At 41.6% G+C, this 144179-nt stretch overlaps 7 protein-coding genes across 7 annotated transcripts; 5 read left to right on the top strand and 2 right to left on the bottom strand.

The window, feature by feature from the left end:
• Nucleotides 1-669: 669 nt before the first annotated feature.
• Nucleotides 670-19191, top strand: parp14rs4 (poly(ADP-ribose) polymerase family member 14-related sequence 4). Its single transcript, XM_017725786.2, has 19 exons — nt 670-1159; nt 2890-3011; nt 3417-3459; nt 4528-4698; nt 6509-6577; nt 6698-6928; nt 7066-7293; nt 7483-9980; nt 10098-10343; nt 10445-10666; nt 10749-10863; nt 12006-12155; nt 12302-12364; nt 12466-12651; nt 12793-12999; nt 13387-14028; nt 15437-15582; nt 18322-18496; nt 18597-19191. The coding sequence occupies exons 1-19, from the start codon at nt 979-981 to the stop codon at nt 18875-18877; spliced, it is 5976 nt and encodes a 1991-aa protein (XP_017581275.2). The 5' UTR covers nt 670-978; the 3' UTR covers nt 18878-19191.
• A 4856-nt stretch (nt 19192-24047) lies between these two features.
• Nucleotides 24048-37991, top strand: LOC108444565 (protein mono-ADP-ribosyltransferase PARP14-like). Its single transcript, XM_037547426.1, is given in 16 exon segments — nt 24048-24228; nt 24439-24657; nt 27609-27812; nt 27935-28162; nt 28645-30464; nt 30599-30835; nt 30937-31167; nt 31169-31244; nt 31598-31747; nt 32235-32297; nt 32415-32594; nt 32703-32909; nt 33864-34505; nt 35336-35484; nt 36864-37038; nt 37417-37991. Coding segments are annotated over 16 exon segments (5043 nt in total). The 3' UTR covers nt 37698-37991.
• Nucleotides 37992-41116: 3125 nt separating this feature from the next.
• LOC108444572 (protein mono-ADP-ribosyltransferase PARP14-like) lies at nt 41117-62393 on the top strand. Its single transcript, XM_037547428.1, is given in 21 exon segments — nt 41117-41445; nt 42711-42829; nt 45940-45982; nt 47255-47317; nt 47403-47630; nt 47751-47978; nt 48513-50072; nt 50280-50870; nt 51701-51849; nt 53220-53394; nt 53774-54050; nt 54146-54150; nt 55811-55903; nt 56024-56120; nt 56925-57797; nt 57866-58044; nt 58252-58833; nt 58980-59070; nt 59072-59123; nt 61175-61349; nt 61432-62393. Coding segments are annotated over 21 exon segments (6051 nt in total). The 5' UTR covers nt 41117-41255; the 3' UTR covers nt 61713-62393.
• Nucleotides 62394-67571: 5178 nt separating this feature from the next.
• On the bottom strand, nt 67572-79723 carry hrh2b (histamine receptor H2b). The gene is made up of 3 exons (XM_017681442.2): nt 79548-79723; nt 69722-70614; nt 67572-68847 (listed from the first exon to the last, which is right to left on the bottom strand). Exons 2-3 carry the CDS (start codon nt 70340-70342, stop codon nt 68386-68388), a joined length of 1083 nt encoding a protein of 360 aa, XP_017536931.2. The 5' UTR covers nt 70343-70614; nt 79548-79723; the 3' UTR covers nt 67572-68385.
• Nucleotides 79724-83558: 3835 nt separating this feature from the next.
• LOC108444567 (mucin-12) lies at nt 83559-92938 on the top strand. Its single transcript, XM_017725782.2, has 5 exons — nt 83559-84048; nt 88238-88440; nt 88563-91367; nt 91750-91824; nt 92180-92938. Exons 2-5 carry the CDS (start codon nt 88304-88306, stop codon nt 92427-92429), a joined length of 3267 nt encoding a protein of 1088 aa, XP_017581271.2. The 5' UTR covers nt 83559-84048; nt 88238-88303; the 3' UTR covers nt 92430-92938.
• Nucleotides 92939-118604: 25666 nt separating this feature from the next.
• On the top strand, nt 118605-120903 carry LOC108444568 (complement C1q-like protein 2). Its single transcript, XM_037547085.1, has 4 exons — nt 118605-118797; nt 119291-119353; nt 120171-120299; nt 120407-120903. Exons 1-4 carry the CDS (start codon nt 118659-118661, stop codon nt 120685-120687), a joined length of 612 nt encoding a protein of 203 aa, XP_037402982.1. The 5' UTR covers nt 118605-118658; the 3' UTR covers nt 120688-120903.
• A 2697-nt stretch (nt 120904-123600) lies between these two features.
• On the bottom strand, nt 123601-126637 carry LOC108444570 (complement C1q-like protein 3). Its single transcript, XM_017725785.2, has 4 exons — nt 126426-126637; nt 125678-125740; nt 124378-124506; nt 123601-124268 (listed from the first exon to the last, which is right to left on the bottom strand). Exons 1-4 carry the CDS (start codon nt 126598-126600, stop codon nt 123988-123990), a joined length of 648 nt encoding a protein of 215 aa, XP_017581274.1. The 5' UTR covers nt 126601-126637; the 3' UTR covers nt 123601-123987.
• Between the last annotated feature and the right edge of the window lie 17542 nt (nt 126638-144179).

The following is a 144179-nucleotide window of genomic DNA, read 5'->3' on the forward strand; positions in this document are numbered from 1 at the left end:
ACAATCAAATTTGAAAGAAGACAAAGAGTCACAGCAAGGAGGGCCTGGGTTCGATCCCCCGGCCGGGTGACCGGGGTCCTCTCTGTGTGGAGTTTGCATGTTCTCCCCGTGTCTGCGTGGGTTTCCTCCGGGTTCTCCGGTTTCCTCCCACAGTCCAAAGACATGCAGTCAGGCCAATTGGACGTGCTAGATTGCCCCTAGGTGTGAGTGTGTGTCTGCCCTGCGATGGGGCAGACAGGGCAGACAGGGCAGACCTGGACATCCTGCCTTCCGCCCAATGACTGCTGGGATAGGCTTCAGCACCCCCCGTGACCCTGATGGAGAAGCGACTTAGAAAATGGATGGATGGACAAACAGTAAAAAGAGAAATAATAATAAATAGATAATAAATAATAATAAAAGAGAAAAGCACAGAACAGAAATGGTTCAGAAGGAGCCGATAAATAAAAAGAAGCTGTAAATATGAGGAAATATGCCCAAGTGTCAAAGCACTTAACGACCAAAGGGGTAAAACGAGGGCATTTTCATTCTGGGTGTCCTGAAATGAGGCGTTTCGCTGACAAGAACATAGTTTTCAGCATAAAAAGAAGAGGACTTTTATTTTGAAGAAAGTCTCCGCGAAACGACACATCAGCCGTTTTTTTTATTTTTGCGATATTTAAATATATTAATATCGTGTAAACATGCACGCTTTGCCAATGTAAACATGTTATGAGTCGTTTAGGTTCTAAACAGAACCACTGCCTTTACTACAGAACCCTCGGAGAACCCTCGGAGAACCAGCTTTAAGTGCAGCCGCAGCTCGGGCGGAGGGCTGAGGGCTGAGGGCGGGGTTCGCGGCTCGGCTCCGGGCCGCGGTCTCACGCCTGCGGTCGGGAAACGAAACGAAACGAAACAAAACGAAACGAAAGCGAAACAGATGCTGGAGCTGAGCGGCTCCTCCAGTCTCTGCCGCGGAACCGAGCGAGGAGCAGCGCCATGGAGGACTTTCCTCACCCCCTCACTGTGGAGGGTCGCTGGCCCTCCGCCTCCACCAAGACCCTCACTGCCAAGCTCCAGATCTACTTTCAGAGCAGGAGGAAGTCTCAGGGTGGGGACTGCGTGGTGAGGTTCTCCGAGCAGAGCCGCACCGCTACGGTTCACTTCAGGTCGGCTGAAAGTGAGTAAACTCGTCCCGACTGAGCTCGAGTCCCGGTCAAAACGCGTTAAAGCTGACCGGAAGTCCGTCTATAACGACTTTCGACCACAACTATACGCTGTTTAGCGTTTAACGCTCGTCAACAACTTAGTGCAACGTCACGGTGTGTTACGTCGCCTTACGTAGGCCAACGCTGGAGTCCGCCGCTCGGCCGGTTTACTCGGCCAAAGCAGCGCCTATTAGCGACCCAGCAGGGCGGCACTCCGTCGTATAAGCGCTTATGATACAGAACCATATCTTATCTTATCAAATATATCAGTTCAAATGGTGCACTTACAGTAAAAAAGGTTGTTTTACCATTTTCTTAAGAATGCAAGCGCTTTTACACGACCATACAGGCGGTCAGTGAAGCTTCACCTCGATATCACAAAATAAAAGTCTCCTCAAAGGAGAATTCCACCTACATTTCGGGGGTGGGGGGGCTCGCATGGTCATTCATCAGAGTTTGACGTGCAGTGTTTCATCTTAAGAGAAACTTGGGCCAAGTCCCATTTCGCCTTTTAACCCCTACCCCTTGTTTTCCAGCGTCACCCTGATCCCTGGGAACTGAGTTACAAGGGATGGCGGTTGAAATGTTGCCCTGCGAAATGGGAAAAGCCCCAGTTGCTTCATTAAGGGCTACCAGCGCCGCTCTGTAGGCGACCCTGCCCATAGAGGAGGGGAAGGTTCAGCTCCTCACTGCTTATATACATTTAGGGCATCATGTGCCTCCAAAGAGGGGGGTGATTATTTGTTAGCCCCCCCCCCCACCCAGTTCTTCAGTGGTGTGAAGCTGGAGTCAGATATTCACCGGATTCTTGTTTGGATTTTCCCGTTCCACCTTAAATGGAGCAGCAGTGACATTCTGGCGCTACAGGCGTCAGAACTGCTGGACTATTTAAGGTGGAACGGGAAGCTGAGCGAGCTAGCTACAGAGACATTAGCGTGCTATTAGTGATTTTCTGGGCTTGTTATGAAGAAAAGGGCCAAAATATATATATATGTGTGTGTGTGTGTGTGTGTGTGTGTGTGTGTGTAAATGTAATGTAGCAAACATGCTTTGGTTCCACATGCATGAAATATATCACATCAACTCATTTACTGTCTTCCGCTCGACTTACGTTTGGCAATAATTGTGTCAGTATTAATGCAATTCACTGCAGCTCTACTTTAACATTCGAAAATCAACGTTTTAAACAATTTAAAACCAAAGCTGAGACAATACTGTGCAGATTCACAGCATACATAATTAACAAGACATCAAGAAGCTTTAAATTTAAAAAAATGAAGTGATAATTGTGTCCGTAATGATGAGCGGAGGTGTAGAACATTCTAATAAGACTGAAAAAGCTTTATAAAGGTTTATAAGTTGTTGCAAAACTAGCCTGAGGACTAAATAGTAGTGTCAGGAAAACTCGTGACAGCTTTTAATGACAGTGACAGCTCATTTTTACTCGTCCCCCTCCCTCGCTAATGGTGTGTTACATCGAACATTTATTAAACCTTTATATCGCTCTATCGAGGAAAAGTTATATCGCGATAATTATTGCTATCATTTTATCGCCCAGCCCTAGATTGTGTAGAACAAATGCACACACACACACACACACACACATTTTCTAAGCCGCTTGTCCCTCAGGGTCGCAGACATCAAAAGCAGCTGAAGAAGGTTCTTGTGTCCTTAAACACGGTCCGCCTGCTTTCCCTTCCAGCTCGAGATCAGGTTCTCTGTAAGGGAGATCATTCCATAACTATTGAAAACCAGCTGGTGAAACTGGAGGTGTTCAAACATGGTGATGAAGAGAAACAGAAGACAGAAGAGCCCAGCGGAGCAGTAAGTGGACAAAACTGTCCAAATCTGTTTTACTATAAGAGGCCTGCCAGTGTGAAGGGAGCTCTTATCCTCATTAGCAAAAGCCCTTGGTGGCATTCAGAACAAGAATGAGCCCCCAGGTGTTCAGTCAGTGCTAGATGTGTGTGACGTGTTGATTTGTAATGGTAATCTGGGAGGCAGCAGGCTGTAGAGAGTGTCTGTGGGAGGCCGAGCTCATCTGCTCGAGGTGCTGAGTTACTGAAAGAGCACAAATTGAGCCACTCCCTCGCTGTAGGGCAGGGCAGGATGGCCCTTGTTACTCAGACATAGTTTTATGACTGTGAATGCTGGGAGGAATGCGGTTCTGTTTATAGCCCTGTAAAATCACAGGGACCTTTGATCAGGGTTTGTTATGCTTTCTTACAGGCTGCAGCAGGAACTGATGTGGACCCAGGCTTTCAGAAAACAGGTGAGAGGTGGTGTTTGTTTGTTTATGAATAAATGAATAAATACACGAACGAATAAATCATTACAGAGCAGTGCCTTATTCTTGAAGGCTCACTCTCCCTCCTATAACCTTCTGTTGATTCTTAAAGGGGAAGTCCACATTTTCTGCATGATTAAAGGGGAATTCCACAAGTGTTTGAGATGCAAACAGAGCCAGTCAGAGCGGTTTGGTGTGAAGTGGTTCAGATGTCTTTACAGTGGTGGTGATGGGAACCAGACGTCACCATGACTACAACACAGATATATATATATATATGTATATATATATATATATATATATATATATATATATATATAATTTGCTATCCAGAACCCCTAGTGAACCTACATGTGTCACGCTTTATGTTGAATGGTGATGATGGTAAAATAGTCAAAGTTTTCTTTGGGGGACTATTTTGTCTCACAGCGCCCTGTATGTATCCCTCCACCATGAACGAGGTTTCAAAAATGTTTTAGTCTAAAAACTATCATAAAACAATGCCATCAGTATTCATAACCGTTTCACGTAGTAACTTTCTGTGAAGGAGCATTTAGAGGTGGACGTCTGGTTCCGATCAACACCACTGTGAACAGTTCTGACTTGGTAAGTTTCTCTAGAACAGAGCGTTTCACACCAACCAGAACCGTTCACAGTGGTGGTGATAGGAACCAGACGTCCCCCTCTAAAAGCTCCCTCACAGAAAGTTATTACTTGAGGTGGTTCTGAATTCACTGCCTGATGTCTGAGACACTGTTTTATGATAGAGTTCAAAAGGTTTTTAAAATATATTGAGAGTGGAGAGGTACATGTAACTCCCAATTCCCATTTTATTTTATCATCATCAATATTCCATATAAATCTTAGATCAAATTAGTAAATGAAATGGCTGTATCCATTGTAGATATCACCAACACTGTAAAGAAATCTGAGTCATTTCATCACAGTTGACATCTCAGTGATGAATTCCCCTGGTAGAAAGAACCCATAACTTTACAAATATCAAAATAAAGATATGTAAACAACTGTATAATTCTTTGCATGTCTCTTCAGTTCCAACTGAGCAGAGGACCTTAAGTGTGAGAGTGGACAATGTTCCTGCTGATGCTGTCACCAATAAGGACCTTCTGGATCTGTACTTTGAGAAATGGGGTGGACCTATAGAGACAATCAGCTCAATTCCAGAGAAGCAAGCTGCTATCATCACCTTCCGGTCACCTGATGGTATGACCAGTTTGGCAAACTTTGTACACTTTGTACACACTGCTTTTTTGTGCCCTCACCCACCATTTTCTAGTCTGCACAATTACTGCAGGGTTGTATAAACTAAGGTTTTAAAGGGTCAGTGGTAGAACTGGCCAGGAAGGTTGCGTCTTACCACTGGTGCTCAGATCCTCGTCACAGTTCAGTTGCTTCATTGGATGTAAAGGATGGCCCAGTTCATCTCCTTGTGCTGCCAGAATCACAGAATCACAAAACACATCTGACCCACCGCTTTGCATAGTGCTGGGGTGACGCCCCACCACGTTTTTGAATGGGTACAGGGAAAAACTCCACTTTCCCTAAAGCCACACACACTACATGACATTCAAAGTCGTCAGATCGCTGTCCTGTTCACTACTTAGTGTCTTGAAGTCATTGTGGTTTGCACAGGGGGTCACACATTATAAGATTTTTCACCAACAAGTCTGTGTGGTCTCCAAAAACATGCCAGAGGTGACCTCACCCCGTGGCTTTTTCATTGGCTGTAACTTGTCGCTGCACTCATTGCCAGTCACAACAGGGTCACAACACTTTTCACAGGTCGTATTTATCCTGATTAAAATCTTTTGGGCGTCTGCGAGGCACTTGCAAGTCTCGAATGTTGTCTTTGAACAATATACACTTAGCGATAGTATATGCACAGAGCCAATAGCAAGTCCTGAATGCATGCTGATTTGCCTCTAAAATGATGTGGTGTGAACTCAGCATAATTATGTGGTGTGAACTCATAAATGAGCTGAGGAGCTCGAATAGGAAGAGGACTGAAAAGCCTAGTTTGAAGTCACTGAAAAGTGACCAGCTGAGGTTTTGGGTATTTGGTTTGTTTTGTGTTGGTTGGGAGCAAAAGATAAAGTAAAATGGCTGCTGTGAACTCAAACTCTGGCTTCGGTGTCCTCCTTGAGCCTGGGTTAGCAAATTACGTGCTACAAAGAGATTTTGTCTTTGATAAAATCGGCCGCAGTTTTGCTGCTAAGATGCCTGACTCTTTATTAAGAGTGGGTTTTCCCATGAACAGGTGGAATGTTGAGCATTAAAAACTCTTCTCCTTTTTAGTTTTAGGACTTTGGTCCTTCAGGTTCAAAACACTGACACGGTATAAGAATAAGCTTATTAGGACATGTTGTCCTTGGGACATTGGCTGTGTATTTCAGCACCAGTAAATTTTGCCCCGTGACTTTTGCAGGTGTGCTGCCACTCCTGGATGCCATTCAGTTTTAAGACTCTTTTAGGTTAATGTATACAGCACTGGACAGTCAGCAACAATTAACGGTTAAGCAGCCTATGATGTTATGTAAATGGCAGCGTGATGTTTTTTGAAAGCCCCTCACCGAGCTATCTTGCGATAATGGAGACCTAGCTAACAAGTGGGAACTCCAAAAGGTAAACACAGGTAAGAACACTTAGGTCGAATTAACTGGAAACTGAGGTTTTTGTTTTTTTTTGGTTTTGTCTTGTGATCTTATATTTGACAGCTAATTTTGTAGGCAATAGACTTAAACATCTATCTATCTATCCATCTATCTATCTATCTATCTATCTATCTATCTATCTATCTATCTATACACATATAAAAAAGTTTCTTTAATCTAGAAAGTGTGAACAGATTTGACTTTGCTGTTCCAGTGGAATTGTCAATTCCAGTTGTCGGCATGGACTTTGCAGTCATTTGAATGTACTGCATCATTTCCTTGTAGAACTAAACCAGTCATTCAAGCCATTTTTCTTTTCTTTTGTGTACCACAAATAACATCAGTTTGTCTGAACTTTTCAGCTGTACAGAGACTTCTGGAAAGAATTGATCACAGTATAGGCAAAGTGCCAGTCAGCGTACATCCGTATTGTATGTATTTTCTTCTATTATCTGCATTTTCTATTATAATACCTGAGAAAAATGAAAAACATTTGGTCTGTGTTATTAATCTAGTGATTATACCTTGTTTCCTACCTATATTCTCTCCAGTTGACACGGATGAGAGTCAGGCTGACCAGCTTACTGAGCCATCTCCTAAGGACAGTTTGGGAGACTCCCCACAGCCAGGAGCTGTGGTCCTGGAGAACCTGCCTGACAACTTTTACAAAGAAGTCCTAGCACTTTTAGTGGAGAACATCAGCAATGCTTCTGAAGAGGATTATTTCCTGGAGATAATAAGAGAATCAAATGTTGCTGTGGTGACCTTTAATGACCCCAGTGGTAAGTCCTCAAATTGCAGTGTCTAGGTTAACTTGTAACTGCCATTTCTGAAATTGAGACAACCAATCATAATGTGAGATCACGTTAAAAAATTGCATGAGACTGTCAGTCTTAAGTGATTTTTTTCTTTTTTGCAGTTGCTGAGAAGTTCCTTGTGGAGAGCACGGGCAATAAAAAGTTCCAGCAGTATCGTCTAAAGGGACGAGCTCTGGAAAAAAGTAGAAGTGTCAAGGTGGAAAATTTGCCTGCTCAGACTTCTCCAGAAATGCTAGAACTTTACTTCGAAAAGTGGGGTGGAACAGTGGAAACCGTCACCATGGTTCTAGAAGAACAGGCTGCCATTGTCACTTTTTGCAAGCAACAGGGTAAATCATGTGTGCCTTTAATTTTAGAGAGTAGCTCAAGGGATACCTTGCTGGATTCATGAAAGGCAAATTCGAATACCATTGTGTTGTATAGTCTTCATGTTTCCATAGTTAGTATAGGTATCAATTCGACATGGCCGTTGAAAGTATGTTATTTGTGTGGAATAAATGTCTATCATCCTTTTTCAGATGCAGAGAATGTTCTTGAGAAAGATCTCAGGATTGTCAAGACAGCAGTTACTGTCTACCCATATTACATGTCTTTGGGTACCGCCTTGTATGGCAAAGACAGACCAACATGGACGCTGCCCAAACCTTTCACAGAGAAGATCAATCCTGCTATCAGAGAATTCCTCAATAAGAAGGGGCTAATATCCTCCATCTGTAAGCAGATGAACTCATTATCCTGCCAGGTGAACATGGACAAAGCTGAAGTCCAGCTCAGTCCTCTTCCCACACTGCTGAAACAGAAGGGTATAACCAAGAAGCACATAGACGACTGGAGGCAAAATGCCACAGATGGCTTTAGAGAAATACTCTCCAACTACGCTGTTTTTGAGTGTGCAGTAATCCCCTCTGTTTGGTCTACACTAGAGACAGACATTCGGTCAGTAGTGAAAGACAAAGCCTTCATGAAGATTAATAATGGAGTCCTGACACTGGCAGGAATGAAGCAAGACATTAATCTGCTGAAGCCAATTTTGGAGAGTGACTTAAAGAGAGCATCAGATCAGATGGAAAGGGACCAGAAGAGTGTTGTAGAAAGCATGGAGATGTCCCCTGCCATGGTCTCTCTGCTTCTGCAGGAAGGACTTCAACAGAATGCTGCAGCTAAATACCCAGAGCTGAAGCTCATATACAAAAAAGACACCAATCAGTTAACATTGCATGGCCTTTCTGTGGAAATTTTTGACATCAAAAATTGGATCCTTGAGAGGAGACTGAGCCAGAAACAGAAGATTCCGAAAATTGACCCTTCATTACTGGAGTTCCTAAGATCAGTGGACTGTGAGGAGATGTCAGGAGATCTGTTCACATCCAAGGGAATCAGTGCAGTCTACACAGTTGAAAATGGGGATGTTGTTTTGACTGGAAGCTCAGACAGATCACTGACTGAGGCAGAGCAGAGACTCCAATTGGCACTTACATCCAGTACCCTCTCTTTAGAGGATTTAAGTGTGCTTGAAAAGCCGGAATGGCGCTCTCTCAATGATGAACTGTGTGACACATACAACTTAGCCAGGAAGAAAACTGTTATTATAAAATCCTCAAAACACAATGAAGCACTTGTAGTTACTGGCTTTCAGCAACCAGTCTTGGAGGTCAGCAGGAGCCTGGAGAAATTCATTAACACACACTCAAGAATCGATGAGGTCATTCGCGTCAAGTCATATGCTGTGGTGAAGTTCATAAATGAGAAAATGTCCCTAGTTTGGAAGAAACTTGTGAAGTCTGATGAGGTGACAGTTCATTTTGACCCAAAACGAGCCTTGATCCGACTGTCTGGAGAGCGTGTTCACATCCAACCAGCCATGGAGAACTTTCAGAAAATTGCAGATGCTCTCCACACAGATAGGATGTCAATTAAAAAAGCAGGTGCTAAAAAGTACTTCCAGGAGCAGAGAAGCATTTTCTTGATGATGATGAAGGAACATCGATTTGTGGTCGTTCTTGAGGAAAGTCACATGCTGGAAGAGGATGAAGATGATTTTGATGACGATGACAGCATGGAAGATTTTGGACAATTGTCCTGTGAGGTCCAGATGCCTGATGGGGTCATCATCACGGTCAGAAAGGCTGATATCTGTCAGTTTAAAGTAGATGCCGTGGTCAATGCTGCCAACGAGGACTTGAAGCACATTGGTGGTGTGGCTTTGGCACTCCTCAAAGCTGCTGGACCAAGTTTACAAGAATGGAGTGACGCATATGTAGTTGCAAATGGACAAGTGGCACCTGGAAAAGCTATCACTACTGGAGCAGGTCGTCTTCCATGCAAGTACGTGGTGCATGCTGTGGGTCCCCGCTACACGCATACAGACAAGTTTAATGCAGTGAAGCGGCTGAGACAGGCTGTGAGGGAGAGTCTGAACCAAGCAGAGATGAACAAGTGCTCTTCCATTGCAATGCCGGCCATCAGCTCAGGAATATTCGGCTTTCCTCTTGAACTCTGCACTGAAACGATTGCCAAGGAACTGCATGCTTACGTCGAAGATCAGAAGCGTCAAGGTGGCATGAACATGTTGAGACAGATTCACCTGGTGGACTTCAGTGCCAACACTGTGAATGCAATGGCTCAGGCAGTTAGGAAGGAATTTGCAGCCTTCAGCCCCAAAATGACCTTTCCACAGCAGATGAGTTCTCATGGGCGTGGCCGTGGCCGTGGCCGTGGGCATCAAAACCGTAACCAGAGGTCTCGTAGACAAGGCAGACAAGGTCAGGGATATCATGGTCAAAATAAACCTGGAAAAGGACAATGGGGTCCTGGGCCAAGGAGTAAAGAAGCACATGGTTATAGAAGAAATGAATCTGTCGAGTTCAATTCTCCAGGACAGACATGGGAACAGAACTCAAGTCAACCGACCAGATCACAGTATGACGACTTCAACAGATCAGGGTCCCTTGAAACTCACTCCACACAAGAGGGACTCAGAATCTTTCTGAAGCAGGGAAATATCCAAGATGCAGTTGTAAGTGAACATTAGAGCAAATATAACCTTTTAATATGAAGAACCAGCATATACAGTATATACTCAACAGTATATACAACAGGCGGTAACAGTTATCTTTACTCTTTACCCTTGCAGTCTGATGTGATTGTCAACACCATCTCTGAAGATGTGGACCTCAGCAAAGGTGCAGTTTCCAAAGCTCTCCTACAGGTTGCTGGTCCTCAACTCCAGGCAGAAGCTAGGTCTAATCTGGCTGCAAGTGGATCTTCTAATCTAAGTTTTGGATGCATGGTGGTTACCAGTGGCTATAACCTAAATTGTCAAAGGGTCTTCCATACTGTTTGTCCATTCTGGAAAGGAGGAACTGGTTCAGAGGATGAGGTGATTTTGAAAGCTTTGTGATCATCCTGATACCATACACTCAGAGTAGCCAATATATTTATGTTCAGGCTAATGAACATTCTGCATTTTCATCCCAACAGGGGCTGAAACAGATAATTAGAGATTGCCTAAAAAAGGCAGAACACCAGAAAATGGCTTCGATTTCTTTCCCAGCCATTGGAACTGGGAACCTTGGCTTTCCCAAAGACCTGGTGTCCAGCATTCTGCTGAGAGGAATTCACGACTTTAGTGCAAATGTCCAGCCTCAATATCTTAAAGAAGTGACTGTGATTGTGCACCCTTCAGACAAAGAGACTGTACAGGTAGTAGATAAAACCCTTGCAGTTCTTTACAACTTATTGGGGATGCCTCTGGCATGTAATAATTTTTGTTTTTGCCCATTAGAGTTTCATAAACAGCTTCAGAGGCGGGAGGCCAGGTCCCATCACAAAAGGAGCACATGCTATTCTGCAACAGTCGCCTAAAAAATCACCCATTGCCAGATCCTCACAGTCTCCTGGTGAGTCTCTGTCACGGCATCTTTACTGTCCATCTCAAAACATTCATTTGGTGAAATGCAATAATACACAATTTGCCCTTTGGCCCAAATGTAGTCAGCCATGTTTGCCAGAAATGTACAGGGTCAGTCAAAAGTTTTATTCAAGTTTTAACACCATTTTATTTCAGAAACAAAAGGGAAAATGACAGATCTCAATACCCCAGCAAGTAATGGGTGAGGGGACCTATCTTTTAGGCTATGTCCGGAACATGCTGTACAGTGTTCAGGGCACTTGCTAATGTTGCTAGTGTTTACGTGGAGTAGAAAGAATTAAACCTGGTGGACCTTTTCTGCAAAATGTGTGCAATGAGTGCAAATTTGTTTAGGGATGCGTGATGGTGTTGAACCTAAAGGTCCACTTTGCTTCTTCTCCGCTTTGCGAAACTTGTCTTAGGATGATTCCTTGCGGTTCAGATGCAGATTATATGCAGAATACGTTCAGCTACTCAGACACAGATATGGATTTTCAAATGCAGGATGGTGGCAGAGTCACCTGGCATAGCGTACTCCGTTTACCAGGCTGAGACCCTAAATTCTGCACAGCGGTAAACAGAGCCCACAGCGACAGATGCACAACGTGATGTGCTGTATCCACATCAAACTAGCCTAGGAGGAAATTCGATAATGCTACCGTTTACAGTCGGATGTGATGACGCAGTGACTATGAAAAAGGTTTATTAGCGCAGTGTTAAAGACATGCCTAAATCATCACACACCTCGTTGAGTTGTTAAGCGAACTCAGTTAAATTTGGTTATGTGGATTCTGCGTTGAGTTGCTAGTGAGCAATGAGGGACGGAAGGGTAAGAGGCTTTATACGTCATACATAATTGCCCCAAAATATATTTCAAAATATTTCAATGTTATTGAAGAAAAAAAAGCAGATTTTCAACTGAGGGAGCTCCAACTTCGGACACCAAACATGCCTTTTTTAGGTTGACTACATTTGGAGTGAGGATGAAATTGTGTGACTTTCTTTTTACTACTTTTTGGCTTTTGTTGAATGTAGTCTTTTCAGAATTCAGTCATTAATTGTTGATAATAATTCTAAGAGAATGTGTGATGAGCAAGTGAAAGTATGATATGTCATTATGTGATACACCAGGACTCTTTGGAGTGGTTTCCACTCCGACTCTTGGAGTGCACTCAGTGCAAGTGGGACATGTGACCCTCGAGGTGTCGTCAGGTGACATCACCAAAGAGAGAAGTGATGCCATTGTTAACTCTTCTAATGGATCGTTTTCTTTGAAAGCAGGTAAAACCATGACACAGTATAAAGCTTTCTTTGTTGTTGGTACATACTGAACATTGCATGTTTGCCAAAATATCCTGGATTTTCACTACATTTGAATATTTTCACCTCTGTGCTTAACTTCATTTGTGTAATCTGGTCTAATCCAGGAGTCTCCAAGGCCATTTTAGATGGTGCTGGATTAATAGTGGAACAGGAGTGTGCACAGATTGGTCTGTAAACTCTGCGTTTCTTATTAAATTCTTTTTTTAAACCGATGTCAGCCTTAAACTTATGAACATCTTTGTTATTGTTTTCATTCATATTTTCACAGTGAATTCTACAAGTTTGCAACAGAAGGAAATGATTGTGACCTCTGGAGGTCAGCTCCCATGCAGTCACATAATCCACATCATAGGCAGAAACACTCCTGCAGCCATCAAGGATGCTGTTTACTCTGTTTTAAAGATGTGTGAGGCTCAGAAGTTCTCCTCGGTTGCCTTTCCAGCTCTTGGCACAGGTACAGCACAGTGTGATCAGAACAGCCTTACTATTTTTAGCTTGGTTTCTAATTGAACTTTCATACAGTTACAAAACTGGACCAGTTCTGGTTGCTGTAAAAGTCAGTGGTAATTGATAATGGTCATTTTTTAATCATCAGGTCAAGGCGGGGCAAGTCCTTCTGCTGTTGCTGATGCCATGATTGACGCCGTGATCGACTTTGTGAAGAAGAAAAAAGGGCCTCATTTACAGAGTGTAAAGTTCCTGATATTCCAGACATCAATGGTGTCAGATTTCCACCAGAGCATGCTGAGGAGGCAGCAGGAGGGCGTGGAGGAGGACACCACTGTGCTTGGCTGGTTTAAAGGTGTGTGGATAAATACACTGAATGGAAAATTACATAAAACGTGGAAGTAAAAGTAACATTAGAACTATATAAATAGCAAAAAATAACTTGTTATCCCTAATTAAATTGTACTTTGTAAGTATTATGATTAATAATATTAGTAATGAATCTATAATATGCATAGTTTTTTACAGTCCGGCATTAATAATTGTGGAGCGATTTTAATCCAGTATGAATCTGCAGCGTGTAGTTTTACGGTCTGACTGTAATAATCCAGTTATTTTAATTAAACATTAAAATAAATTCAGCTTTTCATGGGATCAGGCTTTAAAATATGTAAGCAAAAAAAATTGTCAATGTAACTTATTTTGTTTTCTTTTTTCTTTTGTCCACCTTTGGGGAAAAAAGACAAATTTGACTCTATGGCCAGCTACTTTACGGGCAACAGTGCAGAAGCCAGTCGACCATTCCCTTCTGTACACGAGGACTTTGTGATGGCGAGTGAGGAGTTTGAGCCGGCGGTCTTTCAGCTGTGTGCAGAGTCCCAGCGGGACCTCAATGAAGCCCGAGAACTGATCAACAGCTTCATCATCAAAGAGCAGACGAGTTCATCCATCCGCGACTCCGCCATCAACAGTTTCACCAGAGAAGACGCAGAGATGCTGACTAACCTGCAGAGGGAGCTCACGGTCAGCATCCAGCTTAATAAGAACGGTCCCGAGCCGGTTATCACCGTGGAGGGCCTGACCCGAGACGTGGTCAAGGTAGAGGGCACCATCCGGGACATGATCCGCAAAGTGGAGAAGAACGAAGCCCGAAAACGCGAAGCCTTCATGATCAGCAGCTTGGTAGAGTGGCAGTATCTGGACAGCACAAATAATCTCGTGCCCTTTGATATCTACACTAACTATGACCTGGAGGAGGCTTTTGGGAAAAAACAACCTCGCGTAAAGATCAAGATCAACAACGAGGAGGTTGAGGCTGATTTAACCCTAAGAGTGGCTTATTCAAGAAGCAGAAGGATTGAATTGAAGAGGGTTGACCAGAAAGGTAAGAGGCTTGATATGATTATTGAAACCTTCAGCTATAACCTTCCATTTCAGCTTATATGCTCTATTGTACTGCACATCTGTATTACCCTTGCAGTGTACACTCAAACATAAATGGGCCACTGTACAGAGCCATCGAAAATACATGGGTGAAAAAGAAACTTCCTTCTCTTAGATTTATCATTTTGAGATTATTTTCTCAAGATAATATTCTGGAAATGTTCACATGCAGCATATTCCCTAAAAACACTTGGCATGCATAGCCATTAACTTATAAATAGCCCAATATTTTATTGCATGCTTCTAGAAAATCTCAGCCAGTTAGCAGTGAAGTCCCTGTAGTTACTGAATAATAAGCCTTAGCATTAGCCTGTGATGAGCCTGGGATATTAACGTGTTATTTTTTTTCAAGAGCTGTTGCTGCTCTTGAATGAAAAGCAATATCTCGGTTATATATTTGTGTAAACCTTTGTCTGAAACAGTCTGTTCAAATGATGTTTGTTGGCAAGAACTGAGACAATGTCTGTGTAATTGAGACCATGTTCAAATGTGCTATACAACAGTCAGTCTCAAATAGAAAAGTTCCAATCAAGATAAACAACTGAAAACTGGACAGTGGGTCTGGAGAGACAATAGTGAGTGGAATACTGTCTGAATGGGGTATTGGGGCCATCTACAAGTCAGAATGCATAATTCACTCATGCTTTACCTACATTTCTTGACATAATAATTTTGAAAATATCTTAAGAAAAGTCAAGTCAAGAGTCAAGTCTAGAGGCTTTTATTGTCATTCCGTCTATGTATAAGTACACAGTGGAGTGAAAATCCATTCCTTCAGGAACATCACGGTGCAACAAGGAACAAAAAGTACAAAGTGTGAACGTGCAGAATCGTGTGCAAACAAAAAATTAGTAGCAGCAATGTGCCAGATAGTGCAAGTAGAGCATCAAATGAGTTGAATGCTAGTGGCTTTCCGGATACAATGTGTGGTGTAGATGTCCATGATGGAGGGGAGAGAGACCCCGATGACCTTCTCAGCTGTCATCACTATATGCTGTAGGGTCTTGTGGTCTGAGGCTGTGCATTAGATTAATACCTAAGTAATTAATTTGAGTAAGAAATAAACAAAACAAAAGCGCAGTTTATATCTTAAGCAGGAGTTTATTTTCTACCATTATAGAACAACTCGTTTTTTGTTTTATCTCATGATCTTTCGGGGGTTCCGTATTTGAATGATGCCATAGAAGAACCACTTTTATTTTCCTAAGTAAGTGTTCTTTAACGAGCGTTCTTTAAACTTTTCGAGAAAAGTGGTTCTTCTTTGAAATAACCTTTTTTGCCATCCTTGTTTAAAAAGTGTGTTTCAGTTGATCTGCACATTCACTGGTCTGTCCTTGATTCTTTTCCAGACCAGCCCTCAGTGGCTCTGCCCAAGCACTGGGAGGACATGAAAGACAAGTCTGTTAAGCAGGTCCAAATTCAACAAAGCAGCCAGGAATACAAGGATGTGGAGATGGAGTTCAGGAAAACTGGGCTGACCCATCAAATTCTTAACGTAAGATTATTAAGAAACGTTGCTCTATGCATGTTTTACCCATGATATAAAACACTCATACAGCAGCTTAGCAAGTCTTTTTTATTTTATGTTGCTGTTATGAAGTATAACACTTTTGTAAGCTAGAGCCAAACAACCCTCACAGCTCAACCCCAGTAGATATCCAAGTGTTGTTTTGGTTAGCTAGTGATTTAGCTAGGTGCTCCATCACGTAAAGAAATACTACATCATTTAAAAAAAGAAAAATTATATACACGCTCACTGTCCACTTTATTAGGTACAAGTACTAGTAAAAGGCTGGACCCCCTTTTGCCTTCAGAACTGTCTTAATTCTTTGTGTCAGACTTTCAACAAGGTGTTGGAAACGTTCCTCAGAGATTCTGGTTGGTTATTTGAGTTACTGTTGCCTTTCTATCATCTGGAACCAGTCTGCCCATTCTCCTCTGACCTCTCACATCAACAAGGCATTTTCGTCCACACAACTGACCGCTCACTGGATATTTCCTCTTTTTCGGACCGTTCTCTGTAAACCCTAGAGATGGTTGTGTGTGAAAATCCCAGCAGATCAGCAAGCAAGCAAGCAAGCAAAATTTATTTATATAGCGCTTTTTACAACAGGTGTTGTCACAAAGCAGCTTTACAGAACAATCAGTATTACAGAGAGAAGAGAAAAGAAGAGAGAAACTCCGGGTCCGAGCCCCCATGAGCAAGCCAGCGGCGACGGTGGCAAGGAAAAACTCCCTAAAAGAGGAAGAAACCTTGAGAGGAACCAAGACTCAGAAGGGGAACCCATCCTCCTATGGTCGACACCGGACAGCGAACATTATTAGTAAGAAGTATTATAGTAAAGTGGGAAAAGAAAGAGAAGATCTGAGGGTGAGGACTGCACAGCGCTGTACAGCAAGAAGCTCAGTGGTGGTCAAACCGGTCCAGAAGGCTGGTGAGCAGCGGCACCAATCAAGGCAGTAGAGGCAACAGCATCAGGCGCACAGGATGGGCAGCTGATCAGCTCGGCAGAGAAAGGAGAAGAAAAAAACAGAGTTAATACTGTAAAGAGTGGCTGACCACAGATTACAGTAAAACAGAGCGTAGAGTGTAGACTCCAGCAGGTCTAGACCTGACAGGGAAGACTAATCACCAAATGCTTGACTGTACAAATAAGTTTTTAGCCTAGACTTAAAGATTGGGGCTGTGTCTGATTCCCGAACATTGGCAGGAAGATTATTCCAGAGCTGGGGGGCTTTGTATGAGAAAGCTCTCCCCCCTGATGTAGCTTTATTTATTCTAGGTACCAGTAGTAGGCCAGCACCTTGTGATCTAAGTAGGCGTGATGGTTCATAGTGGGAGAGGAGCTCACTCAGGTACTGAGGGGCGAGTCCGTTTAGAGCTTTATAAGTCAGTAATAGAATTTTATAATCAATGCGAAATTTAACTGGTAACCAATGCAGGGCTGATAAAACTGGACTAATATGGTCAAACTTCCTAGTTCTTGTGAGGACTCTGGCTGAAGCGTTCTGGACTAGCTGAAGCTTGTTAAGGCTTTTGCTGTGACATCCAGACAGCAGGGCATTACAATAATCTAGCCTTGAAGTGATAAATGCATGAACTAGCTTTTCTGCATCCTGTAGAGATAATGAATTTCTTAATTTAGCGATATTGCGGAGATGCAGGAAAGCTGTTCTAGTGATATTAGATATATGTGTGTCGAAAGAGAGATCAGCGTCTATCATGACACCAAGATTTTTAACAGATAGGCTTGATGAAACTGAGAGATTGTTAAGTTTTAGTGTTGAGTTAGACAGTCTGTGTCTGGCTAATTTTGGACCAAGAAGCAGGACCTCTGTTTCTGAAATACTCAGACCAGCCCGTCTGGCACAAACAACCACGCCACGTTCAAAGTCCCTTAAATCCCCTTTCTTCCCCGTTCTGATGCTTGGTCTGCACTTCAGCAAGTTGTCTTGACCACCTCTACATGCCTAAATGCATTGAGTTGCGGCCGTGTGATTGGCTGATTAGCTATTTGTGTTAACAAGCAACTGAAGCTACCCAATAAAGTGGTCGGTGAGTGTGAAAGTGTATATATACTGGACCGGAAAAAGATGACGTTATGCTGTCCGTTAGGGGATAAAATGCAAATCGAGGTAAAGGTCATTGTTTAGCTGTTTCACCCACAACCAGCTTCTGTTTTTGGTGTTCTTAACTACATAGAGCTACAGCACTGCTCTGACTCTGTAGCAGACTGGCTTACCCAGTTGGTCCTTCATAGCCTAGCAACTGCAACTATACCTGGACACCTCTGAAAAAGTTTACAATGTGCAATTTGCAAAACTCACCGAGTTTCCCAAGAGTTTGTTGGAAAGGCTGAATCACTCAATCAGAAGAGGAGATGAGTAAGATCTCAGTTAATGTGAGGAAGAGCGCATTGGCACTGCTATGGTGAGTGAGTTAGCAGCCAGCGAACATGAGACGTGGGACTAACATGGGACTATTTCACACACTGGGCGGGAAGCCATGATTTCTGCTATGACACTACCTTAGCAGTTGCCTTATTACCATAACAACTAAAACTTCCACATCTTACAGGACTAGGAGTGCATCAGGGTCAACTATTTACCTAGCTTGCTACCATAGCTCTATTAAGTTTTCTATTTAGTTCAGTTTAATGACTGACTGAGCATCATGTAGAACAACACGAAGCTGACGAGATTCAGAGTTTTTTGTATTGTGTGATGTTCTTAGATCGAGAGAGTCCAGAACAGCACTCTGTGGATGGGCTACATGATTAAGAAGAAGCACTTTGAAGAAAAGAACAAGCACAAGAACAATGAGAAGAGGCTGTTCCACGGCACCGGCCCTGATAACATAGACAAGATCAACCACCAGGGCTTCAACAGGAGCTATGCTGGCACGCATGGTATAGTCCAGCTATAATATTATCCACACATTTTTCAGACTTTGTTAATATAAATTAGTTTCTGCAATAAATAATTTGTCTTCTCTTGTTTTGTCTGAAGGTGCTGCATATGGGAATGGTGTGTATTTTGCTGTTGACCCAAGTTACTCAGCCAGGGGATACTCCAAGCCAGACAACCAAGGTCATATGCGCATGTATCTGGCCAGAGTGCTGGTTGGTGACTACACCAAAGGAAGAGGTGGTCTAATTTCCCCTCCAGCCAAGAGCTCTACAGCCACAGATTTATACGACAGCGTCACTGATAATCAACAAAACCCGAGCATGTTTGTGATTTTCCATGATGTGCAGGCGTATCCGGAATACCTGATCACCTTTCAGTAGATCTTTTTAATCAGCAGTTGTGGACTAATTATGATTATCCATGTTTCCATTTTCTGTTATGTTCTCATTCTTATGGATTATGTTGAATTAGTTGCTGTAATGGATAGAACTATTAGGTGTGGGGATACTCTAATAGATCAGAAGATATTAATAATAAATAATAATACAAATACATTTAAAATATTGCACTAATAAAATAGCTTTCTATTTTCTAATGTTTATCAATTAAGACCTACTATGTTTATGGTGTCATATTTTGTTGTTCTTCCTTTATGTCACTGTATCCCTGAAAAAAATAAACAGGTTATTATAGATCTGCGTTTTTTCATAATGAAATATGTCTATTTAGAGCTCCAGTGGACTCGGTCACAGGAGAACAGACCGCCGGTCGCTCCACTCAAACAGGGAATGTATAACTCCACGTTTCAGACGTTGCTGAAGTACATTTGGCGACTCATTTCACTCCTTGACCTCTCCTCTCTAATCATTTCTTATATTACTATATATTTCTTATTGAAGAAAGTTATATCGCAAAGATGATTGTTATTGTTTTATCGCCATGCCCTAAGTCCACTATCACGTTTTATATGTAAATCACTAACATTTCATGGCAGTAAACTCAGTAATGATGTTTAGTCTTTATTATCATCAAACCCTGTAATCATGGTCCAGTCAAAATGGACCCACTGCTGTGTCTGATCTACTCAGACCAGCGCAACACACACTAACTCACCATCAGTGTCACTGCCGTGCTGAGAATGATCCACCAACCCAAACAGTACCTGCTCTGAGAGGGTCCATGGGGGTCCTGACCACTGAAGAACAGGGTAACAGAGTATCAGAGAAACAGATGGACTACAGTCTGTAACTGTAGAACTACAGAGTGGAACTGAACGGTCAGTGGAGCTGATAAGATGGACAGTGAGTGTAGAAACAAGGAGGTGGTCATGATGTTACGCCTGATTGTTGTACATTGTGACTGAATTACATTGTAAATGAATTATTATTCGTTCTTTCAGATAAAAACACCAAATAGTCCCCAGTCCGCTCAGCGGTGCTTAGTAGAGAAAACGGCTGATGGTGACATTTTAAACCTTCAGTCGTCCCGTCTTTGACGGAGATTCGTGAAGTACTGCCGGTTCTTCCAGGGGTTTTCTAGCACATCTGAAAGCCTGTTTTTAACCCTGGTGGGAGGGTGACTCATCGTACCCTGCGCTGGATTCAGTGCTCTCACTTTCTGTTGCTCCTCTGTTTTTCTACTACGGCAAAGATCGAACTAAAATCGAGCTGACAGGGAATCTCTCACTCGTGCCTGAACAGATAAGCTCAAGGTTTCGCGGGGGTGGCAGTTTTCAGGTGCGCTGCCTATGTGTGTGTGTATAGCTTCTAAAACCACATACAGTTTATTATACTGCATACAGTGCAAGTCTGTTTATGCAAATATAGTATAAACAATATATCACATTAGAATAAATGCAAATAAACACAAATACACTCATTTTTAAATAAGATAGTGGATATTTACTGACGCCCAGCTGTTACAAGGACTTGTTCGGTTTAATTTAGCGAATGATTGATTAGACAAAGTAGATTTCTGTTTTTCACAGTCCTAGACATTTAAAAAAGATGGTTCTTCAAGGGTTCTTAAGTAAGCAAAATGGTTCTGTAGGGAACCATGAACACTCAAAGTTAAATTGTGTAATTATAGGGTTCTTTGCATTGTGAAAGGGTTCTTCTGATTGACGGAGAACATGTTGTATATGGTTCTGTATAGAATCTCTTTGAAAAATGGCACCAAAAGGGTTCTTCTATCATTACAAGCGTGACATCGTAACGATAGAAGAACTCTTCTGATGCCATATAGGACCATTTTCAAAAATGTTCTATATAGACCCATCTACAGCACATTGTCAATTAATCTGAAGAACCATGTGACCATGCAAAGAACCCATTAACTCTACTGAGGATTCTTTGAGTGGTCACGGTTCGATATAGAACCTTTGTGCTTGCTAAAGAACTCTTGAAGAACCATTATTTTTAAGTGTGAATATGTGTCCAGTGGACTAGTAGAAAACGTTTGTGTCATGAACTCTATTTCACACATACATGTATACGCGTATATGTATATATATATATATATATATATATATATATATATATATATATATATATATATGTGTGTGTGTATGTATATATGTGTATATATTATATCATATGCAATCTTTGTTGAGTCCCGGCAACAATATATACAATGTTTCTCTTCTCCGTCTTGTGTTTGGGTCTTCAGGCTTATTAATGGCATCTTTATGATTCCTCTGATGGTCTCCATCCAAAAACTCCAGCAGCACTGCTGTGTCTGATCCACTCATACTAACACAACACACACTAACATATCACCACCACATCAGTGTCACTGCAGTGCTGAGAATGACCCACCACCCAAATAGTACCTGCTCTGTGAGCGTCCATGGGGGTCCCGACCACTGAAGAACAGGGTAACAGAGTATCAGAGAAACAGATGGACTACAGTCTGTAACTGTAGAACTACAGAGTGGAACTGAACGGTCAGTGGAGCTGATAAAGTGGACAATGAGCACAGAAACGAGGAGGTGGTCATGATGTTATGCCTGATTGGTGTATAAGATGTATGTATAAGACGACCTCTTCCTGTCGTCCAGTGAGTTGATTTTCAAGATTTGTTTACATCATTTTGTTTGAGCTTTATTCAAATTTTTACTGAATTTTTAAATATTTCCCAAATGTTTTTGCAATAGAAATAATGAAGGTAAGTGTTTCTATCAGGAAAAGCAGTTTTTTTAGTAATCGAATGGCAAAGGTGCTATTAAAGGTGTTGTGACTGAAAAAGTGGGATCGCTTTACTACATTGAAATTTGGTTCCAGATGAATGAAATATGTTCACACTTTGGGTTAGAATTCAGTTGACGTAATGAATCCTATTAAGTGGAACCAATATACATGGTGGAATTAACCCTTTAAATAGCCAGGCCCGCCAACGTTTTAATTCAAACGTCTATGACCTAACAATAACAATTTTGCATTGAAGTCCCTGTAGTTACTGAAGAATAAGCCTGATATTTTAAGACGTTGAAATAAAGTCAGTGCACTGATGTTTTCAGTGTATCCTGCCAAAACTGAACCTGTTCTCAACATAATGAGACTTTGACTCATCAATAATGTCATGTGAGGAAAACAACACCAGCATTGATACAGAGCCTTAACTGAAAGTGCCCCACCTTCCTGACACGCTTTGAACCTGCACTAAACAATAAATTGAAAGTATCTAGCTGGTATTTCCAAGTCTTGTTGATCTTGTTTGTATCTGGTTATTGTTCTGTTTTTGTTCAGTTATAGTTAGTTGGTGGTCAATAAAAGGAAAGTTAAAAATAACCTAACGAGAGTGATTAATAACAATTTTGAGTATTCCTTTGTAGATGATTAATAAACTCTTAACATCAGTAACATATCAACAACATGTAAGTGAAGTATTGAGGTATATATGATGTTGTTGATACATAACTTACCCTCACCCTGACCCTAACCTTAACCCTAATGTTAACCTCAACCCTGACCCTCACCCTGACCCTAACCTTAACCCTAATGTTAACCTCAACCCTGACCCTCACCCTGACCCTAATCTTAACCCTAATCTTAACCTCATCCCAAAACCTAATCCTAACCCTCACCCTGGCCCTAATTCTAACCCTAACCTCAATCAAAAACCTAATCCTAACCCTCACCCTGGCCCTAATTCTAACCCTAACCTCAATCAAAAACCTAATCCTAACCCTCACCCTGGCCCTAATTCTAACCCTAACCTCAATCAAAAACCTAATCCTAACCCTCACCCTGGCCCTAATTCTAACCCTAACCTCAATCAAAAACCTAATCCTAACCCTCACCCTGGCCCTAATTCTAACCCTAACCTCAATCAAAAACCTAATCCTAACCCTCACCCTGACCCTAATTCTAACCCTAACCTCAATCAAAAACCTAATCCTAACCCTCACCCTGACCCTAATCTTAGCCCTAATCTTAACCTCAATCCTGACCCTTACTCTGACCCTAATCTTAACCCTAATCCTAACCTTCACCTCAACCCAAAAGCTAACCCTAACCCTCATCCTGGACCTACTCCCAACCATCATTAGTTTTTAACACGTTACTGAGAGTCTGAGTGTCATCAAACTTTTGCTGGTCAGTCAGTGCACAATAGGATACTAACCTTGAAGGGGGCTGTAGCAGTCGTGGGCTGGAAGTTAGGGAACCAGCCCTGTGACCGGAAGGTTGCCGGGTCGATCCCCTCGACTGACAGTCCATGACTGAAGTGCCCTTGAGCAAGACACCTAACCCCCAACTGCTCCCCGGCCGCTGCGGATAGGGCTGCCCACCCAAGTGTGCTCACTGCCCCCTAGTGTGTGTGTTCACTAGTGTGCATGTATTTGGGTGTTCCACTGCACGGATGGGTTAAATGCAGAGGTCTAATTTCACAGTGTTCAAGCGCAGTGAAAAACGGTTATAAATTCTAATTCTAGCCGGGGTCCAGACTGAGAGGGTGTAGTTAAATTTCTTTCATCTTCACCGCTTTGTACCGGCTGAATGATTGAATTAAAATGAATGCTCTAACACAGTGTTGCAGAGCTGTGGAACATATAAATATAAAGTTACATTCAACATCTTCCGAAAGTAGAATTAGAATAGAATTTACAACGAGTTGTCACTGTGTTTGCCCGGAGCGGTGGGCAGCATTTCTGAGAAAATTCTGAAAATAAGCTAGACAATCTTATAATAAAGTGCACAACCATCTCAAGGTGGAAAAAAGTTAGACATACCAGCTAAATTTAAGATCACTTCCCTTGACATGATGACATTTTTTGCAGTGAAGTTCTGCTCTGTTAACTTAAGATACCATTGGTGACCTGCCTGATTGCTTTCATTTCCACAGGGCAAGTACAATAAAAAAAATCCCACATAGGACTTGTTCAAGGAGCCTGCCCACCCATCAGGTTTCAGTACGTGTACATAATTTTGCTCCAGGCCTTGTGACGGGTTTTCCTATTCATGATAAAAGGAAACGAAACAAATCCACATGAATCAGAGCTGAGCGTCTCTTCAGGAGTTTCTCTCGTAGAACCAAGCGAGGAGGAGCGCCATGGAGGACTTTCCTCACCCCCTCACTGTGGAGGGTCCCTGGCCCTCAGCCTCCACCAAGACCCTCGATGCCAAGCTCCAGATCTACTTTCAGAGCAGGAGGAAGTCTCAGGGTGGGGACTGCGTGGTGAGGTTCTCCGAGCAGAGCCGCACCGCTACGGTTCACTTCAGATCGGCTGAAAGTGAGTAAACTCGCCCATTGAAAACTGCATTTCAGTCAGGTTGCCAGTGTCTTTATGTGGGTCTGTATGTCATTATGTGGGCTTATATGTCCAGGCTCCCATCCACATCTGCACAAATGTGAATGTTTAGATGTTGCTGATGGATGTTCTTCTATAGTTTGACTCAACAGCAATATCCCAGCATTTTAAACTACTATTCTTCATTGCCAGCCCGAGATCAGGTTCTCTCTAAGGGAGATCACTGTGTAACTATTGAAAACCAGCTGGTGAGGCTGAAGGTGTTCAAACCTGGTGATGAAGAGAGACAGGCAGAAGAGCCCAGTGGAGCAGTAAGTGGACAAAACTCTCTGTATTTTGTGATTGATTATAAGAAGCTGAAGCACCTTTCCAGCAACCATCTTGACAAAACCGCTGGATTCATAATACAGAGTGAATAACTTTTGAGTGAATTAATTTTGCTCATTTTGACCACATGATTGTCTTTGCAGTTTTAAAGTCACCAGATTATACAAACGCTGCCCCTCCCGTACAGTATGGCCTGGAGGGACGGCCGTTATCGGTTATGACTCAGAAGTACTTTTGTGTTGAATACCACAGCGACCGTTGATCAGGTTCATCCAATGTGTGTGTTTTTTAGGCTGAAACAAAAAGTGGTGTGGCAGCTGATGTCCTGCAACCAGGTTTGCACCCACAAAAAACCCCCAAAAACCCAACCAAAAATAACAAACAAACAAACCAAAATACAAAGCATCTACAGAGCAATGTTATATCTATCAAGATAGATAAAGAACTGAATATTTACTTTGCTCTTCCAGTTCCGACTGGGCCGAGGACTTTAAGTGTGAGAGTGGACAATATACCTGCTGATGCTGTCACTGACGAGCGCCTTCTGAATGTGTACTTTGGGAGCTGTGGCGGTGCAATAAAGACAATCAGAACAATACCAGAGGAGCAAGTTGCTGTCATCACCTTCCAGTCAATGGATGGTATGATCACTTAATACACACACACGATTGTCCTCTAGCTCTTTGGATTTTGTTTTGGATTAATAAGAGATTAACTGAATAGTTAGTGACAGCGACAATTAAAATCATGTAATAGAAGAAACCCAGATAGCAGGTAGAAATTGGGTTAACCAACATTGGGAAGAAAATAAGGGGTTGCTGTCGGAACAAAACCTCGCATCTCCATTGTTGTTGTTTTTTCTGTATTTGACATCATTTGAAAGTGCCTGTTGCTCTTTACATTGTGTGGAAATGTCATGATGAATGGACCAAAAGAAATGGCACAAAATGACTTGGGAATACGTCTGGTTCCGTTGACTTACATTAAAAGTAAAGGTTTTTTTTCCTTCTCCTGCAAAGTTACCACTTTGGAGATACAAGGTTTTGTTCCAACACCAACAACATGCTGGAAGCACACAGGGTTTATTTATTGTGCTTTTATCTCCTGTTTTTCCAATGCCTGAAGATGTTTGAAGTTCTTTGGTCCAGAAAGAGTCAGACAGTATAACATTTTCGACTTCAGGCTAATAGTGGACATGTCCCAGCACTATGGCTACTTAATAGATCAGACTGCCTCACCAGCACCAAAGTGACACGATTACATTGCTGGGAAAATTGGTGGGGTGAGTGATAGAAGCCCAGCAAGTATTTCCTGATGAGTTTGAGCCTTGCTCTCCCACATTAAGAGAAAGAAACTTAACCTTAAACTGAACAGCCAGTTACAAGACACCCACATGCACAGCTTAAAAATGTTTCTATCCTGACAAATAAAAATCATTTCTTTTTTATATACAAACCTCATTTCTGGAAAAGTCGAGCTTTTTTAATACAATTCAGTGAAAACAAGAATCTGTGAAAAGTTTATAGAATATTCAACATACACTATTTCAAAACATTTCACAATAAGCAGGTTAATTAGTAGCAGGTGAACATATCATGACTTGGGCATAAAAGGAGCGTCCACTAAAGACAAGCAAAGCAAAGTTGGGTTGTGACTCATCACTTTGTGCCAAACCTCGTAAGAAGGAACATTTCTCAATGCAAGATTACAAGAAACTTGCCATTTACCATACATAATAATGTGAAAAGATTCAGGGAATCTGGAGAAATCTCAATTCATTTAGGGTAAGGCTGGAAACCACTGGTGAATATGTGTGACCTCTTGGGTTCAATTGGACCTTGGATTGGGTCCAATGCTGCATCATGCAAGGAGAAAGAATTTATGTATGGCTATGCAGAAACACTGCTGAGTTCTCTGGGCCCAAGCTCATCTCAGATGGCCCAAAAGATGCGCACTGTTGTCAGATGAGTCCAGCTTGTTATAGGGCAAAACAGACATCAAGTTGTTTGTGCCAAAGCCAGAAACGAACAACAACATTTGACAACACTATAATACTGTAACACTACATGACCTTTGCTTGCTCTGTGTTTGTTGTAAGTGGATGGCTATAGCGCTTAAGTCAGACTAACTCTGCTTAATAAAAGCTACAAAGAGATTATCTACTGTGTGTCAATTTGACCAAATAGCCAATTTCTCAAACATTTTCTCTCTGTTCCTCCTCTAAAAGTAAAAAGATGACTTCCCATGGGGACCATGCCCTCAGACCCCACTAATATAGGCTGAGGCCCCCTATCCACGAATCTCTAGTGACACCCCAGTTATCAAATATCATTTTATGTCAATCCCATGCTGCTTCACACAGCACATTAAAAGTTCTGTTGCATCGTGACTTGTAGAATTAAATCATGTATCATTTTTCTCTCTGATATTAAACACACACTCACCAGCTATTTTATTAGGTACCTTGCTAGTAAAAGGCTGGACCCCCTTTTGCCTTCAGAACTGCCTTAATTCTTCATGGCACACTTTCAACAAGGTGTTGGAAACGTTCCTCAGAGATTCTGGTTGGTTATTTGAGTTCCTGTTGCCTTTCTTTCATCTGGAACCAGTCTGCCCGTTCTCCTCTGACCTCTCACATCAACAAGGCATTTTCGTCCACACAACTGACCGCTCACTGGATATTTCCTCTTTTTCGGACCGTTCTCTGTAAACCCTAGAGATGGTTGTGGGTGATGCCTAAATGCATTGAGTTACAGCCATGTGATTGGCTGATTAGCTATTTGTGTTAAAAAGCAACTGTACCTAATAAAGTGGCCGGTGAGTGTAAACATCAGTTTGTCTCCACATTTCAGCTGTACAGAGGATTCTGGACAGAACTGATCACATTCTATGCAGGATGCCAGTCAGTGTACAGCCATATGGTGAGACTTTTATTCTATCCTTTATGACACCTGTAGAGATCAGTGGAAAACATTTGTCCTGTGTCATGAAAGTGTTCTTCTTCATGATGTTCTTTCCTCTGGTTTTGCCTTCAGTTGAACCTGATGAGAGTCAGAGGGACCCACCTGAGGAATGTCCCAAGTCCAGTGCTGTGGTCCTGGAGAATGTGCCACAGACGTTTTCCAGAGAAGCTCTTCTGCTTTTAGTGGAGAACATCAGTGGTCATTCTGAAAAAGAGTTTTCCCTGGAGATAATAAGGGAATTAGGGAGAGCTGTTGTGACCTTTAATGACCCTAATGGTATGTCCTCGACTAGCAGTGTATTGGTATCAAACAATTATTGTTGTCTCTTCAAAAAGGGAAAACAATGTCCCTTATTTTACCTAAATTGTTAAGGTAACTTAATAATTTTCTTTTTCCAGTTTCTGAGAAGTTCCTTGTGGAGAGCAGGAGTAATACAATATTCCAGCAGTGTTCTCTATCGGGTCGGGCTCTGGAAAAAAGTAGAAGCGTTAAAGTGGAAAACGTGCCAGCTGAGGCCTCTAAAGAACTGCTATACCTTTACTTTGAAAGGTGGGGTGGACAAGTGAAGGATATCATCACAAGTCCTGAAGAGCAAGCTGCCATCATCACCTTTCATGGTCAAGAGGGTAAAAAGTTTCCCCTTTAAATTATATGGAGACCAGCTGGAGATGTACCTGTTCAATTATCAGTAAATATATTCAATACATAATTAATAACGAGCTGCATCAATCAGTCTTCCCTCATACTACCACCATGTTGATGGCATGGTCTAAATTCACAAAAACAAGAATGAAATGGGGTCAAGCTGGCTACAATAAGCATTTGCAAGCAGTGATATGTGCCAAAGAGGTCTTGCTAAGTATTAACGTACTAGGCTATCCAAATATTTGCACATTGCAAATTTTTTTTTTTTGCATTCTTTTTCTATTTTTTAAGTTCATCAAACAGAAACAAGCTGTACGCAAACCATTTCAGTAAAAAAAAAAATGTATAGTTCACTTCAGAGGTTTCTTCAGGTTTTCCTATTTTAACTTCAACAATCAACAGCATATATAACTTGGCCATATTTCTTGCATACAACTTTACATGTGTGTCATCTCTTTTTCAGCCATGGAAAAAATTCTGGGGAAAGAACACCGTATTAGCGATACTGTAGTTACTGTCTACCCATATTACATGTCTTTGGCTACCGCCTTGTATGGCAAAGACAGACCAACATGGACGCTGCCCAAACCTTTCACAGAGAAGATCAGTCCTGCTATCAGAGAATTCCTCAATAAGAAGGGGCTAATATCCTCCATCTGTCAAGAAATGGACTCATTGTTCTGCCATTTGAACATGGACAAAGCTGAAGTCCAGCTCAGTCCTCTTCCCACACTGCTGAAACAGAAGGGTATAACCAAGAAGCACATAGACGACTGGAGGCAAAATGCCACAGATGGCTTTAGAAAAATACTCTCCAACTACGCTGTTTTTGAGTATGCGGTAATCCCCTCTGTTTGGTCTACAGTAGAGAAGGACATCCGGTCAGCTGTGGAAGACAAAGCTGTCATGATGTTGGATGACAATGTTCTGACAGTGGCAGGACTTGCTGAGGACATTAATCTGCTGAAGCCACACGTGGAAGATATTTTACAGAGAGCATTAAATCAATTGGAAAGGGACCAGAACAGTGTCTCAGACAGCATAGAGATGCTCCCTGCCATGTTCTCATTTCTTATGCAAGGAGGACTTCAACAAAATGCTGCAGCTAAATATCCAGAGCTGAAGCTCATATACAAAAAAGACACCAATCAGTTAACATTGCATGGCCTTTCTGTGGAAACAGTTGACATCAAAAATTGGATCCTTGAGAGGAGACTGAATATGAGACAGAAGATTCTGAACATGGACCCTTCATTATTGGAGTTCCTGAGATCAGTGGACTGTGAGGAGATGTCAGGAAACCAGTTCATATCCAAGGGAATCAGTGCAGTCTACAGCATTGAAAATGAGGATGTTGTGTTGACTGCAAGCTCAGACAGATCACTGACTGAGGCAGAGAAAACTCTTACAGCAGAGCTTACATCCAGTACCCTCTCTTTAGAGGATTTAAGTGTGCTTGAAAAGCCAGCATGGCGCTCTCTCAATGACCAACTGAGTGAAACATACAACTCTATGAAAAAAACTGTCATGATAAAACCCTCAAAACAAGGACTTGAGGTTTGTGGCTTTAAGGGCTCAGTCTCTGAGGTCTTCAAGACCTTAGAGAAATTTATTCATATGAACTCAACAATCGAGGAAGTGCTTCACGTCAAGTCATGCGCTGTGGTGAAGTTCATAAATGAGAAAAAGTCCCCAGTTTGGAAGAAACATGTAAAGCCTGATGAGGTGACAGTTCATTTTGACCCCAAACGACCCTTGATCCGACTGTCTGGAGAGCGTATGTATGTCCAGCCAGCAGTGCAGTTATTTGAGAAAATTGCAGAAACTCTCCAAACTGATTGGCTGACGATTAAAAAGGCTGGTGCTAAAAAGTACTTCCGGGAGCAGGGAAGCATGTTCTTGATGATGATGAAGGAACATAGATTTGTGGTCGTTCTTGAGGATGATGCTATGCTGAATGAGGACACAGAGAACTACGATAATGCTAAAGTGGAAGATTTAGGACAGTCATTCTCTGAGGTCCAGATGCCTGGTCAGGTCCATAAGTTCAAAGTAGGTGCAAAGTTGGTGGAACATTTTGAAGTTCCACCAAGGGTTCATGAATCACAGAGTTACAGAGCAAATGAATCTGTGAAGTTTGAAGGAGTGACAAAAAGACAAAACATAAAGCCACTGTCTGGAACACAAGCTGATGTCCTGGACAGGCCGGGGTTCCTTGAAACTCAATCCACACAAGAGGGACTCAGAATCTTTCTGAAGAAAAGCAATATCCAGGATGCCCTCGTAAGTGAACATACAGATATACACTTTTACTCTTTATAGCTTATTAAAATTCTTTCTTTTAATTAATAATGCTCCAGCAGTCAGTATGAATAATCCTGGCCTTTAATGATTATCTTTACTTTTTACCCCTGCAGTCGGATGTGATTGTCAACACCATCTCAGAAGATGTGAACCTCAGCAAAGGTGCTGTCTCCAAAGCACTCCTGCAGGCTGCTGGTCCTCAACTGCAGGCAGAAGCTAGTTCTAGAACTGAATCTTCATGTCTAAGTTATGGAAGCATTTTGGCCACTGATGGCTACAATTTAAATTGTCAAAAGGTCTTCCATACAGTTTGTCCATTTTGGAATGGAGGAGCTGGTTCAGAAGCTAAGGTGATTTTGAGAGATGTTAAACAATATTAGGACATATTGAATATCCAGATATGTTCTGTGCAATATACAGATTATGATAATATGTATTTCCACCCCAACAGACATTGAAACAAATCTTTAGTGACTGCCTTAAAAAAGCAGAACACCAGAAAATGGCTTCAGTTTCCTTCCCGGCCATCGGAACAGGGAATCTTGGCTTTCCTAAAGACTTGGTGTCCGACATTCTGCTGAGAGAGATTCATGAATTTAGTGCCAAAGTCAGGCCTCAGTACCTTAAAGAAGTGACTGTGGTTGTGCACCCTTCAGACAACGAGACTGTACAGGTACTAGATAAAAGGTCGTCATAAGTTCAATCGCATGTCTGAAAGTGTGCCAATGGCAAAGAATCCAGAAGTTAAAAATTCAATGGGTGTTATTTTGATGCTTCTGGTTTGTAATGCTTTTTGCCCTTTAGAGTTTCATAAAGAGCTTCAGGAGTCCAATCACAAAAGGAGGACACGCCATTCAAGAACAATCACCTGAAATGGCATCTGTTGCCAGATCCTCGCATCCTCCTGGTAGGTTTTCCTTTTGAATCAACTCAAACTCAAACTGCTTTGAGCTGTTAAGTAATCTCAAACCACCTCATGCAGTACTCACATTGCTATTAATTACCATTTGTCTCTAATGTAAAAATGATGATAAGCCTGTCAACCAAATTTTAAGTACGTCAAACAAATACTAGAAAAAAACATGATGACAATTCCTTGCGCTATGTACCAGGACTCTTTGGAGTGGTTTCCACTCCCACTCTCGGAGTGCACACGGTGCAGGTGGGACATGTGACCCTGGAGGTGTCGTCAGGAGACATCACCAAAGAGAAAAGCGACGCCATCGTTAACTCCTCTAACAGTTCGTTCTCTTTGAAATCAGGTAGGATTGTCTTCCAGCGTAGAATGTTTTATTTGACAGACGCTAATTTGGAAGTATATTTTAATGTGCAAAAGCAGAGATGATAAAAGTAAATACATTTCTATTCATACACATATATTTAAATAATATTAAGATTTACTTTTAGGTTGAAATTTTACGACTCCAACGACTCCAACCACAGGTGCTTTCCTGCTGGTGTGGATTTCCTTCCTCTTAACAATGTATGAAACAAGATACAATTTAACACTGAGATGTATGCGTTCCTTCATACGATGTGCATTGTTTATATTTTGAATTTTAATGATTACACGAAAACCTGTGCACCAGAAATATCCTGTGTATTTATTTATTTATTTTGATTAATCATTTTTTGGTGCAAGGCAAAAAAATCAAATTCACTTTTTACTTTTTATTTACAGAAATATTAGATTTTTTTTATTACTTTTTAATGTAAATTTGTGTTTGTGTGTAATCTGGTCTAATGCAGGAGTCTCCAAGGCCATTTTAGCTGCTGCTGGACCAGCAGTGGAACAGGAATGTGCAGAGATTGGTCTGTAAACCCTTTGGGTTTCTTATAAAATCATTTTATAAAATGATATCCTTTACGTTATGAGTTTTTGCTTACCGTTTTATTATTGTTTTAATTTACATGGCATTTTTTCCATAGTAAGTGCATCACAACCGAAGGAAATGATTGTGACCTCTGGAGGTCAGCTCCCATGCAGTCACATAATCCACATCATAGGCAGAAACACTCCTGCAGCCATCAAGGATGCTGTTTACTCTGTTTTAAAGTTGTGTGAGGCTCAGAAGTTCTCCTCGGTTGCTTTTCCGACTCTTGGCACAGGTACGGCACAGTGTGATCAGAACCGTCTCACCGTTTCTTAGCATTAAGTACTTGTATGGAGAGCTGCGATGGTTTAGTGGTCAATTTTCTTGGTGTGTCAATGATCAGGTCAAGACGGGGCAAGTCCTTCTGCTGTTGCTGATTCCATGATTGATGCCGTGATCGACTTTGTGAAGAAGAAAAAAGGGTCTCAGTTACAGAGTGTGAAGTTCCTGATATTCCAGACATCAATGGTGTCAGATTTCCACCAGAGCATGCTGAGGAGGCAGCAGAAGGGCGTGGAGGAGGACACCACTGTGCTTGGCTGGTTAAAAGGTGGGTGGATAAATTCAGCGAATAAAAAGTCAGCAAATGACCACACAATTAAGACGTCAAATGAACAAGAATTTACACCAAAAAACCTAGTTGGACTTGAATTAGGTTTACCAGTTAAAATTTACACTCACTGGCCATTTTATTTCTGTTGCATCATGACTTGTAGACATAAAATCATTTATCATTTTTCTCTCTGGTGTTAAACACACACTCACCAGCCACTTTATTAAGTACACCTTGCTAGTAAAAGGCTGGACCCCCTTTTGCCTTCAGAACTGCCTTAATTCTTCTTGTCAGACTTTCAACACGGTGTTGTAAACGTTCCTCAGAGATTCTGGTTGGTTATTTGAGTTCCTGTTGCCTTTCTATCATCTGGAACCAGTCTGCCCATTCTCCTCTGACCTCTCACATCAACAAGGCATTTTCATCCACACAACTGACCGCTCACTGGATATTTCCTCTTTTTCGGACCGTTCTCTGTAAACCCTAGAGATGGTTGTGTGTGAAAATCCCAGCAGATCAGTAGTTTCTGAAATACTCAGACCAGCCCGTCTGGCACCAACAACCACGCCACGTTCAAATTCCCTTAAATCCCCTTTCTTCCCCGTTCTGATGCTCGGTCTGCACTTCAGCAAGTCGTCTTGACCACCTCTCCAGGCCTAAATGCACTGAGTTGTGGCCGTGTGATTGGCTGATTAGCTATTAGTGTTAACAAGCAACTGAACCTAATGTACCTAATAAAGTGGCTGGTGTGTGTACATGGTTATCAATGATATCAGTGATTTTATTCTCAGTGTTTTGGGAATTTGGGAAATTATGTACCAAAACGTCCAACAGACAAATCTCTTACAGATTGCTTTATGCAGTCTCCCCTGTGGAAAATATATCATTTCTTAGACATGATAAACATAACTTATTTGTTTTCCTTTTCATTTTATGAAACGCTGGGAAAAGACAAATTTGACTCTATGGCCAGCTACATTACGGGCAACAGTGCAGAAGCCAGTCGACAATTCCCTTCTGTACACGAGGACTTTGTGATGGCGAGTGAGGAGTTTGAGCCGGCGGTCTTTCAGCTGTGTGCAGAGTCCCAGCGGGACCTCAATGAAGCCCGAGAACTGATCAACAGCTTCATCATCAAAGAGCAGATGAGTTCATCCATCCGGGACTCCGTCATCAACAGTTTCACCAGAGAAGACGCAGAGATGCTGACTAACCTGCAGAGGGAGCTCACGGTCAGCATCCAGCTTAATAAGAACGGTCCCGAGCCGGTTATCACCGTGGAGGGCCTGACCCGAGACGTGGTCAAGGTAGAGGGCACCATCCGGGACATGATCCGCAAAGTGGAGAAGAACGAAGCCCGAAAACGCGAAGCCTTCATGATCAGCAGCTTGGTAGAGTGGCAGTATCTGGACAGCACAAATAATCTCGTACCCTTTGATATCTACACTAACTATGACCTGGAGGAGGCTTTTGGGAAAAAACAACCTCGCGTAAAGATCAAGATCAACAACGAGGAGGTTGAGGCTGATTTAACCCTAAGAGTGGCTTATTCAAGAAGCAGAAGGATTGAATTGAAGAGGGTTGACCTGAAAGGTAAGAGGCTTGATATGATTATTGAAACCTTCAGCTATAACCTTCCATTTCAGCTTATATGCTCTATTGTACTGCACATCTGTATTACCCTTGCAGTGTACACTCAAACATAAATCGGCCACTGTACAGAGCCATCGAAAAAACATGGGTGAAAAAGAAACTTTCTTTTTTCAAATTTATCATCTTGTAATTATTATCTCAAGATAAAGTTCTGGAAGTGTTTTTTTTGACATGCAGCATATTCCCTAAAAACACTTGGCATGCATTTAGATTGAAAAACAATATCTTGGAAATATTTGTGTAGCCCTTCATCTGAAACAATCTGAGTTTAAAACATTTCAAATGGGGCTCTGATACAATATAATGATGTCTGTTGGCAAGAACTGAAACAATGTCTTAGTATTTGAGACCAAGTTCAAAATAAGGTGCTATATAGTGGTCAGTTTCCAGTCAAGGAAACAACTGAAAACTGGACAATGGGCCTGGGGAGTGGAAACCTGTGTGAATGGCATATTGAAGCCATCTACAGGACAGAGTGTGTAATGCACTTAGGTTTTCCCTTCATTTCTTGACATAATTATTCTCCCTAAAAAGTATCTCAAGATTATGACCTTGAGGTAATTAATTTGAGTAAAAAACAGGTTATTTCAGGTTATTCTTAAGCCTCGTGACCTTTCAGGGTTTCCGTATTTAAACGATGCCATAGAAGAACAGCTTTTGTTTTCCTGAAGAATTGTTCTTTAAACTTATTGAGAAAAGCAGTTCCTCTTTGAAATTCAAATAACCTTTTTGTGCCACCCTTCACTGGTATACCCTTGTTTCTTTTCCAGACCAGCCCTCAGTGGCTCTGCCCGGTCACTGGGAGAAAATGAAAGATGACAAGTTTGTTACACGGGTCCAAATTAAACAAGGCAGCCAGGAACACGAGGATGTGGAGACGGAGTTCAGGAAAACTGGGCTGGCCAATGAAATTCTTAACGTAAGATTATTAAGAAAGGTTGCTCTATGCATGTGTTTTACCCATGATATAAAACTCTCATACAGCAGCTTGAAGTCTTTTATTGGTTGTATCTGTTGTGAAATGTAAGATAGAGCCAAACAACCCTCACAGCTCAAGCATTATTTCCAAGAGATATTGCTATAGTAAGCTTAACAATCACTATTTGTTTTTATACAAATTCAATTCTGGCCCCGTGTTATAGTGTGGTGGGAGCAAGTAATACAGGGGATCTTGGGGGATCCAGGACCTCCTAATTAAATGAAATTAATTAAAGGTAAAGGTCATTGTTTAGCTGCTTCACCCACAATCAGCTTCTGTCTTTGGTGTTCTTAACTAAATGGAGCCGCAGCACTGCCGGTGGGGCTGTAGCAGAATGGCTCACCCAGTTGGTCCTTCATAGACTAGAAACTGCAACTAGTGGCAGTCCAGTCCAGGGGTCAGCAGCATGCAAATCCACAGCTGAATCAGATCAGTAGGTAATAATAAAATAATCCTCCTCTACAGTAAAATAAAGCTCTGCTGATCCTTCAACACAGTTTAACAGTAAATGGTCTTAAACGCTGGAGTTAATGTAGAACTGCTGATTCACCCTTTAACCCTGAAGATCAGCGCAGACGGCTGGTCACCATAGCAACACAGACGACAGTATCACCCAGCTAGTAGCTTATGAAACGGAAAAGAGAGAGATTTAAAACGAACATCGTTAATTTGGAGACGAATGGATTTATTAGTGTTCCTAAGCACTCCAGCTTTTTTCCTGATATGTTTAATCTGCAAAGAGAAACTGTCAAACACTAAAAAGTCGTGAAGCTGATGTTGGTTTCTTATTCGCTAGCTTGTGTTTGAATTTTTCCATTCCATCTTACATGGTGCAGCAGTTACATTCTGGTCCCTTGGGCAACATTTAAGGTGGAATGGGAAAATTTGAAGGAGAAGCTGGTGAATGAGAAATGACTTCAGCCTCATAAAAACTTGAACATTGACATTCACAACAGTTTATAAGAAACTGCTTTACTTTTGATGAAATGTTTCCTGCCGGAGATGCAAGAAAAGCGGCTACAGCTAAAGCTTAAAGCAGAGTGAAGTAAGTCTGTGTAAGTCAGCACATATTTACAGCCAAGATGGTAAAATGAACATAAAATGTTGTTCCTCACAAAGTGGTTTGATTTTTGGTTGAAAGAACAAAACAGGGTCTTTTAACATTTGGGTTGCGACCCCTGCTCTAGTCAAAGGTTTCTTTAAAAACTGACATGATAACTGTACATGCAAAATATTGATTTAATGACTGACTGAACTTCATGTGGTACAAAATAAAGCGGACAAATTTCAGAGTGTTTTGTATTGTGTGATGTTCTTAGATCGAGAGAGTCCAGAACAGCACTCTGTGGAAGAACTACAAGATTAAGAAGAAGCACTTTGAAGAAAAGAACAAGCACAAGAACAATGAGAAGAGGCTGTTCCACGGCACCGGCCCTGATAACATAGACAAGATCAACCACCATGGCTTCAACAGGAGCTATGCTGGCACGCATGGTATAGTCCAGCTATAATAACATTGGGCCTCCTTCACCAACCGTTCTTAGTTAAAACATTCTTCTTAAAACTCAGGAAGTTTAACAAAGATTGCCTTAAACTAGTATTTTCTTATTTGAGGTTTGTTCTTAGGCAAGAACAGAATCTACACAAGGGCACAAAGGTGTGAACAAGTCTGCACTTTATGAACACGTCAGGAATCTGAAGTAGACTTTTTCTTAGGATCTTTCTCAAGAGCACATTTAAGGAATAAATTAGGACAATATTAGTGAATGAAGCCCATTGTCTACAAATTTGTCATATGTTTTTAGAGTTTTTACTAGAAATTAGTTTCTGCAATATGTCATGTGTCTTGTTTTCTTTTTTTTTTGTCTGAAGGTGCCATGTTTGGGAATGGCGTGTATTTTGCTGTTGACCCAGGTTACTCAGCCAGGGGATACTCCAAGCCAGACAAACAAGGTCATAAGCGCATGTATCTGGCCAGAGTGCTGGTTGGTGACTACACCAAAGGAAGAGGTGGTCTAATTTCCCCTCCAGCCAAGAGCTCTACAGCCACAGATTTATACGACAGCGTCACTGATAATCAACAAAACCCGAGCATGTTTGTGATTTTCCATGACGTGCAGGCGTATCCGGAATACCTGATCACCTTTCAGTAGATCTTTTTAATCAGCAGTTGTGGACTAATTATGATTATCCATGTTTCCATTTTCTGTTATGTTCTCATTCTTATGGATTATGTTGAATTAGTTGCTGTAATGGATAGAACTATTAGGTGTGGGGATACGCTAATAGATCAGAAGATATTAATACATAATGAAACAAATACATTTAAAATACTGCACTAATAAAATAGCTTTCTAATGTTTATCAATTAAGACCTACTTTGTTTATGGTGTCATATTATATTCTACAGATTTTAATGGTTATTAAGGCAACAATATTGCTGTTTTATATGAAATACTCATGATTGACATCAAAAATGTTTCCTCCTTATGTCACTGTATCGTTGGAAAAATAAACAGGTTATTATAGATCTGTTTTTTTCATACTGAAATATGTCTGTTTAGAGATCCAGTGGGACGTCAAGGCTTGTTGACCTTCAATATTTATTCACATATACTACGTGTTTACTTCCAAAATAATAGAAAATACAGTTCAACTGTAAGTGCTTACTCGTGTATGTTGCTGATGTTAGAACAAAACCTTGTATTGTTGTTTATCAGATAGTGAAGATGATGAAGGAATCTCCGCTGACACTGTCTTGCATGTATATAAAAAGGTTTATTACAAAGAATATATAGGCCAGTTGTTTTTGTGAAAGTAAGGCACAACATATGGTACTTTAAATGATCTCATCTGTCTAGAACTGAGAGAAAGAGAGAGCGAGGGGCCCAACTACTGTGGGACCTTGAACTTTGGACCTGGGCCCCCTCAACTTAAATGTTCCAGACCCATAACATTGGTTTCCATATAGAGCCCCCGACACCACAGTATCTTCAAAATGGTAATTTTACATGAGAAAGAAAAAACCTACTTTACTTTTAATGTAAGTGGAACCAGAATTTGTTCCAAGTAATTTTGGGCCGTTTCTTTTTCACATTATAAACAATGTGAAGGTCGTTGGGCATTTTCTTTAAGTATGTGGAAAAGGTGAAAAATGAAAATGGAGATATGTAATGGAGATAGGATTTGTTCTGACAGCACTGATATGCTATAATTGATATGATTCTAACTGATTTATGACAATATACTGTAATGCTAAATCTATTAATTCTAGAGAGAGGAAAGATGTTGCATTCCAGTTAGGGCTATAAAAACATCAAGTCAACAGCGTCCTGTGGGTGGCGTCCTGTGACCACTGATGAAGGACTAGAGGATGACCAACAAAAACTGTGCAGCAGCAGATGAGCTGTCGTCTCTGACTTTACATCTACAAGGTGGACCGACAAGGTAGGAGTGTCTAATAGAGTGGACAGTGAGTGGAACAACACACACTAACACACTAACACACCACCACCACCTCAGTGTTACTGCAGGACTGAGAACAATCCACCACCCAAATAGTACCTGCTCTGTGAGGGTCCATGGGGTCCTGACCACTGAAGAACAGGGTAAAAGAGTATCAGAGAAACAGATGGACTACAGTCTGTAACTGTAGAACTACAGAGTGCAGCTATACAGTAAGTGGAGCTGATAAGTATAAGAAAGTATATATATATATATATATATATATATATATATATATATATATATATATACTTTCTTATACTTATAATATATAAACACTTTCTTATACTTATAATATATACTTTCTTATAGTGATAATATATATACACTTTCTTATACTTATAATATATACTTTCTTATAGTGATAATATATATATACTTTCTTATACTTAAATATACTTTCTTATACTTATAATATATATACACTTTCTTATACTTATAATATATATATACTTTCTTATAGTTATAATATATACACTTTCTTATACTTATAATATATATATACACTTTCTTATACTTATAATATATATACACTTTCTTATACTTATAATATATATATACTTTCTTATAGTTATAATATATACACTTTCTTATACTTATAATATATATATACACTTTCTTATACTTATAATATATATACACTTTCTTATACTTATAATATATATATACTTTCTTATACTTATAATATATACACTTTCTTATAGTTATAATATATATACACTTTCTTATACTTATAATATATATACACTTTCTTATACTTATAATATATATATATATATATATATACTTTCTTATACTTATAATATATATACACTTTCTTATACGTATAATATATATACACTTTCTTATACTTATAATATATACACTTTCTTATACTTATAATATATATACACTTTCTTATACTTATAATATATACACTTTCTTATACTTATAATATATATATACTTTCTTATAGTTATAATATATACACTTTCTTATACTTATAATATATATATACACTTTCTTATACTTATAATATATATACACTTTCTTATACGTATAATATATATACACTTTCTTATACTTATAATATATACACTTTCTTATACTTATAATATATATATACACTTTCTTATACTTATAATATATATACACTTTCTTATACTTATAATATATATATACTTTCTTATAGTTATAATATATACACTTTCTTATACTTATAATATATATATACACTTTCTTATACTTATAATATATATACACTTTCTTATACTTATAATATATATATACTTTCTTATACTTATAATATATACACTTTCTTATAGTTATAATATATATACACTTTCTTATACTTATAATATATATACACTTTCTTATACTTATAATATATACACTTTCTTATACTTATAATATATATATATATATATATATACTTTCTTATACTTATAATATATATACACTTTCTTATACGTATAATATATATACACTTTCTTATACTTATAATATATACACTTTCTTATACTTATAATATATATACACTTTCTTATACTTATAATATATACACTTTCTTATACTTATAATATATATATATACTTTCTTATACTTATAATATATATATATATACTTTCTTATACTTATAATATATACTTTCTTATAGTTATAATATATATATATATATATATATATATATATATATATATATATATACATACTTTCTTATACTTATAATAAATATACACTTTCTTATACTCATATGTATGTGTATATCTATCTATCTATCTATCTATCTATCTATCTATCTATCTATCTATCTATCTATCTATCTATCTACCTATATATATATATAAAATGTAGTTTGGGGCTGTTTCCAGCCCAATTATGGCAGAGTCTGTACGAACTTGCCACCCGGATTTGGGCCGGTGTACTTGGCCAAAGCGTCAGAACTGATACGGGTCAGTATGTCACACTGTGGAATTCACATCCTTCACATCATCTGCTGTGCTGTGGTTCCTCTGCAAATTTGGGAAAATGGTCGCGGTTCCCCTTTAAGTACAGCGTGTGGTTCAGCTCCAGGCTCATACCTGCTAAAACGAAACTGAACGAAACGGACCAGGAGCTGAGCGACGAGGCTGAACTTGGAATCCGTTCCACCTTAAAAGCTCCCACAGTTCAGTCAGTACAGGCTGACCAGGGCTGAGGGGCTCCTGCTCAGGGCTGAGAGAGCAGGAATGGACGAATATCTTCACCCCCTCTCTGTGGAGGCTGTGGAGGGTCGCTGGCCCTCCGCCTCCGCCAAGACCCTCACTGCCAAGCTCCAGATCTACTTTCAGAGCAGGAGGAAGTCTCAGGGTGGGGACTGCGTGGTGAGGTTCTCCGAGCAGAGCCGCGCCGCTGCTGTTCACTTCAGATCCGCTCAGAGTGAGTAGGCGATTAAAAGCGTACGGTGTCATGTGTTTCAGACAGACTGACAGCTGATTGCAGCGCCACCGTTTCCCTAAAGCTGAGCTGAATTTGGCTTCTTATTAGAATTTTCCACCTTAAGCGCTGTTGCAGAGACACTGTTTCGCCTGTAGGCGGCACTGATGAGTCAGTTTCATTATAATTGTGTAATCATTGTAAAACAGCACTGAGTTTCCTTCTTAGACCACTTGCACTAAAAATACCATGATTGCTTCACTCTTTGATCTGATGAATGGTTTTATGTTTAGCTTTGTTCACTGCGTTATTAAAAAAAATAAAAAATTAAATAATAATAATGATACTGACAGTGGTAGATGAAATACCCAAACCATGCACTTGAGTTAAAGTAGAGGCACCCAAGGTAAAATATTCCTCCAGTAAAAGTAGAAGTTCCTCCCATTAGACCTCCACTTGAGTAAAAGTACTAAAGTATTTACCTTCAAATGTACTTAAGTATAAAGTAAAAGTACTAAAAGAGTAATTATGGCTCTGTCCTTTTCCTGTTTTTGTAACAAGACTCTTTTTTTATCAAGTCATTTAGGTGAAAATACTCCAGTGTTGCCGTGACACAGTAACATCCGATATTTTAATACAATATCATTAATTAGTGACGCTGATGTCAATTGAAATGATCAAAAAATGGATGATTGGTGCTCTTGCTTTGCGCTTCTTTTGCTTTGACATGTGACGTTTTTATACACACGTAACCCAAAAGGAATGACAGATTTCTCAAAATGTAGTGGAGGGAAAAGTAAAGATACACAAAAAAGTACAGTAGTGAATGACATTTACTTAGTTACTGTCTGCCAGTGAATAATGATAATAAACTCAGTGGTCATACTTATTGTGTAAACGATAACAATAAAATCAGATGTTTAAACTTAGTGAACTATAGGATGTGCAACAAATGGTGACATGTTATAATACAGTCAAACCAGCAGGTGTTACATTGGTGTCAGAGTTGGTAACAGACCGTAGAGACTAAAATTCACTTTAACATGGAACAATAGGACTTTATAAAGTATTATAACAGAGTGATGGCCTTTAAAAGTACCATGATATTGTATTAAGAGGCCTTGTTGTGCTATATGAGCTGTGTATAGAGCACAGAATTATGGCTTTAAACACGTTGACTCACTTTTTCCATAATAGCTCATCCTGTTTTGACAGAACAGGACTAAGTAATATAACCCGTTTTCAGACTTAGTTTGCTTTTGTTCCAGCTCGAGATCAGGTTCTCTCTAAGGGAGATCACTCTGTATCTATTGAAAACCAGCTGGTGAAACTGAAGGTGTTCAAACCCGGTGATGAAGGAAATCAGACCGAAGAGACCAGCAGAGCAGTGAGTGGACAAAACTGCTTATTTTTTATTTGTAACTTTTAAGAAACAGAATTTCTTTGCCAGTTCAGACGTAGCTTTGAGGTAATAGCCAACAGATCTTTACATTTATGGCATTTGGCTGACGCTCTTATCCAGAGCGACTTACAATTTGATCATTTTACACAGGTAGGCCAAGGTGGTGTTAGGAGTCTTGCCCAAGGACTCTTATTGGTATAGTGTAGGGTGCTTATCCCAGGTGGGGATTGAACCCCAGTCTATAGTGTAGAAGGCAGAGGTGTTAACCACTACACTAACCAACCACCAGATCTTTATCTCTGTAGTGTTAACCACTACACTAACCAACCACCAGATCTTCATCGGTCTGCCAATCAACCAAGAACAAAATCATCTTGACAAAGCCATGAGATTCATTTTGGGGTCATCAGGGGTTCAGTTACTGCATAATGTGCTTATATGTTGTTTATATTGGCTGCTTCTGTGTGCTCTGTTATATCAAGCTTGATTACATGATGATACCAAACGCCCAAGAGGATGAGCACCTTAGAAGATGAATGAATGAGTTCGTGAATTTTACCGACTACAGACAATCCAAAATCTTTTGAAAAATAGTGTAAAGTTTTTCTGGAATCAAACTACCTCCATAATGGTGCTTGGACTGCCATGTAATACTTGTTTATATGTTGTTCCTGTAAGGGATCACTCTGTGCTGTCATCCTCCAGCAGAGGGCGATGGTAGCAAGGTGCCACTTGCCCAGGGAACTCCAATTCCCAGAAGCCATGCTGGTTGGCTGATTAGCACCAACCAGGCACACCTGGGCCATGCTGCACTTAAGCCCCTGGCAAACAGCAGTTTGGTGTCACACCTTTGTAGAGGGGTGACTGGTATGGTAGCCAAAGTGTGTTAATCAAATTGACAGGAAAAAAAAATAAATAAATAAAAGAAAGGAAAAGAGACATACAGCTCTAAAACAAAGAAAAAAGGGTTGAAAAGAAGGCTGAAAAGAAACTCTGCCCCAAGATACCAGACGCTTAAAATCAAATTCAGACTCCAAGTCCATCTTCCTTGTATGACTAAAGAGGAATTACTTTGTTGTCTGATTATCATCTGTTGTATTTTGGAGAGCCTCCTTTGTCTGAGCAATTTCAGAGTCTTCTCTGTTTGCTTTTTCCTACCAGATTTCCAGCCAGAGAACTTTGGGAGGAGAATTACGTCTCTGTAATGTTTTCTGGGTTTCTCAAACACTAGAGGGCGCTCCTGAGCGAGTCCAAAATGAAAGGGTTCAGATGGTGCATTAGACGAAAACCATAGTTTCTAAATGCCTAAACATTCTTAATATGAAAATACATAAAACATTTTAACACCGCTGTTATATTTTTAAGAGCTTTTGAACTTTTTGAACTATAAGAGTTTAAAACGGCGCCTCAAGTACGTTCATGACGTTTCTGAGCACGAACAGCCAATAAGCTGCTCCGCCCGCCATCCGATCAGCTCTCAGTAGCAATAATGTTAGTGTCCTGCTGCCCAAAACCCGTTTGCTGTAGAAAGAGGAAACATACAGGTGAGGTTTATTCGCTTTTTTAGTGAAATTTAATCTTAAAGATCTGGGCGAGTGATTAGAAACTATTTTAACTTTTCATTTTTAGCTGTTTAGCTCCATTTACCCTCATGTCATACTTGAGAGTACGCTTTCTTTTTCATCTCGTATTAATTCTATCACCCGTTCTGCCTACTTTCACTTGCGTAACATTAACCGGCTTCGTCCCTTTCTTACTCCTCATGCTGCTGCTGTCCTTGTCCATAGCCTTATCACATCCAAGTTAGATTACTGCAACTCTCTTCTGTTTGGTCTCCTGAATAAGACTCTCCATAAACTGAAACTTCTCCAGAACTCTGCTGCCCAGGTCATTACTCGTACTCCACCCAGAAAACTCATCACCCCGGTTCTGCAACAGCTCCACTGGTTACCCATTGAAGCTAGAATTAATTTTAAAATTTTAACTCTCACATTCAAATCCATTCATAACCTTGCTCCTCCTTACCTGTCTGAACTGTTACACATCTCTACTCCATCCCGTTCCCTCAGATCCTCATCCTCCACTCATCTTTTTGTTCCTTCTGCCCGCCTTGTTACTATGGGCAACAGAGCCTTTAGTCGCTGTGCCCCTCAGCTATGGAATTCCCTCCCCCCAGTTATTAGGAATGCAGACTCTCTTCTCTCTTTTAAATCTCTATTGAAATCATACCTGTTTAAGCAAGCATATTCTCTTTAAACTGGCTTATTGTTTTACCGTGACTCTTTTAGTGTTGTTTTATTTTGACGTATTCAAATGATTGTTGATTCACATTTATTATTATTGTTGCTTTTTCCTGTTTTGTAAGGTGACCTTGGGTTTTTGAAAGGCGCCCTGAAATAAAATGTAGTATTATTATTATTATTATTATTATTATTATTATTATTATTATTTCATTGAGGACTTGCTCATGGGTGCCCTCTGGTGTTTTGCAATTTTTTTGAAATATGAAGTGGCCAGACTCCTCATAAACCGGCTCTGGTAACCCTTCACTGTCAAGCTGTACATCAGGGCTTTGACTCCAGCCTGAACGGGTGATACTAAACCAAAGTGATCAATCATTATGTACAGCCTTATCCACTCCCATCATATACTATGTATATCATTTTTATTCTAATCATATACCTTTCTTACATTCTTAGTCCATTTGTGCCCACTTTCACCGGTTTTCCTCTCTGTACTTGGGCCCTTACCACCCCACAACCGTTTCTTAATTGTTTCTGCACCTTTAACACTGAGTAAAATGGCAATTTTGAATTTAGGTGAAACAGCATTGTGGGAAAAGTGGTGTAATCCTTGTATTTTTAATTTGTTGTAAGAAACATTTTGATTTTCCTAATTACAAACTGCCTGCTTTTCCTTTTCCTGATTAATCCAAGCGGTAATGAACCGATTAATCGATTATGCAAGTCATCATTAGTTGTAGCCTTAAAACAAATGCAACCCCTTCCGTTTAGTGGGGATGGAAGGATAGCTGCTGTGTGTTATGAATCCGAAATAGTTGATCAAGGTGACCAATTGTGCTGTTTCTGTATTAGGCTGGAGCAGGAAGTGACATGGCAGTTGACCTTCAGCATCCAGGTGGGATATTGTTTGCACATCTTAAACAAAAAACCTCATTGGTGGAAAAAATCTGCGTTGTTTATACAAAATGACTTAAGCAACAACTTTTTAATTATATTTATATATATATATATATATATATATATAAAGCAGCTTACGTTTCCCCCTCCAGTTCTAATCGGGCAGAGAACTTGGTAAAGAAGCTCTTGAGAACACAGATGTATTATGTTATGTATTAGGGAATCAGCCCTGTGACCAGAAGGTCGCTGGTTCGATCCCCAGTGCTGACAGTAGATGACTGAGGTGTCACCAAACCCACCACTCACTGCCCCCTAGTGTGTGTGTGTGTGTGTGCGCTCAATGTGGTGTTTCACTTCATGGATGGGTTAAAGGCAGAGATGATATTTCCCCGCTGTGGGACTAATAAGGGTCACTTAAAGTCAGATTTGGTCAGTTAGCGATAGACGTGGGTAATCCAGGTCCAAAAAAAGTAAAAAACCTTCCCCAGGATTTTATTCCAACTCCTTGACTTCTCTAATTTGCTCAAGCCAGCAGCAAAGGTGTTCAGGCAGTTAGAATGAAATCCTGGGGAGGATTTTTACTTTATGGACCTGGATTACCCACCTCTAGCGGCAGTTGGTGGCTAGATGAAAGAGATCTAGGTGGCTGGCGGAAACGACTACATTGGGAGGAAAATTTAAAAAAATACCAGGCTTTGAGAGTTAATGACACTTATACAGAGGATTTGTTGGCAGTGAAAAGATGACATCAAAGGAACAGCGTGAAAAGAAAAAACCCTGAGGCCTAGAAAAAAGCAATGTTAGGCTAGGCTATGCTAATAGGAACAAAGAAAACAAAGGAGAAGGGAGGCTAACAGCAAGGTTAGTGTAATGTTAAAGCTAATGGCTTATGCTGATGATGGCTAATGGATATTCCAATGGCTAATGCTCTGTGATCTGTCGCTCTTGTTTTTGGACTCCCGTTTTGGTGTCTTTATGCACCAGCAAAGCAGTTTAGTGCTGTAATCCTGATCGAACGAAAGCTGCGGTTGCAGTACTTGAACTTCTTTACTAAATTCTGTAGAATTTACCTTTTTGTTTAGAGAAAATTGACCAAAAACATCAGATTTGACTTCATTCTCACAGTGGGTTTTGCAATTTTTTGACGTTTGTCGTTCGCACATGTATTGCATTATGTGGCATTACTTCTATAAGAACCAGTCATTCATGTTTTCTTTTCCCTCTTGTGTTGAACAAATTACGTCATTTTGTCTCACACTTCCACCTGTAGGGAGCATTTCAGAAAGGACTGATCCGGAGGTACACATGGGGTCAATCGGTCTACCTCCAAACCGTGAGTCTTTTCTTCTGTCCTATATGACGGCTGCAGAGATAAACCCACTGTGACGCCTCCTTGCTTCCACTGCTTTTGCCTCCAGTTGGCCCTGATGGGATTCAGAGAGACCCAGCTGAGGAATCACTCAAGGATTGTTTGGAAGAACCTCCGCAGTCCAATATTGTGGCACTGGAAAAACTTCCAGACAGCTTTTCCAAAGATTTTCTTGTGCTTTTAGTGGAGAAAATCAGTGGCGTTCCTGAAAAGGAGTTCACCCTGGAGTTAATAACAGAATCAAACATTGCTGTTCTGATCTTTAATGACCTCAAAGGTATGTCCTTCTCTACCTCCTCCAAAACTGAGCCAACTGTATTTATGTCATTAAGCCCCCAGTAGAACCCATCTGGCTGTCATATTTTAAGCCATCTTTTTTTTCTTTTTCTTTTTGCAGTGGCTGAGAAGTTTCTAGTGGAGAGCCGGAGCCATAAAAAGTTCCAACAGTATGGTGTTAGAGGTCGAGCTCTGGAAAAAAGTGGAAGTGTTAAAGTGGAAAGCTTACATGGTGAGGTCTCGGCAGACTTGCTAGAGGTTTACTTTGAAAAGTGCACCGGACTTGTGGAGAACGTCACCATGATTCCAGAAGAGCAGGCTGCCATAGTCACATTTCATAGTGAAGAGGGTAAGTAATTGGTGTTTCCTGTCTTGGAGATCACCTCAAGTAAATTCTCAGTTCAACATATCGCTGTTGTCAGAAGAAAACCTTGTATCTTCATTTTTGTCATTTTCCAGTTTTGAATATTATTTGAAAATGTCTGTTGCCCTTTACAATTTATGTAAATTTAATGATGAAAGGACTGAATGAAACGGCCCAAATTGACTTGGAAACAAATCTGGTTCCATTGACTAACATTAAAAGTAAAGTATTTTTTTTCTTTCTCCTGTAAATTTGCTATTTTGGAAAAACAAGTTTTTATATAAAGTCATATGGGTGTTTAAACATGTGACAAGTTTTAGATTTTCATATATTTTCCACAGAGAATCTAAAGTGTTTTCTGCAAATCTTAGGTTACTATTTCTATGTATTGACTGCATTTCATAAATTGGAGAAAAAATAAAACAGGTGCCATAAAATGGAGCCTGTGCAAAAGTTATGTTTCAATTCTTCCCTCAGTTTTGTATAAATTGGGGAATAATTTTCATCCTCCTTTTCCAGATGTAAAAAAAGTCCTGGGAAGTCGATGCATCATTAACAGACCTGTCTTCATATACCCTTATTTTATATCTTTGGGTACCGCCTTGTATGGCAAAGACAGACCAACATGGACCCTGCCTACACCATTCAGATGGTGGATCCATCCTGCTATCAGGGAATTCCTCAATAAGAAGGGGCTAATATCCTCCATCTGTCAAGAGATGATCTCACATTTCTGCCAGGTGAACATGGACAAAGCTGAAGTCCAGCTCAGTCCTCTTCACACACTGCTCAAACAGGGCGTAACCAAGAGGCATATAATAAACACCTGGAAGAAAAACGCCACAGATGGCTTTAGAAAAATACTCTCCAGCTATGCTGTTGTTGAGTATCCAGTTATCCCCTCTGTTTGGTCTGCAGCAGAGAAAGACATCTGGTCAGTAGTGAAAGACAATGCTTTCGTGAGGATGTCTGACGGAGTCCTGGCAGTGGCAGGAATGGCTCAAGACATTCAATTGCTCACGCCAATTTTTAAAAATCTTTTGGAGACGGCATCAGATCAGGTTGAAAGGCACAAGAGCGGCATCTCTGAAACTATCGAGGTGCCCCCTGCCATGTTCTTGTTGCTTCTGCAGGAAGGATTTAAAAGCAGAGCTGCAGCTAAATATCCCAAGTTGGAGCTCACATACAAAAAAGACACCAATCAGTTAACACTGCGTGGTCTTCCTGTGGAAATTATTAACATCAAAAGTTGCGTCCTTGAAAGGAAACTGAACATGAGACAGAAACCTCTGAAAATGGAGCCTTCATTGCTGGAGTTCCTGAGATCAGTGGACTGTGAGGAGATGTCAGGAGATCTGTTCACTTCTAAGGGAATCCGTGCCATCTACACCGTTGAAAATGGGGATGTTGTGTTGACTGGAAGCTCAGACAAATCATTGACTGAGGCAGAGAAAACTCTTCAAACGGCACTTGCGTCCAGTACCCTCTCCTTAGAGGACTTGGGTGTGATTGAAAAGCCAGAATGGCGCTCTCTCAATGATCAACTGTGTGAAACCTACAACTCAGGGAAGAAAACGGTGATTATAAAACCCTCAGAACAGAAGGATAGACTTGTAGTGTTTGGCTTTAAGCAACCAGTCTTGGAGGTCAGCAGGAGCCTGCAGAATTTCATCAACACACACTCAAGAATTGAAAGAGTTATTCAGGTCAAGTCATGTGCTGTGGTGAAGCTCATAAATGAGAAAAAGGCACCTGTTTGGCAGAAATTTGTAAAGCCCAATGAGGTGACAATTCATTTTGACCAAAAAACACCCTCGATCCGACTGTCTGGGGAGATTCTGCATGTCCAACCAGCCATGGAGAACTTTCAGAAGATTGCAGACGCTCTCTGCACGGATAGGCTGATGATTAAGAAAGCAGGTGCTAAAAAGTACTTCCAGGAGCATGGAAGCATGTTCTTGGCGATGATAAAGGAACATAAATTTGTGATTGTGTTTGATGAAAGGCCAGGTTCTACCACGAAAGAAGGACATGGCATTCAGGAACAGGCACCTGTTGTCAGATCCTCGGCATCTCCTGGTAAGTCTGTTGTGCAATTATTGGATCAAGTTACTGTAAGTTGGTGTGCTTTGTTTAAGGTCTTTGCTAAAGGTTCTTCTCTCATTAATCAGCAATAATATGCTTTTGTCATTGCCTGGCATTTCAAATCGTTAAAAATAAAACTAAATTGTCAAATTTACCACTTTCTTTTTTAACACTTAATGTGAACATTTGGCAACAATCTAGAACCCTCTGCAATGAAGACTAATGAAGACTTTGTGAAGGTGGGTGAGGAGTTTGAGCCGGCGGTCTTTCAGCTGTGTGCAGTGTCCCAGCAGGACCTCAATGAAGCCCGAGAACTGATCAACAGCTTCATCATCAAAGAGCAGATGAGTTCATCTATCCGGGACTCCGTCATCAACAGTTTCACCAGAGAAGACGCAGAGATGCTGACTAACCTGCAGAGGGAGCTCACGGTCAGCATCCAGCTTAATAAGAACGGTCCCGAGCCGGTTATCACCGTGGAGGGCCTGACCCGAGACGTGGTCAAGGTAGAGGGCACCATCCGGGACATGATCCGCAAAGTGGAGAAGAACGAAGCCCGAAAACGCGAAGCCTTCATGATCAGCAGCTTTGTAGAGTGGCAGTATCTGGACAGCACAAATAATCTCGTACCCTTTGATATCTACACTAACTATGACCTGGAGGAGGCTTTTGGGAAAAAACAACCTCACGTAAAGATCAAGATCAACAACGAGGAGGTTGAGGCTGATTTAACCCAAAGAGTGGCTTATTCAAGAAGCAGAAGGATTGAATTGAAGAGGGTTGACCTGAAAGGTAAGAGGCTTGATATGATTATTGAAACCTTCAGCTATAACCTTCCATTTCAGCTTATATGCTCTATTGTACTGCACATCTGTATTACCCTTGCAGTGTACACTCAAACATAAATGGGCCACTGTACAGAGCCATCGAAAATACATGGGTGAAAAAGAAACTTTCTTTTTTCAAATTTATCATCTTGGAATTATTATCTCAAGATAAAGTTCTGGAAGTGTTTTTTTTGACATGCAGCATATTCCCTAAAAACACTTGGCATGCATTTAGATTGAAAAACAATATCTTGGAAATATTTGTGTAGCCCTTCATCTGAAACAATCTGAGTTTAAAACATTTCAAATGGGGCTCTGATACAATATAATGATGTCTGTTGGCAAGAACTGAAACAATGTCTTAGTATTTGAGACCAAGTTCAAAATAAGGTGCTATATAGTGGTCAGTTTCCAGTCAAGGAAACAACTGAAAACTGGACAATGGGCCTGGGGAGTGGAAACCTGTGTGAATGGCATATTGAAGCCATCTACAGGACAGAGTGTGTAATGCACTTAGGTTTTCCCTTCATTTCTTGACATAATTATTCTCCCTAAAAAGTATCTCAAGATTATGACCTTGAGGTAATTAATTTGAGTAAAAAACAGGTTATTTCAGGTTATTCTTAAGCCTCGTGACCTTTCAGGGTTTCCGTATTTAAACGATGCCATAGAAGAACAGCTTTTGTTTTCCTGAAGAATTGTTCTTTAAACTTATTGAGAAAAGCAGTTCCTCTTTGAAATTCAAATAACCTTTTTGTGCCACCCTTCACTGGTATACCCTTGTTTCTTTTCCAGACCAGCCCTCAGTGGCTCTGCCCGGTCACTGGGAGAAAATGAAAGATGACAAGTTTGTTACACGGGTCCAAATTAAACAAGGCAGCCAGGAACACGAGGATGTGGAGACGGAGTTCAGGAAAACTGGGCTGGCCAATGAAATTCTTAACGTAAGATTATTAAGAAAGGTTGCTCTATGCATGTGTTTTACCCATGATATAAAACTCTCATACAGCAGCTTGAAGTCTTTTATTGGTTGTATCTGTTGTGAAATGTAAGATAGAGCCAAACAACCCTCACAGCTCAAGCATTATTTCCAAGAGATATTGCTATAGTAAGCTTAACAATCACTATTTGCTTTTATACAAATTCAATTCTGGCCCCGTGTTATAGTGTGGTGGGAGCAAGTAATACAGGGGATCTTGGGGGATCCAGGACCTCCTAATTAAATGAAATTAATTGAAGGTAAAGGTCATTGTTTAGCTGCTTCACCCACAATCAGCTTCTGTCTTTGGTGTTCTTAACTAAATGGAGCCGCAGCACTGCCGGTGGGGCTGTAGCAGAATGGCTCACCCAGTTGGTCCTTCATAGACTAGAAACTGCAACTAGTGGCAGTCCAGTCCAGGGGTCAGCAGCATGCAAATCCACAGCTGAATCAGATCAGCAGGTAATAATAAAATAATCCTCCTCTACAGTAAAATAAAGCTCTGCTGATCCTTCAACACAGTTTAACAGTAAATGGTCTTAAACGCTGGAGTTAATGTAGAACTGCTGATTCACCCTTTAACCCTGAAGATCAGCGCAGACGGCTGGTCACCATAGCAACACAGACAACAGTATCACCCAGCTAGTAGCTTATGAAACGGAAAAGAGAGACGAACATCGTTAATTTGGAGACGAATGGATTTATTAGTGTTCCTAAGCACTCCAGCTTTTTTCCTGATATGTTTAATCTGCAAAGAGAAACTGTCAAACACTAAAAAGTCGTGAAGCTGATGTTGGTTTCTTATTCGCTAGCTTGTGTTTGAATTTTTCCATTCCATCTTACATGGTGCAGCAGTTACATTCTGGTCCCTTGGGCAACATTTAAGGTGGAATGGGAAAATTTGAAGGAGAAGCTGGTGAATGAGAAACGACTTCAGCCTCATAAAAACTTGAACATTGACATTCACAACAGTTTATAAGAAACTGCTTTACTTTTGATGAAATGTTTCCTGCCGGAGATGCAAGAAAAGCGGCTACAGCTAAAGCTTAAAGCAGAGTGAAGTAAGTCTGTGTAAGTCAGCACATATTTACAGCCAAGATGGTAAAATGAACATAAAATGTTGTTCCTCACAAAGTGGTTTGATTTTTGGTTGAAAGAACAAAACAGGGTCTTTTAACATTTGGGTTGCGACCCCTGCTCTAGTCAAAGGTTTCTTTAAAAACTGACATGATAACTGTACATGCAGAATATTGATTTAATGACTGACTGAACTTCATGTGGTACAAAATAAAGCAGACAAATTTCAGAGTGTTTTGTATTGTGTGATGTTCTTAGATCGAGAGAGTCCAGAACAGCACTCTGTGGAAGAACTACAAGATTAAGAAGAAGCACTTTGAAGAAAAGAACAAGCACAAGAACAATGAGAAGAGGCTGTTCCACGGCACCGGCCCTGATAACATAGACAAGATCAACCACCATGGCTTCAACAGGAGCTATGCTGGCACGCATGGTATAGTCCAGCTATAATAACATTGGGCCTCCTTCACCAACCGTTCTTAGTTAAAACATTCTTCTTAAAACTCAGGAAGTTTAACAAAGATCCTGCCTTAAACTAGTATTTTCTTATTTGAGGTTTGTTCTTAGGCAAGAACAGAATCTACACAAGGGCACAAAGGTGTGAACAAGTCTGCACTTTATGAACACGTCAGGAATCTGAAGTAGACTTTTTCTTAGGATCTTTCTCAAGAGCACATTTAAGGAATAAATTAGGACAATATTAGTGAATGAAGCCCATTGTCTACAAATTTGTCATATGTTTTTAGAGTTTTTACTAGAAATTAGTTTCTGCAATATGTCATGTGTCTTGTTTTCTTTTTTTTTGTCTGAAGGTGCCATGTTTGGGAATGGCGTGTATTTTGCTGTTGACCCAGGTTACTCAGCCAGGGGATACTCCAAGCCAGACAAACAAGGTCATAAGCGCATGTATCTGGCCAGAGTGCTGGTTGGTGACTACACCAAAGGAAGAGGTGCTCTAATTTCCCCTCCAGCCAAGAGCTCTACAGCCACAGATTTATACGACAGCGTCACTGATGATCAACAAAACCCAAGCATGTTTGTGATTTTCCATGACATGCAGGCGTATCCAGAATACCTGATCACCTTTCAGTAGATCTTTTTAATCAGCAGTTGTGGACTAATTATGATTATCCATGTTTCCATTTTCTGTTATGTTCTCATTCTTATGGATTATGTTGAATTAGTTGCTGTAATGGATAGAACTATTAGGTGTGGGGATACGCTAATAGATCAGAAGATATTAATACATAATGAAACAAATACATTTAAAATACTGCACTAATAAAATAGCTTTCTAATGTTTATCAATTAAGACCTACTTTGTTTATGGTGTCATATTATATTCTACAGATTTTAATGGTTATTAAGGCAACAATATTGCTGTTTTATATGAAATACTCATGATTGACATCAAAAATGTTTCCTCCTTATGTCACTGTATCCTTGGAAAAATAAACAGGTTATTATAGATCTGTTTTTTTCATACTGAAATATGTCTTAGATATCCAGTGGGACGTCAAGGCTTGTTGACCTTCAATATTTATTCACATATACTACGTGTTTACTTCCAAAATAATAGAAAATACAGTTCAACTGTAAGTGCTTACTCGTTTATGTTGCTGTTGTCAGAACAAAACCTTGTATTGTTGTTTATCAGATAGTGAAGATGATGAAGGAATCTCCGCTGACACTGTCTTGCATGTATATAAAAAGGTTTATTACAAAGAATATATAGGCCAGTTGTTTTTGTGAAAGTAAGGCACAACATATGGTACTTTAAATGATCTCATCTGTCTAGAACTGAGAGAAAGAGAGAGCGAGGGGCCCAACTACTGTGGGACCTTGAACTTTGGACCTGGGCCCCCTCAACTTAAATGTTCCAGACCCATAACATTGGTTTCCATATAGAGCCCCCGACACCACAGTATCTTCAAAATGGTAATTTTACATGAGAAAGAAAAAACCTACTTTACTTTTAATGTAAGTGGAACCAGAATTTGTTCCAAGTAATTTTGGGCCGTTTCTTTTTCACATTATAAACAATGTGAAGGTCGTTGGGCATTTTCTTTAAGTATGTGGAAAAGGTGAAAAATGAAAATGGAGATATGTAATGGAGATAGGATTTGTTCTGACAGCACTGATATGCTATAACTGATATGATTCTAACTGGTTTATGACAATATACTGTAATGCTAAATCTATTAATTCTAGAGAGAGGAAAGATGTTGCATTCCAGTTAGGGCTATAAAAACATCAAGTCAACAGCGTCCTGTGGGCGGCGTCCTGTGGGCAGCATCCTGTGACCACTGATGAAGGACTAGAGGATGACCAACAAAAACTGTGCAGCAGCAGATGAGCTGTCGTCTCTGACTTTACATCTACAAGGTGGACCGACAAGGTAGGAGTGTCTAATAGAGTGGACAGTGAGTGGACACAGTGTTTAAAAACTCCAGTAGCACTGCTGTGTCTGATCCACTCATACCAGCACAAAACACACTAACACAACACCAGCTCATCAGTGTTACTGCAGGACTGAGAACAATCCACCAACCAAATAGTACCTGCTCTGTGAGGGTCCATGGGGGTCCTGACCACTGAAGAACAGGGTAACAGAGTATCAGAGAAACAGATGGACTACAGTCTGTAACTGTAGAACTACAGAGTGGAACTGAACGGTCAGTGGAGCTGATAGAGTGGACAATGAGGGTAGAAACAAGGAGGTGGTTATTATGTTATGGCATGCAGAGGTGGTCAAGACAACTTGCTGAAGTGCAGACCGAGCATCAGAACGGGGGAGAAAGGGGATAAACTTCCAGACAGCTTTTCCAAAGATTTTCTTGTGCTTTTAGTGGAGAAAATCAGTGGCGTTCCTGAAAAGGAGTTCACCCTGGAGTTAATAACAGAATCAAACATTGCTGTTCTGATCTTTAATGACCTCAAAGGTATGTCCTTCTCTACCTCCTCCAAAACTGAGCCAACTGTATTTATGTCATTAAGCCCCCAGTAGAACCCATCTGGCTGTCATATTTTAAGCCATCTTTTTTTTCTTTTTCTTTTTGCAGTGGCTGAGAAGTTTCTAGTGGAGAGCCGGAGCCATAAAAAGTTCCAACAGTATGGTGTTCGAGCTCGAGCTCTGGAAAAAAGTGGAAAGCTTACATGGTGAGGTCTCGGCAGACTTGCTAGAGGTTTACTTTGAAAAGTGCACCGGACTTGTGGAGAACGTCACCATGATTCCAGAAGAGCAGGCTGCCATAGACACATTTCATAGTGAAGAGGGTAAGTAATTGGTGTTTCCTGTCTTGGAGATCACCTCAAGTAAATTCTCAGTTCAACATATCGCTGTTGTCAGAAGAAAACCTTGTATCTTCATTTTTGTCATTTTCCAGTTTTGAATATTATTTGAAAATGTCTGTTGCCCTTTACAATTTATGTAAATGTAATGATGAAAGGACTGAATGAAACGGCCCAAAATGACTTGGAAACAAATCTGGTTCCATTGACTAACATTAAAAGTAAAGTATTTTTTTTCTTTCTCCTGTAAATTTGCTATTTTGGAAAAACAAGTTTTTATATAAAGTCATATGGGTGTTTAAACATGTGACAAGTTTTAGATTTTCATATATTTTCCACAGAGAATCTAAAGTGTTTTCTGCAAATCTTAGGTTACTATTTCTATGTATTGACTGCATTTCATAAATTGGAGAAAAAATAAAACAGGTGCCATGAAATGGAGCCTGTGCAAAAGTTATGTTTCAATTCTTCCTTCAGTTTTGTATAAATTGGGGAATAATTTTCATCCTCCTTTTCCAGATGCAAAAAAGTCCTGGGAAGTCGATGCATCATTAACAGACCTGTCTTCATATACCCTTATTTTATATCTTTGGGTACCGCCTTGTATGGCAAAGACAGACCAACATGGACCCTGCCTACACCATTCAGATGGTGGATCCATCCTGCTATCAGGGAATTCCTCAATAAGAAGGGGCTAATATCCTCCATCTGTCAAGAGATGATCTCACATTTCTGCCAGGTGAACATGGACAAAGCTGAAGTCCAGCTCAGTCCTCTTCCCACACTGCTCAAACGGGGCGTAACCAAGAGGCATATAATAAACACCTGGAAGAAAAACGCCACAGATGGCTTTAGAAAAATACTCTCCAGCTATGCTGTTGTTGAGTATCCAGTTATCCCCTCTGTTTGGTCTGCAGCAGAGAAAGACATCTGGTCAGTAGTGAAAGACAATGCTTTCGTGAGGATGTCTGACGGAGTCCCGGCAGTGGCAGGAATGGCTCAAGACATTCAATTGCTCACGCCAATTTTTAAAAATCTTTTGGAGACGGCATCAGATCAGGTTGAAAGGCACAAGAGCGGCATCTCTGAAACTATCGAGGTGCCCCCTGCCATGTTCTTGTTGCTTCTGCAGGAAGGATTTAAAAGCAGAGCTGCAGCTAAATATCCCAAGTTGGAGCTCACATACAAAAAAGACACCAATCAGTTAACACTGCGTGGTCTTCCTGTGGAAATTATTAACATCAAAAGTTGCGTCCTTGAAAGGAAACTGAACATGAGACAGAAACCTCTGAAAATGGAGCCTTCATTGCTGGAGTTCCTGAGATCAGTGGATTGTGAGGAGATGTCAGGAGATCTGTTCACTTCTAAGGGAATCAGTGCCATCTACACTGTTGAAAATGGGGATGTTGTGTTGACTGGAAGCTCAGACAAATCATTGACTGAGGCAGAGAAAACTCTTCAAACGGCACTTGTGTCCAGTACCCTCTCCTTAGAGGACTTGGGTGTGATTGAAAAGCCAGAATGGCGCTCTCTCAATGATCAACTGTGTGAAACCTACAACTCAGGGAAGAAAATGGTGATTATAAAACCCTCAGAACAGAATAGGCGGATAGGCTGATGATTAAGAAAGCAGGTGCTAAAAAGTACTTCCAGGAGCATGGAAGCATGTTCTTGGCGATGATAAAGGAACATAAATTTGTGATTGTGTTTGATGAAAGGCCAGGTTCTACCACGAAAGAAGGACATGGCATTCAGGAACAGGCACCTGTTGTCAGATCCTCGGCATCTCCTGGTAAGTCTGTTGTGCAATTATTGGATCAAGTTACTGTAAGTTGGTGTACTTTGTTTAAGGTCTTTGCTGAAGGTTCTTCTCTCATTAATCAGCAATAATATGCTTTTGTCATTGCCTGGCATTTCAAATCGTTAAAAATAAAACTAAATTGTCAAATTTACCACTTTCTTTTTTAACACTTAATGTGAAAATTTGGCAACAATCTAGAACCCTCTGCAAATGAAGACTTTGTGAAGGTGGGTGAGGAGTTTGAGCCGGCGGTGTTTCAGCTTTGTGGAGAGAGCCAGCAGGACCTCAATGAAGCCCGAGAACTGATCAACAGCTTCATTGTGAAGGAGCAGGCGAGTTCATCCATCCAAGACCCCTCCATCAACCATTTCACCAGAGATGATGCAGAGATGCTGACTAACCTGCAGAGGGAGCTCATGGTCAGCATCCGGTTGAAGAAGAACGGCCCAGAGTTGGTCATCATCGTGGACGGCCTGACCCGAGACGTGGTCAAGGCGGAGAGCGCCATTCGGGACATGATCCGCAAAGTGGAGAAGAATGAAGCCCAAAAATGTGAGCTCCTCATAGTCACCAGCTTTGTAGAGTGGCAGTACCTGGACAGCGCAAATCAGCTGGTGCCTTTTGACATTTTAACCAATTATGACCTGGAGGAGGCTTTTGTACTGAAACAGTCTGGCTTGAAGATCAGGATCAATAACGAGCAGTTTGAGGTGGATTTAACCCAAAGAGTGGCTGTTGGCAAAAGCAAGAGGATTGAATTGAAGAGAGTTGACCGCAGGGGTAAAATGCTTCATATGGTTTATGAACAAAATCTTCAGCTATAATTATTCATTTCAGCGTACATATTCTTTAGCCTCCACTGGTGTATTATATTTGTCTACATTGACTGCCTTGATTATTACTTTTACCTGTACATTTTTTTGTAGATGACTCCTCTGTGCCTCTGCCCGATCACTGGGAGGACATGATGGGAAGCTTTGTTAAGCGGGTGCAAATTCACCAAGGCAGCCAGAAATACAGATGTGGAGAATGAGTTCAGAAGAACTGGACTCAACAGTAAAATCCTTAATGTAAGTTGACTGCAAAGGAGGGGTTACTCTATGTATGTGGCACCTTTTAAATTGCCCACATAAGCAGTTACTTCTAGGAAATAACTGGTGTTTTTCTAAGCTACTTTGAAGCAAACACAGCTAAACACAGATGTGTAAGGGTTGCCTTGTCGAGCTTGTTATATACACAGGTGATTGAAAGTTTGTGAACCCTTTAGAATTTTCTATATTTATGCATAAATTTTACCTAAAACTTCACCAGATCTTCACACACGTCCTAGTAGTAGATAAAAACTAACCAAATGAGACAAAAATTAGATTTGATCTTTTATTTATTGAGGAAAAAAATGTGAACCTTTAGGATTTGCAGATAATTTGAAGGTGAAATTATAGTCAGGTGTTTTCAATCAATGTGATGGCAATCAGGTGCGATTAAACAAGATGGTCAATTTAAAGAACAGGGATCTATCAGGGAATATCTGATATTCACAACACATGTTTGTGGAAGTGTATCAGGGCATGAACAAAGGAGATTTCTGAGGACCTCTGAAAAAGATCTGTTGATGCTCCTCAAGATGGAAAATGTTACAAACCATCTTTTTAGAGAGTTTAGACTCCACCGATCCATGGTCAAACAGACTGTGTACAAATGGAAGAAATTCAAGACCACCGTTAAGCTCCCTCTGAGTGGTCGACCAACAAAGATCACTCGAAGAGCAAGGTGTGTAGTAGTCCACCAGGGTAACTTCTACTAGCAACTAAAGGCCTGTCTCACAGTGTCTAATGTTCATGAGTCCACCATCAGGAGAACACTGAACAACAATGGTGTGCATGGAAGGGTTGCAAGGAGAACCCACTGCTCTCCAAAAGGAACACTGCTGCCCTTCTGCAGTTTGCTAAAGATCACATGGAAAGCCAGAAGGCTTTTGGAACAGTGTTTGGTGGATGGATGGGTCTTTTTGGTTTACATGTGAAGCATTATGTTTGGAGAAGGGAATACACTGCATTCCAGCATACAAAACCTTATACCAACCTTATACCACCACCAAACATGGTGGTGGTAGTATCATAGTTTTGGGCCTGTTTTTCTGCATCTGGGCCAGGATGGCTTGTCATTAAAGAAATAATGATCTCTGAATAATTCTACAGGGAAATGTCAGGACATCTGTCCATGATCTGAAACTCAGGAGAATGTGGGTCATACAGCAAGACAACAACCCTAAGCGCACAAGCCGTTCTACCAAAGAATGGTTAAAGAAAAGTAAGCAGTTCATGGGGGAAAAAAACACCAACATAACTGAGTAGAAGCTGTTTTATATGAAAGGGCTAAAATTCCACCAAGCCGATCAGTTACTAGAAATGTTTAATTGCAGTTATTGCTGCACCAGATACTGAAAGCACAGGTTCACATACTTTTACCACTCACTCTAATATTGCATCATTTTCCTCAATAAATAAATGCCCAAGTTTAATATTTTTGTATCATTTGTTTAATTTGGTTCTCCTTGCTTACTATAAGGACTTGTGTGAATATCTGATGAAGTTTTAGGTCAAATGCGTTGTTTTAAAATGCTTTCAGTAAATGTGCTGTTACAGTGAGAATTTGTGGTCCAGTCTGCTAGAAAAACCAGCACTACTAAAACTAGCTAAACTATCTTGAGTTTTATATGCTGGCATGCTGGTCACCATTAGTGCTGGTCACCAGTAAAACCAGCATATGTTGTGTTTTGGATGCTGGCATGCTGGCCAAGTTAACATGCTGACCAAAAAAACCAAAAGTATTGTAGTTTTTGTGTGATTTTTAGTTATCTACGTAATTTGAACACAGCAACTGCAACTTGCTCTTATTTCAAGTCAAACCTTGGCACAAACAACCCTGGTTTAGGTAAAGTCTTCTTAATGCATCAGCTTTAAAGGCAATTGCTCTGAAGTTGCCAGTAAAGTTGTTTTTCTCATTTTGTGAACTGGCTTACCAGCTTGTTCAGTCTTGCACAAATGGTTCACTGTTGATTTGAATGCCATCAATGGAGCAAAACAACCTAAGATTTGTTTCTATTGTGTGATGTTCTTAGATCGAAAGAGTCCAGAACAGCACTCTGTGGAGGAGCTTCACGATCCAGAAGAATCACTTGGATGACAAGAATAATCACAGGAACAATGAGAAGAGGCTGTTTCACGGCACCGGCTCTGATAAGATCGACAAGATCAACCACCATGGCTTCAATCGGAGCTCTGCTGGGGCGCATGGTATAGTCCAGCTATACAGATTAACATTCACAAAGTTTCTTTGTGTTTCTTTTATTTATTTTTTGCTTTGTTTTGTCTGAAGGTGCTGCATATGGGAATGGCGTGTATTTTGCTGTTGACCCAAGTTACTCAGCCAGGGGATACTCCAAGCCTGACCTACAAGGTCATAAGCACATGTATCTGGCCAGAGTGATGGTTGGTGACTACACCACAGGAAAGGGTGGTCTTCTTTTACCTCCATCTAAGAGCTCTACAGCCACAGATTTGTATGACAGCGTCACTGATAATCAACAAAACCCGACTATATTTGTGGTCTTTCGTGACGTGCAGGCGTATCCGGAATACCTGATCAACTTTCAGTAGGAGTTGGACTTTATTTTTAATGATCAATTGTGGGTTAATTAAGGAACTTGTTGTCCTTTTGTTGTTATTGATATCATTAGTCCGAATGATCAGAGTTTTAAAGGTGTTACTGAGGAATGTTTTAATTAGGACTTTGTTTTTCTTAATGTTGAAAAAGTTTGACCACTATAAACAGGCTCTAAGGCAGGCGTGTGAAAGGCAGGATACACCCTGGACAGGTCACCAATCCATCGCAGGACAGACGGACATACACATTCACAGCTAGGGTCAATTTAGCATGTCTTTGGACTGTGGGAGGAAACCCACCCAAACTCTAAGCAGAAAGGACCCTGGTTGCCTGGCTGGGGAATCAAACCCAGGCCCTTCTTACTGTGAGGCGACGGCGCTACCCACCGCGCTGCCATTGTCAATATATGTGGGCAGAAACCTGTAATTAAACAGTTGTCAGGTCCTTTTAAATGGACCACCTGAGACCCCAGCCTTGGTGTTAAGTACAGTTTTCATTATTCTTGCTATTTATTGGTAGTGGCAACTGCTAACTACACAAAATTAACAGCGCTGACCAGGCAGTAGTTCTTGAAAACGTGATCTCCTCACTAAGACGGTGGCCTTAAGTTCTTGTAACGAGTTGCTTGACCTGCATCAACAGCCAGTCCATTAAAACATTAGTTACAGACTGTAGTCCATCTGTTTCTCTCCATACTTTATTACCCTGTTCTTCAGTGGTCAGGACCCCCATGGACCTCCACAGACCAAGTACTATTTGGGTGGTGGATCATTCTCAGCACTACAGCAACACTGATTTGGTGGTGGTGGTGTGCTGGTATGAGTGGATTAGACACAGCAGTGTTGCTGCTGAATTTTTTAGACACTGTCCGCTCTATTACATTCTCCTACCTTGTTGGTCCACCTTGTAGAGACCGACAAGATGGTTCATTTGCTGCTGCACAGTTTGTGTTGGTCATCCTCTAGTCCTTCATCAGTGGTCACAGGACGCTGCCCACAGGCCGGATATTATCGGTTGGTGGACCACTCCCCCTGTTGGAAAGGTCTTTTTCTTTGACCTGCTCATGATGTCATTTCCTTTGTTTAGATGATGTCTACACAGAGAATGCACAATTAAAACAGCATTTAACTCGATGAGCAATTAGTGTCACTTTATACTTAATCTAGGTTTAAACTCATTTACATCAGCTGATCTGTGTGCAGTCTCGTGTTTTCTCATCTGCGTGTCCTTTGAACCCTCTCAGCTTCAGAATTTCAGATCTGACCGTCCATCATTTATATAACCCCCCCCCCCCCCCCCCCCTCCGCCCTCTCAATCTTCTACACTCTGCCTGCAGGAGGGCTGAAAGAATAGGATGGTCACTTATTCATCACCACCGAGTGGAAACGCTGACCTCCTTTAAATTATAACTGGGAATCATCCGAGTCAGGATATCAAACGCTTTGCTGGACGTCCAGTTTAATCGCTCTGCTGTTCCTGATGTGCTTTAACTTCATTTACATTTCAGAACGTTCTGTTTGATCCTGAGATCATGCTGACTCTAATAACTCACCTTTTTGTGTGACAGAGCTTAGAATTCTTGCCAGTGTTATGAGGAAGGACTACAGGTACCAAGATACTGTTCAAGGTCAAATTTGACCCTATAGTTCAGAATGGCAGTCAAGAAGGCAGCAGACCGAGGAAACAACTTCCACTGATCCATATCTAGGGGCAATCATAGGCTGGAGTTTAGGGAACTGGTCCTATGATCGGAGGGTCACCGGTTTGATCCCCTGAGCTGACAGCACATGACTGAGGCATCCTTGAGCAAGATACCTAACCCCCAACTGATCCCTGGGCACTGCGGATAGGGCTGCCCACCGCTCCGGGTGAGTGTGCTCACTGCCCCCTAGTGTGTGTGTGCTTACTAGTGTGTATGTGGTGTTTCACTTCACTGATGGGTTCAATGCGGAGGTGGAATTTCCCCATTTGTGGGACTAATAAGGGTCACTTAATCTTAACTCTGCCCTAAATACCTGAATAAACTCAATGTTAACTCATTATTAATCATTAGAACCAACAGCTTTAACATCCATGATCAGTGAAGACCTCCCTGGTTCAGTTACAGTGGAAATAATTTAATTTTGAATAAAATGTTTTCAGATGTATTCCTGCAGCTCGGGGACTCCACTGCCTGGTTCTCCCGCTTTCCTTTATGCTTATGCCTTTTAGTCTGTTGGCGCAAGTGCTACAGATGCTACCAAGTAGCCTGAGCTGAAATTCCTTTCTTGCCATGCAGTACGTCCTACTGCCACAAGAAGTCAGGAAACTCAAACACACCGAGATCACTTTCTTTCAGAGGTAGAACGTACGCTGTAATCAGAGGTTTACAGTAAAAGCCTTTTCCTTTCGTTTGTATTAGCTTCATCTGGTGGGTCTAAAAGACCATCACATCCCGTTCTGGTGTCCACTTAATGTGCTGAACACGAAACATGAGCAGCCGCAAAAACTCATCTACCCCAACTAGTGTCCAGAACTTTTTCTTTGATCTGACATCATTATTTTCACGACGTCTGCACAGAGATAAATATCATTTAACTCACTTACTCATTTACATCAGCTGCTCAACAGAAAAGTGTTCTAGCCTCGTGTTTTCTCGTCTGTCCTTAAAACTTCTCAGCTTCAGAATTTCAGATCTGACCGTCCATCATTATATAACCCCCCCCCCCCCCCCCCCCCCCCCCCCCCCCCCTCAATCTTCTACACTCTGCCTGCAGGAGGGCTGAAAGAATAGGATGGTCACTTATTCATCACCACCGAGTGGAAACGCTGACCTCCTTTAAATTATAACTGGGAATCATCCGAGTCAGGATATCAAATGCTTTGCTGGACGTCCAGTTTAATCGCTCTGCTGTTCCTGATCTGCTTTAACTTCATTTACATTTCAGAACGTTCTGTTTGATCCTGAGATCATGCTGACTCTAATAACTCACCTTTTTGTGTGACAGAGCTTAGAATTCTTGCCAGTGTTCTGAGGAAGGACTACAGTGTGTGAGAAATCTTACAGTAACCCAGCGTCTTCCTCCGCGTCTTCCTCTGATCAAAATGACACTGAGCATCTCAAACCCTCTAATAAAATGGCATTACGTCTGATGGGTCTAAAAGACCATCACATCCCGTTCGGGTGTCCGCTTAATGTGCTGAACATGAAACACGAGCAGCCGCAAAAACTCGTCTACCCCAACTAGAGTGTCCAGAACCTTTTCTTTGACCTAACATCATTATTTTCACGACGTTTTCAAATGGCATTACGTCTCGATTTTATGGCCTTTTACAGTGAATATAAACACCTACAGTGGGTTTTGAAGAGCAGGGTGATTTACAGTAGACCATCATTTAAGTGTGGAAGTTTATTTACTCTGTATTTGGTGACAAAACTGCTGAATTACGTCAAGAAACATTTTTTATACCATATAAATGCCAAGATGCATTTTCAAATTATGTCAAAAACTGAAAATAGACAAAAATGGAGATACAATGTGCTGCAATATAACAGTGATATATTAAATGAACAAGAACGACTGTATTATTTTACCGTTTTGTTGGATCTTTAAATTATTTCAGGGATTTTTATTAATCTGTGTTTTGTGTCACGCAGGTTGGTTCTGAGAGGGAAGTAAGGGCTGTTACTGTGTGATGATGATGTGTATAATAAGTGTGTAATTTGAACAACAGTGCATCATTCATCATTCACACCAAGCGTTGCTCTGCTGTAGGTCACTGCCTCCTTGAATGAAGAGTAGACAGGTTATTATAGTCCTTATATAAATGCTTTAATAATCAGATATTGCATCTTTCCTCTTTTTGGTATGCAGTTCTTCTTTATTTCCACTAGAGGTCAGGGAACACAAGTGCAAAGAGAACGCTGTTTACCTTTCCTTATATTTGTATTACTAGTAAATGATACAGAGACCATAATGTGACATGTTTAGTTCCAATATTCATAGATCAGTCATAACGTTATGACGTTTTATCAGCTCCACTGACCGTATAGTTCCACTCTGTAGTTCTACAGTTACAGACTGTAGTCCATCTGTTTCTCTGATACTCTGTTACCCTGTTCTTCAGTGGTCAGGACCCCCATGGACCCTCACAGAGCAGGTACTATTTGGGTGGTGGGTCATTCTCAGCACTGCAGTAACACTGACATGGTGGTGGTGCGTTAGTGTGTGTTGCGCTGGTGCGAGTGGATCAGACACAGCAGTGCTACTGGAGTTCTTAAACACCTCAGTGTCACTGCTGGACTGAGAACAGTCCACCAACCAAAAATATCCAGCCTACAGCGTCCTGTGGGCAGCGTCCTGTGACCACTGATGAAGGCCTAGAGGACGACCAACACAAACTGTGCAGCAGCAGATGAGCTGTCGTCTCTGACTTTACATCTACAAGGTGGACCGACAAGGTAGAATGTCTCATAGAGTGGACAGTGAGTGGACACAGTGTTTAAAACTCCAGTCAACTGAGAATGACCCATACTGAGAATAGCACCTGCTCTGTGAGGGTCCATGGGGGTCCTGACCACTGAAGAACAGGGTAACAGAGTATCAGAGAAACAGATGGACTACAGTCTGTAACTGTAGAACTACAGAGTGCAGCTATACAGTAAGTGGAGCTGATAAGATGGACAGTGAGCGAAGAAAAAAGGAGGTGGTCAGAATGTTACGGCTGATTGGTGTATTTTTCATGTCCTAACAACATGAACAGTTGCGTGAACTCATTTATATCAGCTGATCTGTCTGCAGTCTCGTGTTTTCTCAACTGCGTGTCCTTTGAACCCTCTCAGCTTCAGAATTTCAGATCTGACCGTCCATCATTACATAACCCCCCCCCCCCTTTCAATCTTCTACACTCTGCCTGCAGGAGGGCTGAAAGAATAGGATGGTCACTTATTCATCACCACCGAGTGGAAACGCTGACCTCCTTTAAATTATAACTGGGAATCATCCGAGTCAGGATATCAAACGCTTTGCTGGACGTCCAGTTTAATCGCTCTGCTGTTCCTGATCTGCTTTAACTTCATTTACATTTCAGAACGTTCTGTTTGATCCTGAGATCATGCTGACTCTAATAACTCACCTTTTTGTGTGACAGAGCTTAGAATTCTTGCCAGTGTTCTGAGGAAGGACTACAGTGTGTGAGAAATCTTACAGTAACCCAGCGTCTTCCTCTTATTAGACAGACAGGGGGACCCATGTGACTTCTGTTTGAGAAATCTTAAATTTCTAAGCATAGTCCTGTCTTATTTTCTAATTATTTAAGAGCACCAATCACCAGACAGAGGTGATGTATAGAATATAGAAAAGTAAAGAAATATATGTGCAGCACCTTAAAGCCTGTTTAAATACAGAATTGTATACATAAGCACGCATTGTACATCAGTATATGCATAAAAGGGAGAGATAGCAAAATAGATTGCATGGTCTTTTAAGCCTTTTATGCATATACTGATGTATAGTGTGTTGTACAACTGTGTTGAGTCTGTATCAGTGAATACATCACCATAGTTACATTATTATAGCATATTTAAATGTGTAACTATACAGTTATTAAAGACACAGGAGGTGGGACCAGAATAACTTTTGCTTATAATAAATCTTAAACTTTTTAAACATAGTCCTGTCTTATTCTGTGAGGGCATTTCTTGAGCATCTTAATGCATATATATATAGAAAACCTCGTATCTCCAAAACAGTAACTTTACAGGAGAAGGAAAAAACCTTCTTCAGTCAATGGAACCAGACGTCTTTCCAAGTAATTTTAGACCACTGCTTTTGGTTCGTTCTTCATGAAATTCACACACAATGTAAAGAGCAAGAGACATTTTCAAATTATGCAAAAAACTGAAAAATGACAAAAATGGAGATGCAAGGTTTTCTTCTGACCACAGCGGCATACACATATATCCCAAGGTCTTTTATGTATGCATTGCTGTGCAGTGTATTCTTTTAAATAACAAGTTCTTCTCTCTGGTGATTAATAATATCATATTTTACATTTTTACAATGTAACATATTCAGAAAGCACCTCTACACGCAATTAAATATGTGCTCCAGCAAGTGGAAGGTCACGGATTCAAACCCCAGGACTGACGGGAACCTCTGGCTATGTCCTTGGGCAAGGCACCGTTCCAGGTGGTGGTGTTCTGTGGGTGACTCTATCTTGCTCCCACACTGGACATAGTTAGCCAGCAAAGTGACAAATTTCCCTCGCAGGACCAGTAAAGTACAGATTAACATTGCTAAAACATCTCAGCCTGTTATTCTGGTACCTGCACTGTTGGGGTTTCAAATACATGTTAGGTAGTGATGCAATGTAAATGCTTCTTCATGAAGCTCAGCAACTGCCTTCTATTACGAGTGTCTTTCAAGTCTGCGAGTATCCGCTTCCCTTTTTGGTTGCAGGGAAATTACTGTCTGTGCTAATGAACCATATGTTGCTGATGCAACAGACAGCGATTGGGTTGAAAAACACGGGAAAATTTATGATGTAACTGTGAAACATTTGCCTCTTCCCATTCAAAGAGGTGTTGTCGGGTGGCTCCCTTTAGCCTCATCTCGGAGGTCAGCAGAGGTCAGAAGTCCTTATAATGAGAGCTACAAAGCTCGAGTTCTGCACAACTCACAAGTGTTAACTGCCGTGTTCAAGGCTGGCATCATCGTTAGCCTCTCTCAGGTTGAGACGTGTCTCCCCACATTGCTTGTTCCAGTGAGGTTCACTCTGAAGCCCATTAGAAACACTTCTCTCCTGCTGCAAGGTCCTTATGGGGATGGGGGTCCACTTCTGTGCGGTCGAGCACCGGAGCAGCTGACCATAGGCCTGGCGGAAGTCCCTGTTGAGGGCCGGGTAGAGGATGGGGTTCAGGGCGGAGTTGAAGTAGCCCAGCCAGAGCACCACTGAGTGCGTGAGGTGTGGTGGGTCCATCTCGCGCCTCAGGCCCATGCAGATGAAGTAGATGAAGTATGGAAGCCAGCAGATGATGAAGGCCCCCAGCACAGCTGCCAGGGTCACCGTTGCTTTGTGCTCCCGTGCTGTGGCCACCAGGGATGCAGAACGGAGAAAGGAGGGTGTAGCAGCACGGATGCGACGTGCCTGAGAGAGAAAAGAATGAACTGAGTTTGTTTATTTTGAAGTGATAGTTCATTACTGATAGTCAGCTTGTTGTTTGGTGTACCAAGTTTGATTCTTTAGTTTTGTGTTGGAGCTGTGATGCTAAGATTGGTGACAAGTAACATGAGCTTATACATCAACAAAGCTGCATCTTGTCCATGTTTATAGATAACTGTGTGTCATACCACATACGCAAGTCTATGTGAGGTTTTGTAACAATTTCACATGGTCATAAGTGGCCTAGGAACACCTGAACAGCCCCTGGGGTTACCATAGCAATGGCTTAGCAGCACCTTAGACAAGCACATGGTATAGTATAGCAATGGCCTACCAATACTTTAGCAACCACATGGGATAGTATGTTAATGACCTAGTAACACCTTAGCAACCTCTCGTGATAGCATAGCAATGGCCTAGCAACACCTTAGTAACTACCTGGGATAGCAAAGCGATGGCCTAGTAATACCTGAACAACCACCTGGGATAGCAAAGCCATGGCCTAGCAACACCTTATCAACCACATGGGATACCATAACAATGGCTTAGCAACACCTTAGCAACCACCCAAAAATTGCCCTGGCAACCCTGCCTTCCAGTAGCTTCCATTATTTTGTGGCTATAGAAGCTTCAGACACCAATGTTTTTGAACATTTTCCTGCTCAAACTCAACTCATGAGCTAGTTGCAAGGCTTATTGGGTATGTTTGAGAAGGTAACCTTGAATAAAGACCTGAATGTGAAGGATGAAGGTGCCTGTGACCTGTGTAGTTTGCAAAATTTTAAATTACACTCATACCTATCAAACTGGAGCTCACTGACCTTAATGTGTGACCCCAAGATCAAATATCGCTGGGTACCTGCGCACGTGCCACAAGGAAGATCCGATGATACAGCCCACACATGACCAGAAGAGGAAGGAAGAAGGTTCCAAAGGCGTCCAGCAGAACGTAGTTGTTGTTCCACTCATAGCGGCAGGTCCTGCCCTCCTCGCCCTCGTCCCCCATCTCCCAGTCTGCATTCTGCACGCTGAAATCCACCGTGTTCCAGCCCAGGTGGATGGACACAAAGGCCACCGTCATTGAGACGGCCCAGATGGCTCCGATTGCGGCTGCTACCCTCAGTGGGGTCACTCTTTTGGAGTAACTGAGTGGTCCTGAGATGGCCAAGTAGCGGTCTATGCTGATGGCCAGTATGGAGAAAATGGAGGTGGTGCAGAGAAGCACATCCACAGAGAGGTAGATGTTGCAAAAGGTGCCCCCTAGTGTCCAGCGTCCACTGCCCAGCTCCAGAGTGGCACTGAGGGGCAGCACTAGCAGGCCCAGAAGGAGGTCTGTTATGGCCAGCAACACCACAAAGCAGTTGCTGATTCGGCGCAGTCGTCGGCTAGTTCCCACCGCCAGAATCACCAGCACGTTTCCACCAATGGTCAGCACGATGAAGACTACTAGCACCACCCAACGGAAAGCTGTGGACATCATGGTTCCTCTCACAGCAGATTGTTAACCCTTATCAATCTTATCTCTATGTTGACTTCGGTGTAGCGTTATTGGTCAACTAAGACCAAGATCAGTTCATTCATTTGTGTTTACTTCTTTATCAGGATTCCAAACCACATCCATACATAGAAAGTATCCAGAGCACCAGGTTATGTCCAGCAGAGTGTGCCGTGATATTGGGAGTTGTCCATATGTCTGGAGGGCAATGACACCATACACATGGTTGCAATCTGCATTATGTCCTCGGTCCCATTCTGCCAGAAAACAAGATCTTTAAATTAATGAATCATTCATGAACAAATATATTATTGAATATCCTCCCAGCAACTTCTGTTGATCCAATATGTTCCAGCAATGGTCAAGCGTCATGTTTCCCATGGTTGAGTGCAAGTCATCACTGAAAATCATCCACGCAAGAAAAGAAAAACACCGTCTAGTTAAAGTGTCATCCTCACACAGGTGTGGTCACAGACATGTTCACTGTGTGATCTCTGTGGTTAAAATATCATCAGGACTTGGCATTATTATTCCAGTGTTGGCACCTAGACGTGCACCAAAAGGGGCAAAAATGTTAATGAATGCACTTTTTCTCTGATGTGTTGTGTTGTTGCTTCTGGAAGGTCACCAAAATAAATCTGATGCAAAGTAAGTTCTGTCCTGCTGGGTCCTGCACTTCAGACAGGCAGGGTTGTGTAGAGGAGGTCAGCCTAAAGTCAGTCTTACGTAATTCTTTGGGAACTAATCTACCATGGAATGGCTACTGTTCCTGCTGGGTAGAGAAGGAAGAACTCACATTTTTTTATACAATGTCGAAATAATTGCTACAATGAATAATTATTATATAATTATTGTTGTTATTATTATGAGAAAATAAGTCACTGCTTTGATATACTAGGTGAAAGTTTTGAAAAGTAAGTCATTATTACAAGATACTAAGTAAAAAAAATTCCAGAAAATGTCAGTGTTTCAAAACAAAGTCAAACATTTCAGAAAATAAGTAATTATTTTGACAAAGGAAGCAGAAGTTTGGGGAAAGTCGTTCCTCTGAGATGCTAAGTCAAAGTTATCAGAACAGAGAACAGATTTCAGTTTTTCAGGATGCTAAGACAAAATTTTGAGAAAGCGAGTGACCATTTTGAGGTACTAGTTAAGAATTATGCGAAAGCAAGCCATTATTTCAAGGCACTAAGTTAAACATTTCATAAAACGAGTCATTTGATATGCTGGGTAGGAACTTTGGGAAAGTAGATCATTATTTGAAGACATTAAGTAAAAAATGTAAGAATATGTCGTTTTTGAGGGACTAAGTCGAGATTTTGAGAAAACAAGTCATTATTTTGAGATATAAAGTAAAGGCTTTGATAAAGTAATTATTTTGAGATATTAAATATTAAATATTTTAATTTTTCAGAGCGAATAAGTCATTATTTTGAGTTAAGAGTTAAAAATTAGAGAAAATAATTCACTGTTCTAAGATCCTAGTTGAGAATTTTGAAAACGTAAGTCATTATTTCAAGACACGAAGTCAAAATTTCAGAATACGTCATTCTTTTGGGATACTAAGTCACAATTTTGAGGAAACGTTGTTATTTTTAGATACTAGATGTGAATTTTGAGCTAAGTGAATCATTATTTCAAGATACTAAATCAAACATTTTAGAAAATAAGTTAATATTTTGGGATACGAAGTGCAATTTTTAAGAAAGTCATTATTTTAAGATGCTAAGTCAAAATTCTAAGTATACATTTCAATATTTCAGGATTCAAAGTCAAATTTGAGCAAATAAATCATTATTTTGAGACACTCAGTCAAACAGTGATCACTTTGAGATACTAATTCTTCTTCTTCTTTCGGCTGCTCCCTTTAGGGGTCGCCACAGTGGATCATCTGCCTCCATCTTGCCCTATCCACTGCCTCCTCTACTTTCACACCAACCATCTCCATGTCCACCTTCACTACATCCATAAACCTTCTCTGAGGTCTACCTCTTCTCCTTCTGCCCGGCAGCTCCATCTCCAACATTCTTTGACCAATATATCCACTATTCCTTCTCAACACATGTCCAAACCATCTCAACCTGGCCTCTCTGGCTTTATCTCCAAACTGCTCCACCTTCTCTGAGGTCTACCTCTTCTCCTTCTACCCGGCAGCTCCATCTTCAACATTCTGAGATACTAATTCAAAATTTGAAGAAAATAAATTGCTATTTTGAGACACTATGCCAAAAGTTTCTCATTAGATTGAATGAATACGTTAACTTTTTTTGGTATGTGTTGTCAAAATTGCAGAGTTTTGTTCAAAACCACAAAAGACTTCACCACTGAGATGGAAACAGCCTTCAGAGCGCTTAGCTGACTGATTTGACTGCTCCCTCTCGGCTCAGTGTAGCCTGTCTGGATTGCCTCAGCCGGTCCTGGCTGATGTTCTGTCTTTATAAAAGGCGGAGTACGAGTTTTAGACATTGGACAGGGAGAACGAGCGTGGCAGTCATTAAGACAGATCTGAGGAGAGCGATGCTGAGAGCCTTTCTGAGGCAGAGACGGTAATCAGATCAGTCGAGAATGATTGGATTACACACAGACACACAGTTGTGTACGTTGGCGTGTGATGAATTCTAAATTACACCTGCTGCTGTACTCTATTAGGTTTGCTAAGGATTTGCTTTGTTTTACTATATTGAAATACAGTATATATAATTATAGTCATTGCACTTCATCCTAGGCTTGAGTGATTTGCCAATATAATCACTTCAATGCCAGTTGACCAGCTGGCCATCAGTTACAGACTGTAGTCCATCTGTTTCTCTGATACTCTGTTACCCTGTTCTTCAGTGGTCAGGACCCCCATGGACCCTCACAGAGCAGGTACTATTTGGGTGGTGGGTCACTCTCAGCACTGCAGTAACACTGACGTGGTGGTGGTGTGTTAGTGGACTAAGAAAAGTCCACCAACCAAAAATATCCAGCCAACAGCATCCTGTGGGCAGCGTCCTAGAGGATGACCAACACAAACTGTGCAGCAGCAGATGAGCTGTCGTATCTGACTTTACACCTGGATAATCTCTCACGCACCTACCAGCGCTCACGATCTCCTGATTATTAACACCGTGCACCTGTGTTTTTATCATATGACTCGTTTAGCCGAGTAATTAAGCCCGGGCTTCAGTCGTTGTGAGGTGTTGCTTCTTTTGAACATGCTGACCGTTTACTGATCTGTTTGTTTCTGCCTGTTTTGACCTTAGAGCCTTAGAGTTCACTCACTCATCCTCATACACCCCCCCCCCCCCCAGCTCACTCACTCTATTTGTATTTGCACTGCAGTTATTTTATGTCTAATTCTATGAATTCAGGTTAAACACTACTTTGAGACGTTGGTCACAGCTAAAGAATGTTGAATAAGATTCAACAGACCGGTCAAGTAAGGGGCAGGAGGTGAAGAGGACAGGAGGGTTAACACAACAACAGTCATTTGACTAGGGGTGCCCAAACTTTTGCATTTATCAGTCTTAAAGGCACAGACCACAAAAACAGCCTGTTTAACCAATGAAGAATGATGGTGTGAACGTGAAGAGTTTTGGCACATAATGCCACACAAACGTCAGAAGTGGGTGCAGGTGAAAGCAGAACGAAGCGAAACCAAACCTCCAAAGTGAATATCGTCCAACTTCATTCCCGCTGCCGACCAGCACAACTTACATTTGCACTGAATGAGGACGGACCGTGAACAGGAGTGACCAACTTGACCTGACAGGAAAGAGTCTGACCAGCTGGTAAAGTCTTCAGCCACAGCGCTTCCATATGGCGTGTAATAATGTTGGCACTCAGTGGGTGATCTTAAAATAAATAAATAAATAAATAAAGATAATAATAATACTAATAAAAAAAAAAAACAGAGCACAGCAGCAGAGAAAGTGCAGCGACAGCTCACAGCTTCAAGCACTAATTGAGAGAAAAGCCCTGAACAGTTTCATCACATTTCCAACTGCATAAAGGCGTAAAACTGCTGCCATCAGCTGCACTGTGCACACTTCAAATCTCCCATCTCCCTCTGCAGAGTCAGGACGTTTTTAGGCCTGAGCGGAGCGCCGGCCCGGAGCTAGTGACGTGATCGGAGTGACAGGATCTCCGGCTCTTCAGCTCCACTGTTTATAATGAAAGTAACAATAACGACTATAATACAAGCAAATAACACTGTTCGCTTTGAATGGAACAATTATGTAACACGTTATATGACAACCTGCACCTCGACCTAATCACAGTGTGGGCCTACCCTCGTAAAAGGCGACAAAATGGTTCTGTGTGGAACCAGAACACTCAAAGAACCCTTTGCATGATTAACGGGTTCTTTGCATTGCGAAATGGCTCTTCAGAATAATGGAGAACGTACTGTAAATATATAGCGAATATCATATATAGAACCTTTTTGACAAGGGTTCTATATAGCACTAAAACCGGTTCCTTTATTGTTATGATGTTCAGCTTGTGACAAAAGAAGAACCATTTTATGGTGCTATATAGAACGCTTGTCAGAAAGGTTCTATATAGAACCATACAAAACACATTCTCTCTGATCCCCTTTCGCAAGACAACTGACCCCCAAGTGCTCCCCGGGTGCTGTGGATAGGGCTGCCCACTGCTCTGGGCAAGTGTGCTCACTGCCCCCTGGTGTGGGTGTCACCAGTGTGTTTGTGGTGATTCACTGCACAGATGGGTTCGATTACAGAGGTGAACTTTCCCTGTTGTGGGACTAATAAGGGTCACTTAATCTAAACTCCTTCTCCAATCAAGAACCTTTTCACACTGAAAAGAAAGCTTTAATCATGCAAAGGGTCCTTTGAGTGTTCATGGTTCTATATAGAACCATTTTCTTGACTAAAGAACCCATAGAGAACCTTTTTTGGTGCTAAAACTCTTGCCAAAGAGGGTCTGTATAAAAGCATATACATGGGACAGTCCATGACTGAAGTGCCCTTGAGCAAGACGCCTAACCCCCAACTGCTCCCCGGGTGCCGTGGACAGGCCTGCCCACCGCTCCGGTTAAGTGAGCTCACTGCCCCCTAGTGTGTGTCTTCACTAGTGTGTATGTGGTGTCTCACCGCATGGATGAGTGGAAGTGAGGAACTAATAAGTGTCACTTAATCTTAATAAAACTCATTCCCCAATCAATCCAAAGAACCTTTTCACACAGCAGAGGACTCTCTGATCATGCAAAGTGTTCTTTAAGCGTGGAACCATTTTCTTTACTGAAGAACCTTTTTTTAAGTGTGTACTTTTGTCATCAGTGCACACTTCTTTCAACTGAACACGAACTCTGTTGGGAACAGGCTTGAAGACCAACAGTTTAGCACACCTCTCCACACAGACACAGAGATTTGGTGATATCATCGCCGCTGTTCTGTGGGTTTGAAGCAAAACTGACCTTGGCAAGGCTTTTAATAAAAGCTACGAGAAGTCGCTGACAAGCAGAGAAAACAGAAATTCTCAGAGAGAGAGAGAGAGAGACAGAGAGAGAGAGACAGAGAGAGACCGAGAGAGAGAGACAGAGAGAGAGAGACAGAGAGAGACCGAGAGAGAGAGAGACAGAGAGAGAGAGAGAGAGAGAGAGAGCAAGAGAGAGCGAGGAAGGGGGGATGACGGGTAAATGGATAACTCAGCGCTCTAACTTATTCAGTTGCTATGGGAACATGCTTATACAATAATGACTCGGATCATCATAGCGATTGACACCGCTTTGAAAGTTTCTTCAAATTATTATAGCGGTCTAAACGAGACGGCTGAGAACGATGGCATGAACCCAGAGTGGACAACAAACGGCAAACAATAGCACGACTGACGTTAAATCCAGCGCCACCTCGAAGAGCCTCGCGTTCTAATTCCCTTCAGCCTTTTCTAAATACAGTCAATCCAATGCAGATAAAAACATGCAAACTGAATTATTTCAGCCCTTCTCTCAGCAGTTTCTAGAAACTATGGGTGCAGGATACTCACGGACAGGATGTCCGATTTGGGAATATGTATGAAAGGAAGGCCAGACGTTCAGGTGAATGTTTACCAAACTGAAATCAAATCCCAGAGAGTCCTGTGGGTTTCAATGATTCAGTTGCTTGTTAACACAAATAGCTAATCAGCCAATCACGCGGCCACAGCTCACTGCATTTAGGCCTGTAGAGGTGGTCAAGACAACTTGCTGAAGTGCAGACGGAGCATCAGAACGGGGAAGAAAGGGGATTTAAGGGGCTTTGAACGTGGCGTGGTTGTTGGTGCCAGACGAGTATTTCAGAAACTGCTGATCTGCTGGGATTTTCACACACAACCATCTCTAGGGTTTACAGAGAACGGTCCGAAAAAGAGGAAATATCCAGTGAGCGGTCAGTTGTGTGGACGAAAATGCCTTGTTGATGTGAGAGGTCAGAGGAGAACGGGCAGACTGGTTCCAGATGATAGAAAGGCAACAGGAACTCAAATAACCAACCAGAATCTCTGAGGAACGTTTCCAACACCTTGTTGAAAGTCTGCCATGAAGAATTAAGACAGTTCTGAAGGCAAAAGGGTAAAAAAAAACCTTTTACTAGCAAGATGAGTGTGGCCAGTGAGTGTATATCAATCATATGTGTGTGTATGTGTATTATGGCATATATATATATGTAATTAGTGGTTTGTGTCTTTTAAGCAACTTGGAGGTGAGGACCCCCAAGTAGGATGGGCACTCAGATGTTTAGACATAGCCCTTCACATAAGTCTTTTTGAGGTTACTTTACAGTGCAATGTGTAAATGTGCAATCATTCAGGTAATGATTCACCTTAATGCTAATTGGTGGGCTATAAGCTTCCTTTAATCTAATGAACTAGATTTCAAATGCCAAAAAAGTGCTGGCTGACCACATTTGGGGTGAAGCAAAACATTATGTAAATCAGTCTTTTCGCCAAACAAATCCTTTACTTCACAAGCAACACTGGCAACGTCGATCCATCAACAGTTTCCAGGGACAAAACTGAAGCTTCCTGCTTTTAACTGAGCCTAACAGACAGCCTTCTAAAGTGCCACTGCAAATGATGGAGGTGCCAGCCAGCCCAACGCAGCTTTTTAGATGCTGATCAAACAAACGCAGTCGTGACGGAGCGGCAGATGGAGCTTCTGAGTATGAGTTCCCCAAACAGAGAAACAGGCACTCCTGCCCGCTCCGTCTCCTCTCCTCGACTGCCAGCGTTTGGGCAGCCGGTCAAGAAACATGAGCACATAACCAGGCAACTCGGTCCAGGTTTTTCTACAACACAAGGACGAGCAAAAATAGGATACCTGGGCCCAGCTGTCCAAAAGCATCGTATTGTTACAAACGACTTAACTTGTAGAGACAGTGTTCAGTGTGATGCTCGCTGTACCATTTAGGAATCATCAATGTGCATAGATGCTTTCATGGAAACCAGCCCTATGCGGTTTGAATATGCATGTGACTAAATATGGCTCAGACTCGCTGAGTCTGTTCTTCATACACGGTTAGAGATAAAGATTCTGCTCAGGTACATTTTTCGTTCATCAAGGTACAAACAATGTAAATGTTCCCTCAAAGGTTCTCCAGTGGTTCTAAGGTCTGATTGTGGAGCTTAAATCAGGTTCTCCAGGTGAAAAGTTGGTATTTGTTCCTTTTCATAACTGAATGTTTTAAAACAGAGCAGTAGAATAAAAGCCTGGAGGCGAGGCGAGGCGGGGTGTGTGGAGTCAGTACAGCTTAGAACAGATCATTTCAGTGGATTATGGTTCAGTTATGTTCCCTGACTAAAGGGACTGAGATGGAGCCTTGAGGGTCCCACCCCAGTGACAAGAGGGCCACTGATCCAGCGATACTTATATATAGTTAGATATATCTCGCTGCTGTGGGAACAAAACCATGTGTCTCCAAAATGGTAATTTTACAGGAGAAGGAAAAAACTTACATTACTTTCAATGTAAGTCAATGGAACCAGACTTTTTACCAAGACACTTTTGGCCATTTATTTTGGTCCGTCCTTCCTGAGATTTACACACAATATAAAGGCCCATATGCCTTTTCAAATTATGTCAAAAACTGAAATTTGACATAAATGAAGATACAAGGTTTTATTGCAACAACAGTGTATATATATAATTATTAGTTTAATTGTTTAGTTTAAGGTGCCTTACATGAAAACAGTACCATATACTTAATGTAATAAAATGTTAATTTCAATGTGCTTCCAACACAAGCTGTTCAGAAATACTGACATATTGCTTTATAACTATGATATTCAGGGCTTATGCATGTGTAATAAAGTATGCTGTGTATTATATTTAGTTTATATAATGTAGTGTTTATACACTTTTTAAAATAGTAGTTAATAATTCAATGGTTGTAAATAGAACTCTGATTGTACGAATAAGTGATTGTTTACATGATTAAAAGTTTCATTCCTATGATGGAAAACCTGTTGCATACTTTTCTTTCAAGAGCCATGGTTCTAAATAGCGTCATTGTTGTGAGTCAAAGAACCCATTTCAGTTCTATTTAGATTTTCCAAATTCCAAAATCCTAGCAACCACCTGGAAAAGCTGGTGGCAACCAAACTGTCCCCATCAGATAAACTGCACTGAAAGCTTTGATCTCTGAGAGAGAGGAGAAGATCTGAAAACATCCACAGGTGTTTCTGTCCATCCTTCCACTGGGAGAAGACCACTCAGCGCTGTGGGTCTGAAAGGACATATAGCTGTTCAAGAAGAACCTCACTGAGCAAAGGAGACGGACGCATCAAACAAAGAAGTTGAACGATGGACTGACCACCCCAGAGTCCAGACCTCAACACCGCTAAATGGGTTTGGGATCGTGAGAAGAAGAAAGACCAATCAACCAACCCACTGGACCAACTTCTGAAGACTGAACTTGATGAACTGAAAGCAAGTCTCGACTAAAGAATGAAAGCTGTAATAAACTTTAAATACAGAAAAAAATGTGATTGTTTACATTTTTTTTCTGTGTAATTTTCCAGTTTTCTGCCTTTTTCTTGATGCTGAAAAATGAACTTTTACATTTGTCCATTTGGACTGAAACAATACTTTTCTATAGTGTATAAATATAGTTCATTCTAAACTTCCATCCAGGTTTGTTTTTCAAAAAGTAAACTTCAGTCTGAGCTTCAGCCGTAAAACCAACTCTTGAAACAGTCTGAGGAAACTCACTTTGTGCAGGTGTGGCTTTTCCACACAGTCCCAGTCCTCTTCCAAAGCTCAAAGTGAGCGAGCGCTCAAACCTCCAGGGGCTCAGATCAGATCCTCTGTCTGTCTCTCTGTGTCTACGTCCATTCTTACAGCTCCCTCTGTCTTTACACTTCCAGCTGTAACTCTCTTTAACACACTTTCTCTCAAACTCCTTCGTCCTTTGCTTTCTAGCTCTGTTTTTCTTCCCCTCCCCTCCCTTTGCCTCCCTCCCACTCTCCTCTCAACCTGCACTCCACCTACTCCTCGCTCTGCTCTCCCTCGATTCCCCTCTTCCTCCCACACTCACTCATCCATTAGAGCCACTCGCAGTGCGTTTAGTGTCCAGCCAAGCCGAGGTCGCGCCACTGACATGATGAATGCAGCGAGTCAAACCGGTGATGCAACCGCATGGATTGGCAAACATGAACTGAATGAATGCAAATGAAAATGAATGCATAGACTGAACGACTGCTGAAGGGAGAGTGTTTGTTTGGCACAGCAGAACATGGAAGAAATGAGAGACTAAAAGAGTCGCCCCGCAGGACCAGCGCAGCTAAACAGGCCATCATGCAGCATAACCAATGCAATATGTCAATGCTTTACATCTCCACATCTGCGGCTGGCTGTTTTTATGTCCTCGCTGTATTGATGTTGAAAGTAACTGAATTGTTTCTCTATACTCTTGTCATCAATTTGCAACAAGCTAGAACCACAGAACTTTGCAGGATTGTAGAACCCATACCTAAATATGTTCCTTGTGTTTTTTTAATTGATTTGACTCATGGTGTTTATAGCCTAGAAGACCTTAGCAACCACTTGGGATGCAATAGCAACAGCCTAACAACCACCTGGGAAGCCATTGCAATGGCCTTGCAACACCTTAGCAACCACCCGGGATGCAGTAGCAACAGCCTAACAACCACTTGGGAAGCCATTGCAATGGCCTGACAATACTCTAGCAACCACCTTGGCTGCCATTGCAGTGGCCTAGAAACACCTTAGCTACCATTGCAATACCATTGCAATAGCCTAGCAACCAGCAGAGAAGCATTCGCAATGGCAGAGCAACCACCTTAACAACCACCTGGGATGCCATAGCAATAGTTTTGCAACACCTAAGCAACCACCTGGAATACCATAGCAATAGTCTAGCAACCAGCAGAGAAACCATCGCAATGACATAACAACCACCTTAGCAACCACTTAGAAAGCCATAGCAGTGGCCTAGCAACACCTTAGCAACCACCAAGGATGGCATAGCAACAGCCTAGCAACCACCTGGAAAGCCATAGCAATGGCCTAACAACGTCTTAGCAACCACCTGGGATGCCATAGAAATGGCTTAGCAATGTCTTAGCAACCACCAGGGATGCAATAGCGATGGCTTAGCAACAGCTTAGTAATGTCTTAGTAACCACATGGAATGCAATAGCAACAGCCTAGCATTCACCTGGGATGCCAAAGCAATGGACCAACAACACCCTAGCAACCATCTGGGATGCTATAGCAATGGTCTAGCAACACCTTAGCAACCACCTACGATGCTGTTGCCATGGCCTAGAAACACCTTAGCAAGCACCTTGGCTACCAGAGCAATTGTCAAATCATTATTTAGTCCAAACCTGCTCCTAATACCAGGGGTGGACATGGCCAGGTTTAGCTGGGAGAGGAATATAAGTTAAGTATAAATGAAAAATTGTACCCCAACACAATTTTTGCATTCACGCATTTTATAATCAACCAAAACATGTGACAATATCATCATCAAATAACATTACTTAGCTAAATGTAAACCACCATTTTTGTCTGCTTTCACATGCGCTGACAGTGGTTACCAACGGAGACTGAGCGGACAGAAGCTTTCCCCCGGCTGAGTGCGATGTAGGCTTTAGCTCATGCACACACTTTAAAACACAGTAAAACAACTTTATGTGGCTTCCTTATGTGAATGGTTGCCTAGATTTTTGAGATTTGATCCAGAACACCGTCCTAACTCTTACTCTGGTGAGTTCCGGCCCAGTTCCATTCCGCTTTATCCTGAGGATACTTTGAACATGAAGCCGAGTGTTCAAGGAACGTGCTGCTTAGCTTCATGTCAGCGCTAGCCATCTTTATTAATATAAACCTTATGCACAGGCATTATACTAATAATCCTCAGTAATCCACAAGCTTTACTGTAGTGCTTAGATAATGAGCTGTATTGCTCACAGTCAGTGAATTGCTGCAGCTTTATTGCTGACTTATTAAGTGGGAAGTAAATTGGACCGATAACGAGACAAGATAAAGTCTGCCTTTATTATGTGTGCGGAAGTGTGGGAATTAGCGGATAATAAACACAGAAAAGACAATCCAGATAATATACACTGTGTATAAATAATGCCACATGGATTATGCCAAGTGAAAACCATGGGGAGGGATGTTATTACTGTTCATAAAATCGATCCTCGTGGGAAAACATAAAGAAGGACGTCATTCCATCCCGTTGAACCAGCCCAATGTAAACACTGTAGAGGAAGCTCTGTGTGTATTTCCAGAAGAACACCAGTGATCTATGGATGAGCTTTAAGGTTGGCCCAGACGATCATCCCAAGCCAACATTGAGCTTATTTGCAGACAGGGACTCAAAAAAAGCCTAAAATATAAGGGTGTGGATCAAAGAGAATCCACGTTTCTGTGGTAGAGCAGTATAGCGCCCTCTGTCGGCCAGCCCCAGTAATGCTTATATTAATGCTAAAATCGTGTATCCATGGAAACTACTCTTAGGGTCACTGCTCAACCACGCAAGACCTGGTAGACCACCAACAAACTGTCCCCATCAGATAAACAGTGCTTTCATCTTTGAGACAGAGGAGAAAAGCAAGCTTCACTTCTGCTTCAGATCCAAAAAAAATCCACATGTGCTGTCCATTTTTCCAAAGTGAGAACACCACTCGTTGGCATGGGTCTGAAAGGATGCGTAGCGGCCACGGAGCCTCACTGCCAAACAAAGAAGCAGAATAATGGAATGACCACCCCAGCGTCCAGACCTCAACACCACTGACTGGCTTGGTCATTGAGGAGCTGAAAGTGAGCCTTTTTCATTCTGGGAAGAGTGGAAGCTGTAATAAAGGTAAAGAGTGGAACTCTACATTAATGTTCCATTTAATCGTTGAGGCTTCTTTATGTTAAATAGATGTTATGGAAGTAACGAGCCAGGAGCTGGTAATTAACTGACTGCTTATTACAGTATTATTAAGCAGTAACTATAACGAATAAAGCATTTCCTCAAGCAGTTTAAAGATCAGAATAAATGGAGGTGATCACTTGAAATGTAGTCATCATTTGCTTCCAAAGATCAAAATATGCCCAGACATGCTGGTTTTCAATTACAATGACCAGACATGACATTCTTGTTTGTTTCTACGCTCATTGTGCAGCAGATGAGCCGTCGTCTCTGACTTTACAAGATGGACTGACAAGGTAGGAGTGTCTAATAGAGTGGACAGTGAGTGGACAGTGTTTAGAAATTCCAGCAGCACTGCTGTGTATGATCCACTCCCACCAGCACAACACATACTAACGCACCACCACCACGTCAGTGTCACTGCAGTGCTGAGAATGATCCACCACCCAAATAGCACCTGCTCTGTGGGGGTCCATGGGGGTCCTGACCACTGAAGAACAGGGTAACAGAGTATCAGAGAAACAGATGGACTACAGTCTGTAACTGTAGAACTACAAAAGAGCAGCTGGTGTTTTGAAATTCTGCTGAACTTCATATTGTGTGAAATGGAATGGACCAATAAAAATGGTCTATAATATATTGTGTGTGTTATTAATGTTTTTGAGAAATCAGTTTCTGCAGTGCATCCCTAAACTGTCTTTGATAATCTGTTTTTCTTTGGTGTTGGCACTTTATACACAGCCCCTTGGTACGATCTCTCTCTCTCTCTCTCTCTGTCTCGCTCTCTCTCGCCCCTCTTTCACACATACATATCCAGTTCCAGTGCTGGGTCAGAGGCATCCTAAATTGAGCTGAAATGAGGGAATGAGGGAGGGAAGGAAGAAAAGAGAGAGGGAGAGAGAACAGAGGGAGAGAGAGAGAGAGGGAGAGTGCGCAAGGCAGAGAATGCAGATCGATGCCTCTTGCTGCTTCAGCATGTAAAGGTGTGAGCGAATCAAAACAAACGAGGAGCAGACGGAGAGGAAAGGAGAGGAGAGGAGAGGAGGAGAGCAGCAGGGAGGATAAAGGAGGGGAGGAGAGTGGAAGAGGAGGAGGAGGAGGAGGAGGACAGCATCCAGTCATTCGTCTCTGTGAGCATGGCCGCTGCCCGCTTATGTCCAGCTTATAAGAGTGGACAGGTGTTGTGTTCGAAGCTCACGTGCAGCCGTGAGTCATTTCGGATAAGCGGCCACTTCACTTTCCGGACCTGAAGGGAGGTTTTCCAGGAGATGCGGCGCAAGGCTGCAGGATGCTCTGGAGTTTCAGCTGTAACACATAGAGGTAAGTTAGGGAAGACGGGAATGACTGGGGGTCTCATTTTGGTGCAAAGTTTTCCAGGCTGGGTGGTCGTATCTCTGCAGAAGATCTCGCATGCTAATTGGGCTCGGATGCGAAGCTAAGTTTCCCGGTTGGGGTGTCCTATCTCTGCAAGATCATGCATGCTAATTTGGGTCCTGTCACTCACAGGGGCAGAAGGCAGGGCGCTGGGATGAGTCTCTGGGATAGAGTTTGGGGCTGTTGTCGTTTTTTTTGGTGACCGCAGCCCGCCAACGTCAGGAGTCCAAAGGGGTCAGCCTGACATCCACAACATGACATCAAAAGAGCAGCGCCCGAGGGGACGAGTGACAGGCCGATCCGGTGCGGCGTTTACGCATAGCTGCTGGATGGGGGATTGGGGGGGGAGGGTCACTTGAGTTATTGCTGAAAGTGAGTAAATGTGATAAGGCCTTTCATGCAGTCCCACTGCAGCTGTAGCATTTAACCCCTTCTAGACTTATTATTCATCTGTTAGCAGTAGTCAAAGAAATGTACAGCTGCCTGTTTTGGAGGTTCTTCAGTAAAACAATAGATTTTCTTTCAATAGCACTGACGGAGTAGATGTACATTTTAGATAGAAATGGCTTGGATATAGAAAACTGAACTGGATTAATGTCTTCGTAGGTGAGCGAGTCGACATTTAAAAAAGTGCGTTATTGTGTTTAAACCCTTTTTTGTGGCAATCGTCAGTACAGAATTGTCGGATATGAAGAAATCCGCAGTTATGTCCATTTTATCTTGCCATCTTTGTTTTCACAGCAGTAATATACATTAAATACATGGATACATTAAATACTGTGTTGGTTATGAGTTACTTTCGTAATGCAAAACCTAACCTCACCCACAACCTCCCCTACATCGGTTTCACACTAGATGCGACGTGGCGTGAACATTGAGCTGCTAGTGAGCGATGGGGGGCGGGGGAGGGGTGAGAACGCCTCTCCCATCCCTCATTGCTCACTAGCAGCTCAAGACTGAGTACCAGAGAGTCCATAGTGTTCTACTATATCTGTCAGCAGAGCTGTAGGGAAAAAGGTATTTTATTTCATTATATTGATTAAAAACATCCGGTCAGCCTTTATTTTGAGTGATCCTTTATTAGATTAGACAAACACTCAACAGACTCTCCGCTACATGTCAAAACATATGAGGGTTAGGATTAGGCTTTGGGTTGAGGTCAAGGTTGGTGCGACACAACAGACTCGGGAACTGAAGAAGGATCCATGTTCAGGTTTAATAGTAAAAGGGGCAATCCAAAAGTCAAAAGGCATAGAAAACAGGTCAAAACCAGTAAGTCAGTCCGAAAACCAACACAGGGGCGAAAGGCCAAGGCAAAAATCCAAAAGTCCAGGCCGAGAGTCAGAAACACAGGACAGGTAGTTAATCCAAAAACGCTCAGTAGACAGACACAAGTGAACTGGCAAAACTTCGCACTGCCTGGCTGAAAGGAAGGGGTATTTAAGCAGTGGCTGATTACTGAAATTGGGTACAGGTGGTTTGGTGGGAACAGGGCTAGTACTCCGGGGAGTGAGACCTCTCGTGGCCATACAACGAATCGCTGACAGTTGGGGTTAGGATTAGAGCCAGTGTTAAGCACATATCACACCAGAGGTGGTAACTGTGCAGCATGCAATACACTTCTATATTAATAAATGTGGCCTTTCACACGGCTACAGTGGCACCGTGGCGGTAACGTTGCACTTAAAACTCAAAAATACGCTTTGGGTCTATTTCTGATGTGTGCCATGCCGGCAGCTTCAATGCAGAAACAGTAAAGACATGCAATGTCTACGCTATAATATACAACCTAGGCTAACAAACAAATAAACAAACCTAGTTTTAACTCTTTAAGGCACTCACAGGCATCTCCTCCTCTTCCTATACAGCTAATTCACCTAGTGAGAAAGCCAGTCAAGGCCGATAGTCAAAACTGTATTGTTGATCATTTTGTCATGTAACTTTATATATAAACTTTATATCAGTAATAAATGGACAGTACAGGTGTTTTCATGTGAAAAATTATGTGAAAATGCCACACAAACGGCAACTGCACTCCCGTGTGAAATAACAAGCATCACGGTGTGGTTCCGGATTAACGTTCACGCCGCGTCGCATCTGGTGTGAAACAGGGGTCATGGAGGTTGTGGGTAAGTTTGGGTAAGATTGGGTTTTGCATTACAAAAGTAGCTCATTACCAAGACACAAAGTATTTAATGTATGTATGTATTTAATGCAATGTACTGCATATAGTATTATATTAGCTAAATAGCTTTTTATTCTACAAACTCCAGGAACTGCTCAGTAACTTCCAGGAATCTAAGATATAAGACAAGCAGTCAAATGGGTGAGAAATTGAAGTGTAGGCCCACATATGCGTCCTTAGAGCAGTAGTCTCATGAATAATTCATAGCACATACTGAATAATTCATCATGTATAATAGCCACTGAGTAATTTATACTAAATATTAGGTCTTAGGCTTTATAACTGAATGCTAAGGGGTTAATGTTTGGCTTACTGACATGCCACCCCCGAATGGCAAAAGTCTCTCGCTCTTTCTGTCTCTTTTTAAAAAAAAAAAAAACAGCTGCTGCTTTGAGTCATGCGTCAGTAAATTTCTGGTCGGCCACTGATTAATCTCCCCCTTTTGTCAGGACTTAATGAAGTCGTTAGCATTAATGCATAAATTATCAACCTGCCTAAGGTGGGCTAAAAGGATGACGGAGGCAGGCGGTCAGGCACTGGGCCAGGTAGCAGCGGCGAGGGTCAGAGCGAAGCATTATTTACATACGCGCCATTTAACTTCAATTCCTTCTCGCAAGAAATGATCACTAAAGAACTGACGTTCATATGCAGCAGCTCAGAGTTTAGCACGCATGCATTTTCTCACCAAGAGTCAGTCACCTTTATAGCCACTGCCTCTCTCACTCTATGTCCCCCCGCTCGCCCTTCTGAATCATCTAAATCAATGGGGTGAGTGCTGCGCAGTTCAGGTATTCTGCTGCCGGGTCTTTTGGCTGGGAGTCAGAGCACTGGCGAAACAGCGAAAGCAGCGTCTTTCATATTTCACAGTTTTATTCTTACGATCGGCACTTCCAGACCTGAGCATCTGTGACTAATTCAGGGGTTGGTAGTCACTGCTATGCATGAAATCTGTGAAAATTTTCCCAGTGCCGAGCAGTTGTAAACAAAGGCTTGATTCTGCTGTAGCCATGAGTCCTTTATTGAAATCTGTCAGTGATTGAATATTATGGCAAGACTAATCAAGCTTGCAATGCAGAGTAAAATAAAAGTACATGGAGATTCACTTGAAAGAGGCCCCGAAAATTCTGTAATAACTCTCGCTAGGATGAAGTAATCTGAACCAAACAACATGCAATGAGCTCCTCAGTATATGGAGCTTCGAACAAGCCGGGATGCCCCTGCGTCGGAGCGATGAGGCAGGTGCTGGAAAGCTGTCGCAATGTTTAACCTCTCTAATGCTTGCCGATATGTTCAGGAGGTTGATGTTCTCCTCTCTCTCAGAGATCAAAGCTTTCAGTGCTGTTTATCTGATGGGGGCAGTTTTGACAGTCTATCCTGTCTTGATAGGAGCCAAATTTTCTTGACATCTTTTTTTTATTTATTATAAATAAAAAGTATTTCCTTTTACTTTTTTCCTTTCTTATTCCTATCTTATGTCTAATCTCCTCAGACATACTTCTTGAAAAATGAAAAACCTGTACCTGCACTTAAACCTGTACTCGCTTTGACCAGAAGTTAAATAAGTGGTCTCAGACCTTTGCACAGTACTGTAAATTACTAAATTAAATCACGTATTAAAATATTCATGATATAATATACAGCTGAATATTGGGCCTACTCTGCTCTGTATGTGCAATATCTGTATCAGAGCCACTTGGTCCATTTACTTCCAGCAGTACATTCTGATATAACCTTATTTGATTATTATGCTACACTGGTTTTTCATTCTGGAAGGAGCTGTCCTGATCAGTATTCATACAAATGGCTATGTGCAGCACAAGCCAAGCTGTTCATTCACACACTCGAGCTGTTGTCATGTTTTCCAAACCAACTGGGCTCATCAAATTATTTCCCCTGACACTTACACAGTCAAAAGTCACCTCTAAAGGTAACCTTGTCCTTTCCCCTCAGATGCAACAGCTTGGCCAAATGCCCTGATTTCTGCTTTGGTGTCCTGCTGAGCTGGTCGCCGTGGAGATGGGTCGACGGGCGGCCGATCCGACCACTCCTGTGCCCGTGCTGGGAGTGCCCGCTCTGGTAGGGGTCCGTGGCTGGAGGGCTCTGACGTGGACCCATCAGTGTAACGTTGGGGTCCAGACATCTCCTGCTATTCGGTAAGGCCACAAATCTATGCCACATTATAATCAGTATAATCCAAGAATAACTCTTAGCCATGGATATGTTTTTAACATACAGCAAGACATATTGTGATTTGCAATATGGTATTTGTTCATAGGCCCACTTTACGGAGCTATCAGTCACAGTCGGAGACCCAGCAGGCAGACACTGTCACCATCCAATCAGAGAAGAAAGTGAGCATACCACCCAATGGCCACATCTCTAATGATTCTGGCACAGAGGACGATGCTAAGAAGGACCGAAAAAGGAGTATTTTTGTTAAACAGAGGAGTCTTGAGACAAAGACAAAGAAGGGAGTGACGTTTCAAGGTCTGGACGTCGAGTTACCTGAGGATGCCAGCAAGGGCGTCAAAAGCGAGGTGCACACTCGGACAATCAAAACTAACCCTCGTTTGCATGGGGGCATGGCCAACGGCAGGGCGAAAGGGAGGAGGGACGTCCGCTTCACCAACGGGAGTGTGGTTGACTCAGAGGCAATTGGTGGGATCAGCAGCGACATCAGTGAGGGGGAGGAGCCAACTCAAGGGCTCGAAACTGCAGTGCACTCTGGGAAGAGGAAGGTTCCTTCATCTTCCCCACCACACAGGCCTCCACTGAGAATCTGCAGTACTTGTGGAGGGAGGCAAAATCCTGTGGCTACAGTTGTCTACACCACCACAAGGGGAGCCACTTCACCCACTTCTACTGGGTCTGATACCCTCAGTTCCAGCCCAGCAACACCCTTCTACCCTGGGAAGGAAATGGGAGGTCCGTTTTCTCCTGTCAGTGTGCAGGCAGAGAAGTATACTACCTACAAATCTATGCAAATGGACAAAGGGTCTGCAGCGATGCGGCCTCCACCTTATCCAAATATTAACATTAACAGTGACCTGCCATTGTCATCTACACAGGAGAAGGAGGTGTCAAAACTTACCAGACATTCATTTACCAGGAAATACATGGGTGCTGCCCTTCCGCAGACAAACAAGGATATGCCGGACAGCCCTGTCACCAGCACATCATGTCCATGTGCACATTCAGTTACGGTGATTCAGGAGGTGGGCACACAAACACACTCATCCCTCTGTCCTACTTCACAAAAGCCAGTGTCACTGTCATATAGAGCTGAAGAAACAAGAGCCCCCATGCTAACCCTGCCTACAAATGCACACAAACACAGCATAGTGGCAACACATGCTAAAACACATGGGCCAAGCGGGACAAGTACACACGCTAAAACGCCACACAAACCCCATTGTAATGGTATGCAGCCCAAACTAGCCAGCGTTGAGGCCACACTCACACATTCAAAACCCTTGACCTTAGTGCATCCACACAGAAATTCCGACATGAATTCTCTTCCTACCGACAGCCACCCTAAAACTTGCGAATCAATCACCACGGCAGCCACAGTCCAGCCCACTACACCAAAGAGCACACCCCAGACACATGGCATAACACATCCTAAAGGCCCTTCCCTCACTGCACAATCAAACCATGCTACCACACATCCCAAGTCTTCAGCCTCCCTGCATTCACCCAGGAGTGCAGAGGATCAAAGCTTAGAACCGAGTCATCTGAATGCAGCTTTCAAACCTTTCAGCACTTCGCACCCTAATACAGACGTCAAACTCCCAAATGGATTAGAGGCCAGGCAAAATACTCACCCAAGACCTTCCGTCTCCTCAGACGCAAATCCAAGCGCTAAACCTCAAAGCGTATCGCAAATCCATTTTTGCACGGACCCCAAGCCCCCAGCCACTTCGAACTCTAATTACTCCAAAGCTTGTGGCACATCCACATACACTCAAACATACTCAGTGACTGGCAACACATGCCTGCACATGGATATCCAAACACTGCGCTGCTCATCACACACAAGCACACACTCCAAGCCTCCCAGCACCATTGCAAATACTGACATGTCTGTATCAGCTCAGTGCACTCTCCCACAGGTTGACACGCTTTTAAAACCTCATAGCATATTGAAGAACCAGAGTGGTTCACACTGTAAACTGTCCCGCACCTCTTACACAGCCATCCATCCCAGCACTGCTTGTAACCCATGTTCTGTTACGACAATGAGCCTTTTAACCAGGACCAGCACAGCTGAAACCACTCAAGCATTTGTAGAAGTGCATTCGAACAGTGTGGAGCAGCCTAAAACAAGCCCTAATGGCCTAGCAGAAGCTGTGCAAGAGGCTAATGCTGTGTCCATCACAGAGAAACCGGGTAACAGAATTGGTGAATCATCAACAGCAGCTACAAGCTCTGTTAAATTCTCCTCTAAAGCAGTGGCTGAGCCAGTGGCGAATGTGAAAACAAGTCACAAATTCCCGACAGAGGCAGAGACAGGCATTCATAACATTCATGCTGACTGCGAACTCTTCGCAACCTCGGAATCGCAAACGGCACACCAGCAATTTTCACCTCAGCCTTCTGTACCACCGAGGATCCCCAACACTTTCTGCCCGCACGCTTACAGACCTCCCAAACCTTCCCATGCACCTCCTCTCCATCCAGCATTTGAATTATTAATCGAGGTCACCAGAAACAGAGGTGCAAATGCAGATTCCAAGCCAAATCCACACCTGCCTTCTTCTCATACTCTTTCTGGGACACAAATACAAAACCACAACAACCTCAAATGCACTGAACCACACAAAGGATTAGAGACTGATTCACAAGCCAGTATTATGTTGCCCATTAGCGGAGCCATCTCGAATGGTCGCTGCACCCTCACACACTACCACCCTCCGTCTTTGGCCTTGCTCCTGCCCACGTCTCTTGAATGTGGCAGGAATCAGGACCCTCAGAAGAGGCTAGAGAAAGTGGAGGCCAGTCTGCAGGCCAACCAGGAGAGGATCACGACCTTGCTCAACATCATCCAGGACCTGGAGATGAGCCACGCACTCAGCAAAGGGTGAGAGAGAAAGTGAGAACAAGAAAGAAAGATACATTGTGAGAGATTGAAAGAAAGATTGAGAGAGAGAAATCAAAGGAGGTAGAGAGAGAGAGAGAGAGAAAGAGAGAGAGATTTGAGCCAAAAGCATTACATGGAGGTGTGAGCAGGGTACTGAAATATTAAAAGTGATTGCAAGTAATATCAAGAGCAGACTGGCATACAGAATAGCTTGTCAAATGCTTTTTTTCCCCTCATAATGCAGTTTAGTCAGCTCTGCAAGAAAGTTCAGCACTTTTTAACTGGCCCACGAGAGCTATTAGAAAGGTGATTGAGAGGCTGGAGGTGCAGCAATATTTGCTTCATTTTTCTCTTTGCCACCACCTGTTGCCTCTCTCCACAGACGCCGCTGTTTCCGGACTGGCCAAGACCTTAGTGAATGCTCCACCTGCCAGGAGACAGCATGCATCATCTACAGGTCAGTGAGACCTCGCAAACTGACAGACTTTCCCAGATCAATCTTTTAATCAGTCACCTAAAATGGACACTGGTTCTTCAACAACTGATTTAAATCTAACAATATTCCATTTTCCACAAGACAAGGCATGCCTAAAGTGTGCCTCTTTAGTTAGAACACAGGTTGAGAACAACCATCCAGTTCTAATTACTCAGTGCTAATTATTGGAGTACAGCCCTCCTTTACTTGTTAGCTATTATCCTTGCAGATCCATGCAAAGCTAAAGAAACATCGGCAACCAATCATGTCTGGATTGTGTTGGATTAAGAAACACTGAAACCTGTGTGCTTACTGAGTCTCTCCGTCCCTCCCCTAGTGTGGAGTATGACTTCAGAAAACAGGAGCGACGGTTCAGGGAGGTCTTAGAGCCTCTGGATTCCCCAGTGAGAGAGATGCAGGATGGAGGACACCACATCTTTCTCTCATTCCCCACCTCCCAGAATCACAGCGAGGCATCTTCGCTGCCCAGTGTCTACACAGAACCCAAGGCCAAGGCCAAAATCAAGACCAAGAAGCTCTGTCGGAAGTTCTTTGGCTGGCTGCCGCGAAAGGTCCACAGGAAATAGATCAGTCCTGCTGTTCCTCTTCTCCATGCTTCCATTCAAATAATTTCTCTATGAGGCTGATTAACCAGAGGCAAGCTTCCAGTATCATGATTCATCCACTTGAATGGGCCTGATAAACCCAGAAGCCTTCTGCTTCTACTACAGTCCAGAAGAGGGACAGACCATGTCATTCATTGCTGGTATCTACGGATGTGAATTTGCACTATGAGACAAGATCCAAGTTTCATGCTAAGTTTGAGAATTGCATAACTTTCTACTTGGATGCTTTGGACCTTTCTTCTGAGTGGTGACTTCATGTAGAGAGCATGACGCTTGTTCTGACTGATCATGCTCCTCGTTTGTGGATTTGAAAAGCAGACTTACATGACTGTGACAGATTTTGACATTCACTACTTTATTTTTTTGGATGTTTTAAGTGGACTATGGACCCAGATAAAAGTGGCTACCGTGACCCTTTGTTTACCATATGCATCTAATCTTCATAACAATAAAGGAAAGATTCAAGCAAATACGCTGCCATTAGTTATTTTGGCCGTGTGTCATTGTTTGGAGCTGTTCTTCACTCTAACATTTAGTTTCAGAAGTGGTGGACACATTCTTGGGGGTGGCTTTAAGCTGCTCTACGCTTGTTTTTTAAGATTAAGTGACCCTTATTAGTCCCACAACGGACCAGCAACCAGCAACCTTCCGGTCACAGGGCCGGTTCCTTAACCTCCAGCCAGTAGTTGAAGTGAATGTTAGCTCACCAAGTCACCCCGTTTCAGTACATATCTAGTAAAGCACAGCAAGAAAACTGTAATGTTACTGAAATTCTGATATAATGATGCATATATTTGTTCATCTTGTCCATAATAGCATTCAGCCAATAATATGGCATGTCCTTTAGAACTTGCCTCAACCCAAATTATAATTCCATTTCTAACATTCGGATTATGACTGCTGGGCAGCAAAAGTAGACCCACCCTAATTAGTGATTTCCCCCTACCTCTAGCTAACTTTGAAAGTCAGGGGGACAAAAACTGCTTTTTGGAAAGTTGGGGAGGGGTGGGGGTCGAGGGTGGAGGCATGTCCCTCCCGTCCCCACTAGAAACTCTGCCTGTGATGCAGTACAGTACCATGGCTTTGCTCAGCGTTCCCACTAGCAGGGCAGAATACAGCTGTCACAGTAGCACCCCCAGCCTTTTTGTAGGCGGTTAAGTGAGACTCATCATTGCTCCCGGTGGCCCCTCGGGGAAGTGCACGCATGCCGGTGGTCTCAAAAGCCCAAAACAATCTGAAGCCTTACAGGCTTTTTAAAAAGACTTTGGATTGAAACAAAGGCATGCAGGAAGGATTCAGTGAAGCATGATAAAAACCTGCCATGAATTTATGTTGGGGTGCCCATGCTCACCCACAACCTCTCTCTCTCTCTCTCTCTCTCTCTCTCTCTCCTTTTTTGCATTTTCTGTCTATCTCTATCTTTCTTTATCTCTCTGAATCTTTCTTCCCTACAACATATGCTCAAACTTGCATGCACACACACAAACTCTCTTCATGCCCTAGTAACTTCCTCTGATGAATAAGCTACTGCCAGGGGCAATGTGCCATTTTGGAATAGATTTTGTCTTAACTTAGATTTCAAGAGAAAAAAAAAAAAAAAAGAGGGAGCCAAACATCTAGCCGCAGTGGCTGTAATGTGACAGGAGCTTTAAATGTCAGGGGCTTTGTTCAGCTACACTGCAGGCTCCAGAGCCCTCTCTCCATGACAAAGAGCAAGTGGCCCTCACGGTCAGCCTTCATGCAACACAGAGGCCAGACGGCAATAAGGTCCAGAAGGAAGGCGGTCCTACTGGCCAGGCCTAGCTTAATTTGTTTGGGGCATGAGCAGCATTACATAGGCCTTCAGATAACATGTTAAAATATTATCTACTCGTGAACCATCAATGCATCTGTTGTAAATACGACCTCACGTGGTGATGCAGGAGTTGTGATGACCACTGAGAACCACTTTTCGGGCTAACAGCAGACCAGACAGTGAACATTATTACGGAATTATTATGGAAGCCAAGCTATTCCTTAACTATCATGAGAACAAGGCATGGAATACTGAACATACCGAAATAAGCTAAAAGATAGTTATTGAGTTAGCAACTTAGCTAGCTACTATATCTCAGTTTGGCTTCTTTCCTCTAACTGAGGGAGCAGGAAACTTGGTGGACCGACTCTATTTTGATTGGCGCAAGGTGAAGTGTAGAAAGCAAATGTCTTCGCATAACCAAAGCCAAATCTTGGACATTTTGAGCTGTTTTGAAATCGCGACTAGTCCCAAAAAGAGTGCATGTCATCACAAAGAGGATGTATGGTCACCCAAATTTCTGGTGTCGAGTTTGTGTTGAGTAAAGATGGAAAGTCCATTTTCATTACCATCTGTTTTGGAGGATATCGCAGGCTTTCAAATCACTTTTGTAATCCTCCAGTTTGAAGCACTAGCCAACATTAGCTATGTTTACATGCAGCCTAATAATCAGTTAATAATCTGTTCAATAGCTCAATCGGAACAGAATATGTCCATGTAAACACCTCAATCGGAATAGTCTAGTCCGATTGAGGCCATTCAGAACCCAGTTTCTATCTGATTGAATGAGGAGGGTAATCCTGTAAATAATCTATTAAACAGGAGAATAATATCAGTGTAAACGCCTGAATTCGATCACATTCCCAATCGGAACATGTAAGTCCATTCTGCACTCTGCATTCTAGCGTCATAGTGAGAGTTTATACCGTTCAACACGGCGGAGCAGAAACTGGTCTGCAGAGGAGACGAAGTTCATGCTCTGATCTTTAAAAGACGGCGGTGGGACGGACGTCCAGCTTATGCGTCTCAGAACATGACGTCTTCCTCTCGGCCTTCTTTAATAAGGACATGCGAAGGACGTTTTCCTGAGTCTGACGTCATTTTAAAGCAGTTAAAAACACAATCACTGCTCACTGCTGCTCATCTCACTCTGACTGGACTCACCTGATACTCGCTGTCATGGTAACAATTACTCTAATAGTTACTCCACACATGTGCATCATTTTACATCGGATTACTTGTAGTGAGCATGTAAATTTTCCAGTGTGCGTATAAACACCTCATTCTGAAATTTTAATCCGATTGTATTTAGTCAGATTGGCAAAAATCTTGCATGTAAACACTGAAGCCACTGAAGGAAAACAAAAGCCACCTCTTTCTTTTCCCCACCCGGACACACTGCACTCTGCAAGCATTCCTCAACTGGATTATATCATTAAGCAGGACAAATTTTATGCTGTTCCTTGCCCAAACTTGCACACACACACACACACACACACACACACACACACACACACACACAATGTCTAACTTCTGGAATTGGTTGAGTTCAGTAGGGATACATAATGAATGTGATATACAGTCAAAAAGTTTGGTAACACTAGATCCACATGTCATGTACCCTAATGGACTGTAACGTACAGTAAAGTGTTAATGTAGCTAACAAGTGAAGGGATCTTACACCCTACCAGTTAGCGTCATGCTAACTGCATGCCTACATACATCAAATTAACTCATATTTTCCTGAAACCATGTTTTAGGCTCATGTAATAGACTCTGAGAATGGGACACACTGCTTTCTATAAACACGGACGAAATTCAGGCTGGATGAAACCCGGCTGCTCCTCCTGCAGCGCACGTTTGGTGAGCATCATATCAGATAATAGCCATGTCTAAACAATACGCGGGCTAACTGAGGCCGTTCTAGGAGTGTGTGGTTGTTGGCGACTGATCAACAGTTGTAGCTGCAGCAGTAGTACAGTAGAAATGATTTATGGGTCAAACTGTCCGCACTGCTACAGAATGCTGAAGTATCTTCCTGTTCGCTGGTGTGTGAGAGAGCCTGAGGCAGAGCAGCCGAGAGTGAGGCAATAATAACTTCAAGAGTGTGTGTGTGTGTGTGTGTGTGTGTGTGTGTGTGTCTGTGTGTGTGTGTGAATCTCTCTCTATCTATCTCTCTCTGTCTCTCTGCCTCTATTTGTATATCTCTCTCCCTCTCTCCTCAAGCTACAGCCTCTCTTTCTATCTTTGTCTCTCTCTCTCTCTCTCTCTCTCTCTCTCTCTCTCTCTCTCTCTCTCTCTCTCTCTGTATATCACTCTATCTCTCTCCTGTCTGTGTGTTTGTCTCTCTCTCTCTCTCCTAGTATTACTACAGCCTCTTTGTATCTCTCCTTCTTTCTTTCTCTCTCCCTCTCTCTCTCTCTCTCTCTCTCTCTCTCTCTCCCACTTTCCAGCTGCAGCCTCTCAGTATTACTCTCTCTCTCTCCTCCTCCATCTCTGTCTCTCCTCCTCCATCTCTCTCTTCTCCTCTGTCTCTCTCTCTCTCTCTTTCCAGCTACAGCCTCTCTTAGTATTACTTTCTCTCTCTCTCTCTCTCTTTCCCTGTCTCTTTCTCCTCCTCCATCTCTTTCTCTTCTCCTCCATATCTCTCTGTCTTTCTCTCACTCTCTCTCTCCCTCTTACCAGCTACAACCTCTCTTAGTATCTCTCTCTCTCTGTGTCTCTCTCTCCTCTCTCTCCTCTGTCCCTTTCTCTATTATCCTGCTACAGCCTCTTTGTATCTTTCTTTCTTACTTTTTTTTCTCTCCCTCTTCTCCAGTTACAGTCTCTCTCTCTCTCTCTCTCTCTCTCTCTCTCTCTCTCTCTCTCTCTCTCTCTCACTCTCTCTCACTCTCTCTCCAGCTGTAGTCTTGTTTCTGTCTGTAAGTAGAGTCGGTTGTGTCTGTTTGAGTCAGCCGAAGCTGGGGACTGTGTGTGTGTGTGTGTGTGTGTGTGTGCCGACTCCCTGGGGAGTGTGTGTGGGTGGGTAGGACATGGGTGCATTTGCCCCCCTCCCCACCAACTAACCCTCCTTTCCCCTCCCCTGTTTCCAGGGGGCTCCGCTCTCCTGACGACGGTGGTGGGGGCGGGCGGTGTGTGTGTGTGGAGCTGTGGCGAAAGCGGCATTCATGGAGACGAGAATTAGAGGAGACAGAACACAGCACCAGGGCACAGCTATCACACACACACACACACACACACACACACACACACACATAGACAAACAAAATATAAAATAACACACATGCACCCACCCCCCCCCCCCCCCCCGCCCCCCCACAATACACACAACACAAAACAAAAACATGAACATGCAGTGCTGTACAGAAGCCAGAGAGACCCTTTCAGCCACAAGTACATGTTATTCCTTTGATTTATTCAGGAGATATTTCTGACTAGATAAGACAGAAAATAATCCACTTACATGAGGAAGAAAATTAGGTGCAATAAAACAGGACTTCAAAATTAAAAGCTACGGCTCCTAACAACCACCTGGAAGACCTGCTAGACACCAAAACTGTCTGAACTGTCAAAACAGCACTGAAAGCTTTGATCTCTGAGAGGGAGGAGAAGATCAAGCTGCTTCAGATCTGAAAACATCCACAGGTGTTTCTGTCCATCCTTCCACTGTGAGAAGACCACTCAGCGCTGTGGGTCTGAAAGGACGTGTAGCTGATCAAGAAGAACCTCACTGAGAAAAGGAGACGGACACATCAAAAAAAGAAGCTGGGCGATGGACTGACCACCCCAGAGTCCAGACCTCAGCACCACTGAATGGGTTTGATTACTTCAGGAAATCAACAACCAGCTTCTAAGACTGAAAATACTGGTAATATACATACACCGATCAGGCGTAACATTCTGACCACCTCCTTGTTTCTACGCTCATTGTTCACCTTATCAGCTCCACTGACCGTTCAGTTCCACTCTGTAGTTCTACAGTTACAGACTGTAGTCCATCTGTTTCTCTGATACTCTGTTACCCTGTTCTTCAGTGGTCAGCACCCCCATGGACCCTCACAGAGCAGGTACTATTTGGGTGGTGGATCATTCTCAGCCCTGCACTAACTCTGACATGGTGTTGCGCTGGTACAAATGGATCAGACACAGCAGTGCTACTGGAGTTTCTAAACACCTCAGTGTCACTGCTGGACTGAGAACAGTCCACCAACCAAAAATATCCAGCCAACAGGGGCCTGTGACCACTGATGAAGGACTAGAGGATGACCAGCACAAACTGTGCAGCAGCAGATGAGCCATAAAGTGGCCAGTGAGTGTATAAACATGAACTATAGCACATTAGCACAGCTAGGCCAGCAGTAGCCATCTTCAGTGCTGAATTTTAATGGATCACAGTGTCCGAAACCAAATAACCAAGTCTGTTAGAGATTACCAAACAACTCCACATGGACTGATGCTGACCTGCAGGCTATAAGCTTCCATTGCTTGCAGATCCATGCAAAACAAATCGCTGCTGTCGGAAGATTTGTCTTTTGTTGTTGTTGTTTTTCAGTTTTTGACATATGTTAAAAATGCCCGTTGTCCTTTACATTGCATGTAAATTTAACGATGAACGGACCAAAAGAAACGAGCCGAAATGAATCAGAAAGACGTCTGGTTCCATTGACTTACATTGAAAATAAAGTGTGTTTTTTCCTTCTCATGTAAAGTTACCATTTTTCAGATATTAGGTGTTCTATGAAAACAGCTATATAACCATACAGGAGAAGGAATAAGCTTACTTTACTTTCACTGTAAGTCAATGGAACCAGAGGTTTTTCCAGTTCATTTTCGGTCATTTCCTTTGGTCCAATCACCATGAAATTTACATGCAATATAAAGGCCAACAATAGTTTTCAAACTGTCAAAAACTGAATGTCAAAAATGGAGATAGGAGGTTTTGTTCCGACAGCAGCGAGATATATAAATCTCTGACTTTTGCACAGCACTGTACAGATGGATGTGCCTGCAACTGCATGGACTTCAGTTTCTTTTTTGTCATGAAGGATGAAATAATATTAGTGTCATGACACATTTGCACACCCACAGTTGTTGTCAGTGTTACTTATGCAGGGCGTTTTTGGCTGAAAATCCCAGTTTTCACCCGTCCTACGCATTTCAGTTTCGAAGAACACAAAATGAACTTACTGAGTTACAGAATTGCTGTTATTGAATTGTTATTTTAAAACATTATTATAGTGTTGTTGTTCAAACACATCATTTACTTTCAATGGAAACAAACATGTGGGAAACCTACTCTGAGAGATGGGTCATTCAATAGAAAGCATTTTTGTGTCCCTAGCGTTTACAGATATATTACATGTTCAGGATATAATTTATTTATTTTTTAAAAAGAAAACAATGTTATTTTAACAATTACAACTTCTTGAGTCTCAATTGCACAATACCGGTTTATAAATAAATCATATTGAATTCCAGGCATCACAGAAGAGCTCGATCCCACAGTCATGTGTAAAGGCTGAGGCCATATTTTAAAGAAAAAAACACATTTTTCTGCAATTTTAACTACAATAATCTGTACAAGACCATGAAAGATATGATTTAAATGACAAAGTAAACAAATGCCAAATTAATATTATATAATATTTAATGAAAGTCAAGGTTCCACCAGGAGTCGTGTTACTGCGTAACAAAGAAGCTCTTATTTTGAAATTTGCAAATGCCTTGGTACGTGAGATAATGACAGGAGAGGATCTCTGAGGACTTTTGGCCTAGAGTTCGGTACGGCTTCTGCGGGTCATGAGAAGGCCGACCCCCCAATTAAAGATCAATAGCAGGTGTGGACAAGGTATGAGGTTGAGGAGAAAGGGGAGGAGGTGGGGTGTGAAATTCGTCATGAGTAGGAGGAGTGAAGGACTGGTGTTTATAGGCTAGAATTAGGAGGAGGAGTTTAGTTCTTTCCTCAAACTTCAGTTATGTCATAACTCCATTAAAAATCCCACTGATGACCTCACTCGACGTCCTTTCACCTGTTTTCTGAAGATCTATGAATAGAATCTCATGGTAAGTCCACTGTGTCTTTCAGTTGTCAGAAATCTGAAGGACTAGAGGATGACCAACAGAAACTGTGCAGCAGCAGATGAGCTGTCGTCTCCAACTTTATGTCTACAAGGTGGACCGACAAGGTAGGAGTGTCTAATAGAGTGGACAGTGAGCGGAACTCTGGTGTCTGATCCACTCACACCAGCATAACACACACTAACACACCACCAACACGTCAGTGTTACTGCACTGCTGAGAATGACCCACCACCCACATAGTACCTACTCTTTGAGGGTCCATGGGGGTCCTGACCACTGAAGAACAGGGTAACAGAGTATCAGAGAAACAGATGGACTACAGTCTGTAACTGTAGAGCTATAAAGTGCAGCTATACAGTAAGTGGAGCTGATAAAGTGGACAGTGAGTGTAGAAACAAGGAGGTGGTCAGAATGTTATGCCTGATTGGTGTAAATGTGCGTGTGTAGCCAGGCTGCTGACTGGCTACAGCTGCTAAATGAGAACCCTACACTCGCCACTTGTGATATACGGGATTTTTACATAAATTGTTATGGCTGTATTGATTTAAAGAAGAAAAGTAATGCAGTGGGTCCACCAGACCACTGAGTAGCAAACACATCAACACCACACAAGAGTTAAATCTCACACCTCTGGTCAGAGGTGTTTTATCGCTCACATTTGGTCTGTCATCAGAGTTTCTCGCTCTGAGGAGAAGTGTGAGGTCCATTGCCAGTGCAGGAGGAGTGGCCACAACAGATCAGAAATGATCTAGCTTTGTATTCAGATGCAGGCCAGACTGAACTGAAACGTTACGTAAAGGCCATCATGCAAAATACATGCAGCGAATCTCCTTAATAAGGCAGCCGAGCAGAGAAAATTCTGCTGTTTCAATAACAAATAAAATAATTGGCTTCAATCATGTGTCAAAAGCACAGTCACTGAGCCGCTCCATCTAGGCAGCGCGTTAATGAGAGCATCAGCCGGGAAGAAAGCCTGTGAAATCCTTCTGTGTGTGCTGTCAGTTAAGGTGCATCTGTGAATCCCTCATTTCAACCTGTTTAAATAATCATTGAGAGAGTTCAAGGAAGACGGAAGGCTGAATTTTGCATCCTCACACTTTTTGTTCTGTGGTATTGTGACTGTTTTGTATTGACCATCCATACAGTACATGACCCTATGCGATTAGTACAAAGTTGTTAAAGAAAGAGTTGAAGTCTGAAGTTTGGTTCTCTAGTTTTTGTATGGAGCTACTAGGCCAATGTAGCTAAAAGCACTGGTGGAAAGTAACTGAGTAACTGAGTAACTGAGTATCTGAGTAAATGTAATTAGTTTCTGTACTTTAGTATTTTTGGTGTATCTGTACTGAAGTTTCTCCATTCTGGGCGACTTTTTTCTTTCACTCCACTACATTTCAGAGTCTAATATCCGACTTTTTCCTCCTACATTTTGAGAAATCTGTGGTTCCTTTTGGTTTCTGTGTGTATAAAAACGTAACATGTCAAAACGAAAGAAGCGCAAAGCCAGAGCACCAATCAGGGCCCAGCGGTCACTTTGTTTAGAGCTGGTTTTGACCTGTTGGTCATACCGACCCAGTGCAGCACGTGGTTCAACGTCAGCGCAGCAGCGTAAAACTTTGGGAGAGTCTGTTCAACATAAATGATGAACTAACCTAACTTTGTGTAAATAGAGCTCAATATAGAAATATGTCCACATATGCAGTCGAGACTGACGCGGCTTTTTTCTGAATTTCTACAAACACCATTTCATTTTATAGTAAATGAGTTTGGGCTGGTTTATGTTTATGAACAGACGCCTACAGATCAACATAGTAAAGGAACTCATCTGTAATCCTGAGTTTAAAGCCAGTTTTTATTCAACTTAAACTTGGAACTAAGTTGTAAATAAATCTGAAACTGAAACTTTGCTTGTGTGTAAAAAGTGATTTCAGAGCCACTCGGTTCTCCCTGATGGAAACTGTTTACCTCCAGTGTTTTGTGCTTCTGATCATTTTAATAGACGTCAGCGTCACTAATTAATGACGTTCTATTAAAAGACTGGTTTACCAAGAGAGACGCTGGAGGACTTTCACCTGAAATGAGTTCATGAAGCCAGTCTGGTTATAAAAATGATAACAGGACATCAGAGCCAGAATTCCTCTTTTAGTACTTTTACTTTATACTTAAGTACATTTGAAGGGAAATACTTTAGTACTTTTACTCAAGTGGAGGTCTAAAGGGAGGAACTTCTACTTTTACTGGAGGAACATTTTACCTTGGGGGTCTCTACTTTAACTCAAGTACATGGTTTGTGTACTTTGTCCAGCACTGCAAACAAGCAATGGAAGCTTATAATCACTAAGTTAGCCTCAGACTGTGCGGAGTTGTTCAGTATCTATAACACACTTGGTTATGTGGATTCTGACACTCTATGAGTTGCTGTTACCTGTTAGAACTCAGACTTCAAATGGCTGCTGCTACGGTTTTAACTATGCTAATGTTCTTTAGTACCTGTTTCTTCTGGCACGACGTCACACTATATAGTGACCACCATTCTGAGGGCCGAATCAAGGGGTGACTGTGTTGTGCGACGCCTTCAAATTGCTGTTTTTTGTGAATGATTCACCAGCAAGACGTGACAGAAGCCGAGAGATGACCTTTAATTCAGTGTTTTCACTCCAGGTTTGGAGCCACTGCATTGTATAGTTCAGTGTTTCTCTCTGCTGTTCACACACCGTTCAGCTCAAGAAGGGATTAATTAGCTGATAATATCAGGCATTTTAACCAGGAAACCCAATTATGCAGGGCAGGGGTTTCAGCACTGGAGCTGAACTCTGAAGTCCCTGCACCAGCAAACTTAGTCACTTCAGAGTCACGTCTGTTGAAACATGCTTTGAGAGACTCTCCAGAATAGGGAGAGGGGCTGAATATGAGGGGCAGTTTTCACGGTCTAGCAGATGTTCCAGGTGGTTGTTAGGAGTCTTATTTTCTCTGTAGCTTTTATCATTTCTTGGACTCCAGTTTTGAAAACTCTTTTTTTTTTTTAATATGAACTTTAGTTATATTGTATATTTGTAGGCTTTGCAGGTGTCTCTTCTGTTTTTTTGTGCTATTGCGTTATTACACTCTTGGGAATAACAACAAAAACAATCTAAAGTAGCTGTGATGCTGCGGATCCTTCCCCAGTTACTTTTTCACTCGATCACTTTGTCAGTATTATTATTATTATTATTATTATTATTATTATTATTATATTATATCATATTACTGCTATGTATAATAAAACTAAGTCACTTTTAATCACGTTAAAATTTACGAGTCACTTTAAAATGTATATATTCTTCACAGATTATCCCTTGTTTAATATACATATATTTGTACATAGCAGAGTTTTTTTTCCATACATAGGTCCCTCCTGTCTCTGTATTTTGTGTATATTTTGTGTACATTTAATATACTTCAGTTTCAGTATTTTCTTTGTATTTTTATTTTTAGTTCTCTCTAGAGGGATTACCTGAGCCTCACCTCAAGCCTTTCAATGCATGAATGTCCTGACATGTTGTGCAAATGACAAATAAACTTGGAGCTTGAAACTTGAAATTCAAACAAAACCGTGGTAGAAACAAAGAGACTGGGGACCATGGACAGCCCTGTGTCTGATTTACTGAACCCAGTCATTTAGCTTGTCAGTTCAACATGCCAGAGTTAATTTGCACAAAATTACAACAGTCTTTGTTGTTTGTGCCCCTTTTATTAGTTTGCTGGCTGCTTGTCACTAAATTGCAGCTACAACTTGTGTGCTTCCACACAAAATAACTGGTGGCCTGCAGCTCTGCTACCTCTGCAAAAAATTGACCATTCATTGCAACGACCATTCGTATCTGATCCATGGCCAGAATGTAAGGCAATCAAATATGCATGCAAAACTTAAATAAGCAAATGTCAGACTCCAAACATGTCTTGACTGACTGACTACTTTTGGAAAATAGTTTTTATTTGTTCTATGGTTCATTCATTAATTGCTGTCTCCTATGAAAATATGACTCATGTCTGGTCCCATGTGAAGAATACCAGGCAGTTAAGACTTGTTTAGACCCTGAATTGGGGTTTCAGAGAACATGGGCCACTCTCCTGGCCTCAGTGTGGTGCAGCAGGCCCCGAGACAAGCCCAGATAAGCCAAGATTTTCCCGTACGTGACGAGAAGGTGCTGGGGTGTGCCAGGGCAGGCCGGGGACTGGAGAGCAGACGCTCCTTGCAGCTTGTTAGCACGCACGCCTGGGTGAGGATGATGGACAGAGACAGGATCCCAGCGCCAGAAGACGTTTTTAATCCCTGCTAATTGGCCCAGAAGAGCCAGCGAGCGAGAGTAATGTGGCTGACAGGAAACGTCCTTCTGAGGACCCCCACACATGCAGAAGAGCATGAGCGTGCAAGCACAATAACAAACATAATAAATAACAAACACAAACGCACACGCTCATCCGAAATGCTATATGAGTGCAAAGTTCAGCTTGGAGATCATCTGAGGTTCTGCGGCTGGAATTGGGAGGCAAATGGCGCATAAAATAGTTCATGGTGAATTATACAATCCGGCATGGGTAAAAGTTTCTAATTGGGGTACGTGCCCTTCAAGAACATTGTTGGTCCTGCTTTATATTAAGTGTCTCTAATAACTGTGTAGTTATATAAAAATACAGGCGATAATAATGTAACTACTAGTGATGTATTTGTAAAATTACAGTTTACAACCCCATTTCCAAAACAGTTGGGCTACTGGGCAAAATGGAAATAAAAACAAAATTCAAATGATGTTCACATCATTTAAATCCTATAATCGAATATAGAACAAAGACAATAAATTGGATGTTAAAACTGAGAAATTTTATTGTTGTTTTGAAAAATATATACTCATTTTGAACTTGATGCCAACTACACTTTCCAAAAAAGTTGGGGTGGGGGCAACAAATATGCTGTCTTTCTACTACTTTCAATGAAATATAGGGTTTAAATGATTTGGACATCATTGCATTTCATGTTATTTACATTTTGCACAGCATCTCAACTTTCTGGGAAACGGGGATGTGTGTACATCTATCTGTGTGTATATATATGTCAATCATTTATTTACAAACGTTAACACTGAATGAGGTCAACTGACCCTAATTACAATAGAAGGATTAATCAGAGTTCTGGCTATAAAGCCTACATTTTCTAATGCTATGACCCTTCACTCAGACATCAATAAGAGCTCAGGGCCTTCTAGACCTTCTAGAAGAGATGACTGGATACTGAAAATGCTGTCATATTAATAATAATAAAATAGTAAAAAGTCTATAAAATAGTAAAAAGTCTGTAATATTTAGTTCAGTTTCTAATTCAATAGAGTTTTGCTTGTATTTACATTGCACATATTATACCACTGCTCCTGTTTGACCCAACAGAAAACTGGAAAATGCAATATTGTTTTCCTCAAATATCTATGTAGCTCTAGCTAAAGAAGCTCTTCTATTGGTTGAGACTTCAGGAGCTGAAGAGAAGGTCTGATGCATTAGATTAACCATCAGCATCCTTATAGATATATCAACCAATCACATTTTGATTGACAATTCAGCAGTGGCTGTATATACACACACTCACACACACATTCACCAGCCACTTTATTAGGTACACCTTGCTAGTAAAAGGTTGGACCCCCTTTTGCCTTCAGAACTGTCTTAATTCTTCGTGGCAGACTTTCAACAAGGTGTTGGAAACGTTCCTCAGAGATTCTGGTTGGTTATTTGAGTTCCTGTTGCCTTTCTATCATCTGGAACCAGTCTGCCCATTCTCCTCTGACCTCTCACATCAACAAGGCATTTTCGTCCACACAACTGACCGCTCACTGGATATTTCCTCTTTTTCGGACCGTTCTCTGTAAACCCTAGAGATGGTTGTGTGTGAAAATCCCAGTAGATCAGCAGTTTCTGAAATACTCGTCTGGCACCAACAACCACGCCACGTTCAAAGCCCCTTAAATCCCCTTTCTTCCCCGTTCTGATGCTCGGTCTGCACTTCAGCAAGTCGTCTTGACCACCTCTACATGCCTAAATGCATTGAGTTGCGGCCGTGTGATTGGATGATTAGCTATTTGTGTTAACAAGCAACTGAACTGTACCTAATAAAGTGGCTGGTGAGCGTATATGTAAATGTATTGCTGTTGTCAGAAGGAAACCTCATATCTCCAAAATGGTAACTTCACAGGAGAAGGAAAAAACCTACTTTACTTTGAATGGAAATCAAAGGAACCAGACGTTTTTACAAGTCATTTTGGGCCGTTTCTTTTAGCCCATTCATCGTGAAATTTTCACACGATGTAAAGGAGAACAGACACTTTCAAATTATGTCAAAAACTGAAAAAAACATCAAAAATGGAGATGAGGTTTTCTTGTGAAAAGAGCGATATATAGAAGGCCTAGCTCTAATAGTCCAAGCTCTGCTTTTCAGAGACCCCTGCTTGCCCCCAGCCCTTTTCTGTGGTCATGTGTATCTGCAGTGGCTTCATCAGCCTTGAGGTCAGGTGATAATGTTAATGAAACTGATGATTGACTGACGATTTCTATAAATATGCTTGTTGCCATAAGCACCATAAGTGACATTGGTAGTGACAGAGAGTCACAGCTTCACACTCTGATACACTGCAAGACATACAGAGAGAAAAAAAGCAGCTGTGCGTTTTTGCAGTGATGAAAGGTGACTAATCTTTCAAGGCCTCCAATTCAGGCCATGAATGTCAAAATTCCTCATTTGGATCAGACACAGCAGTGCTGCTGGAATTTTTAAACACTGTGTCCACTCACTGTCCACACTATTAGACACTCCTACCTTGTCGGTCCACCTTGTAGATGTAAAGTCAGAGACGACAGCTCATCTGCTGCTGCACAGTTTGTGTTGGTCATCCTCTAGTCCTTCATCAGCGGTCACAGGACGCTGCCCATAGGACGCTGTTGGCTGGATATTTTTGGTTGGTGGACTATTCTCAGTCCAGCAGTGACACTGAGGTGTTTAGAACATGTCAGTGTTACTGCAGTGCTGAGAATGATCCACCACCCAAATAGTACCTGCTCTGTGAGGGTCCATGGAGGTCCTGACCACTGAAGAACAGGGTAACAGAGTATCAGAGTAACAGATGGACTACAGTCTGTAACTGTAGAACTACAGAGTGCAGCTATTTGGTCAGTGGAGCTGATAAAGTGGACAATGAGTGTAGAAACGAGGAGGTGGTCAGAATGTTACGCCTGATCGGTGTATGTATATTACCAGTATTTTCAGTCTTAGAAGCTGGTTGTTGATTTCCTGAAGTAATCAAACCCATTCAGTGGTGCTGAGGTCTGGACTCTGGCAAGCTGACAAGATAAAACAATCTTATACTGACAAATCTTAGATATATTAACGACTCTATGCACTCTCTTCTTCTGCTCTTTCTCCACAGGACACATTGCTGTTTTACCAAACGTTGCTCATTTATCCGTTTACTCTGCTGAGCAAGTTTCTGCAGGTGGCCCTTCCATGTGAAAATGAGAAGTTGGGGCGCAGCAGTGGCTTGAGGTTCAGTCGAACTGACATGATGTGGAGTCGTCACAGTTTTTAGTAAGACTGCTACTCAGTGGTCTCACGCTGCATGAGTCTGGCTGAATAAGTACACTCAGCGGAAGAGACAAGACGGGGTGGTATCATAAGCCTGTAGCATGGAAAACTGCACTCTCCCCATTTTTCTAACATACAGGAGTTTGTGGTATTATGTAAACACTGTGTACTTCAGTGTTTCTCTTAAAATCTTCACTCTCCCGGTCTTTACAGTCCATATATGGAAACTAAGTTGCAAAAACAGCCTGTTTTGAATGGATTACTTTCACAAGCCTACAAAAAAACAATGCCCTTACATTTATCCACCTAGTCAGCCTAACGCAGTTTAGCCCCTCCCACTCACACTGATGTTATAAGGAGTGTTTCAGCCCAGAACACTCATGCCTGATGCACAGTACAGGGCCAATCAGAAAACAAGTCATGTGCAGATTGTTTTGGGTGTTTTTGGGGCTTCTTCCTTAAAAAGGCACTCAGACACATTTTAAGATTTGAAATAAAAAAATAAACAAATAACTATAAATACAGACAAACTGGAGAAAATTGCATGGAAAGGTTTCACTGCATTCCACTCATAGAAGCCCAGATTGAGAGATTTAAAATCCGTTATTAATGTATTTATGAGCAAGTAGCAGGACCAGCTGTATCCTTTTAGGGGCCATAAGGAAGTTTTTCCTTTTTTGGCGGGGGTGGGATGGGCGGTGGAAGGTGGCGGGTGGGGTGTGGGGGGGGGCTGTGGTGGGGGGGTCATGAGGCACTCCATCAGATCTACACCTTGTTAAATATTTAAAAATAAATAAATAAAAGCAGAAAGAATATTTTTAGATCTCAAGCTCTTGTTTTGAGTTCTCAATGTCGGTCATTCATTGGCTGTCATCGGTTTCTTTGTGTCCTGTCATGATATGTTTGTTTATTTTTTATTTAACTTTGTCTATGTTTAATATGGAAAAGATCTGCTGAATTATTGTGTGAATAAGGACCAGCCCTGGTGTAATTCAAACGCTTCTACCTTGTTTATATAACATTAAACCAGGTACTGTAATATTAGAGGCCTGTTGTCCTTTCGATTTAAAAGGTACCCTTTAAAGTTAACCCTACATTTAATTTACCTTTACATTTACATTTCAAGATGACTGACTAGAAGAAATGAACCAAAATGACTTGGAAAAAAAGTCTGGTTCCATTGACTTACATTAAAAGTTAGTCTGTTCTTTCCTTTTTATTTTCCTATATATATATATTTATGTTTATGAATAGCTTATGTATTGATGATTGATTGTTAATGACAGCTTTTAACAGCGTCTCTGTCCAGACCTTGAAATGAAACCAAAAACACCACCTTTATCTTTCAGCTTTTTCTCCCCATTTTCTCTGACTTAATGAACCGGTCACTTTTTCCCCTCATTCCAGTGACTTGTTAGACAACATAATGGTCACTTACAGTAATTAACTACACTTCGTTACATTAACGTGTATGAAGATCACTATTGGTTTAAAAATGTCACAGGACACAGGGCACTGAGGAGTTCCTGCCACTTATGTCCAGACTGTCCATCGCTGTATGACCGATAGACGATTTTATCTGATAGATGATTTTATCTGCATCATCCATAACTAAGTACATCGATGAGAGGGATCGAAAGGATGGACACCGAGCCCAAATAACTGAAGCTGAACTAACTTCAAGCACAGTTTCTGACTGGACACTAGTTTTTAGTTATCATCTAAAATCACTGACCTCTGTGCTCTAAGACTTAATTGTCTTGTTTCATTAGATAAGTGTGAACTGGCCTTATATCAAATATCAATTGTATAGCATTACTTTAAGCTGTAGAGATGTTTTAGTGGTGTTATATTTCTAAACCTCTCATTATGATCTTGATTTTATCCCATTAGCCCAGTTTTCTGAATGCCTGTATGCCACTGTGAAGGCTTTAGGGACAAGAGCTCAATGATTTATTGGGATAATTTATGTAAACTTTGGTTATATATGATGTGTGTTCAGAGGTGGACAAAGTACACAAACCATGTACTTGAGTTAAAGTAGAGACCCCCAAGGTAAAATATTCCTCCAGTAAAAGTAGAAGTTCCTCCCTTTAGACCTCCACTTGAGTAAAAGTACTAAAGTATTTACCTTCAAATGTACTTAAGTATAAAGTAAAAGTACTAAAAGAGTAATTCTGGCTCTGATGTCCTGTTATCATTTTTATAACCAGACTGGCTTCATGAACTCATTTCAGGTGAAAGTCCTCCAGCGTCTCTCTTGGTAAACCAGTCTTTTAATAGAACGTCATTAATTAGTGACGCTGACGTCTATTAAAATGATCATAAGCACAAAACACTGAAGGTAAACAGTTTCCATCAGGGAGAACCGAGTGGCTCTGAAATCACTTTTTACACACAAGCAAAGTTTCAGTTTCAGATTTATTTACAACTTAGTTCCAAGTTTAAGTTGAATAAAAACTGGCTTTAAACTCAGGATCACAGATGAGCTCCTTTACTATGTTGATCTGTAGGCGTCTGTTCATAAACATAAACCAGCCCAAACTCATTTACTATAAAATGAAATGGTGTTTGTAGAAATTCAGAAAAAAGCCGCGTCAGTCTCGACTGCATATGTGGACATATTTCTATATTGAGCTCTATTTACACAAAGTTAGGTTAGTTCATCATTTATGTTGAACAGACTCTCCCAAAGTTTTACGCTGCTGCGCTGACGTTGAACCGCGTGCTGCACTGGGTCGGTATGACCAACAGGTCAAAACCAGCTCTAAACAAAGTGACCGCTGGGCCCTGATTGGTGCTCTGGCTTTGCGCTTCTTTCGTTTTGACATGTTACGTTTTTATACACACAGAAACCAAAAGGAACGACAGATTTCTCAAAATGTAGGAGGAAAAAGTCGGATATTAGACTCTGAAATGTAGTGGAGTGAAAGGAAAAACTGAAACTGGTTTTCACCTGAAACTGAAAGAATGGAGAAACTTCAGTACAGATACACGAAAAATACTAAAGTACAGAAACTAATTACATTTACTTAGTTACTCAGTTACTCAGTTACTGTCCACCACTGTGTGTGTTGAATGCTGTTTACCACAGATGGAGTGTAAAATGCACATTTGCCATGCTTTGCTGCCACCTACTGGACAGTTGTGTTCATAACGAGAACATGTTGTAAAAATCTAACCAGCCTTCCAAGATCAGGCCCCCCAAACCTTCTGCCCCACCACACAGCGTGATGCTAGCCCATGGGAGGGTTTGTTAGCTGATGTAACAGAATCATTAGTTAGTGTTCTCCTCCAAGTATGTTTAAGCTGTCCATTGATGTTGTGTTTGCAAGGGTTTTAAAGATCTGGTGGTGCTTCACATGCTTACATTAGTCATATATTTTATTTTCCCCCTGAGATTTGCTTATTAATAGAACTGTTTTTATGTATAGGTTAGGAAAACTAAGAAGAAAAGAAAAGAGGACTACTGTCCCAGAGCCTTCCTTCCCTGCACTCCACTAGAGGAGGTGCATTTCGTTTTCCTTTTCTTTTACTTCATCTTTCTAACTCAGCCTTTGTTGAGGCGTCCCTTTGCTTGACGTTCCCGCTGCTTTTCTTTTTCCTTCCTTGAAGGGCTTCACCCGTGGTTACCTGCACGTCCTGGAAGTGCAGCGGTAACTCCACGAGCTACCGATCTGTACAGCGGCGGTTACGTTCAGCAAGTAAACCCTAACCGTGCACTAAAGTGTGCCGAAGTGTGTTCACTGTAGAGGACGTGTTCAATTATCTTCACAGAAACTGGTCAAGGGGTGCCAAAACTTTTGCATATGGCTGTATTAATATATCTGAATCCGGAAATAAAAAAGGGGAATTTTCAGTTCAGCAAACCCGACAATGAGGATTCAGGACCTCTAAGGTTAGATTAAAACAACAACAACAACAAAACTTGAAACTAATTTTTATTTATTTATATTTTAATTTATTTTAATGCTTTTAATTCAGTTTGTCCTCTACCTGCATTGTCCTGCTTCAGTTTCTCCACTTGGCTCTCGCTGACCAGCAGCCTGTTGTTTAGGCCTTAAACACGATAACAAAGGAAACAAAAGTAGAACAGCATTTAACCTTTAAAACTATGAATCAGTACAGAACAGCTTAAATAATAATGTGGAACCATGTCAAACAATATGAACATACCATCATTATCCACATGTCAAAACACTGAGTCTAGAACATGGACCGCAATACAGAATTACTGTCAGTCATTGAGAAATTATTCTGCTTACTGGAATTCAAACCCGTAACTTTACCTGTGTTTTCGTTCTTCAGCTCCTAAATCTGCTCAATCTGCCCTCCGCTCCCTCAGCTCGGTCCACACATTGGGCTGGATGCTGGTTTGGTTTGTGTTCTGCTCTGATCTTTCCACGTCCTCCACCTTGAGCTGGCCATCACCTCTCTGGAGATGAACACAAGACTTCACACAGTGAGCTTCTTTAAGTCAACAGGGTCAGTGATTGATCAGCACTGTAACAGGTGCAGATACGCATGCTGGCCCTGTTTTTGGAGATAAACATGTGGGAAATGACCACCTGATTCAGAGTGAAGTATACTGTGGCTTCGTGTGTTGACAGCCTACCTTACTTTTACATTTACAGCATTTGGCTGATGCTCTTAGCCAGAGTGACTCACAATTTGATCATTTTACACAGGTAGGCCAAGGTGGTGTTAGGAGTCTTGCCCATGGACACTTATTGGTATAGTGTAGGGTGCTTGAACCCCAGTCTGCAGTGTAGAAAGCGGTGTTAAGCACTACACTAACCAACCACCATTTACTTGGTCTTGGCCACTTTCTCTGTCTTCTTGGGCAGCAGTACAGCCTGGATGTTGGGCAGCACGCCACTCTGAGCGATGGTGACTCCTGCAAGCAGTTTGCTGAGCTCCTCATCCTCATCATACTTTTGAAGCCACTCTGGCCAAAAGTCAAATAGATGTAATCGAAATAACTCCTTACTCCAAAGCTGTGCGTCGCTTAAGCCCAGTTTCACACCTTTTTATGTACATCTTTGTCACCAAAAAAAGTGTTGTCCATGCTTTTCTTGTAATGTTACCTGGTTTGGTACATTGCTACCTGCAATGCTAGATTTAAACACTAGATGTCAGTGTTATCAACACTAGTGCAGGCCTCAAGGATGCACCAAGATGAAGATCAGGGAAATGATTAAACATATTGATGTATGACCTCATCCAACTGACTATATTAAGCCAACAATAGCGTAAATGCAGAGCACAATTTATGGAGGAGAAAGTCCTGAAAGCCAGGAAAAAAAGATCTGGCAGGTTGATGGTCCTGGAGGCCTACTGCCCTGCACATTTTAGTGTATCCTCTTCCTCCAACACACCTGATCTAGCTAACCAGCTCAATAACAAACCTGACATGGTTCAAATTGGGAGTGTTGGGAGCAGTAAAGCTGAAGTAAAGCGGGAGAGCTCCTAGACCAGGTTTGGGAACCTTTAAATTAGAAGATGCACGATGCACTGACAGTTAACCAGTTAGCTGTGAGACAGCAGCTACAGGGCTGCATGGACGAGCTGCTTGAGTGATGCAACCCCGCAGCTATGATGCTGTGTAGACCAGCTGCTTCAGTGGCGCAACAGGTTCCCCCTGAACTGAGGTCGTTTAAAGTGTCTCCCACCCACTCTCTAGGGAGCTGTGTGTGTTTACAGTTGACTAGATGTTACTTGTCATTGCTGTAGTTTGGCTACAGTTTATTACTGCAAATTATACAAGAATATAGTATCAGAGTCAAACATGTTTTGTTTGACTCTGATACTATAATTGTAATTTGTTTGTAAATATAGATCATTTGTAAACAGCTGCTCTTTACACTGTGTGAAACCCTAACCCTGATGAACAGAGCACAGGAAATTGTCTAAAATGACTTGTGATCTTTTTTTTATTTTTTACATAAAATTTCACTGAAAATTCACCTGAAAATCTACTAATACTGGAGATCTGAGGTTTTTGCCTGACAGCGATGACATGTGTTCTATTCATTAGGATGCTTCCACTGATGTTTGCTTGTGAGCACATCTTTATAATATGATATGTTTTCTTCGACGTCCTGGAAGTTCTAAGCATATGAGTAACGCCTCAACAGCATATCAGGGCAGTAGCAGTACTGAAGCGTCTGAATACACTGAAGTAAATATCGTGTACATGTTCTGTTGATACTTTACTCACATTAAGTAGATGTGGTGTTAATATGTTAGTTACATTACACAAAACCTAACCCTAGGCCTAATCCTAACCTCAACCCTAATCCTAACCCTCACCTCGGTCCTAATCCTAGACTCAACCCTAATCCTAACCCTAACCTTAACCTCAACCCAAAAGCTAAGCCGAATCCTAACCCTGGCCCTAATACTAACCCTAACCTCAACCCAAAACCAGTTTATTAACCATCTACAAATACAGTATTGACCTATAACTGTATGGGTGGCTGAGGATAAACCCCAGAAGACTTTAGATAGCAGAGTTTCTTATGGGAGAACCAAAATTAATTTATTTTGCATAAAATTGACCTGATAATTGAATTCAAATCATTTTTTAAATAATATAGTGTGCAGGGGTCCTTCTGGGAAATGTTGCCTTGAGACAACATTGTGCGACAACGGGACAAACTGATATAGATCCATGTTCCCTGAAGTGGTGAGAACTGGCGTGTGACTGGCTAAATCCATCCCACTGTCGCACAAAGTTGCTTCTGGTCAACAAACATATTTCTGCATATTCTCATAACTGAAAAGAATTTCAACATCTACCACACTGCCCCTTCTTTTTATTGCAATTTCACACTTCATCAAACGATGTGTGAAACTATGCATCAGCTTCTGTACAGAATGTGTTTGCATCAGACACTGCTTCTCTAACACAACTTGAGTTTGTCTATCATTGGTGATGATTTAACCCTTTAAACCCCCAAGCCTATTATACACTACACTAGTGTCGAAATCAGGGGAATAAACTAATATCATCCAAATAAGCTATTGCGTATTGACCCAACATGTCCCTCAGCACATCATTGATGAATGCCTGAAAAAAGGATAAGGCGACAGAGAGTCCAAAAGGCATCACCTGATACTCATAGTGCTAAATTCCCTTTCACAGTACTCACTGATCATAAGAACTTGGAATATCTTCAGACTGCCAAGAGGCTAAATGTTAGACAAACCCGCTGGTCATTGTTCTTTTCCCAATTTCATTTTAGTATCATGTACAGACCAGGATCTAGAAACACTAAGGCAGATGCCTTATCTCATATATTTCAGGAGGACACCAACCCCAACCAATCGGAGATCCCTCAACGTATTCTGCTCCTGGAAATCAAACCTCAGGCCATCCTGGGGAAACCAGGACTCATGGACTTCTGTCACAAAAGTATTGGTGGGAGTCAATGTCCAAAGATATTCACACATTTGTGGCTTCCTGTACAAACTGTTCAAGATGTAAAACTCCTAAAACTTTACCCGCCGGGAAATTAATGTCATTACCCACACCTAATAGACCTTGGTCGCATATAGCCATAGATTTGGTCACCGACTTACGTGTATCTGAGGGTTTTACAACCATAATGACCGTAGTGGATAGGTTTTCTAGAGGAGTGAAATTTGTACCTTTTGAGTCTCTTCCCAGCGCCTTCCAAACTGCTACAGCCCTATTTCACAGGTGTTCAGAACATTCGGTATCCCAGAGGATATTATCAGATCGGGGACCACAGTTCACTTCACAGGTTTGGTCTGCCTTTTTTGAACATTTAGGGGTTTCAGTAAGCTTGACCTCCAGATATCATCCACAGTCTAATGGACAATGTGAACGAGTCAATCAAGAACTGGGAAAATTTTCCAGGTTATTCTGTCATGAGAATCCATCTGATTGATCAAAATTTTTAATATGGGCAGATATAGCACAGAATTCTCTCACTAGCTCTGTTACAGGTTTAACGCCATTTCAGTGTATTCTGGCATTTCAACCACCGATTGCCCCCTGGATTGGAGTCCAGATGGATGTCCCAGCGGTGGATGAATGGATGAACCCGGAGCGAACAAGTATGGGAGGACACCCACCAACGTATTGAGGAGGTGATTCAGTGCCACAAGAAACAGGCTGATCGTCACAGGGGTGCCACACCGAATTATCAACTGGGGGATTGCGTCTGGTCGTCTACCAGGGACTTCCGCAACACTGAGGGGAGTTGTCGTAAATTTCAACCCAAGTATATCGGACCTTTCAAGATCCTTAAGAAAATAAATGATGTTACCTATAGACTTGATCTACCTTCACATTTCCGAGTGTCCTGGTCATTTCATGTCTCTCTACTCTAACCTGTTGTTTCAGGGCCCCTGGATGAGGCTACGCTGGATGTCATGCCTCCCCCACCAATGATGATTGAAGGATACCCGGTCTATGCCATCCGCAGGTTGCTGGACTCAAGAAGACGTGGTGGGAATTTACAGTATCTGGTGGATTGGGAGGGATACGGTCCGGAGGAACAATGTTGGGTTTCGGTGAAAGACGTGTTGGATCCAGCTATGATAGCTGATTTCCATAGCCGAAATCCAGGAAAGCCAGCACCTCGCTCTAGGGGCCGCCCTCGCCGTTGTCTGTCCAGTTCTCTGCCGGCCCGTCTACAACATCCCAGTGGTAGGGGTTCATCCGTCCAGCACCATGGTGGCTCGACCTCGGCTCCTAGACAAGGGTTTGTTGGGTAGAGTAGGGGTCGTCCCAGTTGTCCTCATTTGGGGGTCCGTCCGGACTCTTTGGGGGGGTGTGCTATCACGCCTCAGACAGATCATCTCAGTGTCAAGAATTCAATCTCCCATGACACATTGGGAGAACATGTGACCTCCAGAGCGGACTCTATTTCCCAGGAGGCGCTGAGTGATCAGTCACACACCTGGTTCAGATCACAATCACCGGATTACTGATTTTCTACACCTGTGTTAGGCAATCACATGACTTGCTATGAGTATGCTTAAGCTAGAGCTTTAACTTGCTCTAATTGTGAGGTATTGTTTCATCTAAGAACTTGCTTAGCATTTTTCTGATTCTCCCAATCTTGTTTTTGTGCCTGACCCTTAGCCTGTACATTTGGAACTTGTCTTTTGCCTTGCCCCTTTGGTTTTGTTTGCCTGTTTTGGATTCCTGGTTTTGACCTTTTTGTTCGTTTTGATTACCTCCCGTATTAGATTATCCTTCTGCTTTTGTCTGTCTCGTGTCATGACCACTCTGGTGATCATTTATACGGTTTTGGTTTTGACCCACGCCTGCTTTTGGACTGCCCCATGGTTTCACGTAAATAAATCTAATCATTTTACTGATATCTGCATTCGTCTGACTGATACTGAATTCTTACACAAACTATGAAATTAATATATCCTTTCACAACTTCTTCTTGAGGACATTTACTTTCGCAAGGAGTCCATTTATTGATGTTAAGTTAGACTGAACTGTAAAACATGGAGTAAGTCCACAGTTTCAACATCTACCACACTGCCCCTTCTTTTTATTGCAATTTCACACTTCATCAAACGATGTGTGAAACTATGCATCAGCTTCTGTACAGAATGTGTTTGCATCAGACGCTGCTTCTCTAACACAAGTTGAGTTTGTCTATCATTGGTGATGATTTAACTCTTTAAACCCCCAAGCCTATTATACACCAAGTCTAATCCTGTAGTATTCAGTAACTACAAGGACTGACTGGCTGAGTTATTTTTGGGTGATGGAAGTTTAAATAAAACTTTGGGCCCACTGTAATCACAGTAGAACTACATTTAAATGTCAATTCCAGAGAGAAAACCCTAAAGAGGTTATTATTTTTACAATAGGAACTGGGGTTTTGTGGTGATGGTAGTGTCATAGTTTGCTGCATTGTGGCCTGGACGTCTTGTCATCACTACACCAGCAAATTCTAAAGGAAAATGTCAGGACAGCTGACTGTGAGCTGAAACTCAAATTGTGGGTCATGCACCAAGCCAACGTGCAGGACGAATAAACAGTTACGGGAAACATGTAGTTGCAGTTATTGCTGCACAAGCGGGTCAAAGCAGATACTGAAAACAAAGGTTCACACACTTGTGCCACTCACAGATACATTGTACAGCATATATATCCAGAGTGCTTCTGCAAACAGTGAAAGAATGGGTCACTCTCAGGAGCTCAGTGAATTCCAGCGTGGTACCATGATCGGACGCCACCTGTGCAGCAAGTCCAGTCGTGAAATTTCCTCAGTACTAAATATTCCATAGTCAACTGTCAGTGGGATTATAACAAAGTGGAAGCAATTAGGAACGACAGCAGCTCAGCCACGAAGTGGTCGGCCACGTAAAATGATAGAGCGGGGTCCGCGGATGCTAAGGGGCGTAGTGCGCCTCATAGGGCGAAGAAATTTCACAGTTTGCCTCTCACTCAGTCTTTTTTTTTTTTTTTTAAACAACTTTTGGAGGCGTGATGCCACAGTCACCAAGAACGGTTTCTGCAATCTTATTTTTGCAAGTGTGAAGACCAACCTCTGCATTTTCTTGTTCTGAAGTGGGGGGGGGGTGTCTGTGGGGGTGGGGGGGGCATCTGTGTATGTTCCACTATATAAGAATCAGAAGCTCATTGCCTTTTACATTCACCCCATTTTCATCCGAGCTCCTCCACTCTACACACATCTCAAACAAAACATCTCAGGATGAGGGTCAGCGTGGTTCTGCTTTTGCTCTGCTTGTCTTCTGTTCATCTCCATAGAGCTGTTGACCAGCTGGTTGTGGGGGACGAGCAGACTGAGTTCACCCAAAGCCAGATTGAAGAGCTGAAGAAACAAGACGCAGGTAAATCAAATGATCTGAAAGCTCCCCAAACAACCTTTTTTCACAATGGCTTTGACTTGTTTTGCTTCAGACCGTAACGCTGAATGAACATCTATGAAGATCATACAGTTCCACAAGTTTGGAAAATCGAATGAAATTTGTTTGAAAAATTCAGATAATTTTATTCTGCACTTCGTTGCTCGTTGTTCCACATTGTTTCATGCTGTTTAAAAAGTTTGTAATGTCATAATGATCCACATCCATTTGTACTATGTTTTGTGTTAAAGCCATAAAAAACAGTGCTGTTATATATATATATATATATATATATATATATATATATATATATATATATATATATATTTTTTTTTTTTTTTTTTTTTTTTTTTTTATTTATTTATTTTAACATATGACCCTTTTTATATCTCATTAGAATATATATATATAAAGTGGTCCATTTGGTGTAAAACCTGATTCTGTGTTTAGTTGGTTGGATTCTTTGTGTGTGTCACAGGGCTGGAGGATAGTGTGGACTCTACTGAACTGAGTGCTGAAGAACCAGGAGAGGAGAATTCATGTAAGACTTAAATATGAAACAGAAAAATCATTTCTAAAATACTTCATTAGAAAACTGAGCAACATTTATCTGAATAAATCTCAGAACTAAACAAGTAATGTATGTAAATATAACAAACTGAGTGTGTAGTCAGGCTCCATGTGCAGAGCAGCTTCATTAAGGGCAATCCAGCTCTGCCAAAGCACTAGAGGAGCTGAACATGCGGTGCTAGAGCCTCTGGCTGGAACTCCATGGTGGACTGTCAGGTGGAGGGTAATGATGGAGCCAGGAAGGAGCAGGAGGAGTTTCCTCAAAGGGAAGGGGGTCGGAGAAGCATAATTACTGAGTGAGGAGAATAAAAACAGGCTTAAATATGGCGTGTGTGCTGCTGTCAGTCACACTGTAAACTAATAATCATTTAAAAGTCAGAGGCACTGCAGAAAAATAGCCTCGTGTCAAATGAAGTGATCTTAAATCTAGTCGTCATATCTAATATTTCCCATTTTGACATGGTTGTGCACTTATTATGAGATTATCAAGTTTATTTTCAGATATTTCTCAATGTTACGTGTTTTAGGTCATTTTATTGGGTAAAATTCTCACTATACTGGCAGATGATTGTGATTATTTTTACTTGATAAAATTACTTAAAACAAGTAAAAAATGTCTAGAAATGAGTTACATAATCTTAAATTAAGCTTGCAGCAATTTATTGACTATATTGGAGATGATTTTACCTGATAAGAGAGCTTTTTGCAGTGATCAGGTCAGTAGTTCTTCAACCCACTCTGTCCATCCCTCTCATGGGAAGAGATCAAATACATGTTTCTGTTTGCAGACACGGCAAAGGTGGCGTTCTCATATGCTTCAGGCCTGTACGGCAATTTTGGGCCTCACAGCTCTGACGTTACAGTGGTTTTCCGCAAAAAAATCACAGATGTTGGAAAAGCATTCAGTCCAATCACAGGTAAATGCAGTCACTCCAGAGACAGTGTCTGATGTCTGGTCTGGTCTGGTTCTTCTCTCTGGTGGTGTAGAGACGCTGTACTGATCCATCTTTTTCTCCTCCTGCAGGTGTTTTCACTGCTCCACGCAGAGGCGTCTATTACTTCAGGTTTAGTTTACTTGGTCACAGCAGTTCTCACAGGCTGGCTGTATGTTTGTACAAAAATGAAAAGAAAATTTTAGACGTGACTAAATACCCAAAAGGACAGTATAAATACGCTATTGGTGGAGTCACTCTGCTGCTGTGGAAAGGAGATCATGTCTATATTAAGCTCAGAAGACGAAGTCAGCTTTATGACAACAGCGACAACCATTGCACTTTCAGTGGTTTTCTGCTGTTTCCTATGTGAAGTGCTTTTACTGGTGAGGACAAATTCTGCATTCGAAGTTCTAAGACTTCATTTCACAATATACAGCCTTTGGCTTCTGTAGCTGATACGTTTCAGAGTGCATATAAAATGTGACCTGCATTTTTAAAATGTGGGACAGATTATTAAACAATAAATAACATTAAGTGCCAGAAATCATTGAACCAGGTAAAAACAGCCACTATAAGTAGATCAGAATACAGAACAATTATGTAGCTTGATGCTTTCTTCTTTACTCGAAATATATTACGACTTTCTCTGCTTTAAGTTCCTCACCATTCCTTGCCATTTCTAGCATCACAAAAATGTGGTAAAAATGCTTTATGTCCATAAAGTATCATTTTGTACCGCACAAGTGTGTTGTGTTTATTTCCTAAAGTGACGTTTGTCATTGAAAGCAAGTGGCCCTATGATCAAAATGTGTGTGTAGTGATTCCAGAGGAAGCTGAACTGAACATGCAGGGAAATTTTAGCCCTTTAATTCATTTGGTAGTGTAGTTGGCAATATTACTGCTCTTCTCATAGAAGACTGGGGTTTGATTATCTATCAGACTGAACACACCTATATACCAATAAGAGTCCTTGGGCAAGACAGATAATACAATACAACAGTGACTCTATGTAAGAAGATCTGGCATATGTGTGTAAATGTAAAAAATATGGGCTAAAATTTAGTTTTGAATTTGTGCTCCAAATAATATTCACTAAGCCTTCATATAGGTGCATATAAATTAGCACAACTTTTTCCCATGAATGTGTTTCTGATTGCAGTCCAGTTGGAGATGGGAAATAGTTAATGTACACATGCTCACTAGAAAATGACTGAAGAATCAGGACGCATCTTAATTACCGTGAAAACACATATCGCTGTTGTTGGAATCTCCAAAATGGTATTTTTCCAGGACAAGGAAAAAAGATTTATTTTCAATGTAAGTCAATGGATCCAGACTTTGTTCCAAGTCATTTTGGCCCATTTCTCTGGGTTCCTTTATCATGAAATTTATACACAATGTAAAGGGCCACAGGCACCTTCAAATTATGTCAACAATTCAACTAGGGTGTCGCCATAGCAATAGAGGAAACAGGGAGTCTCTGTTGACAGAGAGGCCCGCTGTAACTTCCTCCGGCTCGTTCTGCGGGATACTGAGCTGTTCCAAGGCCAACTTGGAAATACACTATATTCCCAAGAGTATTCACTCATCCATCCAAGTCACTGAATTCAGGTGTTCCAATCACTTCCATGGCCACAGGTGTATAAAGCCGAGCCCCCTCGGCCTGCAGACTGCTTCTACAGACATCAGTGAAAGAATGGGTCGCTCTCAGGAGCTCAGTGAATTCCAGCATGGTACCGTGATCGGACGCCACCTGTGCAGCAAGTCCACTCATGAAATTTCCTCACTACTAAATATTCCACAGTCAACTGTCAGTAGGATTATAACAAAATGAGCCGAGTTTAAGACACAATCAAGTTTACAAACATTTAAACCTCTGAAACATATCACACCGATCACAATCTTTAAAAACAGCAGCATTTGTTTATTTGCGTCTCCTAGTAACAGGAGAAGACGAGAGTTTGCGCGAGTCTACGTGACTTCCATTTGGTATTTCGGCCCCCCCAAATAATCTGCAAAAAACGGATGAGGTGGTAAATGTTTTCTAATCTGTCCATACTTTAAAAGTCATGGAGTGACCCCAAGGCTTTAGATTACTCCTGCCTAATCCCATTAATGTGCATCTAATACTGTAGTCCAGTTGATGATGGTAGATAACGATGACAGAATAAGATCATATTAATGCACTCACAAGCAAACATCTGTGGAAACACAATGCATCTTAATTACCATGAAAACACACAAAATAGACTGACAGTGTCAATAAGAAATTTCAGAGTTTCACAGCTGAAATGATAAGCAATCGATACGTCTTTGAGCCTGATTCTGTGTTTGCAGATCATTTGTAAAAAGCAAAACAAACTTTTCATGATTTATATATAAATCATAAAGTACAGTAGTAATGAAATACATAATCAACAACAAATAAAACAATCCACACAAACACAAACACAGTTCCCTACCTAGTGTTTGGGAAAACTCCTCAGACAATCTTTAGCATGGGAGAAGGTTTCTCTCAGCCCCTTGTAGCTGCAGTGTAGTGGCACAGTGTAGAGTCGGTCCAGGCAGACTCATAGCTGTGGTATCAAGGCACTCAAGTGGACAGATGGGGAGGCCTTGATGTGTGTGATGTGTGATGAAGCATCATTTAAACGTCCAGCCCAGTAAAACCTCTTAGCAGTGGTGTAATATCACTCAAGCTGTTAGTTCAGGCAGCCTCATCGCTGTGGTGTAGTGTTGCTCAAGCAGCCACTCCAGGCAAACCACAAAGCTGTAGTGTTGCATCACTCAAGTGGCCAGTCTAGGCAGCCTCATAGGTATTGGTGGCTTAAGCGATGCAAGACCACAGCTATTTTATTAGAATGTTCATATATTATATACACATTTATCCAAGCATCTGTAGAGATGAGTTATGAAAAATCAAACACGTCAATCTATTTAGCATAAATTGAACAGAATACATGAAAAAGTTGAGTGGTTCACTGCGTCACCTCCTAAAACGGCAGGCACACACTTTCACTTTCATTTTCTGTCTGGAGTGCAGTAAGAATAGTAATTAAAACAAGACAGACTCTGTTCATCACTCAAATGAGACAAGTCCCAGGATTCTGACGTTGGATTTTTCACTTGTTGTACATAAAAAGCTGCTCATCTCCTTTTTGTTTGTTTGTTTGCTTGTTTTTATTTTATTTTTTATTTTCAGGTCTTCCTCTAACCCATTATCTTGATCAAATTGTAAGTCGAGCGTTTGGCAAATGCAATAAATGTAAACACAACACACGTCTGCTGTCCAAAGCACTTTTATTTTTGCATCAATGAAAATGACAAGAAATGGCAAAGCAAAGAGAGTATTAACACAAAATAGATCAAATGAAGAAGAAAGCGTCAAATTACATAAATGCTCTGTATTCTGAAATACTTTAGTCTGTTTTGTTCTGATAAATGATTTCTTAATTTCCTACACAATGTTTAACAATTTCTCCTGCATTTCAGACGTGCAGGTCACATTTTAAGTGTATTCTATGTATTTGGTATAAAGGCCATCTGCATCATATCATGAAAAATTATTTTAGAACTTGGAATGCATTTTTGACAAAAACAACATGACATGCAGAGTATGAGATTATTCAGGCTGTACTGGCTCCTCTTTTTCCTCACCAGTAAAAGCGCCTCACACTGCAAACAGCACAAAACCACTGAAAGCGCAATGGTTGTTATTGTCGTCAGTTATCTGACTGTCACTTCTGAGGTTAACATACACATGATCTCCTGGCTGTAGCAGCAGAGTAGCTCCGCCAACAGCGTACTGATTCGATCCTTGTGGCAATTTACTCACATCAAAAATTCTCTCCTCATTTTTCATCAAGCTTACAGCCAGCCTGCTTGACTTGCTGGAACCCACTACATTAAACCTGAAGTAATAGATGCCTCTGAGTGGAGCCGTGAAAACACCTGCAGGAGGAGAAACAGATGGATCAGTACAGCGTCTCTACACCACCAGAGAGAAGAACCAAACCAGATCAGACATCAGACACTGTCTCTGTACTGGCTGTGCATTTACCTGTGAGTGGATTGTATGCGTTTCCAATATTTGTGATTTGTTTTCTAAAAATCAGCGTGGATTCAACACTTAAAGGCCCGAAGTAGCCATTTAAGCCAGAAGCAAATGAGAACGCCACCTTCGGGATGTCTGTAAACAAACATGGATAGAGTCAGACCAAGGTTTCTTTTTCTGGATTCAAAACAGGTTTGGGTGGTTTGGGGGCCTTTTTTGTGGAAACCTAACTGCATGCAACACGAAGAAGAACATTTTGTAACATGGGTTGTGTTTTGGACCCCTTCCCTGAGCAGATACATCTGATGTATAAGAGAGAATTCAAAGAGAACTCAGTCAAAACTTGGTCTTCCGAGGATGTGAGTGAACTATTGTCACCTTCATTAGTATAATGTTGATTCAGCATTTGAGGCCTAGACATCGAGCTGGAACTTCTTTTTTGAGTCTGTGTGTGATGTTAAAACAAAGACGTATGACGTGAATCCGATAAACTCCAACGCAACACCTCTGAGTTCTGAATGATTATTTAAGGCTTTACAGGGGGACTCGCAGCCGTGCACTCTCGCCATATATTAGGCCTATTTGTCTCTTGACTTCGTTACTGTACATTTTATTTTAACAAAAAAATCTCATTGTAGCTGTTTTGGTGTGTTGAATTGCTGACAATCACAACCCCATTTGGACCTGCCCAGTCTGAAATGGCTTATTCCAACTCCTGCTCCTCCCTGGCTCCACCCCTCTATCATTACACACACCTGCAGATAGTTTATGGACATATAAACTGGTATACTTGGCCTTGGGCTTTGTGAGGTCTCTGAGGAGACACTACTGTAATGTTGAAAGAGCTTGGGCCCACAGAAGGTGGCAGCATTTCTAGATCCTGTTTATATATGGTTTATGGTAGAGGTGAGATGGGATTGGACCCAAGACTCCCATATATACCCCTTTGTTTAACCTGTATGTTCATGAAGTGTCTCTGTTGCTCTACTGAGCTCCAGGCCGTGTTACTTTGTGCTGGTATTTCATCTGTCTGGCCGTTGCCTTGTCTTTCTGGTTTTCCAATATGAATCTGCGTCTTATTTTGACCCCTGCTTGTCGCGAGTGTTGGACTGCCCCAAATAAAACCATTTTACTCCTGCAAACAACTTACATCTCCTGACCTGACCACAAACCCATTTTGTTAGATTGCCATTTTTTGTTGTTTGATTGTTTATTTTTGGGGTTTTATGCAGAAATACCACAATTTGCTCAGCTTTCTAATAAGGGATTAGAAAAATCATTTTTCTGTTCAACATGTAAGTCTTACTTGTAGACTCCTTTCTCAGCGCTTCCACAGTCAGTTCAGTAGAGTCCACTCTCCCCTTCAAAGCTGTGAAACACACAACAAATAAACAACTATCCAGACATTTAAACACAGAATCAGATTATTGACCAAATACACCCCCTTCATTAAAGCACTATTGAGAGCTTCAGTGCTAATGCGAGTAAAGACTGTAATGACGTTACACGGGACGTTTCAGCAGCAGGGTCAGTCTCGCAGGGGACCAGACAAGTATCCCGTCTATATATAAATAAATAAATGAGCTGAGTAATAAAAGTGACATCATGAACTGATACGTACAGACTGTATTTCAGTCATTGTTACTTGTCACACTAACAGACTTTCCTGCACTGATTCGAGCTTTCTTGATTTAAAGAGAAATTGTTGCTTATTATTATTATTATTATTATTATTATTATTATTATTATTCAACAATAACAATAATTTATAAATGATACATAAAGCCTCTCAGTCCAAAGCTAATCACCTGTCAGCAAATTTAATTAAGCACTTATTTAAAATAAACATTATTAAAATAAAACACTGTAAACAGGATGAAACTTTGTAGAACAATGTCAAACAATAAGAAAACATTCAAAAAATGTACTGAACTAATTTGTGGAGTTGCTTGACCTTCTTTTATGTCCATACAGGTTTTCAGGGTTCAGAAATATTCCGTTTTGTGAAAACTTGTTACCGGGGAACTTTTTTCAGTTGAGATCATTTAATTTACCTGCGTTTTGTTTCTTCAGCTCATCAATCTGGCTTTGACTGTACTTCAGCTGCTTGACCATGTCCTTCAGCTCACGAAAGAAGCAAGTTTGGTCCTCCACTGCGAGCTGGTCATCACCTCTCAAGAGCTGAACACAAGACACGAAAAACCAAAGCAAAACCAGAGTGGCCCTCATCCTGAGATAATTACTGTATAGAGAGTGAAAAGATTCAGTTGCGAACAGGTTGTATGTACGAGGCGATCGGCATCTGGTTCTTATATTGAGGAGCATGCTCATGTGACACACACACACACACACACACACACACACACACACACACACACACACACACACACCTCAGAAGGAGAAAATGCAGAAGTAGATTGCACAAGCTGAATTCTAAGTTTTCAGGGGGGCAGCTGATACACATATAGGTACCGCCAACAATACTAAGGTGTACACTATGCGACATGAACTTGTTTCTCCACTGTCTACGCTAAGAATTGACAGCCTTGCATTTAAGCATCATCTGTACCCTGTGCCATGGAATTTTCCCATGTTTTTCCTGTCAGTTGGTGGACCAAGAGGACAGTTAAATGAAATAAGTTGGAACATCTTTTCAGATTCTTCTGTCAACAAAAGACTGGCTTGAGTTCAGGATGTGAAAAGCCTACAGCTAGAACGTGTCCTCTACCTTCCCTGAAATGTGACCATTGTTAAAGTGGCTACCAACTGCAAAAGCAGTTCACTTGAAACGAAGGACGACTCCCATGCTGATGTTCATAAAAATGCTGCTCTGGCAAGTCTCTGCTCTGGCATGAGGATCAGAATGTAGAATATGAAAATTGTGTTTTTGCTGTAGAGCCAGTCTCAATGGAAGAAATAGAGCCCATCAGAAGATGGATTGAAATGACTGCTGTTGCTGTTGTATTTCCAAGGAATACTGCTGGCCAAAAATGGCTGAAACAAAAAAAATTCCAATGGGCTTCACATCAAATTCATAAGATGCTTGGACCCATTTATGCATTGACGATACAGGCCCCTCACCTCAGAGCACAGGCCATATGTGCAGGGAAATTCACTCAAAAAGGCCCAGAATATGCTGTAACTCTCGCTAGGATGAGGTGATTTGAACAAAACATGCAATTTGCTGGGATGCGCTTGTGTCAGACCAATGAGGTAGGCGAGGAACGTTCAAGAACATGGGGCGATTACACACATGTCGACGTATGTAGGGTATTTTTTTGGTTCAGAATGCTTCGTCCTAACAGGAGTTACAGCAGAATACTCAGGGCCTCTTTTGAGTAAATCTTCTGGTGTATCTTCATTATCATCAACTATTTTAGTCATTGGATGGAGGCTTTTCCATGTAGGACAACTCCACAATTGCTGACAAATGTCTTAAGCATGTTTCTCTTGCTGGGGAATTCCCACGTCCAAAAAGTGAAAAAGGAAAATGATGAATTTCTGTCATACTGCCATCATCATCATGCCTCATCATCTGCAGTCTTCCAGATATGTTGACATGGTAAAGGGACTAATAAAGACCAAACGCTATATGTGGGAGCAGTTGGAGATCAAAGCCGATGCTGCAATTCAAAGAATTGAGTTGGCCAATATTGAAATTAGTTCTATGGGTAAGACGTGCACATTGTCTTCTGCTGCATTTCAATCTAAGAGAGAAGCTCATTTAATCTATACATCACATGCTGCTTGTTTAGATGCTATTTGATGGAGATATACGTCCCCAATTTAAACCCATGGTAGCTACATTATTCAATTCTTTGCAGGTACAGTCTGATGATCACAGTTAGGTTCATAATTACGGATGAATAAAAGTTTCCATTGTGCAATATTTTCTATGGCGGTTTAACCATGTCTGTGGTTTTGAAAGTAATGGCTAGACAAACAATGACTACTGAGAAAGTTGCAACACAACTGGCTATAACTGATATTCACCATGAATCTCTAAATTCTTCATGTTAATGAAGTTCTTGGTTGTGACTTTCCCAAAGAAGCATTATTTGATACCACAAACACATTTTAGGGATGTTCATCGTTCATGGTGTCGTGCCTCAGATGTTAATTATACTAAAATTCCTAAAACAAAAGGGCAACATTGCAGATGCTGTCATCATACAAGCACTCAATGTTTTTAAGTTGAATGTGATGTGAGATTAATGACTCGATTTCTTAAGAAGTGTGCTTGCAAAGGAGAAGCGGAAGGATATTGAGCATTATTTATTCCCTTAATATTATATTTGGTGAATGGAACAGCAAAGTAATACCCTCCTGGTAGGGTTAAAGACCCAGGCTAACTCAATCCAAAAAATCCTCCATGACAAAAATCCTCCAGGACACAGAAAACCATGTATCCTGCCCGGGACCGGTGCAGTGCCATATACCACCCAGTGTGGGCTCAGTAACCAAAATCTTTGATATGGGTTGGTCCCTCTCCTACTAAGGCGTTGCACAGGGTGAGAGGTGCTGGGCAAGTATAGGGATACTCAGTCAGTGGTGTCCCCAGCTGGCTGCTGTGCAATTAGGGTTTGTCCCACTTAGAGGAGAGGGTCACTTCAATATGAATTAAAATCACAGGGAGGTGTGTGCTTATGCACTGAACATCAGGTCGGAGTGTTTGGCCTTCTTGGAGCGAGTGGGTTGGGTTCTGAAAAGGGCCACACCTACAGACTCCATAGTCTTGCTGGGAGACTCCAATGCTCATTTTGGCAATGACTGGGAGAGCTGGAGAGGTGAGATTCGGAAGAATGGCCTGCCCGATCGACACTCAAATGATGAATTGTAATTTAACTTCTGTGCTAGGCATAGATGAACCATAACTGACTCCAACTTTGAACATAAGGATGTTCATAAGTGTACATGGTACCAAAGCTCCTTGGGTCATAGGTCAATGATCGACTTTGTTGTCGTTTCATCTGACTTGGTATTATATGTTCTGGACACTCGGGTGCAGAGAGGTGCAGAGCTGTCAACAGGGATGGCAGGGAAGATTGATGATCAGACTCGGTAGGCCCAAGTGAATAGTGAGGGTGTGCTGAGAATGACTGTCAAAAAGCCCCTTTTTGGAATGATTTTAACTGAAGCCAGAGCTTTTCTCATGTTCCACAGGAGGTAGGGGAGATGGAGTCTGAATGGACCCTGTTCAAAACCTCCATTGTGGAATCTGCCAGGCATAGCTGTGGCCAAAAGTGTGTTAGTGTGTCAGAGCGGTAACCCAAGAACCACCTGTTGGACAACGGGGATAAGGGAGGCCGTCAAGCTGATGAAAGAGGCCTGGAGGACTCCCAACTGTGCAGACAGGTACCGACAAGTGAAAAAGGTGGCAGTGGCAATGGCGGCGGTAGCAGCGTCAAGGAGGTTCTGGACAACTGTCCTCCAACTCAAGAGCGGTGACTTCGCCCAAGCTGCATTTGGCAGGGATGCAGAAACTGACTTCAAATCAAAATGTTGTCGGTCGGCGGAAGGAGCACTTTGAAGAACTCCTTAATCTGAGAGATGTGCCTCCTTCATGGGAGTCAGGGCCAGAGGCTTCTGGTGTTTCAGCTGCCATTTTCCTGGTGGAGGTCAGTAAGGTAGTGTGGACGAAACCAGTCCTGCGTGTTCGTTGATGCAAAACAGATGAGACGAGTAGACCAGACTGAAGTGAAACAAACCGTTTTATTACAGAATTCTGGAGAGGTTACAAACAGAGAACATGCACCATGTATCTCCCAAGTAAGCTCTGACCCCTTCTCATCTGACTCCCTTTTTTATAGTCGCATGACCGCTCCTCCCTTACCCAAGATTCCATCAAGTCTCCAATGTGTGCGTGAGCCCAGCTCACCAATCTATACCATAAAAGTTTAAGTATGTGCTCAGATGTGAGCGCGTCTGCAAGGTCAGCTTAAGGTATTCCCTGTGTTTATCAACTCCCCCCGTTTTCCAGACAATGGCTCTGCTTATCTGACAAGATGAAACACATGTGTAGTGTGCTAATCCCAGTGTCTACTACTATTAGCTTTGAGGTATTTCCTGTTATGTGACGTCCTTGTGTATTCCACCTTTAGTCAGCACACAGCCTTATGTGCTGACTCTTAGCTCTTAGAATTGGACAATGTGACCACTAAGCTTTCAATGCTAAATATAAGCTTTCTTTAATAAATCTTAAAAGAGTAATATGAACAATAATAAGGCTAATAATTCCGCAGTAGTTGGCAAGCTCCTCAGTGGCAAGGCTCTAGGGGTGGGTGAGATTCGTCCAGAAATGTTTCAGGCTCTGGATGTTGTAGGGCTGTCATGGCTGACCTTCCTATGCAACATTACATTGATCTCGGGAACAGTACCCTTGGACTGGCAGGGTGGGGGTCCCTATTTTTAAGAAAGGGCATCGAAGGGTGTGTGCCAGCTACTGGGGTATCACACTGCTCAGCCTCCCTGGGAAAGTTTATGCCAAGATGCTGGAAAAGGGACTCCAACCGATAGCTGAACCTCAGATTGAGGAGAAACAATATGGTTTGTCCCATGGCTGGGACAGAATGGACTAGTTTTTCACCCTCTCCCAGATTGTTCAGGAAGCATGGAAGTTTGCCAACCAAGTCTACATATGTTTTGTGGATTTGGAGAAGGTTTACGACTGTATTCCCTGAGATATCACTCTCTTCCCCCTACACAGTTATCCTTGCTGCACCCCCTCTTCTGCACTCAGTGTGCTACCCTGCCCTTCTTCCACATTCACTAAACCTAAAATGACCATTATGGAAAAAGTATTTCCAACACACACATCTAATTTAGGTTCACTACAGTTAGTATGTTGGGACTCTCCGGTTGTCTTATGCAGTGGCACTCTGGTGCATCATGCATTCGGAGCCACCTATGGAGGAAGCAGACTCAATCTCCAGAATGCTCTAGGAGATCAGGTGATGAAACGCTCGCAAGAGAACTCCCAACACCGCTCCTATGAGAGCTCACGATTACCTGATTACTGGCATGTTTCACCTGCGTTGTAATGCACGTGATTATTTAAGCCCAGGCTTATAGGTAGTTCATTGTGGAGTATTGTTTCTTGGAGATCTACTGAGTGTTTAATAATCATTTGTGCATCAACCCTGTGATTTGTTTGACAACCTCTGACTTCTGCCTAGCCCTTCTTGTACCTTTGCCAGTGTGTGTTGGATTTTTTTTTTTTTTTTTTTGTGACCATTTCCTGGACTTTGACTTTGTATGTTTTGCCCCTTATTGACAACTGTTGATTTAACTTCATTAAGTCACCTTTTGTCTTTCATCTGTGCTCGTCTGCGATTCTGTGAACCTTACAGAATACTTTGTCACCGTGCAGATGGTGGATCATGAAGCCTTTTGAAAGGCTTTCACTGAGCAGGGACAACTTCTCTGTAGACATCAGTAGGTGCTGTCCGGAGTCACTCATTTGCTGGAATCACTTGCTAATCAGCCATCTGATCGGCAGGCTTAGCTGGGGCAACTGGTAAACAGTGTTAAGGAGATGACCAATCAGTTCCAGACTATGAGCCTCTCGCCACAGCCAGAACCTAGTGCACCTACCAACGAGGCAGCTGGGCAGTCATCTGCAGCTTTCCTGGTTAGTAAAATGTTTAAGTTTTAAGTTTGATTGACACTTTTTAATCCCACAAATGGGGAAATTTCACCTCCGTATTTAACTCCTGTGTGAAGTGAAACGCCACATACACATTAGTGAGTGCACTCGGGGGCAGACAAACCAGACAAGTTCGAAGGGAACCCTGACAAATGCAGGGGTGTTCTGTTAGTGTGCGGTATTTTGAGAACTCTCCAATGGGTTCGAATCAGGCCAAGATCCATCCATCCATCCATCCATTTTCTAAGCCGCTTCTCCGTCAGGGTCGCGGGGGGGTGCTGGAGCCTATCCCAGTAGTATCAGGCCAAGATTCTTTGTAGTATTGTGTTTATCAGTTAAAGTGCTCGACTGGTCCACAGCTAGTTGGTCTGCTTTATGCCACCTTCACAATTCTGTGAACCTTACATGGTGATGGTAATGCAAACAAAACTGAATGTTCTTATGAAAGAGCTTCTATTGTGCAAGACTTCCTTTAGTGGTTTAACCGTGTGCTTGGTGTTGAAATGAATGGCTAGACAATGACTAATGATAAGGTTGCAACATGACTGGCTATGATAACAGATTCACCATGACTCCCAATGAAGATCTTATGACACCACAAACACATTTTTAGAGATGTTGGTGTAAGAGCCCAGGCTGTGCTGCAGGCCGCCAGCAGATGAGGGAGGTGAAACAAGTTCAGGAGACTTTAATTCCCAGAAATCCTGGGCTGATTAGGCCCAACCTGACACACCTGTGGATGCCTCTACTTAAGGCCGTGGCAAGCAGCTCTTTTTCTTACCTTTTGTGGAGGATAGAGCGGTACGGTATTTAGCCCAAGTGAGTATTTAAACAAGCAAATTGAAAAGCGGACCAGAAAAAGTGAGAATTTACATTTATGGCATTTGGCTGACAGTTTTCCAGAGCGACTTACAACTTGATCATTTTACACAGGTAGATTAAGTTGGTCTTAGGAGTCTTGCCCAAGGACTCTTATTTGGTATAGTGTAGGGTGTGGGGATTGAACCCCATGGTAGAAGGTGGAGATGTTACCCACTGCACTAGCCACCCACCCAAAACTGCTTAAAAGCCCAAAAAGAAGGCTTAAAACAAGAAATGGCTCCAAGCCATACAGAAGTGTTTGCTCCACAAAGAGCAAGTAGTCTAAACAAAGCTGACCTTCCCCTCATAAATACAAAGAAAGTGTTTTCCAGTTCTCTTTAATTTCACTTTTTCCATCTCGGCCTTTGTTTGACCACACTGCTTTCAGCATTCCCTATGTTTTTCCTTTTTTTGCTTTTTTTAATTCCCATTAAATTAAGGGGGTTTTCCTGTTTTTGGTATATACTTATTGATGAGAAACTCAGCTGGAAAGATAAAAATAGCTTGGACAAATTTAAATCTGTCATCGAAACAAAACCTTGCATCTCCAAAATGGTAATATTATAGGAGGAGGATAAAAAAGTGAGCCAATGGAACTAGAGCCCAAGCCCATAAAGACAATAAAATGATACCTTTTTGGGGGCTGTGAATGGAAGTTAACAGAAGGTAAAGATGATCATAGGAGAGTGGGCATGTGTGTTTTTCAGCCATCAGGTGTGGAGTTTTTAAATTTGTTTTTAACTCAAGGACAAGGTGTGCGGTTGGAGTGACAAATGGTTTCAAGGTGAAGGTAGGGTTACATCAGGGATCAGCTTTGAGCCCCTTCTTGTTTGCAATGGTGATGGAAAGGTTGACAGATGAGGTCAGGCAGGAGGCTCCATGGACCATGATGTTTGCAGATGACATTGTAATCTGTGGTGAGAGTAGAGAGCAGGTGGAAGAGAATCTGGAGAGGAGAAGAATGAAGGTCAGTAGAGACAAGACGGAATACATGTGTGTGAATGAGAGGGAGGCAGGTGGAAAGGTGAAGATGCAAGGAGTAGAGGTCGTAAAGGTGGATGACTTCAAATATCTGGGATCAACCAACCAGAGCAATGGACAGTGTAGAAAAGAGGTGAAGAAGATGGTACAGGCAGGATGGAGTGGGTGGAGACGGGTGTCAGGGCCGATGTGTGACAGAAGGATAGCAGCAAGAGTGAAAGGGAAGGTATATAAGACAGTATTGTTTGGACATGTGTTGAGGAGGAATAGTGGATATATTGGGCAAAGAATGTTGGAGATGGAGTTGGCAGGTAGAAGGAGAAGAGGTAGACCTCAGAAGGTTTATGGATGTAGTGAAGGTGGACATGGAGATGATTGGTGTGAAAGTAGAGGAGGCAGTGGATAGGGCAAGATGGAGGCAGATGATCCGCTGTGGCATCCCCTAAAGGGAGCAGCCGAAAGAAGAAGAGTGATGTGAATGCATCAAATAAAAAATAAAAAAATGACCCTTGCTGTTCACCTTTCACTCTGTAGTTCAGAAAGATAACCAAGGATGCAGCAGAAACACAGTGCAGATAGTGTTTTGGACTTTGTATTGTTTCTCACACACACACACACACGTTACAGGACGGCAGGGACGTGGACCCAAGGGTGTTTGATGTAATGTGTTGGTGTACTGGGGTGTTTGAGTGGGAATATGGTGACTACACGGAGATGTGGTGGTACAGAACAAGGCTCAAACCACTGATGTACTGATTGGCAATCCAAGGAGTTACAGCGGCGAAATAAAAAGGTGGGAAAAAGGCAAAGGGAGGGGATGCTGAAGCCGTGTGCTCAAACAAAGGTGAAATAAAAGATAAATCAGAAAACAAAGACACTTCCACTGTTTTATGGGAGGAAGGTAGACTTTGTTTCACCTGTTTGCTCTTTGTGGGGCAAACACCTTTTGTTTCGCTTGGAGTCGTATCTTGCTCAAGCCTTCATTTGGGTTTTAAATAGATTTGGGACAACTTCTCTCTGGTTTTTCTGCCCTCTTTTCTTTTCTGTTTAAATACCCACCTGGGTTAAATACCATATCAGGCACCCCTCTACAAAGGTCTGACAAAGGATCACAATTTGCCACAGCCTTAAGTAGAAGAGTCCACAAGTGTGCCAGGTTGGGTCTAATCAGCCCGAAGGCTTCTGGGAATTGGAGTTCCCTGAATGTATGGCACCTCACCGTGGTTGCCCTCTGCTGATGCTGGTGATGGAAACACATTCAACAAACACATTCAACAAAATGGTCCAAAGATCACAAACAGCCAGTACTGGTTTTCAGACTTATCCCTTCCATACAGAGATCTGGTACCAAGTATAATAATAAAGTAACTGTATAGTCAATATGGGAAAAGCTCTATATCAATATCTATACACAATCCATAACACCATCCCATCACACGCATATGAATGGCTATGGCTTTGCTGGGCTTAAAAAAAAAGCTGCGTCAGTCACAAATGCATATGTGGACATATTTCTATTTTGTGATCTATTTACACAAAGTTAGGTTAGTTCATCATTTATGTTGAACAGACTCTCCCAAAGTTTTACGCTGTTGCGCTGACGTTGAACCGTGTGCTGCACTGGGTTGGTATGACCAACAGGTCAAAACCAGCTCTAAACAAAGTGACCGCTGGGCCCTGATTGGTGCTCTGGCTTTGCGCTTCTTTCGTTTTGACATGTTACTTTTTTATACACACAGAAATATGCACTATATTACACGAAGTAACCAGGGTCCTCTCTGTGTGGAGTTTGCATGTTCTCCCCGTGTCTGCGTGGGTTTCCTCCGGGTTCTCCGGTTTCCTCCCACAGTCCAAAGACATGCAGTCAGGCCAATTGGACATGCTAAACTGCCCCTAGGTGTGAGTGTGTGAGTGACTGTCTGTGTCTGTGTGTCTGCCCTGCGATGGACTGGCGACCTGTCCAGGGTGTATCCTGCCTTCCGCCCGAAGACTGCTGGGATAGGCTCCAGCTCCCCCCCGCGACCCTGACGGAGAAGCGGCTTAGAAAATGGATGGATGGATGGATTACACGAAGTATTCGGTCGTCTGCCTTCACACACATATGAACTTGAGTGACATCAGATTCTTAATCTATAGGGTTTAATATGATGTCGGTCCACGCTTTGCAGCTATAACTTCTGCTATAATAGCTTCAACTCTTCTGGGAAGGCTTTCCACAAGGGTGAGGAGTGTGTTTATGGGAATTTTTTTTTCTTCCAGAAGCACATTTGTAAGATCAGACACTGATGTTGGATGAGAAGGTCTGGCTCACAGTCTCCACTCTAATTCATCCCAAAGGGGTTCTATTGGGTTGAGGTTACGACTCTTTCTGTACCTTGTTTTGTGCCCTGGCACGCAGTCATTTTGGAACAGGAAGCGGCCATCCCCAAACTGTTCCCAAAAACTGGGAGCATGAAAGTGTCCCAAATATCTTGGTCTCCTAAAGCATTTAGAGTTCCTTTCACTGGAACTAAGGGGCCGAGCCCAACTCCTGAAAAACAACCCCACACCATGATCCCCCCTCCACCAAACTTTACACTTGGCATGTATGTCCCATGTTCCCTGAAGTGGTGAGAACTGGCGTGTGACTGGCTAAATCCCACTGTTGCACAAAGTTGCTTCTGGTCAACAGACACAGTTTTGCATATTCTCATAACTGAAAATGATGCTGAATGTTAAAGAGATGTTTGAAAGTGCCCTCTAACAGTTAGTATGACCAAAAACGTGCTTTTTTACTGACCCAGTCAAACTCTGCCCTTCATTGTTAACCCTGTCAGTGTCCTTAAATATGTACAATGTTATTATAAAGTGATGAGAATGTTTGTTGCCCTGAGGCAACATTGTGCAGTAGAGGGTTAATGGACATATCAGACAGCTATTATACCTAAGCCTATAATACACTAAGACATTTAGTATTCAGTAACTACAAGGACTGACTGGCTGAGTTATTTTTGGGTGATAGAAGTTTAAATAAAACTTTGGGCCCACTGTAATCACAGTAGAACTACATTTAAATGTCAATTCCAGTGAGAAAACCCTAAAGAGGTTATTATTTTTACAATAGGAACTGGAGTTTTTGTAGTGATGGTAGTGTCATAGTTTGCTGCATTGTGGCCTGGACGTCTTGTCATCACTACACCAGCAAATTCTAAAGGAAAATGTCAGGACAGCTGACTGTGAGCTGAAACTCAAATTGTGGGTCATGCACCAAGCCAACGTGCAGGACGAATAAACAGTTACGGGAAACATTTAGTTGCAGTTATTGCTGCACAAGTGGGTCAAACCAGATACTGAAAACAAAGGTTCACACACTTTTGCCACTCACAGATACATTGTACAGCATATATATCCAGAGTGCTTCTGCAAACAGTGAAAGAATGGGTCACTCTCAGGAGCTCAGTGAATTCCAGCGTGGTACTGTGATCGGACGCCACCTGTGCAGCAAGTCCAGTCGTGAAATTTCCTCACTACTAAATATTCCACAGTCGACTGTCAGTGGGATTATAACAAAGTGGAAGAGATTGGGAACGACAGCAGCTCAGCCACGAAGTGGTCGGCCACGTAAAATGACAGAGCGGCGTCATCGGATGCTGAGGGGCATAGTGCGCCTCATAGGGTGAAGAAATTTCACAGTTTGCCTCTCACTCAGTCTTTTTTTTTAAACATCTTTTCGTGGCGTGATGCCACAGTCACCGAGATCGGCTTCTGCGTTCTTCTTTTTGCAAGTGTGAAGACCAACTTCTGCATTTTCTTGTCCTGAAGGGGGGGGGGGGGGGTATCTGTGCATGTTCCACTATATAAGAATCAGATGCTCATTGCCTTTTACATTCACCCCATTTTCACCTGAGCTCCTCCACTCTACACACATCTCAAACAAAACATCTCAGGATGAGGGTCAGCGTGGTTCTGCTTTTGCTCTGCTTGTCTTCTGTTCATCTCCACAGAGCTGTTGACCAGCTGGTTGTGGGGGACGAGCAGACTGAGTTCAACCAAAGCCAGATTAAAGAGCTGAAGAAACAAGACACAGGTAAATCAAATGATCTGAAAGCTCCCCAAACAACCTTTTTTCACAATGGCTTTGACTTGTTTTGCTTCAGACCGTAGCGCTGAATGAACATCTATGAAGGTCATACAGTTCCACAAGTTTAAAAAATCGAATGAAATTTGATTGAAAAATTCAGATAATTTTATTCTGCACTTCATTGCTTGTTGTTCCACATTGTTTCATGCTGTTAATAAAGTTTGTAATGTCATAATGATCCACATCCATTTGTACTATGTAAGACTGTTGTGTTAAAGCCATAAAAAAAGGTGCTGTTATATATATATATATATATATATATATATATATATATATATATATATATATATATATATATATATATATATTTTTTTTTTTAATCTTTTTATATCTTATTAGAATATATATAAAATGGTCCATTTGGTACTTCATTAGAAAACTGAGCAACATTTGATAAGAGAGCTTTTTGCAATGATCAGGTCAGTAGTTCTTCAACCCACTCTGTACATCCCTCTCATGGGAAGAGATCAAGTACATGTTTCTGTTTGCAAACACGGCAAAGGTGGCGTTCTCATATGCTTCAGGCCTAAACGGCGATTTTGGGCCTCACAGCTCTGACGTTACAGTGGTTTTCCACAAAAAAATCACAGATGTTGGAAAAGCATATGATACAGTCACAGGTAAATGCAGTCACTCCAGTGACAGTGTCTGATGTCTGGTCTGGTCTGGTTCTTCTCTCTGGTGGTGTAGAGACGCTGTACTGATCCATCTGTTTCTCCTCCTGCAGGTGTTTTCACTGCTCCACTCGAGGCGTCTATTACTTCAGGTTTAATTTACTTGGTTACAGCATTTCTCACAGGCTGGCTGTATGTTTGTACAAAAATGAAATGAAAATTTTAGACGTGACTAAATTCCCAAAAGGAGAGTATAAATACGCTGTTGGTGGAGCCACTCTGCTGCTGCAGAAAGGAGATCGTGTCTATGTTGTGCTCAGAGAACAAAGTCAGGTTTTTGACAACATCGACAACCATAGCACTTTCAGTGGTTTTCTGCTGTTTCCTATGTGAAGTGCTTTTACTGGTGAGGACAAATTCTGCATTCGAAGTTCTAAGACTTCATTTCACAATATACAGCCTTTGGCTTCTGTAGCTGATACGTTTCAGAGTGCATATAAAATGTGACCTGCATTTTTAAAATGTGGGAGAGATTATTAAACAATAAATAACATTAAGTGCCAGAAATCATTGAACCGGGTAAAAACAGCCACTATAAGTAGATCAGAATACAGAACAATTATGTAGCTTGATGCTTTCTTCTTTACTCGAAATATATTACAACTTTCTCTGCTTTAAGTTCCTCACCATTCCTTGCCATTTCTAGCATCACAAAAATGTGGTAAAAATGCTTCATGTCCATAAAGTATCATTTTGTACCGCACAAGTGTGTTGTGTTTATTTCCTAAAGTGACGTTTGTCATTGAAAGCAAGTGGCCCTATGATCAAAATGTGTGTGTAGTGATTCCAGAGGAAGCTGAACTGAACATGCAGGGAAATTTTAGCCCTTTAATTCATTTGGTAGTGTAGTTGGCAATATTACTGCTCTTCTCATAGAAGACTGGGGTTTGATTATCTATCAGACTGAACACACCTATATACCAATAAGAGTCCTTGGGCAAGACAGATAATACAATACAACAGTGACTCTATGTAAGAAGATCTGGCAAATGTGTGTAAATGTAAAAAATATGGGCTAAAATTTAGTTTTGGATTTGTGCTCCAAATAATATTCACTAAGCCTTCATATAGGTGCATATAAATTAGCACAACTTTTTCCCATGAATGTGTTTCTGATTGGAGTCCAGTTGGAGATGGGAAATAGTTCATGTACACATGCTCACTAGAAAATGACTGAAGAAGCAGGACGCATCTTATTTACCATGAAAACACATATCGCTGTTGTTGGAATCTCCAAAATGGTATTTTTCCAGGACAAGGAAAAAACATTTATTTTCAATGTAAGTTAAAGGATCCAGACTTTGTTCCAAGTTATTTTGGCCCATTTCTTTGGGTTCAATTATCATGAAATTTACACACAATGCAAAGGGCCACAGGCACCTTCAAATTATGTCAACAATTCAGCATTTGTTTATTTGCGTCTCCTAGTAACAGGAGAAGACGAGAGTTTGCGCGAGTCTACGTGACTTCCATTTGGTATTTCATCCCCCCCAAATAATCTGCAAAAAACGGATGAGGTGGCAAATGTTTTCTAATCTGTCCAGACTTTAAAAGTCATGCAGTGACCCCAAGGCTTTAGATTACTCCTGCCTAATCCCATTAATGTACATCTAATACTGTAGTCCAGTTGATGATGGTAGATAACAATGACCGAATAAGATCATATTAATGCACTCACAAGCAAACAACTGTGGAAACACAATGCATCTTAATTACCATGAAAACACACAAAATAGACTGACAGTGTCAATAAGAAATTTCAGAATTTCACAGCTGAAATGATAAGCAATCGATACGTCTTTGACCCTGATTCTGTGTTTGCAGATCATTTGTAAAAAGCAAAACAAACTTTTCATGATTTATATATAAATCATAAAGTACAGTAGTAATGAAATACATAATCAACAACAAATAAAAATATAGCCGCAAGCGGCGATGAGCGGGTTCAAGCACATACAAGCGGTACCAGCCCTTCAGCAGTTTAGCCCATCAGGCGTAAAAAGGCCTCAAGCTGTTAGAATCTTGTTCAGAGGCCAAGCGAATAGAACCGAAATAATGTCAATTCATCAAAAGGCCTTCAGTTTGCATAAACAGCAAGAAGAGGTCTTTATGCACATTATGTTTCCATTCATATGTACTGAGCTACACTGGTTTGTAGAACATAGATGTCAGAACTACATGACCATTGGCAGCATTTCTCACACCGTACCACTTGCACGGTGGACTGGTTCAGTATTTAACCCGTTGACTTGATGTAGGCCATAGTGAGGCCTAATGCAGTGATAATGGGCCCTTTAGGTGTAGAGCAGCTCAGTGAAACTGGGTCAGAATCAGTCAAAAGGCCTAAATATGATATCAGTATTGATCACGGACTAAAACCATAGATGTTCACCAGGTTTTGGTCAGAATGACCTTTTGACCTTTGTATAATAGGCCTTTGTATAGTGAAATCTTTGAACAAATAAGGCAAAATACCAGACAAGCCGTACAATTTTTGACATGACATGCAATTAGAAAGTTGTTCAGGTGAGTGAACTGAGTCATATGGCACCAATTGTTTGTTGATCAACCTTGTAATAACATTGTAATAGCAATTTATTTGATTTTGAAGTGTTTTTGAGTGGTGAAGTGCCCCCTAAAGGCCTATCTGGACAAAAAGTTGCATGCACCCTTACAGTCTCAGTGTGCAATGATGCTTAAAGTGTGGAGGTGATCTGCCTAATGTTCGAGTTACAGTAAATCAAGTTAGAAATGCCAAGACTGCAGTAATTAGTTGACTGATCCACATGACCCTGAGTCGAAAACTCAAAATTCTTTTGATAATTCTTTACCTAGAGAGGCCCCAGAATTATTCTAGACCAAATTTGAAAAGTTTAGATCAAAATCCAGAGACTAGTTTGAAAAAGAGCATTTTCAAACAGGTATCAACTACTAAAAAACTATGCACTTTTTTAATAAACATGTATAGGCCAAATTGTTTGCCATAATGCGCTTAATGGGCCTATAGGTGAAAATTGTACATATATTGTAATAACATGTAATAACATGAGAATTTCGTGAATAGCGCCATCCAGTGGCCAAATATTTTGAAACTTGGTAGATTGTTAGAAAATGGTTACATATAGACATCTGTCAAGTTTCATGATGATTGGTCAATTGTAAGCCTGTCAAAAGGCCTGTTGAATGCTTATTGGCCGATGGCGGCCGCAAATTTAGACGTATCCAATTGTCCTTAAAATATGACTTGTATTGTCAACATAGGATGCTGCATGCAAAGTTTCAACTTGATTGGATGTACGGATGCTGAGAAAATGCCCTGTTTTTATTGCTCTGCCCCCTAATTACATATGCATATATAAATTACATGTCTACCTCAGAATGACCTCGGAACGTGATCTGTCAAGTTTGAAATTTTTTGGCGGAAAGAGTCTTGAGTTACAGATTTTTTCAATTAATTCTTAATTAATATTAATTTATCCAGACGTGTTCATTTGCATATGGCAGCCATGTTGTATGGAAAACTCAAAATGTTTTTTATAAGTATTCATCTATAGGCTCCTCTGAATTTTTTGAGCCCAAATACATCGGGATTGGGCAAAAATTGGCGGACTAGTTTGCAAAAGTAGATTTCGCATATTTTGCAGTATTGCGAAAAATGTAAGTGGGCGGAGCTAAACGGTCCAAACACAAAAGTGGTTTGTTTGGACCCAAGGAACCCAGAAAAAAATATGGCTCGTTGGGCAAAAATCTGATTTAGGAGATACAGGCCCAAACGCGTTGACCTTCGCTATAGCGCCCCCTTGTGGCGGACTGGGCTGATTTCTTGCGCCTGAGTAGCGGGAGGGACTACTACCAAGTGACCAAGTTTCAAGTCTGTAGGACTTATGGTTTGGGCTGTGCGTTCCGTTTCATGCCAGAAAAAGAATAATAAGAAAAAATCTTGACAAAAATAATAGGGTTCTTGCACTGCATGCTTGAACCCTAACAATCCACAATGCACACAAACACAGTTCCCTACCTAGTGTTTGGGTAAACTCCTCAGACAACCTTCAGCATGGGAGAAGGTTTCTCTCAGCCCCTTGTAGCTGCAGTGTAGTGGCACAGTGTAGAGTCGGTCCAGGCAGACTCATAGCTGTGGTATCAAGACACTCAAGTGGACAGATGGGGAGGCCGTGATGTGTGTGATGTGTGATGAAGCATCATTTAAACGTCCAGCCCAGTAAAACCTCTTAGCAGTGGTGTAATATCACTCAAGCTGTTAGTTCAGGCAGCCTCATCGCTGTGGTGTAGTGTTGCTCAAGCAGCCACTCCAGGCAAACCACAAAGCTGTAGTGTTGCATCACTCAAGTGGCCAGTCTAGGCAGCCTCATAGGTATTGGTGGCTTAAGCGATGCAAGACCACAGCTATTTTATTAGAATGTTCATATATTATATACACATTTATCCAAGCATCTGTAGAGATGAGTTATGAAAAATCAAACACATCAATCTATTTAGCATAAATTGAACAGAATACATGAAAAAGTTGAGTGGTTCACTGCGTCACCTCCTAAAAAGCAGGCACACACTTTCACTTTCATTTTCTGTCTGGAGTGCAGTAAGAATAGTAATTAAAACAAGACAGACTCTGTTCATCACTCAAATGAGACAAGTCACAGGATTCTGACGTTGGATTTTTCACTTGTTGTACATAAAAAGCTGCTCATCTCCTTTTTGTTTGTTTGTTTGCTTGTTTTTATTTTATTTTCAGGTCTTCCTCTAACCCATTATCTTGATCAAATTCCCACGTGAAAAAGGAACCCATTAATCTATGATGATGATGATGATGATGATGATGATGATGAATTTCTGTCATACTGCCATCATCATCATCATGCCTCATCATCTACAGTCTTCCAGATATGTTGACATGGCAAACAGACTAATAAAGACCAAGCGCTATATGTGGGAGCAGTTGGAGATCAAAGCCGATGCTGCAAGTCAAATAATTGAGTTGGCCAATATTGAAATTAGTTCTATGGGTAAGACGTGCGCATTGTCTTCTGCTGCATTTCAATCTAAGAGAGAAGCTCATTTAATCTATACATCACATGCTGCTTGTTTAGATGCTATTTGATGGAGATATACGTCCCCAATTTAAACCCATGGTATCTACATTATTCAATTCTTTGCCGGTACAGTCTGATGATCACAGTTAGGTTCATAATTACGGATGAAAAAAAAAAGTTTCCATTGTGCAATATACCACAAACACATTTTAGGGATGTTCATCATTCATGGTGTCATGCCTCAGATGTTAATTATACTAAAATTCCTAAAACAAAAGGGCAACATTGCAGATGCTGTCATCATACAAGCACTCCATGTGTTGAATGTGATGTGAGATTAATGACTCGATTTCTTAATAAGTGTGCTTGAAAAGGAGAAGCGAAAGGATATTGAGCATTATTTATTCTCTTAATATTATATTTGGTGAATGGAACAGCAAAGGAAGAATTGCACTGTACAGTGTAGTTGCCTGTTCTGC

Source organism: Pygocentrus nattereri, chromosome 18 (assembly GCF_015220715.1).
Source record: "Pygocentrus nattereri isolate fPygNat1 chromosome 18, fPygNat1.pri, whole genome shotgun sequence".
NCBI classification, from domain to species: Eukaryota; Metazoa; Chordata; class Actinopteri; order Characiformes; family Serrasalmidae; genus Pygocentrus; species Pygocentrus nattereri.

Excerpts from the sequence above, each read along its gene's own strand:
- parp14rs4 (XM_017725786.2), top strand. The coding sequence starts at position 979 with ATGGAGGACTTTCCTCACCCCCTCACTGTGGAGGGTCGCTGGCCCTCC. Across the intron at positions 3,460-4,527 it reads CCCAGGCTTTCAGAAAACAG|TTCCAACTGAGCAGAGGACC; the intron begins GTGAGAGGTGGT and ends ATGTCTCTTCAG. Across the intron at positions 18,497-18,596 it reads GAGCTATGCTGGCACGCATG|GTGCTGCATATGGGAATGGT; the intron begins GTATAGTCCAGC and ends TTTTGTCTGAAG.
- hrh2b (XM_017681442.2), bottom strand. The coding sequence starts at position 70,342 with ATGATGTCCACAGCTTTCCGTTGGGTGGTGCTAGTAGTCTTCATCGTG. Across the intron at positions 68,848-69,721 it reads TCCTTGTGGCACGTGCGCAG|GCACGTCGCATCCGTGCTGC; the intron begins GTACCCAGCGAT and ends TTTCTCTCTCAG.
- LOC108444567 (XM_017725782.2), top strand. The coding sequence starts at position 88,304 with ATGGGTCGACGGGCGGCCGATCCGACCACTCCTGTGCCCGTGCTGGGA. Across the intron at positions 88,441-88,562 it reads CAGACATCTCCTGCTATTCG|GCCCACTTTACGGAGCTATC; the intron begins GTAAGGCCACAA and ends ATTTGTTCATAG. Across the intron at positions 91,825-92,179 it reads ACAGCATGCATCATCTACAG|TGTGGAGTATGACTTCAGAA; the intron begins GTCAGTGAGACC and ends TCCCTCCCCTAG.
- LOC108444568 (XM_037547085.1), top strand. The coding sequence starts at position 118,659 with ATGAGGGTCAGCGTGGTTCTGCTTTTGCTCTGCTTGTCTTCTGTTCAT. Across the intron at positions 119,354-120,170 it reads ACCAGGAGAGGAGAATTCAT|ACACGGCAAAGGTGGCGTTC; the intron begins GTAAGACTTAAA and ends TTCTGTTTGCAG. Across the intron at positions 120,300-120,406 it reads AGCATTCAGTCCAATCACAG|GTGTTTTCACTGCTCCACGC; the intron begins GTAAATGCAGTC and ends CTCCTCCTGCAG.
- LOC108444570 (XM_017725785.2), bottom strand. The coding sequence starts at position 126,600 with ATGAGGGCCACTCTGGTTTTGCTTTGGTTTTTCGTGTCTTGTGTTCAG. Across the intron at positions 125,741-126,425 it reads GCTGAAGAAACAAAACGCAG|CTTTGAAGGGGAGAGTGGAC; the intron begins GTAAATTAAATG and ends TGTGTTTCACAG. Across the intron at positions 124,507-125,677 it reads GCTGAGAAAGGAGTCTACAA|ACATCCCGAAGGTGGCGTTC; the intron begins GTAAGACTTACA and ends GTTTGTTTACAG.